General features: G+C 45.9%; 3 protein-coding genes and 1 pseudogene across 4 annotated transcripts; 2 read left to right on the forward strand and 2 right to left on the reverse strand.

Moving 5' to 3' along the window:
- The first annotated feature begins 16,759 nt into the window (after positions 1 to 16,759).
- On the forward strand, positions 16,760 to 28,394 carry CST7 (cystatin F). Its single transcript, XM_039221810.1, has 4 exons — positions 16,760 to 16,835; positions 25,059 to 25,231; positions 27,132 to 27,248; positions 27,826 to 28,394. Exons 1-4 carry the CDS (start codon positions 16,766 to 16,768, stop codon positions 27,901 to 27,903), a joined length of 438 nt encoding a protein of 145 aa, XP_039077741.1. The 5' UTR covers positions 16,760 to 16,765; the 3' UTR covers positions 27,904 to 28,394.
- A 3,292-nt stretch (positions 28,395 to 31,686) lies between these two features.
- Positions 31,687 to 69,036, reverse strand: LOC120223619 (adipocyte plasma membrane associated protein). The gene is made up of 9 exons (XM_039221813.1): positions 68,889 to 69,036; positions 57,114 to 57,230; positions 52,382 to 52,497; positions 45,718 to 45,810; positions 43,283 to 43,399; positions 41,675 to 41,849; positions 40,942 to 41,076; positions 40,320 to 40,512; positions 31,687 to 33,974 (listed from the first exon to the last, which is right to left on the reverse strand). The coding sequence occupies exons 1-9, from the start codon at positions 68,978 to 68,980 to the stop codon at positions 33,765 to 33,767; spliced, it is 1,248 nt and encodes a 415-aa protein (XP_039077744.1). The 5' UTR covers positions 68,981 to 69,036; the 3' UTR covers positions 31,687 to 33,764.
- On the forward strand, positions 46,229 to 46,324 carry LOC120223621 (annotated as a pseudogene).
- A 20,124-nt stretch (positions 69,037 to 89,160) lies between the features above and the next one.
- On the reverse strand, positions 89,161 to 144,163 carry ACSS1 (acyl-CoA synthetase short chain family member 1). 2 transcript variants are annotated; one of them, XM_039221811.1, is made up of 13 exons: positions 143,816 to 144,163; positions 133,817 to 133,913; positions 113,622 to 113,821; positions 105,286 to 105,461; positions 104,737 to 104,889; positions 100,629 to 100,776; positions 99,209 to 99,346; positions 94,381 to 94,473; positions 93,094 to 93,206; positions 92,577 to 92,774; positions 91,725 to 91,852; positions 91,549 to 91,612; positions 89,161 to 89,273 (listed from the first exon to the last, which is right to left on the reverse strand). In XM_039221811.1, the coding sequence occupies exons 1-13, from the start codon at positions 144,105 to 144,107 to the stop codon at positions 89,250 to 89,252; spliced, it is 1,824 nt and encodes a 607-aa protein (XP_039077742.1). In that variant the 5' UTR covers positions 144,108 to 144,163; the 3' UTR covers positions 89,161 to 89,249. The 2 variants fall into 2 exon arrangements, with proteins under 2 accessions (XP_039077742.1, XP_039077743.1); XM_039221812.1 differs by lacking the exons at positions 89,161 to 89,273; positions 91,549 to 91,612; positions 91,725 to 91,852 and having other exon boundaries at positions 92,593 to 92,703.
- Positions 144,164 to 144,179: the final 16 nt, after the last annotated feature.

The raw sequence follows: 144,179 nt of genomic DNA on the forward strand, positions 1-144,179 counted from the left end.
TTGCACCAGTTTATGTTCCCACCAACAATGCATAGGGGTTCCCTTTTCTCTACATCCCCAACACTTGTTACTTCTTGTCCTTTTTATAATAGCCATTCTGACAGATCTTTTCATGCCCCTGTTGGTGAATGTACTGCTAAATGAGTAGAATAGTTTCCAGGGTCTATAGTGTGCTCCCATTTAAGTAAAAAAAAAAAAAAATTCATACATAAGTATATGTTGGTAACAGCATGGAAACAGATGTGGAAAGATACTTAGGAAACTGCCAACATAAGTTACCTTGGGGTAAAGGGTGTGTGTGTGTGTGTGTGTGTGTGTGTGTGTGTGATGAAAATAATTTAAAATCCTAAAGTTACAATCCCAGCACCAAGAGTCTAATTACACCTCCATCAAAAAAGTAGAACACGCTCAACAAAATTAAAAGCTTCAGTTTATGAAAGTAACATTTAGATGATGAAAAGACAAACCACAGGTTCAGAGAAACTATGTACTATGTATACTTAGTAAATGATTTATATAAAGAAGTACAAATAAGTAATTAAAAAGACAATCCAATTTTATTTTTTAATTAATTAATTAATTAATTAATATCCAAGTTAGTTAGCATATAGTGCAACAGTGATTTCAGGAATAGATTCCTTAATGCCCCTTATCCATTTAACCCATCTCCCCTCCCAAAACTTCTCCAGCAAGCTTCCATTTGTTCTGTATATTTAAGAGTCTCTTAGTTTTGTCCCCCTCTCTGTTTTTATATTGTTTTTGTTTTTCTTCCCTTATGTTCATCTGTCTTGTATCTTTTGTATCATATAACTGAAGTCATATGATATTTGTCTTTCTCTAATTTCACTTAGCATAATACTCTGTAGTACAATCTGCATAGTTGCAAATGGCAAGATTTCATTCTTTTTGATTGCTAAGTGATACTCCCTTGTGTGTATGTATGTATGTGTGTGTGTATACACACACACACACACACACACACACATACATATATATATATATATATATATATATCTTCTTTATCCATTCATCTGTCAATGGATACTTGGGCTCTTTCCATACTTTAGCTATTGTCAATAGCACTGCTATAAACATTGGGGTGCATGTGCCCCTTCGAAACAGCACACCTCTATCTCTTGGATAAATACCTTAGTAGCAAAATTGCTGGGTCATAGGGTAGTTCTATTTTTAATTTTTTGAGGAACTTCCATGCTGTTTTCCAGAAGACAATCAAATCTTAAAAGGAGCAAATAACAAAGGACTTGGGTGGCTCAGTCAGTTAAGCATCTGACTCTTGATTTTAGCTCAGGTCACCATCTCATGGTTCATGAGATCAAGCCCTGCATTGGGTCCTGTGCTAGTAGCATGGAACATGCTTGATATCTCTCTTTCTCTCTCTCTCTCTCTCTGCCTCTCCCCCACAACCCCTCTCTTCCTCTCTCCCTCAAAATAAATAAATGCACAGTTTTTAAATATGAGCAAAAAACATAAACAAATGCTTCACAAAATAAGATACAGAGAATAAGTATATAAAAAGATGCTCAACACTGTTAGTTGTCAGAAAATTGCAAATTGTAACCACAATGAGATGATGTTCTGCACCCACCAAATGGCTAAAATTGAAAATATGACAGTAGTGAGTGCTGGTGAGGATGTGGAGTACCAGGAACTCAATGCACCTTTCTAGAGAGTGAAAAGTGTTACAGCCAATTTGGAGAAGTGTCTGGCAGTTATTTAATAAACCTAAACCCACCCAATGACTCAACAATGTTCCCAAGGGAAATGAAATCATATGTCTACATAATGAACAAATTATACAAGAACATTTATAGCTAACACCTGGAAAAAATGTCATGTACATCAACAAGCAAATGAACAAAAAAAATGTGGTCTGTTCACAGAATGGAATATCCCCCATTAAAAAGGAATGGACAAGCCATACAAGCAAGCACCTTCAACCTCAAGAACATTATGACACAAAAGTAGTAGGACAGGAGTGTCACCTCTGCAATTCCATTGGAGGTGGAGCTGATGGGTAAGGCTGGTCTGTGGTGAGGAACCAGAATGCCAGGTGCCAAGGGAGTGGGCAGACACCGCAGGGGCTTCCAGAGGGTGGAATGCTTGCTGTCTCCACTGGGTGCCAGGTACCCAAGTGTATGTATTTCTCAAGGTTCATGGAATCATTTACTTACAGCCTTACATTCAATTCACCATCAATTTACCTCAATCAAATCCAAATAACAAGCCTCAAAGATCAACATTTGGATTAACTTGGATTTGGGCATGCAGCCTCAGAGGGCTGAGGTACCCCAACCCTGCAGGTCCCTACCCGCTACACGAGCCTATGTCTGCAGGGCAGTGACTACTTGCCTCCTGGCCTATGGTCCTGGGTTTTGTCATCTGGGTTCTGAGTATTGTTCGTTACATGTCTGGATTGTCAATGAAGCTTTCAATATTTCTTTTCTCATTTTCTCCACAATCTCCCACCCCTGTCCCAACCTCCTAATCTCATGCTGTCCCACCCTTGCCCCACCTCTGACACTCCTGTCCTTCATGGATTTCTCCATGAAAGGATGTTGTTTCAGCAGATGTTGAAAGGACATGACAGCCAGTAGTTTTCAGGAGTGTGAGGTCAGGAGGAGAGGCCAGGAAAGAGGCAGATTGATGACCACCATGGACCCCAAGGCTCCATCTCTGGGGCTCTAAGACTAGGGAAGGTCCTCCTCAGAAGAGTGTTGTCCGCCAGCCCTTCCTGTCCTGCAGGCAGAGACACAAGAAGCTGTGGGTATACTGCAGAATGTGGCCTCTGGAGGGGGTATGACAGCCAGCTCCTTAGTGCTACCCCAGAGGCCACGCCTCCACAGACCCCAACCTGCCTGACCAATGGAGGTCAGCTGCTCTACATCCACTGTGGCTGCAAAGATGCCCCCTACACCTGGTCTTCTGAGGGGCAAGATTCCTGCCCACACTTCCAAATGGAAGGAAAGGGGACCTGAGGCATGGGTGAATACACCTCACCCCACAGCTTTTAAGTGATGGTGGGGACCTGAACTCAAGTCCCAGATCCCACATCTGTGATCTCGAAGGCCACTGCCAAGGTCATGACCAGCTCAGCCCCTCTATTTCTGATGCAACAAAACTGACTAAAACTTCAGGGTGCCCTCTTGTATGGAACACGCTGGATTGCTCATTGGTGGAAACATACTCTGAATGTCCCTGTTACTCACTATCTTGAGAACGTAGAGATCCTGTCCTCCCTCTATATTCCCATCAAGCAGAATGTGCCAAAGAACATGTTTTTCGGCATTCAAGGCCAGGGGCTACCTGGGACGAACAACCTGGAGTTTCTCCCTTGTGACAAAGAGTGCCCTAGCGGCAGAACTTGATCTCCCTAAAGTCCTGGTGGTGCAAGGAAGGAGGGGCTACACACAGTCATTAGGTTCAGTGGCTGTGCTATAAAAGCTTACTGTAAGGATCCCAGCAGCTTTATCCAGCCGGCTGCTCCTGGGCGCTTATATGTAAGTTCTCCAATAAACCTATGCCTTGACTGCTGCCTCCAGGAATTTTTTCTGGCCTGATGGGAGCATTACTCACCCTAGGCTTAGAGTCTGCAGGGGTGCACACCCTCACCTAGAGAAGAGCGACCTTCCATCATCACCTCTGGATGGAGAGGAACTGCTCTAGGCCTGGAGCCCATGAAGTGATTTAATCCACTCCAGCTTCTGCACAGAGCTCCTGCCTTCATTATCATGGCCCCAAACATCTAAGTAAATTAGTCACGGGGGAAAGCTGCGGGCTGCAGAGGTAATAAAACATATTGACACTGGCAAGAGTTAATTAAAGCTTTCACAAGAGTTCGCTCAAGAAGGGCCTTTGAGTTCAAGCCAAACCCCAAAAGCATGGGGGGAATTAATGAAATTCACACCTATCCCCAGCCAGGCCATCTAGGTGGGTAGGGTACTAATAAACCATCGACAATTAACACAAATTTACTCTTTCCTAAATGACTTAATTTGCAAAAGTGGAGTGTGAAAGACAGCATCCCTGGTCTATAGAGAGGGAAAGGCGGCCTTGGAGACATACTTATTTTTACAGAACATTTAGCTTTGGAAAGAGATAAAATAAATAAAGCAAAGAAAGGTTATTGGGTGCACCAGTTCATCCAGATCGAATGATGATGCCTATCCTTGGGCAGGTTCCCATCCCTGGATGGTCAGTGGAGCCAGTGGGCACACAAGTAGAGAAGAAAACCAGAGAAGCCACTGGGGGGACCCACGCCAGAGCCTACAGACATGCAACCTGCAAGGGAACCACACACAGGTCAGGAGCAAGTTGCCACAGTAAAAGCACCTGCCCCATCCCCCGGCCAGCAACCAAGTGTATTTGAGGCCACCAGAAGTGGGGTGGCATGGCTTCCCTGGGGGTAAAGACTGTGGCACTCTCAGGGCAGAAGCGTGTTTCCAGACCCATTCCAAGGGACACCCAAGACTCTGGATACCCTGTTATTTTAGGGATAATTGTACCTCCAGGTTGCTGTGTAAGCTTAGACCATCAGTGTTCAAAGTGAGGTCCTAGATGAGCCAAGTCAGCCACACTTGGGAGCTTGCTAACAACTCCAATGAATTCTGACTCTTTGTTCCCCTCAATGCTTTTATTTTGAATATTCACATCTGGGAAGGCTTGCCATTGGGCCCCTCGCACAGAAGAGAACTTGGTGACAGCCAGAGTAGATGTAATGGGGAACCATAACAGGTAGTGGTGAGTTTCCCATCTCCAGGGGAGTTTAAACAGCATCCAGACAGTCACTGGGAAGAGTGGAGTCCCCAGAACTCAACATCAACTGAAGCATGGCTTGCTTTGTAATGGACAAAAATAGTAAGACAAACTGATAGATGGATAGATGGGTTATAGAGCAAATGTATAAAAAGGTAATTGTGGATTAACTAGAGGGTGGGCATATGAGCATCTGCTGAACAATTTGTTCAACATTTCTGAAAAAAACTTCTAATAAAATGTTGTGGGAAGAAGTCAAGTGAAGAACTTCATTTAATAACCATCCTTTGACCCTGGACTTGTGGTTCTCTGACATGAAGTCTTAGCACACACAACAAGTGTAAATCCAGCCAGCCCTAGGGTGGGATCAATACCAGAGGCACTGGAAGGGTGCACACCTCAGCAGATTCCCCTGCAAGAGTAAATGATTACTAAAGATCAGACAAAAGTGAGGGAGGGAAGTGGTAGAACCAACCCTAGATTCTCCTACATGAAGGGGCTTAGGTCAAGATGGACCAAATTAGAGTCCTGGAATTGCAATCTGGAAATTTTATACAAGAGCAATAGAAACTAACGGTAGAAGTAAACCAGTGAGGGGCACCTGGGTGGCTCAGTCATGAGTCCAACTTTGGCTCAGGTCATGATCTCACGGTTCGTGGGTTCGAGCCCTGCATCAGGCTCTGTCCTGACAGCTAGCTCAGAGCCTGGAGTCTGTTTCACATTCTGTGTCTCCCTCTCTCTCTGACCCTCCCTTGCTCATGCTGTCTCTCTCTCTCTCTCAGAAATAAATAAAACATTAAAGAAACTTTAAAAAATAGAAGTAAACCAGTGAGATATGTTATTCATGGTTCCATGACAGCATAGAGCCAAATGAGTGACAGTTACAGATGTCATTACAGTTACAGATGAGTTAAGAGATTTTACAGATGTTAAAAGAGTTACAGATGCCCAAGGAATGATATACCCGGGGCACTTAATTAATGCAGTAATAAATGGGTCACCAGCCCAGAAGGGGGTTTGAAGCAGAGATGCTATCTCCATCCATTTAAGTCAGCAATCATTCTGTGAAAAACGAGGCGTGTAAACACGGAGGCAAATCAGGGCCATGGGGCAGGCAGTCTGCCCGAGAACCGTGGGGAGACACAGGTGAGCAGGAAGTTCTACTTGGATCCTTAGGAGCTTTTAACATGCTCATTTCCAGCTCCACACTCAGATCCACAGAATGGGAGTGCACTAAGGGGCAAACAGGGTGCATTTTTACCAAGTTTGCGGGGCTACTCTGATAAGCAGCCACCATGAAAACCAAGAATCACCCTGAAAGCTACCTGTACTGGAAGCAGATACTCTTGAGGCCCCACCCACATCCCAGTGTCTCAGTGCTGGCAAAGGACACAGCAAGCACCAACTCTGCCAGGTGGGACTCTCACCAGTCCCAGAAGAACCCTCAGCCTATGACCCTACAGCTTCCCCACCCTCCAGGGCACTAGCTCTGAGATCCCCAGATCCCCAGTGAGAACCTGCTCATTAGCCCACCCTGTATGCTCTGTCCCTGCCTCACTCTTCCACCCACATCTCCTGGTGTGGAAATAAACAAAGACCACCCAAATGAGAACAGGCAAATGCTACTTTTTCAGAACTTGTGATACCAAGGGAGGTGAGTCACCATCTCCTGCATGTAGCAGAGCCTGGAGTGCCGGCTGGAGAGTGGGAATGCTCTATAACAGGAAAAAGGGAAGGCTTCAAGTTGGCCTGAGGGCACTGCAGGCAGATGATCAGATGCAGGGCATTCCATGTGACTGGTTAGGGAAGCATATTTGCTTTTTTCTCTGGTTGATACTAAGTTGGATACAGGGACAAAAATTAGGGAAGCTGGCAGTTATTGACCAAGCCTGACCGTTGGTCCAATTGCTACAGAGGTTGTGGTCTCACTTCCTGGGGTGGTGCTGCAAGTTTTGGGTCAGATTCTATTGTCATTTATGGTCTGGCCGCTGTCTGTTATGTGTGTGTCTCTCCCTGGAATTCCTCCCTGATATGCTGGATACACTCCAACCTTTGTCTCAGGTCTTTTCCAGGGGACTTAGCACAAGACCTTTCCCAAGAGATAAGGATGAAATTCAAGTGGCCTGTGAGACAGCTGAGCCTGGGGACATGCCCCCAGAGGCCCACCAGGTCTTTGCCTGCCCCCTTGCAGGCCAAAAAAGGTGCCCATCCAGTGTGGGGGTCAGCCCTAAGCTTGGCAGTCATAAAAGGGGGTCTTCCTCTTTCTGACACACCCTTTGGTTAACACAATAGTGGTCCCAGAGATGCCCATGCCCTGACCCTGAGACCTGTTAATATGGCACTTTACAGGGCAAAAAGGGACTCTGCAGATGTGATTAAGGACATTGAGGTGGGGGAATTACCCTGGTTACCCAGGAGATCCCTCAGTGTAATCACATGAATCCTTAAAGAGCAAAAAACCTGGTTTTGGACAGAAAGATGTGAACAGGGGAGGTCGGTCAGAGTGTCTTCCTTCAGCCATCAGCAGTCCCCATGTCTCGGGTTGCACTAGAATCTGGACACCAAGTATTCCTGCCCTGTACTTTTACCTCTTCATCCTCTCTGGCCCCTGCCTCTCGCAGGGATTGCCTAGAGTCCCATCTCCAAACCCCCTGAGAAGAGGCTACCCTTTCATAACCTTAGATCTGAAAGCCCAATTCACGAGGCTGTAGCTCATGGGGGCATGTCAGCAGCGCAGGTGAGGGACAATTTAGGGTGAACACACAGTCAGTCTACACATGGCCCTTGGCTCTCACCATGCCATGTCACAGGTCACATTGCTGTCACTGTTCTGCAGGGAGAGGCTTACATAGCCTTGCTGATGACTATAAAACAAAGCTCACTCTTAACACCACTACTTATTCCCCTCAAGCACACCTTTCTAGGGTCAGGCAGCTCCAAGAATGACTCAAAGATCCAAGAACACATGACAAGGGCTGGACTGGCCTCCGCTGTCCCCAGCTGTAGCCACATGGAAGCAGAATGGCTGTCCTAACAAGGAGCCCCCCACCCCTGCATGCCATGCCCTTACTCGAGCTCTTCCTTCAGCTCTTGCCCCTCTCCTTTCCATCCAAGGACACTCCTACCTATTCATCACAACCCAAATTAAATATCCCTTCTCTGGAGACAGTGCATCCCACCTGTTATGGATGAGTTCCCCAGAGAGCAAATGAGATGGCTCTGGGTGAGCAGGAGCCTGGTGGGAAGTCAGGGCAGCTGAAACTCAAGCAGCAGTGGGCATGCAGACATAGCCTGCCATAAACCAAGGGGATTCAGGCTGCCCCTGGGAAAGGGTATGACCCTAGCACAGGTAGCTCTCTTCAGCCAAGGACAACCTTCCCAGCAGCTGGGGAAGTGAGCACTCTGGTCCTGCCTTAGGGCCCAGCACTTCCCTGTGCCCACCAAGCAGCTCAGGCAGAGTGAGCAGCTCCACTCTCTGCTCTTGCCAGGAAGCACTGGCTATCTGAATGACACCTATTCTCCCCTCCAGATGAGCTCCTTGGAACCAAGCCTGGGCCTCAGGCAGGCAAAGATGGTTCTGCTGACAGAGCTCTGTTCTCAGACATCACCTAGATCTGACTGAAGGGATGCAGCCTTCTTGAAAATGCTCACAACCAATGTCATGAGTCATTGTCATAGTGACACAACCAGATGGGGAGTCTAGTCCCCACACAGGTGAGTGTGTATTAGGGTTTCTGAGGATACTTACCTACAAAACATAAGGTTGAGAGGAGCAAAGTTAACACATGCTGCCATGTCAATACCAGGTTCTGTTCCTGCTCTGGTGACCAAAGCAGAACCCTGAGGCTGGCCAGTGTGGTCAGCTGATCAGGCTGACCCACCAAGGTGCTGAACTCTGAAGCCCTGAGCTGAGAGCTCCCCCATTCCACACAGGAGAATCATGTGTAGAGAGCTGGCAACTCTGTCCTACAAAGTTCACCAGGCTACAGAAAGTAGAGTTTGCCAGATTTGGCAAGTAAAATACAGATGCCCAGTTAAATTTGAATTTCAGATAGTGAATAATTTTTATTTCAAGTATGTCCCATGCAATATGTATGATATGCTTATACCAATAATTCATCTGTTGTTTCTATGAAATTCAGATTTAGCTCGGTGCTGTGTATTTTAACTGGCAACCTTGGGTAATAGGATATCAGACGCCATGCTAGGCCTCTAAGTCACCTGTATATAGATGCCACAGCACTGGCAACAAGAAAGACAGTTTGAAAAAACAAAAATCAAAAAACAAAAAAACCCAAGAAAGACAGTTTGTGTCCAGCCTCAAAGAACCAACTCCACTTCAGTCTGCTGAAAACTGGCCATGCTTGTGGCACCGGAATTCAGTTCCACCCTTAGAGCTGGACTTCTGTCACCACTAGAAACTGTCTCAGTTCTCCTGGTAAACAGCATTGCCACCTTTTGCCCACTCCCTGGTTTGCTGGCCACTGGCAAGCACATACCCTTGATACTGACCCAGCCACAAACCTGCTTCCCTGTATCAGCTGGGGCCTTTTTATTCTAAGAAAAAAAAAACACAACACTTGAAAATCCAACTTGAATGGTCTTACACAGTAAGGGATTTTATAGGAAGTCATGCCCGAAAAATTTAGCAGTATGTGAGCTTCAGAATGGGTTTGATTCAGGGGTTGGCATCCTGAATCTCTATAATTCTCTCCTCTTATGGCTTCCTCTTCAGCTTGCTCTGCCCTTACAAGACAGCAGCCCGTGGGGCTACGAACTGCTTTATTCATCTAAGGGAAGAAGAGAGAAGGAAAGAGAGGGAGCAGGATGGAAGAATGGGAGATAGCTTTTCCTCCTTCAACTATAGGAAATAGGTCCTTAAATGAACTCTAACTGAGCCAATTTCAGTCACCTGCCCACCTGAAAAACCTGAGTTGATGTGGGCCAATCAGAATCCATTCCATGAGGGAGGTGGTGTCAGCCTCTCCTGAACCTTTTGGCTGCAAGCATGCCTATTGCCCCACTGCCCTGCCCTGTCCATGCCCAGCATTATAGCAACAGGTGGCACCTTCACTGGGTAGGTTAAGTCAGGGAGACAGGGTCCCTTTTGGGGAGGTTTAGACCTGAGTTCTTCCTGGACCCACTTGAAGCAGATAACTTTCCAAAGATGCCCAGATCTATGTATCCCCTCCCACATGCTTTTCTTATGATGTGATAGTGACACTGTCTCACTGAGTGGTGGGATCTGCTTTGTTTCCTATCTGAATCTAAATGGGTCTGTGGTTATGGCAGAAGGAATGCTGCACTCATTTCTTGGATCACAGCGCCAGCATGTGGATAAAATTCTCCTCACACTCCCAATAGCCCTGTGTTGGACAAATGTGTACAAGGACAACAAAGGGCCTTGTAGCCTCACTACTCAGATGACCTCCACTGACCTTAAAAAAGAAAGTACAAGTAGAACATAAAGGTATCAGAAGCCCATCAGGTAATCCTCTTCAGGGGCAACTGGTTCTTGTTTCTTCCATACCTGGTTTAGGTACACAAAAATCTCTCTCACTCGCACAACACACGAGAGTCCTGAGGCCACTTCACTCCCTGCTCCACAAAGCTTTGTGATGTTTTGGCTAACAGTCTTCCTGGATGGTGTATCAGCACCACCTGTCCTTCTGTATCTGCCCCAGTACACTTGGGCCACCATTGCCAAACTGGTGTCTGCAGGCTGATCAGAGCTCGGACTCACACCCTGCCCGTGCCAGATGGGCCATTGCCAATGTGGCTGGCACAGACATCCTAGGGCCAGGCACTCGGCCAAGCAGGGAAAAGGTGGAGGACAGCAGCAAGGACCCAGAGCCAGAGCTACACTTCCATAGCCAAGACCCTGCTCTGTAGGACATCCTGCAACTTCTTATCCTCACTGTGCCTCAGTCTCCTGCCTCTACAGTGATGGTGCAGGGATTAAATGAGGAAGTAGTCATAACATGCTGAGAAAGTACCTACCAAGTAGTAAATGCTGTCAACAAGCTCCCTCTCACTATCATCATTTCTATCACTAACTAATGGAGCCCTGGGCCTGGCTGTGGGTGAGACAGGCAGTATGAGGCAGGGAAGCTCAGGATTTGGACAGAGCAGGATGGTTCAGATGTCTCTTTGGCTTCTCAGCTGTGTGGCTAGGTGGTTGGGGTCAGGACAGTGTTAGAACTGATTGGTTTAGTTCAACTGAGCCCCAGTAGGCACAAATGCAAGCTGAGTCCAGGACAGGTCCTCAGCCATAAAGCCAATGGGCTTCATTCAGCCTCTCAGAGCTCCACTCTGGAGTCACGTCTTCCTCCTAGGATCCTGGCCTGCACCATGGAGATCTCCCTGTCCCCCCGCTGCTCACCCCCAGGCCTCTGCATCCCCCTCACCTTCAACCTTTTCTCCTTGAGGCTGGGCCTCCCAACTCCCAGCCCCCTGGAGTGAGTGTCACGGACTGACAGAGGATATTGGGTACAAGAACAGAAGGTCACCTTTCCTGGGATTAAATGCACTTGCTCAGGTCACAGGGCACAAAGATCCAAGCCCAGAATCAACCCAAACTGGTCTACACTCATTCTCTCCTCTGTGGAAACAACAGATATGTGAAGTAACATCAAATGTCAGACCTTGAAAGTATCCCAAAGGGGTCTGCCAGCCTCTTCTCTTCTGGACAAGGCTGTGGCATTCAACCGTGTCTTCTAGGATACCAGGATTCCAGAATATTCCCAGAATTCAGTGTAATATCACCGTGTTGCTATGCAGGTGAATCTGCAAGCAGCCTCCTCTGCTGGAAAGACCACTATAGAAAGTTCTGTTAAGCTTAAAAACAAAACAGTCACTTATTTTAACAGCAAAAATGGGTTTATCTAGGAATAGGAGAGAATTGTAACTTGGGACAGCCACACTCCTGCAAAACCATAGGCAAGTCCAACAAAGCAGAGGAACATTAATGGAGAAGAAGGAGGAAGTTGGAAGTGGTTATTTGGAACCAATGCATATTGGAGAAAAGCAAGAATTCAGGGTGATGACGGTTTTTCTTGGGCAGAGTTGCAGTAGTAGATTTCTTTCAGGAGATGCAATGTATATCTTGTCCCTATGGGGGCCTGTAATTGATTATTTTTTCCTGTAGGGGACTCTTCTGTCAGGGTCGGTAATTTACAACTCTTCCTGTAATTGGTGTCAAGAGGTAGGGTTCCCCCCTTCTAGCCTCTCCACACCACTTTAGTGAGGTTTCCTTTATTGATCTTCACAGTCCAGACCTCAGGCGGAGTCTGAGAGAGAGTATCAAGCTCAGCCCTAGAATAAGCAAGCTGTGTGACCCTAGGAAGTGACTTCCCTCCCTGAACCTCAGTTTTCTCATCTTCAGAGTGGAGACACCGATATCTATTGTAAAGAGCTATGATAACTAACTGAGCCAATTTGCTATTGTGCATCTAGGAGGTGATCAACAAACGTCAGCTCTTCTGATTATTTCCATCCCCTCAACACACCAACCGCAGGGAGCCTCAGACTTGTTCTGCCTCCACCTGGCAGCCCTGCCCTCCAGAACTCCAGATCAGCTGACCTCCCAGAGAGTAGGGAGAAGGCCACTGGTCTGACAGCTATGGACAAACAAACCTTTAGCATATTTTTCAAGGGATGTGGCTTTTACAACATTGCCAAGTGTCCAACAGACATTGTCCCATATATTCTCCCATGGATTCTGTGAGGGGTATGCTTCATTGCCATTTGTCTTCAGGTAGGTCAACAGCCTCAGGGGCTACCTTCACACATGCTGAGACTGGGCCCTTACACACCACAAAAAGCCCAGCTTGTGCCTTTTGTGCACATGAGACTCTCAAGGCTCAGAGAACCTGAAGTCATTTTTTAGATATTCTCTTTCCCTTGCTGGCTTTAAGGAAGCAAGTGGCCGGGTTGGGAAGGCCCACATGGCTAGAAACTGAGGATGGCCAACAAGCACACAAGCTTGAAAGAGGATCCTTCTCCAGTTGAGCCCTTAAATGGGACTCAGTCCCAGTTAGCACTAGAATTGTAGCCTGGTGAAACCTTGAAGCAGAGAACCCAGCTAAGCTGTGCCCTATCCTGACCTGCAATTACTGTGAGACAGTAAACATGTGTTTCAATCTGCTAAGTTTGTAGTTGTTGTTATGCAGTAATAGGCAACAAATCCAATAGCTAGAGGCATACCATTGGATTTTTTCTTGCAAACTTGCAAAGGGAGCCGCAGTGGAGCAAAGCATTCTGAGAGCATGGCTTGCCCGGAAGTTCATGCCATCTGTGCCGAGACACACCCTTGCAATAAAATTCAATGTGTTTGAATTGCCTTGAGGCTGCCAGTTGTGTCCCTGCACTGCAGAAGCTGGGGTACAGGAAGGGGGAATGATGAAACCAGTTGGGGAAACTGGACCACCCACGGGTCATGCCACCTAAGGTCCACCTCCCTCATTTGTATCCCAACGGGAGGCAAGGAAGAGCTCTCAGGAGATCTCGGAAGAGAGGGACCCAAACCTAGGTCCCCACTAACATCCATAATCACCCAAATTAGACAGATAGTACTTCCTGCCCACCCAGAGATATGAGGCTCCCCAGCTGTGCAGACTGGGCCTCAGAAGTCCTGGCTCCAGAGGTTCTAGCAAATCTAGACTCCACAGCTTCACACCCAGCAGAGGGATGGATGTGGGAGCATGGCATGGCCACATCTGCTCAGGGAGGAAGAGCATACAGCCTGGGCTTCACTAAGCCAGGCTTCCCTGGCCTGCCCCATATCTGTCCCACATCCATTCACACAGGGAATTCTTAAAGGAGCCTTGCTCTGTGTTGGTGGGCAAAACTGTTCTTCACATTGTGGGATGATGCATGGCCAAGGCCAGCAGTGGGCGTCATGTGGAGGTCAGAGGATGTTATGTAGTCAATGAGACAAGAAGACAGGAGGGGTGACAAAGGGTTCAATCAGTGCTTCCCAGACCTTAGAGGCCAAAATTCCCCTGGGGAGTTTCCTGGGCTTCACCCACAGAGAGTCTGATTCAGAAGGTCTGGGGTGGGGCCTGGAAGAACTGCATTTCTCTCAGGTTCCCAAGGGATGCTGACCCGGGAACTCTAGGGACCACACTTCCAGTAGCAAGGGGCTGAAGGATGAATGAATGATGGATGGATGGGTGGATGGGCGAATGGGACTCAGTAGAGCCTATCACCTCTGTAGAAGTTCAGGCATGTCTTGGATGGGATAGAAATAGTACATGCAACACACATACACATGACCACACACATGCACATGTGCACAGAGACACATATACAAAGCCTTTCATCCAGACTCACAGAAATATATAGAGACACACAGACACATGGACACAAAGACATGCAAGCACAGAGGCACAGAAATATGAATGCTATACACTAACACACACAGAGACCTGTAGGTACAGACATATGCACAAATGTATTATACAGGGTTCCCCAGAGAAACAGAACAAATAGGGTGTGTGGTTTTTTCGGGGGGGGGGGGGTGTGTGTTTTTTGTGTCCATGTGTGTAAAGAGATTTATTAAAAGAAATTGGCTTACATGATAATGGAGGCTGAGAAATCCAGACCCAAGAAAGCTGATATTACAAGTTCCAGTCAAAATCTTAGTGCTTAAAGAAGGAGAAGAAGACTAATGCCCCAGGTTGAAGGCAGTCACACAAATAGAAAATTCTTCCTCAGCCTTTTATCTACTCAAGACTTCAACTGATTTGACAAGGCCCACCACATTGCAGAGGGCCATCTGCTGTACTCAGTCTACCGACTCAAATGCTTACTGCACCCTCACAGGAACACCCAGAAATGTTTAACCAAATACCTGGGCACCCTATGACCTGGTCAAGTTGACACATAAAATTAACCATCACAACATACATATACAAACACACACAGATTTACACATGTATGCACTATGCACATAGGCACATACACACTCTCCTTTTGTACACAATCAGAAAAACACACCTGTGTACATTCATATGCAAACATATACAAAGACTGAAACAGACTCGTAGACACACACACACATACACACAGAGTACAGACACAGACATACACATTTACACATGTAACACACGCACACATACACATGAACACTTTTCCCCAGAGAACCCTGAAATAATGCTGTTGTAAAACAGCTCCTCCCTGATGTGGCACTTAGTGACATCACAGGGTCTCTTTGTTCCTTGCCTTGAACCACCAGCCTGGGGGTGGTGATGGTGATCCACATTCACAGATGAAAGGGTTGAGCCCCAGAAAAGATGCAGTAAATGAGGCAAGTGTCAAAACTGCTCTGATCTTCTCCCAGTGCTTCTGAAAGGGAGAATAACCCACAACACTACCAATAAGTAGTAATGGTAACCTGTCACCTGAGTTGGGCACAGACACCAATTCCATAACACCCACCTCTCCTATAGCTCAGCCCCCTGCTGAGGATGAATACCAAACAGGGCACACATGATCAGGGCACAGAGCCTGGCAAGGAGACACCGCCTTGGAGCCCTTGTGTCATGGCCACCGACAGCCATAGGGTGAGCATCCAGGACCGACAGAGCAGACCCAGCAGAATGTGGGGGCCCTTGTTGAATGCCACCATCTACCATCTATACACTGTGCCAAATGAGCTTTGCTAATAACAGTCATTACAACAAATCTGGATAGCCAGGAACCCAGGAGGCCCCAAGAGTTGACGTGCCTTGTCTGATCTCCTCCTAAAAGTCTGTATGACCCAGCAAGAGCCATCCAGGAAGGCTCAGGCATCTCCTTCCTCCTCGTAGAGTAGTCCTGAAGTCTAGGGGGGTGTGCAAACCCTGAGGCTAAGACCATACAATGTGCTCTAGCCCTGAGGCTAAGACCATACAATGTGCTCTAGCCCAGCCTTGAGCATTTACACTGAGGAAGTCCCCAAACCCTCACCACAATCATCAGGGCACGGAAAGGCTGTTCCTCACCAAAGGTCTCCACGTGATAAGAGGCAGAGTTGAATTCAAACAAATTCAGGCCATGTGGCTGCAGAGCTCCCACTCTAACCACTGTGCGGGGAATGTAAAGGGAAACCTCTGGGTCAGATTCTGTTCTTCCTTCTTCTTTGCCAGTGTGGAGCCAAAGTTGGGAAGTGATCACACCCTTAACCAGCAAACACCTCCGTCTGCCAATTTCCAGATGCAGTAATTACCCAAAGGGAGCATGTTTCCTGGCGATGCTCATTCTCTGAAACTGTAGTCTGCGCCCCATCTGTGAGAAGCCCACTCACACCAACAGGGTAGTCTCTGCAAGGGGCCACTCAGAGCGCTGGAAGCATGGGCCTGAGAAGTGTCTTCTTTGGAGAAGGATACTCAGATGATTCTGCTTCTGAAAATCTGTTACTTTTTTTTAAAGTTTATTTATTTATTTTGTGGCGCGAGAAAGAGATCACAAGTCGAGGAGGGGCAGAGAGAGGGGGAGAGAGTGAGAGAGAGACAGAGACAGAGACAGAGACAGAGAATCCCAAACAGGCTCCGCACTGTAAGTGCAGAGCCCAGTGTGGGACTCCAACTCAGGAACGGTGAGATCACGACCTGAGCCAAAGTCCACCCCTTAAACAACGCAGCCACCCTCAGGCGCCCCTTCCCATTATTTTTTTTTAATGCGTTGTCCCTTCCATGTATGTTCTGAAGATAGAAAAATCACAAAGGTTCTGTTCAGCCTCTCATTTATCTTCCTCCTCCTCTTGCAAATAATCGCTGTTTGGAAACTTTTATAAAGGAAGCGGTTGACTCGGTAGCCCATAGATGTGGAGGTGAGGAGTTTCTGGGCAAAATGATTCAGCAAGAAACCACCACCGCCCCCCGCCGCCCCAGCCGGAGTCAGGCAGCCCCCACCCCAGCCAGGGGGCGGTTTGCAGGGCGGGGCACCGCCCTTGCTCTCCGACCCTGCAACCCGGCTCCCCCATTGTGCACCGCCCTCTGCTCAGGCAGCCATGCGGCGAGCTGGGGCGCTGCTCGCCCTCTGCGGCCTCATCTGGAGCACCACCGGACGCCCTTCGCGAGGTAAGGGCGGGTGTCCCCTGGGCTGCTTCGTGTCAGGACTCTGGGGCCCTGGTCGTTCCCCGTGGCGAGGTCTCGAAATTGCCCGACCGGGACGCGCTAGGACCTTCCAGCTCAGGTGCCCAAGGCACGTTGCTGGCTTCCCAGCCCCAGGGGCCTGCCTGAGTGGGGGCGGGGGCAGGGATGCGTCCTGTGTTTTCCGCCTCGGGAGACCCGGGACTGACACCGTTCGCCCAAGGGAAGTCCTCCTGTGGCCCCTCCACGGGGACCTAGCCCCAGGATGTCCCTGATTAGGCAGTTTCTACCTGATGTCTGCCCTTCCTGCTGCTGTCCTTCGACTTGGCTCCAGGAAGCCTAAAGCTCAGACACTTCCTGCCAAGGCCAGCTCTGGGGGAGAAGGGGTGGGAGGGAGTCGCTGCTGTACTTCTGTCAGCTGAGGCAGGAGATTGGGTGACTTGCCCAAGTTACACAGCCAGTGAGCACCTGTCCTCACGAGAGCACAGAGGAGCAGGCGATGCCCTCCCGTCACTGGAATCATAGGCCAGGGTTGCTGGTGGAGACGTAGAGGGCCCCCACCACACCGCCTTTAACTTCTCAGATGGTGGAGGCCTCACATGCCCTCATGGTGACACTGCCTCTGGCCTCTGGCCTGTCTCAGGTGGGTGCTGCACTTGGGGACATCAGGGACAGGACACTGCCTCCTCTTTCTCCCCAACCCTCCTTCTTAGCTCTCATGGTTGAGACCCCTTCTCCCCAGGGTACCACTGTCTTCCTCTGCCCCCTAATTAGTGCCCATCCCAGGGGTAAGTCAGGAGAGAGGCTGGATGTTCTGAACAGAGCAACACACTTCTCAAAACCTTACTGAAGGGTCTGCTGGAGAGATGTGGAGCCTGCTGCCTTAACTATCCTGGGATTTAATTATTCACATTCATTGTCCACTGTTTTTACCAAGTTCCTTCTGCTTGTTTCCTCATTGCGCAAAGCAGGGGTGGGAACAGGGTTGCATGGGGAATCCAGAGACAGGCAGCACTGGCTGACTAGTCGTGGCCTCTTGCTGGCAGGTGCTCCGTCTGCTGCTGCTTACTGCTGGACCAAACCCTCTCCAATCCATACCCACACCAGAGCCATCTGCCCCCTTGGGAGGTGGGGGGGATGGGCTCTCCCACAACAGTAGCCCTCCCCTGTGAGACCTGCTCTCTGCCACTAAACAGCAGCTGGAAAGTAGAGAGCCTACACTTACATGCAGAGAGACTTGGGGCACCACAGGCTCCCCAAACCTACTAGCTGTGGAACTTGCAGCCTCCCTAAGCCTCAGTGTCACCATCTATGAGATGGGTAAATAACTGCATCACCTTGGAGAGGCCTGACTGTGGTGGCCCATGGAAAGCGCTCTCACTGGCTCTGGGGTGCTTGGGAGCCACCCACCCACATCCCTGCTCTGAGTCTCTGCCATGTCTCTGCCGTGCTGGTGGCCTCCCCAACCCCTGTCTCTCTGATGTACTCCCTTCTGGTTCTTCCTTCATTTGCCAGATGAAGGCCCAGCAAGGACCTCAGAAAGGGGCTTGGAGGCCTGTCTAGTGGAAGGACAGAGACAGGAACTCAGCCCAACCCTGATTCTGCCCCCATGGCTCCGAAAAGACTTTTCCCTTCCCTTCTCCGAGAACAGATTCCAGAGCCTTCCCATGGGGGAGTGGGGTGAGACAGGGCCCCCAATGATGGTGCCATCTAGCATATGACCTCCCCACACCTAGGCACTAAACTGCACTGACCTAAATGCAGAGGCCCATTGCAGCTTCTCTCACTGAGCCCTTACGGACTTAGGAAATTGCTGCATCACTGTCCGTAGCCCACCTGTTATGTCTCCTGTGAAGCTCCACTGGGCTGCCATGTCATACTTTGTCTCCCTCCCCTGCCCCTAGCCAAGCTTGCAGTGGCCCATTACAGGGCTGCCTGAACAGAGGCCCCGGAGACCAACAGCCACCACTCTTTCCACCTGTAAGATGACATCAGTCCTCATTACCGGTAGCAAGGGCTAGGTTCACTTGCCACATCCAGATACCACCAGCAGCAGAGGGGGGGGGGGGGAGTCCACAATCCCCTGCATCTTGGGGAGGGGCCCTGGGAAGTGATATAGGCTGCATCTGGCCCCATGGGGGGGTCACCTATTTACCTTCAGAGACCCCTGCTGTTGCCATATTGCATATTTGATATTTGATAATCATTACAATATTGCATGTCATTTGTCCCTAGAGCTTCATGTGTACTGTCTCCTGTCTTCTCATCACTGCTCTGTGAGGCCAGTGCCATTAACATCCCTATTTTACAGAGAAGGATACAGAGGCTTAGAGAGGCAGAGCTGGGATTCAAACTCTGAGCATGCTTCAGTGGGTTAAATTCAGGACTAACCAGCATCCTATTTGTGCCAGGAGGACACATGTGGCCTCAAAATGATGGGTTCATCCTTACTGAGAGCCCTCAGAACACAGCTGGGTGGGTCCAACCCCATGGAATTCATGGCAGTGACCCAGACTTACTAAATTTTGGTGTCTTATGAGAAGAGCACAGGGATATGGGGCTCAGGGTGACATCTTCCGGTGGGCAGAGTGGACCCCAGCACCCATGAGCCTGACATTCACCACTTACCACCCCAGTTCTTAGGCACAGCCTTCAAGACTGAGCTTGGACGTCTGGGTGGCTCAGTCGGTTAAGTGTCTGACTTCAGTTCAGGTCATGATCTCACTGCTTGTGAGTTTGAGTCCTGCATCAGGCTCTGTGCTGACAGCTCAGAAGCTGCTGCTCTGCAGCTGCTCAGCCTGCCACAATGGATCTCCCGCTATCCTCTTCTATAAACCAGCCCTCGTCTTCATTCAACACCCAGAGGAGTCTAGAAATCTCTCCCTCTGATCAGAATGGGAGGCAGGCAGGGCTTCAAGGAAATGTTCTGTTCCTCGCTTAAAAATGTAACCTTCCATATAAATCCCAAATGATTCCTACTCCAACATCCTGTCCTGTTCTCTATCTGCCTCCACACCTTTTCCTTCAGAGGTGTGACCCTAACCCCTTGCCTAGTCTCTGAGTCATTTTCTTCAAGACCAACTACAGTTATTCCTCTCTCAAAAGCAGGAAGGGTCCCTTTTGGGGCATCCTGCTTCTGGGGCTGCTCTGGCAGAGCCTGCATGCCCTCCTTCTGTACTTGGCCACCCTGGCCAAGCCCCACGAAGGGACATCTGCCCTCCTCCATCCTCACTGTTCCCACAAGCTTCATACCCTTCTGGGCATGCCCCCACTTACTCCTCAGCTGGCATCAGAGCCACTCAGGCTGTGATGCAGGCTCCGGGACTGCGCTCCCTGGGGAAGGCCTGCCTGCTTGGGCAGGGGTAGCACTCTCTGCTGGGGGGTTCAATTGTCTGAAGCATGGATCAGCCTTTACTTGCTGCCCCCCAGCCTCCAGCTGCCCTGCAGTCCTGTCTCAGCACAGCCCTGTCCTCTTCACCACGGTCACCTCCACAGCTTTCTCAGTGGCCTCCCACCTGCGAGCCCCCTTCCCTAGCACTCTCTTCTTGCCCAGAGTCAGCTTCCTGGGAGCCTCCTGGCTTGCGCATCTCCCCTCCCAGCCTCTCCCGCAGGACTGTGGGCTCCCCAGGCTCTGAGTCATTTGGCATTGCCTGTAGCATAGCACCTACAAGAAATACTTCCTGAGTGAGAAAAAAAAAAGGTTGGTCTTTATAATTAGTTGAACCTGGTTTAAACCTACTCTGCACTGGGTGGAATGGGGACACAAGCTGCCCTCAGTTGTGACAAGAACAGAACACCTCTGGCTCTCCTGATCCCCAAACTTCAGCTGTGCAGCACACACCTAGATGCCCCATCCCTCATGACAGCCCAGGGCCCCCTTAGTGTGGGAGGGGCTGACCCCTGGCCCAGGCCACCCAGGCTACCCTGTCATCTCTTGCTCAGAAATCACATGGTGGTTTCTGTTCTTCCGTGAAGGACCACTGCCTCTTTGGGAAGTTGATTCTCCATGAAAAGCCTTTCTCTGTTGATTTCTCTTTAAGGATCCTAAATATAGATTTGACTTTCCAACTTCTGTTTTTTAATTAAAAACTGTTTAGACAACTGTGCTGATGAAGCTTTACTGACTCGAAGCCTACATTTTAGGAAAACATGTGGTTAAATAAAAATAACCCAACTTCAGTGTTTTCCCTAAACTTTTTGTAACATTACTGAAATCGCTTAGGAACTAACATCACATGTTTGAACAGGACACTTATCTGAGGTTGGACCGCACCTATTTTCACTTCATTTTTTAATCCTGTTCAATTCAAGGAAAATTAAATACATTTTATTTTAAAAACCATTGGCAGTTTTTAAAGGTTACCACAGAACTCACAGACCCACACCTTCTCTGCCCAGTGCCCGTGCTCTTTCCACTGTACTACACACAGGGGAGGGGAGACCAGCCAGCCAGCACCCACTCCCCATCCCACCCGTCCTGGTTCTCACACTCATGTACACAAGGAGGTGTACAGCGCACAAGGCGCCATTCTGCTCAGCAGTTCCTTGGCCCAGCCAGCCCACTGGCCCTATCTAACCCCTACCCCCAAACAAGGTAACAGGCATTTCCCTCAGCCCCCCTCTGTCAGTCCCCATGAGTTACTTCTAATTTGTTTCTTATATTCTGTATTTTTCAAATGTCCCACCAAAAATAGGTAAGCTTATAATCAGAAAAAGCGATAAATGTAATTTGTACAAAGCAAAAATAGAAGTCATTGATCCACAGCAAGGGGGGTGGGGTCCTCTAATCTCTGAGGGAAGGAATACACTAGAGCTTCAATCCTTCTGCCAAGGTGGCTTCTTTCTTTCTCGCCATCTAGACTACATTGATGAGCAGAAATCAAGCTATCAAAATGTTTTTTTGTTTAAACTAAAAATCATGCTGTACTTCCTGTGGTCAACAGGCACAGGTGCTGGAGGAGCAGCCCTGGGCCAGGCCCCTCCCTCCTCACATTAGCATGCATGTGTGCAGGGGCCAGGAGGCCCCCCCAGTACCACCACATGAGTCACAACCACGTGGGCAGCCTGGGGAAACACAGGTTCCAAGGTCTGACCCAGCCTGACCAGCCCAGCTGCTGGCGCCCAAGGATCACAAGTAGTTTTCCTAGTTTCCATCTTTGGAGACTTTAATCGAAGAGTGTCCTGTGAGGGCTGGATTCCTGCAAAGGAGAATCCCACCGCTTGTAGGGAAAAAAGCTACGAGGGAAACTGAGGCCAGCAGATGGCCATAACCCTGTGTTGGGAAGGACAGCAGCAGTATGCTGTTTTCACGGGGGACAGAGGGCCAGGTCCTTGGGGCTGCTAAAGCTTAGGGAGCCTTGCAAAGGAATCATGAGCTTACTTTTGATGTTTCGCCTTTGGGCCGAAGGAACCAGCTGGGGAAGACCCATTTGCCAGGCGGGGTCCTGCTTGATCAGGCAGTGCTGGCCCTCCCTTCCCAGACAGCGGGACGCCCAGGGCCACAGAACACACAGACCCACATCTTCTCTGCCCAGTGACTGTGCTCCTTCCACTGTACTACACACAGCGGAAGGGAGACCAGCCAGTCAGCACCCACTCCCCATCCCACCCGTTCTGGTTCTCACACTTGGTGGGGGTCTCATGTACACAAGGAGGTATACAGCGCACAAGGCGCCATTCTGCTCAGCAGTTCCTTGGCCCAGCCAGCCCACTGGCCCTATCTAACCCCTACCCCCAAACAAGGTAACAGGCATTTCCCTCAGTCCCCTTCTGTCAGTCCCCATGAGTCGGGGACTCATTGTCGCCAGTGGAACATCCCAGCTTCTATTAAAGCTCCCATTCTAGAATATAGCTCCCAGAGCTTCTATTAAAGTTCTGTTGAATTCACACTGCTGCTTACTCCCCTAACGTTGAGATTTCTTGACAACCCAGGGAACCAGCAAGTATATTGACTCCCTGAAAGCCTGAATGCCTTGTCATCATTATCCTCCTCGACCCAAATACCCTTGGATGTGTCTGACCTGAGGCAGACTTTGTCTCTCAGGAGGGGACGGGGTGGGCTGGGGACAGGTCAGGACTAATCTCTCCACCTTACATATGCTCAGCCCGGAAGCCTGGTTAGTGCTGCCGTTACCTACACATCCCGAGTCTCGACTTCCTGCTGTCTCGGCACCTCTGCCTAATGCTAAACTCAGCCTCCCAATTGGACACAGCTGCCTGCACCACAGTGCCCCCCCAAGGTCACAGCAGAGGGAAGTGAAATCTCAGGGCAGCACAGGACACCATGTCCCTCCCTATCTGTACCCACAGCCACAACCACGTGTAGCTACTGAGCACCTGACATGTGACCATGCTACTGAGGAGCTGAATGTCACACTCTGCTTAATTTAGTTAATGACATAAAACTGCTCAGCTCAGGATCATCTCTGGCATGCTAATATTCAGGGAAACCTGGGAGAAAGTCTTAGTAAAGCAATTTACAAATATAAAACCCTCTTTCCCATTCTCCCTCCCACCAGTTTAGATTTCCTACCCCAAAACTTTTGACTTTTTGTTATTTTAATACACCAGTTGTCTACTGTAGAAAACTGACTAATATTGTAGAAAAATTGACAATCACAGAGAAACCTAAATTCACCATAAAATGAGCCACCAACCAGAAAAGTCCACCATTGGCTTGTTGTGATACAGAGCCCGTGAGGCTTTTTTTTTTTTTTTTTTTTTAGTTTATTTATTTATTTAGACAGAGCATGAGCAGGGAAGGGGCAGAGATAGAGAGGGACAGAGGATCTAAAGCAGGCTCCAGACTGTCAGCACAGAGACAGATGCAGGACTCGAACTCACAAAACTGTGAAATCATGACCTGAACCAAAATCAAGAATTGGATGCTCAACCGGCTCAGCCACCCAGGCACCCAATATATCCCTGTTTCCTTTATAATAAAGTCCAAAGTTTGTAACCCGAATTAGCACACACCCACACCTCACTTCTCAGCCCTTCTCCACATACCCTCCTCGCTTCGACCACTCTGGGGTCCTGGGCCCTCAGACACCTCTGCCCTCCTGGCCCACAGCTTGCCCCCGGCCTCTCTGTGCAGATGGCACAGCCTGATCCTGCATCTCCTCTGGACAGACCCCTGCACAGCTTCTGCCTTGCTTCACCTGCTGCTCTGGTGTTTGTCTTGCCTGTTTACTTACAGAATATGAGCTCCAGTGAACACAGGTTCTGCAGCCCCTGAGCCTGGAGGATGAGGGTTCCAGAAGGGCAAAGATATAAAATCAGGTCCTTCATCAGGGTGTGGCCTGGCTCTGCTTCTGTGGGAGCTGGAAGCAGAGGATGTGGAGAGCAAGGAAGAGGTGTGGGGGTCCCTAGTTCTGCCTGGCTTTGTCAGGCACTGGGACCCGGCTGCTGGGGGAGAAGCCCCTCATGTTGTTTATCCCATCTTTTATCCAAAGATGGGCCTCCCCAGAATAGGAAGAGCATGGAAGGATGAAAGCAAGCCATTCATCCCTCCCTCCACCATGCACCAGCTCTGCAGTGGAGCGGTCGGGGAGAGTCGCCCAGGCCTGAGCCCGGTCCTCACACTTGTATCCAGAACAGCATGGAAGGAGGCAGCATTTGAAGGGCACTGGGTCCTATGCTGCTGCCAGGAGCTGGGCCTGGTAGGGGGTGCCTCTGGGAGCTGGGGCCCCTGGGAAGGCCAACCCAGAGCCTGGAAGCTGGGCAGATTCCGACAAGAGTCACTGAGGCAGAGGGCAGTAGCGGTGTCACAAGTGAGAAAGCAGGAAGGGCCTTTGAGCACTTCCCCGTGGTCCACTTGTCGGGGACAAGCTGAGGAGCGGGGGCCACCTGGGGCTGCATCCTGCCCAGAGGCTCTGCCACCTGGAGACATGTTTGGGTTTTCTTTAACATGTTAGAAATGAACCTGGGTTCTGAAAGAGGCTGTGTGGGCAGGCTCTACATGTGACGGGACTACATTTTATTCATCACCAGACCACTCACTGCACGTGGTCCTCAGTTCTGAGTAGGCAGCAACTGTGGGGATGCATGATAAATGCACAGTGCGGTGTGGGGTGGCTGGTTGAGGGGGCAGGTGGACGGCTGGAGGCCACACTGGGAGTGGACAGGAGAACCAAGATACGAGGTGCAACACTGGGCCCGAGGGCTCTGCTAACAGTAATGTTCTTGTCTGGTTCTGTGCTTCTCTTTCAGATTTTTGTTCTCAGACCCTTAACTCAGATGTGAAACCAGGATTTCCTAAAACAATAAGCCCCAATGACCCAGCAGTCCTCAAAGCGGCCAGACACAGTGTTGAAAGGTTCAACAACTGCACAAATGACATATTCTTATTCAAGGAGTCCCACATCAGCAGAGCCCTGGTCCAGGTGAGGTCTGGGTCTCGCCACCAGCCATCAAGGACACCCCTAAGAGGCCAGGTTGCCGTGACTCCGGTCTTACCAGGGGCTGGCCCACCTAATGCCTGTCCATCTAGAACACAGGCCCAGGCAGGCCAGGAGGCTGACAGTAGCAGCCACTAACAACCCACGAGCAGTCAAAGCCACAGTCACCCAGGGCACAGCCGGAAGGCCCTGTGCCACCTCTTATGAAAGCACGGTGGAGCCATCAGGCTGTGGCCCACAGCACATTTGGAGCTGAACCAAGGAGGGCAGGGGCGGAACCGGGCAACTGGTGCTGGGCGTGCTGAAGGCTGCCGGGTAGGAGGAGGGGGTGGGTAATGGGGAGAAGCAGAAAGCCGCCTTGGTGGAAACAAAGTGAGGAGGTCATTGCCCTTGCAGAGTGCACACACTTGCACTGCCCCTCAGAGCCCCTGCCCTGCCTCGCCCCCACTGCAGCCCCAAAGGACATCTTGCCATTCTCCATCTGGGTCATGTTCTTTCACTCAGAGCTTTGCCAGAACCACTGCCCCATCTCCACATACAACCCCCAGGGAAAGCTGAAGTAGTCCTACTCTAACAGTTTTTACACATACTAATAATGGTTACCCCTGTGTGATAAGATTATTGGAAATTCTTTTTTTTTTTTTCATTTTTATTTTTTAATGTTTTATTTATTTTTGAGAGAGAGAGAGAGAGAGAGAGATAGCACGAGCAGGGGAGGGTCAGAGAGAGAGGGAGACACAGAATCTGAGGACAGGCTCCAGGCTCTGAGCTAGCTGTCAGCACAGAGCCTGATGAGGGGCTCGAATCCACGAACCGTGAGATCATGATCTGAGACAAAGCCGGACGTTCAACTGACTGCGCCACCCAGGTGCCCCTGGAAATTCTTATCATCTTTATACTTTTTGAAAATTGCAAACTTTTTATTTTTAATGTTTATTTTTGAGAAAGAGTGTGAGCAGGGGAGGAGCACAGAGACAGAGAGACAGAGAATCCCAAGCAGGCTCCATGTGAACAGCAAAGAGCTTGATGTGGGGCTTGAACTCCCAAACCATGAGATCATGATCTGAACCAAAGTTGGACACTCAACTGACTGAGCCACCCAGGTGCTCCAAAATTGCAAACTTCTTAAAGAGCAGCATATTTTTATGATCAGAAAGTATATTGTAGAAAGGCAGTCTGGTGTGGGGTGGGCTTTAAAAGCTGTGCCATGGAAACAGCCAAAGTGTCATCTCTGCAGGGACTCCACCTGAGGGGCTGTGGGATCTTCCCAAGCCCGGCTCTCACCTCCACAAGCTTGTGCTGCTTCTGCTGGTGCTCAAGGACAATGGGAGCCGGTGGATGGGAGGTTATCCCTAGGTGATGTTCGGGACTTTATTTCACCTGGTTCTTGATGAAGCTGAGGCTTTGTTGAGAGACCACAAACAAGGAGAATGAACCAGGTTGTTGCCACATGCAAGTGGAGAAACTGGGAAAAAAAATTAACCACCATTGGCATGCAGGGCAGGGACTAACCGGTAGGTCAGCACAGGCCGCAGGTGGGTGTTGGGTATGGAGGGGCATCACTTTACCTTCACAGGTGCAGGGCCTGTCCCTGCTGATGGAGAGCTCTGGGCAGGAAGGAAATGTCCTAGGACACAGACAGTCCTGCCTGGGGACTGAGAACTGATGCCATGAGCAGGAACAACATGAATGGGTAAGAAGGGAGGGCTCTGGGGTCCAGGCGGCAGCTTCCCTCCCAGAGCTCTCTCTTCCCTCCCAGTCCCAGACAGGCCTACATACCCTCAGCCCCTTTCCAGGGGGCATGTCCAAGCACCTCTCCTCCTTGTCTCCATGCCTTCTGCTGGTGTGGACCAAGTAACACTGACTGGGCCCATTTTCCCCTCAGATTGTGAAGGGCCTGAAGTACATGCTGGACATGGAGATTGGCAGAACTTCTTGTAAGAAGACCCAGCACCCTAGTCTAGACAACTGTGACTTCCAGACCAACCATACCTTACAACGGGTAAAACAAAGGGGTCTCGCCTCCTCACACTCACTCACTGCTGTCCTAGCCTCCACCCGCTCCCCAGGACTTTGCAAAACACCCCCTTCATCACCTCTCTGCCTGCAAGGTTCCAAATCTCACTCACAGACCTGGGAGAACACAGAGGGGAGATTCGCAAGACAGCAACTCAACTCCCCCACCCGACACTTCCTCCTCCCTGAGGGGCACAGCTCCTGAAAATACCATGGGCTTGGGGACAGGGGTGGTTAGAGCAAAAAGAGCTTTCAAACAATTCAGAAATTATATACACACATATACATGCAGGGAGAGAACAAATGTGGCAAAACTTAATTTGCAAATGAAAGTAAAAAGTATATATTCTTGAATCACTCTTTCAACTTCTCTGTAGATGTGAAATTCCTCAAAACAACTTGGGGCAGGGAGAGAGCTTAATAAGGAAAATGCATGCACACACAGGCATATGTGCATGTTAACAGCCCACAGGCAGCAGCGCCAGAACGTAACCTTTGTGGAGCATGTCGGGAGGGCAGCCTCTGCCACAGAAGGATTCTCAGTGTGCCCTTCTTTGTTTCAGACCTTCAGTTGCTACTCTGAAGTTTGGGTCATCCCCTGGCTCCAGAGATTCGAGGTGTCCGTTCTCCACTGTCAGTGACTTCCACCTCTCAACAGGACTGCACTTGTGCTGTTTACTGTGCTCAGTCACAGCCCTGCCCTGGCTGTCACAGACCCTCAGACCTTCTGTAATATCTCAGCAGTGAGAGAAGTGCCCATGGGTTCACTGCAGAGTAGCTGGGGTGGAAGAAAAAAGACACTGCCCATGGCAAGATTAAGTATTTTGCATTTTCTTCTAAACCTCATTTTACTGATGCTGTGCCCCTAGATCTGGGGTCTGGACATACAGGACTCAGTCCTCTGCTGGGAATTTTTCAGGTCTTGGACCCTTGAGCAATGCCCTCCCTGCTCTTGCACACTCAATTACCCTGTGGTCCCATGCTCACCAGTGAAAGCCCAGAGATCCATCCCTCTGACTAAATAACCATTACAGCACTGGGCAGGGGGCCCAATTCTGCTATTGAGCATCTTGACCTTTTGTAGATGAATAAAGTCATGAATAAATAGGAATAAAGAACTTACCATCTCAAAGCAATGGATGCTGCTTTACCTGTTAAAGGGACAGTCAGAAAGGTGATGTGAGTATTATGAGGGGACCCCCTCACTGAGTGGTCTAATGAATCTAGGTGACTTCCATAAAGCCCCTTGGAGGCTTTTCCAGCCACTCACTGCTAGCTAAAATATACTGAAGACCAAAGCAGCAATAAACAAGCCAGCCTGTGTCCATATCAAGAACTGGCAGGACAGACAGCACCCCATTTTGGAGGGCACTCACTCCCCAGATAGGCTTTCTTCTGACCAGGAGCCATACACCCAATTCTCTCTGCTGCCTCTGAGGCTCAGGATTCACAGCACCACCTGGGCAGGTAGGGTGAGGCAGAGTGCTTGGACCACCACACACAGCCCGTCAGAAGGGAGTCCAGATTAGGGATGGAGGTGCTGTGTTGGGGAGCCGGGGGACGGAGGGGACCACTGTGAGCTGGGAGCCACTGGGGGTCCTCATAAAATGGCTTGAGCTGGCGTTGGAAAGTGCAAGGCTGGGGCACGGATACACCCAGGAACTTGCAGACAGAGGCTTCACTCAGAGAAGACAGCTCCCCAGCCACCTTTTGTAAGCCTGGGTTCAAATGCAGAGCCTCTCACTTTGGACTTCTTCTCCAGGTCTCTTCAAACTACAGATTAGTGCAAAATACACACTGTTGCCTTAAAAAAAAAATACAGATATGATAATTCACAGGAAACAGAAAATCTACATTACATATGTATGACAGTTTAGTACATAGTCATAAACTTGATCAGTGTGAACAACCATAATGAATTACTCTTTGGCTTCTGTCAGTTGAGAGAACTACTTTAATCCAAATCCTTATTCATTTTTGCTGGCTTGCTGCCTTCTAGTCATTTAATTCAGGGACAGTGATGACACCTATGCCACAAGACATTTAATTTATTCGATGATTCTGAAGGCCATCCTTTCATAAAGATAAAGGAGTGCACCCAGCCCTTTTGATCCCATACATACATTAAAGAGGTGGCAGGAACACCGGGAGTCAGAGCTTCAGAGTCAGATGGGCCTTGGACACAGCAGAAGGAGCAAGAAGACGCAGCAAATGAAGGGAGGACCTCCTGCTAGCTCCCAGTCAGTCCTCATTTACATTTAAATACGGATCAGACCACAGAAGGCCAGGGCCTCTCCTGAAAATTATTACTAAGCCTCCAGCCCCGCTGGCCAGTGTGGTCTCACCTGGCCTCAAGGGCAGACATGAGAATATGCACATGACTGGGGTACAGCAGCCTCATAGTACCACTGCTCCAAGCTGAGCTGCACTTGAACTCCCCCTCTGCCCAGCCAGGAGCCAGGGCTGAACTTACCTCTGGGGACAGAGAAGGAAAGCCTCACATCTTAAACTCTCAGGTTTCAATACTAACCTATCCCCACAGTTTTCAAAACATCATTTGGGGCCAGGTATTTAAAATCTCTTCCTATAGGGTGCCTGAGGGCTCAGTCGGTTAAGTGTCTGACTTTGGCTCAGGTCATCATCTCACAGTTGGTGGGTTTGAGCCCTGTGTCGGGCTCTGTACTGACAGCTCAGAGCCTGAAGCCTGCTTCAGATTCTGTTTCCTTCTCTCTCTCTCTGCCCCTCCCCTATCGCACTCTGTCTCTCAAAAATGAATAAAGGTTAAAAAATTTTTCTTAATAAATAAAATCTTTTCCTATAAAGTAAGCAAAGAGAAATCTTAGAACTAAACCAAACTAGCCACCATAGAAGCCAGTTGGCCACGTGGCCCCCAACCTCAGGTTTCTGCAAACCTTCTCTACTTAGGGAGCCTCAGGGCCCAAACTCCAGGTGGTAAGGGGCTCTTTATAATACAACTGCTGCTTTATCATTTCCAATCTGCATTATGTACTACACCTCATAGAAAACAATGCTTTAAATAACTCTTATACCAGCCATGATCACACCAGAAGGGAAGAGTCTGGATCAGTGAGCCAGTGTGAGGCTATTCTGATTATTGGAAGCCAAGAGCTGGCATACCTCTGTCCTCCATAGAGACATGTCTACCAATTATACTACCGCAGACGTTTTTGCTCCAGCTGCCCCTGAGCAGGCCCTTCGGGCACACTGCTTTTTCCATGAATTCACTTTGCCTCTTGTGAAAGACTTCTCTGCAGACCAGCCTGGGAAGGGACTACCAGAGAGCCATCTGGTAGGATTCAAACACCTACACAGAGATAGTATAACTTACCACAGGGAGCAGATGTCAGCCAGTGATGACCTGAAGTCTCATCTTGCCACCCCAATTTTACCTGCTTTTTTAAACTTAGAGCTTTACTCTGATTAGGAGGGAATGACTGACACAGAGGGAAGCTGTGACACCATCTAATGTTATTGTAACTGAGAAAATGTAAAGTTAAGTACCTGAGATTCTATGACATACCAGAATTAGGACTAAAGAGAAGAAATACTAATTGCTCAAGATCTCAAAACTGAGCAAAACCAGTCAAAATTCTAACAGTCTTGCCCTGAGTGTTCTAGAGCTTTCCCCAGCCATGCCTCCTCACTAGTTATATAGACTCTAAGGGATTCAGCTCTACTGGCCCTGCTCCAGGCGTGCAGACAGGTCCTGGCCATGATGGGTGCCCCCCAACTGCCCTGGGGGCCACCTGTGAAGCTTGAAACTATGATGATGCCAGGCCACTCCAGAAGACCAAGAACCCCAGAGGACTCTGATGTGCAACCAAAGTCCAACCCTTGGGGTGGGTGGTGACCACCAAAAGCCCAGGTCCTGGGAATGCCTTTCTGCGTCCTCATCTCCCAGCTTCCCCAGCAGATTCTACAATCAGAGCATGGGTCCTGACCCAGCAGTGTGCCAGCCCCACACTGACTTGGGGCAAATCACTCCCCACAGCCTCAGTTCCCCTATAAAATGAGGCCACATCTCTTTCCAACAGTAAAAGATTAGTGTATGTGAAAAGCCTTTTAAAAAAATTACCTATTTTGAGAGAGAACAATCATTCACTGGGGGGAGAGACAAAAACATGGAGAGACAGAATCCCAAGCAGGCACCATGCTGTCAGCACAGCACCCAACACAGGGCTAACCCCAACTCAGGAACCATGAGATCATGACCTGAGCCGAAATCAAGAGTTGTACACTTAACTGAGCCACCCAGGAGCCACTGTGAAAACACTTTCTAAACTACAGACCACTCTGCAAATGAATGTTGATGATAAAAATCTCAAAACAGGGCCTCTGTCCTATGAAAGCCAATAGCTGAATCCTGATGGAATTTTTGTAATAGATAATAAAGAAGCACACAATGAATGAATCACTTAATTTAATTTTAAAAGCATGTTAGTAATTCACATTAGAGCAAATCTACTTCATGTTTACAACAAAAGCATACCACAAATTTAAACCTAACAAGGCTATATTTTGTACCTCACCATGGCAAATTACCAGATAAAACACAGGAAATCACACTTTGAGACAGAAAATAAAAATCTGAGTCAAATTCAAGACTCCTTTGCTGAAAACCCTGAAAAGCAGCTTGCCAGATTCTTTGCATTGCTAAAAAGTAAGCACTGAAAGCAAAGCCCTCTGTTCTCAATCAAGAAGTCAACTTATATATGCTCCTCACATTTAAATTGCTTTTTATGGCAGAATGATCAGGCTTTACCTTATTCCTGTAGAGCTGATATATGGGGTACACCATTATCTATTATGAAATATTTAACAATCACTACTCAATTTTCTTTCCTATAAAGTAATATAAATAACATTAAGTCATTCAACTAATACATTCTGGGTTGCATTAACTGGACTGAAGCGAATCTCTGACCCTGTGCTACTACTGCGGCACATAAAGCCATCCCTGAACAGGCAACACAAGATGAGCCAACAACCAGATCCTGCCTCTTTCCCCTAAAATGAGGCCAGCCCAGCACATGGGAGGGGGGTGGCCACTGTCAGGAAAAGGAATGAAGGGGTTAGTGCCAGCCAGTGCAACACCACACAAATTGTTCAGGTTTTACCACAGCTATCAATCCTCTTTGGATTTTAATATCATTACCTATTGAAAACATTTCCTTTGTTAAATTATTGAAAACAATTCCAAAGACATGATCTCTTATGGATTCTCACAAACAGGACAGAAAGGAACAGATATTAGACCCATTTTGTAGGCTGGAAACAGGAACACAGTATCACATCAACTAGCCCAAGAATAAACCACAGCCAGGAGGCAATGGCTAGAGGTGGCTGCCCTGTTGGGAGGGTGGGGTGGGGACTTGAGCCAGCCAGATGGACTGTTTAACCCTAAACAAGGTCCTAGCCAAAATGACCCTCTTATTAGCTCTCAATGGAATCAAATTCCAGTCCCTATTAACATAATTTTATTAGAGGAAAAACTCCCAGGCAACACCATCAAAAAAGATTAATCAGCAGAAAAGTCAATTTAATTATCATTATTACATGGGTCCCCCTGACAAAATTAGGACCAGTGTATAGGCATACCTGTCAGGATATACAGCAACCTCAGGCTTGTGACACTCTAACAAATGAAACTAGCATGTGAACTATTCATCTGTGGGTCTAGAGGTAAGGAACAAAGGTGTGTAAACAGGACTTCCCTAAATTCTTTCCTGCAGTACCTAGCTGCTAGATCATTCCATCAACGTGATAGGTTGTTCACAGAGAAGAGCCCAGGGACTCCTGAGCTGCTGCTTCTATCCATTTACTTGGGTCCTTGCCTTTAAATGGTTATGGGGACTCAGGAGTCTTAAAAGCCTCTGGTTCAGAGTGGGGCTGAACCAGAGCAGGCTGGAGGGTGTGAGCTATGGAAAAGAACGCCCAGGATCAAGGTCCCAAGTCCCACACAACTCTACATCTAGAGTTAGAATATGGCTCTAAGGTTTTTGCTTACACAGCTCCACCCACTGGCCTCAACACATGTTTGCACTAAGCTCTCTTTGTTCCTCCCATGGCCCTCCCCCAAAGACAGGTATGACCCCATTTAATAGTAAAGACACTGCGGCTGGCAGGACAGCCATTAGCAAAAACAAGATCCCTAGACAGCTCATCTACTGCTCTATCCACTAAACCCTGAGGCCTGTTATAAATGCACAAAGTATCCTGAGAATCACTGAACTTAGAAAGGTTTTTTTAAGAGAAAATGATTTAACATGGACTTATCCTCCCTATAGTAAGTTATGCTTCCCTCTAAATGCAATGTCAAAGCCAGGAGAGGGGTATCCCACAGGGGCCCAGACATCCACAGGGTCTCACTGTCCACTTCCAAGGGCCAGCAAATGCAAATGGAAAGGGCTGTGTGCATGGTACCTCCTGGACCAGGAGTGGTGCCCAGTGTGAGGATTCCTGGCACAGTCAGTCAGGCTGGCTAAACAGACTGGAGGTTGAGTCTGCAGAGGAAGGGGGCCCTGAAGGACCCCAGGTATAGGTGCCCATCATGCTCGTGCACTTCACTGATGTAGGAGGCCACCTGCCCATCGGGATCGTGCAAGCTTCTCCGGAACGCCCCGCTGTCGCTGAGTTCTAGAACAAGGCTGTACCACGGCACAAACTTCATCACAGTCTCCTGACTAAACAGCTGGGAAGGAAACACAGTATGAGGAGAGGTTAACTTCTGACCAAGGGAGTGGTATAAGCAGATCCAATTTTCTAAACACAAGACCACAGGCCCCAAATGGAGTCACTTATGCTCAGAGTCACATCACCAAACCAGACCTAACTTACTTACAGATTGGGCTCTCCCAGAAATAGAATCTTACGTGAGTCAATAAGAAATCTCCTGATCAGCACTAGCAAGGTAATGTGCCTGACAGATCCCTGCCATCTCCTAAAGGAAAATAGTCCAGTGATAATCAACCTGGTTATTTTTGCCCAATGTAAACCCCCTTGTTCCCATCTCTTCCTGCCTACAAGTCTTTCATTTTGTACAGCTCCTCCAAACTCCTATCTGCTGGACTGGATGCTGCCTGACTCAGCAGTCACTGATCAAAGCCAATAAGCTCTTTGGCATTTACTCAGTTGAATTTTACTTTTAACAGATGCCACAGCCCCTTGCCATCTCATAAGGACCCATCTCTTCCAGTGACAGGGAAACCACATAGAATAAACCAGCTCCCTGCCCACAGCACAGGGCCTGCCACTCCACAGGCATCCCTACCTCTGCCCTCATGCAGGTTAGGCCAAGGGGCCTCCTGTCACATGCACTCAGAGGCAAGGCTAGCCCAGCACAAGGATTACCGCTTTCCAACAGCCCTCGGCATGGTGTCTGCTAGACCCAATGCAGGCGCTGCTCCAGATGACCCAGCTGGACCCAGAGAAGGGTTCAGGGCTCCCCACATCTTAGGAAGACACAACATTGAAGCCAATACCCAGACTGACACGGACTCCAGAATGCTGGGTTAAAACCTGCATAGTCTAATTAGAATAAACGCCAAGCTCTCCGACTAAGTTTAAAACATTTCAAACATGCAAGGTGCAAATGACTTAGAATATGGCTCTAAGGTCTTTACTTACACAGCTCTGCCCACATGAGAGCAGTTTGTGTTGATAAGAAAAGACCTGGGCAGGTTAAATGAGCATCTCCCTACCCCCTGAGCCCTGGCAGCTCTGCTTAAGGCCAGCGTACAGATGGAGGAAAACCCCTCCACCCTCTAAGGCACCCTCTAAGAGTCCACTGACTCAGCCAGGTAAAGGGCCACATGAGGCTACTGAAGGGTTTTAAGTAGAGAAACCAGAGGATGAGACATGCAGTTTCTGGCGGAGCAGGACACTAGGGAGGAAATCATGTCAGTATGTCACTGCATAAGGTCAATGAGTGCAAATTAATAGGCAGATGTCTACCTCTTTTTATTTTTTTTTAATTTATTCATCTTTGAGAGAGAGAAAGAGGAGTGGGGAAGAGGCAGAGAAAGGGAGAGAAAATCTCAAACAGACTCTGCACTGTCAGTGCAGAGCCCAACATAGGGCTCAAACTCACAAAACCATGAGATCATGACCTGAGCCAGAACCAAGAATTGGATGCTTAAGCAACTGAGCCATCCAGGTGCCCCTATCTACCTCTTAATATAAGGGGAAACAGCCAACACCTGCACGTGTCCAGTGCATAATGTCTCCTAGACAATGGAGCACTTGCAAAGGTCCAAACAGACATACAAGTTGACTATGTTCTAAAAAGTTCTTGGGGAGCCTGGGTGGCTCAGTCGGTTAAGTGGCCGACTTCAGCTCAGGTCATGATCTCACAGTTCGTGAGTTTGAACCCCGTGTCGGGCTCTGTGCTGACAGCTCACTGCCTGCAGCCTGCTTCGGATTCTGTGTCTCCTTCTCTCTCTGATTCTCCCCAGCTCACACTATGTGTCTCTCTCTCTAAAAACAAACAAACAATAAAAAACTTTTTTAAAACAATAAAGATAAATAAATAAATAATAAATAAAGAAATAAAAAGTTCTATGGCAACCAAAGTTGCTCTATGGGTTAAAATACTCCATAATACTTCCCACGGCCCGTGAAATGCCACCTCACTTCAGTGCTAGGTCCTCCCTTCTCTGCTCTTTCCATCTTATCTCTAAGACCTCTCACCTTCTCTCTGGTTTAAGTTGCTTTCCCACAAAGCTCTCAAATCTCCGCCGCAATTTCCAACACCCAGTGCTGACACTTCCCCACCCAGACTTTCTTTTCTTTTCTTTTCTTTTTTTTTTTTACAAATAGTTTATTGTCAAGTTGGTTTCCATATAACACCCAGTGCTCATCCCCACAAGTGCCCCCCTCCCGCCCCACATCCATCAGACCTCAGTTTTTGTCAGCATTCAAGAGTCTCTCATGGTTTGCCTCTCTCCCTTTCCCCCACCATTTCCCCCCTTCTTCTCCCCCATGGTCCTCCGTTAAGTTCCTCCTAATCCTCCTATACGTGCAAACATATGATATTTGTCCTTCTCTGCCTGACTTATTTCGCTCAGCATAACACCCTCAAGGTCCATCCATGTTGCTACACAAGGCCAGATTTCATTCTTTCTCATTGCCATGTAGTATTCCATGGTATAGAGAAACCACATCTTCTTGATCCATTCGTCCGTGGATGGACACTTAGGCTCTTTCCATGTTTTGGCTATTGTTGAGAGTGCTGCTATGAACGTTGCCCACGCAGACTTTCTAAAAGCTCTTCAAACTTGACAGACACCCCAGCAGAGGAAACCAGGTCCCTGGCACCAGCTACTAATGCCAAGAACCCTGCCCTCATACCTGGTCCCTTCTCTCTAGGCCATGCTAGCTAGGCTCTGTGGGGTCTTGTCACCTGCTGTGTACGTACCCCCCCACCCCAGGCTCTGCCCTACCCTTCCTGGCTGCTACATCCTCCTCCACGCTAGGCCCCTCACAGCCAGTGGAGCCCTGCCACAGGCTGCTCTTCACACCGCAGCTGCAGTTATCACCTTAAAACTTCCTTTGTGCTATATCACTCCCCGCTTGAACAAGTCAGTCAAGAAGCGCCTTGTGGAGCCCAACAGGGTAGGTGTGTACAGAGGCTGGAACCACAGTGGCCTAGATCAAGAGTCAGTTTTAGCAGGATGAGGGAGAGTCCACATGTGGGTAAGGAGAGGGCAGTGGCACGGAGCAGGTAAACAGAAATCAGGCAGAGTGAGACATGTTCCCACAGTGGGGTAATCAGGCACAGGCTGACAGAGCTTAGGCAGAGTGAGGAGGATGTTTACCTGGGGACAGCTTGGTGCAGGTACCAGAGCCCCTGAGAGGGAAAGGTAGGCCCCTCACATGGCTGGGAGGAGGAAGAAGGCCCAGTGTGGGATGCTAGAGCTCTAGCAGGAGCTGTGATGGGGGGCAATGGCCACAGATCAGTGATATCTGGGGAATCTGATCAAATAGATAGAAAGGATAATAGGGTCCAGGTTTCTCACTACTAGAGAAGGGAAGTACAAATATGGAAGTGGAAAATACTACAATAAATCCTATGGTATAAGACTGGAAGCAGGAATGCCAAGATTACTTACCGTTTTCAATGTAAATAAACAGTAAATAAACGTTCATGCGAACATGGGTATGTATACCATATATACAGTTGACCCTGAACAACATCAGTTTCAACTGCAGCAGGCCCACCTATATTTGTTTTGATAAATATAGTGCTGTAAATGTATTTTCTCTTCCTTACAATTTTGATATTTTTTTCTCTAGCTTAGTTTATTGTAAGAATACAGTACATAATACATTATATAAGTATATAATACATATAACATACAAATTATGGGTTAATCACTTATTTGTTATCAGTGAGGCTTCTGGTCAACAGTAGGCTGTTAGTAGTTAAGTCTTTGGGGAGTCAAAGGTTATAGGCAGATTTTCAGCTGCACAGGGGCCAGCGTCCCTAGCCCCCATATGGTTCAACAGTCAAATGTATTGATATATGTATGAATACACATGCATATATTCCCCAGTTTTGTCATTCAGGGGGCCTGGTGGCAGTGACACACCAAAAGCAATGAGCACATGCAACACCACATCCCCTCTAGAAAGAACCAGGGCTCCTTGGAGAAATAGTTGATTACAGAGCTGGAACATGGAAAATACAAGATGAGCCTAAACATTGTGTGGTTCCCGAAAGCAAGGAACCCCTCCAAAAATTTTAGGGACATGTGCAAAGTCCAGCGAGCCACACTGAAGTGGCTCTCATTGGCCACAGCCAGACAATTTGAGCCTCAAAATAAATAATGATAGTAACAGACTATAACTCACTGAATAAAATATGCAACCATGAAATCATACTGATGTTTACTTGCTTAGAAAGTACTTCTCCACAAAATATGTGTTAATTACAAGTGGAAAAAGAGTGACTTCACAATGGAGAAGCCTGGCATTCACCACAGAATCAGGTGGCCAACACTGCTACCATCAGCATGGGACAGGCTGGCCCATGGGACATGTGCCTCCTGAAAGAAGACACTGAGAACACAACTTCACCTCATAGTCTTCCTGCCAAAGATGCATAACCTAAATCTAATCATGAGAAATGCCTGATGACCCAAATGGAAGTATATTCTGCAACATAACTGACCTGTAATTCTCAAAAAGATCAAGGCTAAGGCACTGTTCCAGACTGAAGGAGAATAAAGAGACGTGACAAGTCAAGGCCACTCCTCGTCCTGAGCTGAACCCTCTGTTAGGATATCACCAGAGCAACTGCCAAAACCTGAATGGGGTCTGTGCATTGGAGGGTTACCACTATCCATGTGAGTTTCCTGTTTCAGTGGCTGGTCACTGGGGAGAGTGTCCTTATTACAAGAAAATCACAAAAGTATCTGAGGATGACAGGATATCAGGTCAGCAACATACTGCAAATAGTTCAAGGACAAAAGTCCTTTGCTGCTCTTCTAAGTCTGATATTATCTCAAAACTAAAAACACACAAAAAACCTCGATGACTTCAATCACATTTACAGTAAAATCTAGCCTCTTTTTCACACCTGCAAGGCCTGTGGTCCTCTCACACTGCACTCAATCTGCCATCCCTCTGGCCACACGAAGGTGCTGAGCTCTCCATACCAGTAACATATGTCACTACTCCGGCTCCTTCTCACACCTGTGGTTTCAGCTCTCTGAGCACACATTCCTTCCACAGTAATTCTGAGCGCTTACTGTGTGCCAGACACTACTCTAGGTGCTGTGAACACAGGCGCAAACTAAAGATGGAGCATGCATCATGGGGAGAGACAAACCATCACCACCACCACCACCACCACCATATCACATTCTTGCTTTGGAGAAACGGAAAGGTACAGAATTGGAGCACTCACTAAAGTCAGCCACAGGCATTATGTCCATATTCTCATTACATTTTGTCAGTACCTAATGAAATAGAACAAGGCTATCATTCTTTCCCCTAAAAGATGAAGGAATTGAGGCAGAGACATCATATCATCTGCCCAGGGCCCCAAAACTGATCTAGCCTTCTTCAAAACTCAGCTCAGGTAGAACAGATGCTGCCTCTGGAACCAAAGAAGTGAAGAGGAGGAATGTGTTATTTTTAAACAGATCAGGATTATACACAGTGACCCACTGAACTTGGAACAAAACTGAAGGCCATGGACCAGCCCAAAAGAGCAGGTGCCCACAGCTCCTCAGCAGAGTCCAGACACAAAGCCCAGCAGTACACAGACTCAGTAATTGCTGCCTAGTATCTTGCAGGACCTTAAATTACAATCATTTTAATATCTATTCAATATCCAGTATCAATTTCAAACATCTATTCAGCCTGTGAAATGGAGCTTGTTAGATATGCATGTTTCTGGATGATGGAAGCACCTATATCAGCAGGTTTCTCATCCAGTATAAAACATATTGAATTACACTGAGGGCATTTCATGGAGCTCACTGGGGAAAAAGGCTTTTGTAAAGATCTGTGGCTGGTCATTGGCAGGAGGTAGGGGATTTTTTTTTTTTTTTTAATGAAAAAGTTTGTGTGCTAAGGTCAAAGGGATCTAGTACAGTGTGCAGGGGATGGGGTGTGAAGACAGAAAGTTCCATGACAGAAAGTTCCAGAAGGTAGGAGGACGCAGGGTGGGATAGGGCTGAAGTAAGTGTGTGCCTGATGACCATCTGAGAAGCAGTGATGTGGTCTGCAGGGGCCCCATATGAAGGCCTACTTCCAGGGTCTGTGGAGAGAGGAGAAGGCCTAAAACACAGAGGGGGCAGGCATGACTGACAGGCCATGATGGTGAGGTGACAAAACCAGAAGGAAAACATCAAAGGGCTCAAATGTTTCAATTTACATTTCAGGCTAAAGAATAAAATGTGTTATAAAGAAGTCACTAACAGTACGAAATACAACCAGAGCGAGAATTTTTAGAGCTAAAAAGATCAAAAAAGATCATAATTAGATGCATTTTCATTTTGTTTTTTGGAATTATCATTTTCATAGTTACCTTAAAAATCATTCTTTTAATATAGGGTCTCTCGGATAAGAAATCCAACATAGAAAACCCAGGGTTGGAGCGAATGGTCCCCATGCCGACCCAGTACCCGCCAGAGCTGCTAGGTCGGATGTTGTCTGGAAATCCGGGCAGGTTCTCCACGAACAGATCAGCCCCTCCCTTCATCAGGCCAGACACATAGAATCTGAAAAATCCACCCAAGCAGGTAATGAGCAGCAGCCCCCCAATTTAAGGAAAAATTTTAGCCAAGCACAAAAATGGTCTTGGTCCCAATAAATTTATGGAAACAACTATAAACCTGTCCATCGTGAACAAAGGCACAGTAGCTGATAGGGGCCCGCACTTGCCCTGAGCCCAGCTCGATGCAGCTGCAGGGAGAAGGCCCATCTAATGGGTACAAGGGCCCAGGATGCATGCAGTCGGCATTAAATTGAGACTCTCCAATGCTGCAACTTTTCAAGTAGGGTAAGATGGGGGAGAAGGAAAACGTACCCCTGAATTTTACTGCTTTCACCAAAGGAGAAGGCGACCTGCAGCATCTCAGATCACATAGGTTGATATCTCCCAGCCCATCCCAGGCCAGGCCACAGTGAGCTCTGGCCACCACACATACCTTCTTATCCTTGCCATTGTCGACTCGGCCACCAGGACAAAGTCCTCTGCAGGAGAAAGCTGCACTCCATTGGGGAACCGCAACTGGTCCAGTAAAACCTTCACTTCCTGGGTCTTGGTGTCGTACTCTAGCAGGCTGCAGGGCGCCAACAGCTAAGGCTCATGTGGGAGAGTCCATGGCCCTGCCCCGCTGGAGCCTCGCTCCCCTCTGAGCCTGGAGCAGAGGCCTGCAGAAGGGGATCCTCCTCACGTTGCAGTGACAAGGCCCCTGGTGGTCCTCCGCCCAGGCCTGGCTCCAGGCTGCCCCTGGAGGCCTTCCCATCTGAAGCAGACCCAGGCATCCTCTTCCTGAGAACCCCCTAGTCAGTTCTCTCACTGAGCTGGGAGTTGGCTCAGAACCAGGGAGGGCCCCCATGGCTCCAGCCTCAAAGGAGTCCCCCCTTGGAGGGATGACCTGAAACCCAGGCCAGCCTACACGGTCCCGCCTAGAGTGCCAACTGACCACATGCTCAGATGGACTGGCCTGTTTTAATTTCATTTTTCAAGGAGAAAGTGAGAACATCTTGCTCTGTTGTGTTGCATCCATCACCTGTTTCCAGAAGCCATTAAGGTCCTATCTCAAAAGCTGCAATACTATGCTCAGAAACACTCCAATGACTCTCACAAATAAGCTCTGCGAAGTCACCCTGCCTGACTGAATCTCACTGAGCAGAAGATCGGAAATAAACACTCACCGCCCATCATCTGTTCCCTCCATAACCAGAAGCAGATAATCTCGTCTCTGCCATTTGCTGCTAGAATCTGTAAAATAAATCTTCCTGCCATCCTGAGTTACTGTAAGATCATTCACAAAGGACATTTTCCTCCCCTCTATCGGTGTCTCAGAGGAGACCAGGAGCTTCACTTCACCTGAGGTAGGAAGGAAGAAAAGGAAGGAGGGAAGGAGAGAAGACCTGTTTTAATTCCAAGAAACTATATCTCAATGATTTCAAAATATCAATCAGCCTACCTGATTTAAAAGGAAAAACTAAAATGAGCTTCTCTCATAGGCCAGTAGATTTATTCCCTCTTACAGTTAAAAACCACTGTTTTCCTTTCTTTCATCTGTTAGGTGATAAATTTTTTTTTAAGTTTTTTATTTATTTCTGAGAGAGAGAGAGAGACAGCGTGAGCAGGGGAGGGTCAGAGAGAGAGGGAGACACAGAATCCGAAACAGGCTCCAGTCTCTGAGCCAGATGTCAGCACAGAGCCCGATGCAGGGCTTGAACCCACGAACCGTGAGATCATGACCTGAGCTGAAGTCGGATGCTTAACCGACTGAGCCACACAGGCGCCCCGGTGATAATTTTTTTTTTTAATTAACTTCATTAAAGGGAGAATCCTCCCTCTAAGGTTGAGGACTTCTTCCTTTTATCAAGACAAACTGACTTTTAAAAATCTATTGGGGTGCCTGGGTGGCTCAAATGGTTGAGCAGTCGACTTCAGCTCAGGTCATAATCTCATGGTTTGTTAGTTCAAGCCCCGTGTCGAGCTCACCGCTATCAGCACAGGGCCTATTTTGGATCCTCTATCCTCCTCGCTCTCTGCCTTTCTCCCCATTTCTCTTCCTCTCTCTCTTTTTCCCCCCCCAAAAGAAAAGAAAAAATAATAATCTATTACGAGTCTTAGATAAAAGGCAACTTCTTTTCATTTGCTTGAGAGAAATATAAAATGTTCCATTCATCTGGTTTTAAGTACAGAAATAGTGATGGTGGTAAACTTTTGAAAACAGGAAAACAACCATTTATGGAATAAGCTCTCTCTTTGTATAATCTCATTTAAACCCTCACATGATCCCCCAAGGTAGGCACTACCATTAGCCCTGTTTCATGGATGGGTAAACTTCACAGAGAGGCTGAGGCACCTGCATAGTCACACATCCAGCAAACAGGCCCCAGGTACTACCCACAATAACAAATTTCTCCATCGTACAAACTCCCCTGCTGAAGCACATAGAGAAAGACAGGAGGAGGAGGTGGACAAACAAATGAAAAGACAGACACAGAAAACAGGCAGGAAGACAAGACAGAGAGAGACACAGAAAAATAAAGATAGAGGAGTTCTAACTTTTTGAGGGTAAGACCCTGCAGCTAAAACACAAATAGAAACTTAGGGTACATGACAAATACCATCATGTAGCTGATGCATTTTACAGGTAGGCATTACTTGCAGTACTATTCAATGAATAAGAAAATATTACAAAGTTTCCAGTAGTTTTACTGAACAAAAACCATTAAATCCACTTATGTACATATTGTTTAAAACATCTGAAATCATCACAGAAAGAAGACACTGTTACGTACGTGTCCACGGATTTACTTCAAATAGTCCCTTATACGCATCAGCCACAAAAAGGGTTCCATTGGGCCCTGCCCGGATGCCCAGGGGCCTCCCACAAGCAGGCTCATCATCTCGGGTTTCTAAGAAAGCAAATGCCGAAATCAGTGGCGCTCCCAAGTTCTACCTGTGTCTCCAAGCATCTCCTCCTAAATATATATCAAGCTGTTCAGCACAAAAAAGACCACAGCTTTAGAGACAGACCCATCCCATAGTGTTCCAATTCCCTCAGAAGTTATGACACCTGTCTGGTGTATCCAGAGACCAACTGAGAACATGGATGTGAACATATGAACAACTGCTGGTACCCAAGAATCACATTCATATCAGGATCCTGAGACTTGGTCAGTTAACTCAGGGACATCATCAGGAGCCAGACCCCAACCTTAGACTCCCCCCCGAATCTCAGGAACTGTGAGTTTAATCCCAATAGCCTGACAGGAACACTGTGCCCATCGATGGCACTACCAGTTGTCCCTCCAGCCGGCTCAAAGGGAGAGCTACTATTTTTTCCTCAGATTAATACCTATACCTTTTTTAAACCTGAGGCAATGTATATTTATTGCAGTGGTGTTCACTACAGGTTCCTTATGCAGGAGCACTTACTGCAAGGATTCTCACTGCAGGAGAGCTTATATAACATGCTTACTGCAAGGTGCTCTCTGCAGGGTGGCTTACTACAGGGTGCTTACTCTAGGGTGCTCTCTGCAGGGTTGTTTACTGCAGGGTACTTACTGCAGGGTTGCTTACTGTAGAGTGCTCACTGCAGGGTGCTCTCTGCAGGGCTGCTTACTGCAGGGTGCTCTCTGCAGGGCTGCTTACTGCAGGGTGCTCTCTGCAGGGCTACTTACTGTAGGGTGCTTAGTGTAGGGTTGCTTACTATAGGGTTCTTAGTTCAGGGTGCTTACTATACGGTGCTTACTGCAGGGTTGTTTACTGTGGGGTGTTTATTATGGGGTGCTTCCCGCAGGGTGTTTACTGCATACAGGGTTGCTCACTGCAGGGTGCTCTCTGCAGGATTGCTTACTGCAGGGTTGTTTACCAGAGGATGCTTACCACAGGGTGCTTTCTGCAGGGGTGCTTACTGCATGCAGGTCTGCTTATTGCAGGGTGCTTAATGCATGTAGGTTTGCTTACTGCAGGGTGCTTAGTGCAGGGTTGCTTACTGCAGGGTTGCTTAGTGCAGGGTGCTTTCTACAGGGTTGCTTATTGAAGGATGCTTTCTGTGGGGTCCTTACTCCAGGGTGCTTATTACCAGAATCCTTACTTCAGGACACTTACTGCAGGATCACTTGTTGACAAAATATGGAGTGGAAAAGGCAGGTTAAAAAACTGGATGTAGAGTTTGATTCCATCACAAAACCAGAGTATCCATGAACAGAGAGATATCTGAAAAGCTATGCACTTGAATGTTAACAGTCACACCTGTGAAGACTCTGAGGTGATTTTTAACTTCCTTCTTTGTACCTTTGTGTGGTTTGCATTTCACAATGAAAATGCATCATTTTTATAAAAACATTCTACCTATTAAAAAACAATACCTTGGGGCGCCTGGGTGGCTCAGTGGGTTAAGTGTCCAACTTCAGCTCAGGTCATGATCTCACGGTTTGTGGGTTCAAGCCCTGCATTGGGCTCTCTGCTGACAGCTAGCTTAGAGCCTGGAGCCTGCTTCGGATTCTGTGTCTCCCTTTCTCTCTGCCCTTCCCCCACTCACACTGCTCATTCTCTGGGCAGACACCAGACAGTGAAAAAAAAACGAGGATTTTCTACTCTCAAAAGAGCAAGGACTCTCGGGCTGATACTCAGCACTCAGGGGCATGTGTTCACGTCTGCCTCTAGTCGGTGTCTGCCACTGTCTCTCTCAAAAATAAATAAACATTTAAAAAAAATAACTAGTAAAAAATCTGTGGGCTACTAGTTTTTAATGGTGAGATTCTTCTACTCTCATTTCCCAAAACCTGAGTGACTTCAGGGTGTTTCCACTTTGAATGACACTGCTGAAATTCCTGGGAAGCTAATGTAGGAATGACATTTAAGTCTCCAAATAACAACAGAGCCAACTGCACTTCCAAAGCAGCACTGTGACAATGGCTATAATCTTCTCCAAAGATGCCTCAAGGGTGAACACAGGCCACTATGGAATGGTGGGGGGTAGGGCCCATGAGGTAACTGGAGGTACCAGGGCCACTGCCTATAAGATCAGGTACTGTGAAGTCCAGGGACCACACGGCAAAGGCAGATCTAGTGGTAATGCCCAGGTCAGGCTTGATCTGCCAGGTGGTCAGGGGCTCTTTTCTCCAAGAGTGAACCTGACTTCTAGGGAGAGTTAGCTCCACACAGCCATTCAGCACTTTTCTCAGTAACAAGAGACATATATCAGGGAGGACGATCACTGACTTACTGCATGGGCCTGAACCAAACCGAGCAATGGTCTCTACTTCACCATTTTCAAGTTTTACAATCCGGCCATCTGCTGTACCAGTAAACATCACATCTGTTTAAAAAATAAAAAGGAATAAGAAAGTTACTAGATTAGCCTAAGAACTGTTGTAGCCATCTACAACAGAGGTGGCTTGTTTGTATTTTTCATCTCTAGAGAGAAAATGGCAGTTATGAAGATGAAGAACTGTTGTCGGAGTCCTTCAAAAGTTCTTAAAGCAAGCAGTGATAAAACAATGTGGGCTTGAACCTGACACTGGAGCAAGGGTGAGGCCAGCATACACCAGTCAGTGAAAAGAAACATGAGGATTTTCTACCCTCAAAAGAATAAGGATTCTTGGGCTAATGCTCAGCACTCAGGGGTATGTGTTCATGTCTACCTCCAATGAGTGTCTGCCGCTGATGTGGATTATATCCAACTGAAGGGAAAAAACTGCAAGAAAGTCCCTCAGGATAAAACTAAAGCACACTGAGTGCTCACTTCATCAGCACATATACAATTAGAACAATGCAGAGATTAGCATGGCCTCTGTGCAAGGATGACATACAAATAAACATTCCATAGTTTTTAAATATAGACAGGTAAACTCTAGAGCAACCACTAAAACAATTCTTTAGAAAAGGTAAGATTGATATGCTAAGCAAGAAGATAAAATGGAATCATGTAAAATGGTCAATAAAACTATAAAAGTAGCTATACTTGTGGTGAATAAAGTATAATGTATAGTTATTAAATCACTAAGTTGTATACCTGAAACTAATATAACACTGTGTCACCTATACTAAGACAAACAAACAAAAAAACATTAAAGCCAGAAAGAGGGTAAAGACAAAAGTAGGAACAAAAAACAAAGGAACAAATAGAAAACAGTAATGATTATGGTAAATATTAATCCAACTATATCAATGATCACTTTAAACATAAATGGTCTAAATACACCAATTAAAAATACAGAGACTCTCAGAAGAAATCAAAACACAAGACCCAAATACATGTTGTCCACAGGAAACCCACTTTACTTATAAAGATACACCAAGAAGATACACCAAGTCAAATGTTGACAGAGCCAACATCAGAGAAAAGGATATTATTAGGGATAAAGAAGAACATTACATATAATAAAGCATCGATCTTCTAAGAAGATATAACAAGCTTTAATATGTACATGCCTAATAACAAATCATCAAAACCCATGCGGTAACACTGATAGAAATGCAAGGACAAAGAGATAAATACTCCATAAGAACTGAAGACTTCAGCATCCCTCTATCAGAAATGGACAAGTCCTGCAGACAGAAAATCAGGAAGGACATAGTTGAACACAAGAGCACCATTTATCAACTGGATACAATTGACATCTATCAATTACTCATTCAAATACAGCAGAATACATCTTTTTCTCAAGCTCACATGGAACATTCAGGAAGACAGACCAAAATATGGGTCATAAAAACATAATAAATTATAAAGAATATAAATCATACTCCCAGACTCTCAAATCTACTCTCAGACCACAATGAAATTAAAATCCAAATCAATACAGAAAGACAGCTGGAAAATCCTTAAAATACCTGAAGATTAAACACACTTTTAAATAACACAGAGGTCAAAGAAGAAATCTCAAGAGTACCTGAAAAACATTTTGAACTAAATGAAAATGAAAATACAATTTATCAAAATCTGTGGATGCAGCAGTACTTAGAAGAAATTTATACCATTGAATGCATATATTAGGAAAGAAGAACTAAAGTCAATTACTTACTTTTTTTTTAACAATTATTTATTTTTGAGATAGAGAGAGACACAGTATGAGCTGGGGAGGGGCAGAGAGAGGGAGACACAGAATCTGAAACAGGCTCCAGGCTCTGAGCTGTCAGCACAGAGCCTGATGCAGGGCTTGAACCCAAGGACCGCGAGATCATGACCTGAGCCGAAGTCAGACGCTTAACCGACTGAGCCACCCAGGCACCCCTAAAATCAATAACTTAAGCTTCCATCTTAGTAAACTAGAAAAGAAAGAGCAAAGTAAACCCAAGGTAAGCAGAGAAAGAAAGAATAAAAATTAGAAGAGACTGATATTAATATGAGACTAAAAACAGGAAATCAAAAGAGAAATCAACAAAACCAAAAGGTGGTTCTTTGAAAAGATCAATAAATGACAATCCTCTAGTCAGGCTAAGAAAAAAGAGAGAAGATACAGATTATCAATATCAGAAATGAAAAAGGAAACATGATGATAGACCACAGACATAAAAGGATAATAAAAGGAATATCATAACAACTCTACGCTCACAAATATGGTAACCTAGATGAAATAAACCAATTCCTTGAAAAAAACAATCAGTCAAAATTCACACAACAAATAGACTATTTGAATAGGCCTATATCTATTGAAGCAATGAATCAATAACTAATAACCTTCCAAAACAGAAAGCACAAGGCTCTCACCAATGAATTCTTCCAAACATTTCTAAGGAAGAAATAACACCAGTTCTCTACAATCTCTTCTAGAAAATAAAAGCAGAGGGAATACTTCCTAACTCATTCTATGAAGCCAGCATTATACTAATGACAAAACCAGACAGTCATTACCAAAAACTACAGACCAAGATCTCTCCTGAACACAAATGCAAAAACCCTCAACAAAACATTAACAAATCAAATCCAACAATATATGAAAAGAATCACACACCCTAATCAAGTGGGATTTATCCCAAATCTGCAAGGCTAGTTTAGCATTTGAAAATCAATTAAGTAATCAATAATATCAACAGGTTAAAGAAAAATCACATGATCATATTGACACATGCAGGAAAGCATTTGACAAAACCCAACACCCATTCATGATAAAAACTTTCAGCAAATTAGTAATAGAAGGGCACTTCAACTTGATAAAGAACATCTACAAAAAACTTACAGCTAACATCATAATTATTGGTGACAAACCTGTAAACTTTCTCACTAAGATTAAGGAACAAAGCAAGACTGTCCCCTCCCCCCACATCTCCTTCACAATATTGTATCAGAAGTCCTAGCTAATGCAAAAAGAGACAGAATGAAAAAGTATACTGAGAAGGAGGAAATAAATCCATCTCTGTTCACAGATGATATGACTGTCTATGTAGAGAAACCCAAAGAATTAACAACAACAAACTCATAGAACTAATAAGTGATTATAGCGAGGTTTCAGGATTCAAGGATAATATTCAAAAGTCAATTACTTTCCTATTTACCAGCAATGAATAAGTGGACTATAAAATTAAAATAGAATAGTATTTACATTAACACCCAAAAGAATAAAATGTTTAGGTCTCAATATAGCAAAATATGTACAAGATCTATAAGAAGAAAACTACAAAACTCTAAGGAAAGAAATAAAAAAACTAAATAAATCGAAACATATTCCATGTTCATGAATAGGAAGATTCAAAATTGTGAAAAATTCAGTTTTTCCCAACTTGATTTATAGATTCAAAGCAATCCCAATCAAAATCCCAGCAACTTATTTGTAGATATCCTAAAACTGACGCTATGGAGAAGCAAAAGATCCAGAATGGCCAACACAGTATTGAAGAACAACAACACTGGAGGACTGACACTTCCTGACTTCAAGACTTACTATAATGCTACAGTAACCAAGACATTGTGGTAATAGCAAAAAGAATTAGACAGATAGTTTGATGTAACAGAACAGAATTCAGAAATAGACCCACACACATATAGTCAACTGATCTTTCACAATACAATCTTATATAATATATTGTAATATAATGGAGCAAAGATCATATTTCCCACAAATAGTGCTAAAACATCTGAACATCCACATACAAAAAATGAATCTAGACAGACATTACACCCTTCACAACAGTAAAGTCAAAATGGATCACAGACCTGAATGTAAAATATAAAAGTATAAAACTCCTAGAGGATCACATAGGAGAAAATTTATGTGACTTTGGGTGTGGTGATTATTTTTTAGATACAACAGAAAAGACATAATGAAAAAAATAGCTAGTAAGTTGGACTTCATTAAAACTAAAAATTTCTGCTCTGTGAAAGACACTGTCAAGGGATTTAGAAAACAAGCCATGGACTGGAAGAAAATATTGTAAAATACACACTTGATAAAGGACTGTTACCCAAAATATACAAAGAACTCTTAAAATCAACAGTAAGAAAATGAATAACGCAATTTTCAAAGTGGCCAAAAGCTTTAGAAATCTTACCAGAGAAGGTATGCAAATGGAAAATGAATATATGAAAAGCTGCTCAACATCATATGTCCATTTGGGAACTGCAAATTAAAGCAATGAAATACCACTAAACACCTATTAGAATGGCCAAAAATCTAAAACACAAGCAACACCAAATACTGGTGAAGATATAGAGCAAAAGGGACTCTCATTCACTGCTGATCAGAATACAAAATGGTACAGCCATTTTGGAAGACAGTTTGATGGTTTCTTATAAAACTAAACATATTTTTATAATCCAGCAATAGTGTTACATGGTATCTACCCAAATGAGTTGACAACGTAAGTCCACATAAAAACCTGCACATGGATGTTTACACACCCTTATTCATAACTGACAAAATTTAGAAGTGACCAAGATGTCCTTCAGTAGATAAATAGACAAACTCTGCTGCATTCACAAATGGAGTATTACTCAGCAATAAAAAAGAATGAGCTATGAATCCATGAAAAGACATGGAGGAACCTTAAATGCCAATTTGAAAAGGCTGCGTGCTACATGATTCCAATTATATGACATTCCTGAAGGCAAATATGTAGAGAGTAAAAAGGTGCCTGAGGCTGCAGGGTGGGGAGGGATGAAAAGGTAGAGCACAGAGGAATTCTGAGGATTTGTAGGGGAGTGAAACTACTCTGTAAGATATTATAATGGTGGATATATGTCATTATACATTTGTCCAAACCTACAGAATGTCCAATACCAAGCAGTGAACCCTAAGGTAAACGATGGATTCCAGGTCATAATGACGTGTCAGTGTAGGTTCATGAACTGTAATACATGAGCCACTCTGGTGCAGGGTGTTGATAATTAAAGAGGCTATATATATGTGGTGGTGGGGTAGGGGAATATGGTAAATCTCTGTACCTTCCCCTCGATTTTGTTATGAATCTAAAATGCTGTAAAAAATGAAATCTATTTAGAAAAACGAAAGCATGTTAATTGGTGATTACTTTCCTCTGCCACTGTCCTGAGGCTAGTGCCTCCCTCCACTGCCAGCAATGTGGCAGCCAATCCCCAGGGACAACTTCCAGATGAAGCTGGAAGCAGGGGCTCCCTGGGGGCCTCTCTATGGTTACAGGTGTAGGCGGGTAACAGGCCCCCCCTGTGCCTAACCAGAAATGTCAGAGGGAGAATCACCAGGGCGTTAAGGAAAAAAGACGAGTCCTGGTGGCAAGGTGCAATGTCAGCCCGAGACAAAAGGGAGGGAATAAGAAAACCATTCACTTTGAAAGATAACAAAAAAGATCACTGTAACTCCCTGAAACTCCAGCTTTAAATCTTAATATTTGGTTTTTCACCAAAAAACACAAAATTTGTGAAATATATTAATAAACATCACTGTCTTTTAAAAAGAAACATGAGGTTCTATCATGAAATGCCTATCCCTCTTACGACAATTTCGACTGCCAGCCAAACAAACCAACACCAGATTTGGGTCCTGCGTTCAGCAGCACACAGGACGCACAAGTCCACCACCGCTTCACGGAAACACACCATCCTTCAGAATGAGGGGCATCCTGCCGTATTACGAGGCTCAGAAATCCTCATCTCATTTTAACTTCTTCAATTTCTCATTAACCGTGTCTTTTGATTCCTGAGCTTAATCTTCATTTTAAAAGCCAGAAAGTGCCTTGTGGCTAGAGACTCAAGAATCAGAACCAAAGCCACGTCTAGTTCTTAGCACTCAGCGAAGTTACGCTTAAACATACCCACCAAAGTCAGCTTCAAACAAAAACAAACATAACAGTGGAAATACAGAGAATCATTTGTACTCTTTTCAAAAATAAAATCTGGGAGCGCCTGGGTGGCTCAGTCGGTTGGGCATCTGACTTCGGCTCAGGTCATGATCTCATGGTTCGTGGGTTCGAGCCCCGCATCGGGCTCTGTGCTGACAGCTCGGAGCCTGGAGCCTGTGTTGGATTCTGTGTCTCCCTTTCTCTCTGACCCTCCCCTGCTCACGCAGTCTGTCTCTCTCAGAAATAAATAAAACATAAAAAAAATTTAAAAAATAAATAAATAAAAATAAAATCTGTGCAAAGACAAACTGAACGAAGAAACAATGTCCTATCAAGTAATACCTACCTAACTTTGACAAATGAGCTAAGCATCAAAGTTGCCATCTTTCCTTTTTCTCTTCAGTCTGATGGACCTGACACCTTGAGCAGAATAAAGTGCCCCACAGACATGAACTCAAAACCACACAGCACTGGAATGGCCTGTAACTCAGAGCTGAGGGGTATCTGCTCAACAAGCACAGCGCACCTGCAGCTGAGGAGGACGTCCGTACCCCCCACCCAGGAGCAGTGCATTGCAACTGCTCTGGCAGAACCCCCCTCAGAGAGCCTTGAAATCCCAGGGGTTTACTACTTACCCCCAATATTTGCTATGGACTCTGGCCCAATAAGTTGATTTTCAAATAGCCTTTCCGCCTGTCGTAACTTCGTATTTGGTTGCAGAACACCAAGCAAGAGAGGGGGTTCCTTGAAGCTGTAAAATAATGCAATTATAGGGATTTGTCTATAAGAAATACATGAAGAAAGTGTTTACTGAGGACCTTCATGCATAACTCCCCGGTTTTTGATAAAGAGGGCACACTGCAATAACAACCTTAGCTGCCAGAAACATGAAGGTCAAGGGGAAAAAAATTTTAGGATATCAAAACAGGTCATAGTACAAAAAAATTAAAATATGATTATAGCTAATGCAAGAACTTTGGTAATCACCTGAGAGTACCTGGGGCCTCCACCTACATGAGCTCCTGTCCCAGACCAACGCCCCAAGGCAGGTTAGACCTCCTCACACCCTCTGATTCACACACCGTGGCATTTATTTTTCCAGTGGCTGCTGCCCAGTCTGCCCAGTTATTAAAATCTTAACTAAGGCGGAGTGGAGTGGTGCTGATGTTTCACAGCTGATAGACTTGCTTCTTGCTTCAAGGAGAAGACATAAGAAATAAGAGGAGTTTGGCCTGGGGCTGGCACCACCAGCCCATAGTCCAGCACAGGTGTATTCTGCCTCCTACCTGTCCCTCTTAGGGCCGAGACTGGCTTCCACTGGGCCCTGGACCCTTCCCCAGACAACAAACTCAGCTCCAGGGATCTCCCCGCTCCACTAATCCTTCCCATCTACACACAAATACACATGTTTCTCCCAAGCCATCAAACCCTGCTGGTGACACCTTCAGAAGACAGACATGGTTTAAAGCCCTTCTCCCCAAGTCCTCTATTACCATCCTAGTCCAGGCCACCATGTTCTCACCCCCACTTCCTCCCTTGTTCCCTATAGTGTATCCTCAATCCAGCAGCCCCGTGCACCTTGTGAAATACAGTCAGATCACAGAATTTGGCTCTCACAGCCCCATCTCACCCAGAACCTATGGCCTTGCAGGGGCACCCTTCCCAGTCCCCCCAGAGCTACCTCTCTCAGCTCCTCCCCTCCTTGTTCCTGCTAGCCTGCCCTGCTAGTCCCCGACCATAACAGGCACCTCCCACCTTAAATCCTTGGCACCAGCTCCTCTGTGCTCTGCCCTCACTTCTCAGTGAGGCCTGCTCTTAGGACCCAATATAATACTCCATACCTCCCCCAAAAGCCCAGCCCCTACCTACCCCACTCTATTTTTTCCATAGTATTTATCGGCTTCTCACTTCTCTGTTACATTTATTGTCTGTCTTTCCCCACTAGAGCACGTGGCCCATGAGATCAGAGATTTATCTCTGTTTTTCACTGCTATATTTCAAGCACCTGGCATACAGGAGGCTCCTAATGCACACTATGGCAGGGAGGAGTGGGAGAAGGAAGGAAGGATGGAGCAGAGAGGAAGAATATCTCCCAATTTGTTCCCTATCTTGACCTCAAGCTGGGCAGTTTCCTAGCCAGCTCACCAGAGTGTGAGAACCAAGAAGGGGGGGTGGCTGAGGTTGTGGAATGAGGAGAAGGTTCCCTACCTTATCCAAACCCTGTCTTCCTGGCAGAGCACTTCACTTCCTACTAGCTCCTCTGAGTCAGGTGTGTACTCAGGACACTTCACAATTTCCTCTGAATTAAACTCCCTCCCACCCCACAACTTCACTCTACCCTGCCTCCCAATTATGGCTTTCTACCTGCTTTAAAAAAAAACACTCTTGGAAAAGAGCAGGGCTGCAACCTGCATACTTTGATGAGAAGAGTCTAGGCTACAGAGATGGACATGGCTGGGTTCAAGTTCTGACCTTGGGAAGGTCAGCCCTCCTGCAGTGCGCACGAAGTCTAAAAAAGCACATACAGCCAGGGATAGAGGACAGCATACCTGATACTCAGCAACCACCTACCACCTAGTCCTTGGACCTTGCCTAATTCCCTACACAAAGGTAGTCCTCAAGAAATATTTGTAGCATCAACCTAATCAGTATTGTGCACTGTCTTGACAACAAGAAGTCTGAGTATTACCTCAATAGGCAGACACAAAGAAAACTTAAATGAGAAAATGTAAAGGTTGGGCAAGAAAGGTCTCCCACTCCTGCAGCCTGAGCAGAAGCATCAAGGAAGAATGGCCCCAGGAAGCCCAAATCAGTGCTCTATGGTCAGGCAGGCCACATAGCACCTTGTTAAAGCCCATTAACTTGTAAACTCTCATTAACTTCCTATTAATTCCTACTAAGTCTTGCTAACTCATATTAAGTCCCATTAACTCCATGTATCAAATGTATCCTGAAAGACCTGACCAACGTCATCCAGAAATCAGGATGTCATACGCGCCATTTCTACAATGGTCCTCTAATCTGAGAAACAAGGAAGGAAAGGTTACCTTGCAGGGCAGGTTTTTGACAAAGCCCTGCAACCTTCCTGGTGACTGCTGCTTAGAACTGAAACCAACTGCATATAATCCAGTATGGAGGGGTCTGCATCCCTCTTCATTCTTCTCTTGTGATTTCTCAGAGATTGCGAAGTGTGGTGTAAGTTCTCACAGGAGCTCATGTAACCAGGGGTAGATTCTCTGAGGTACTTCCATCAGCAGCCCTCCCACTTGGCCAGTTGGCCTGGCCCCGCTCCCTGCCATGCCCCACACTCCTTGGCTCATGGAGGTAACAGAAGCCAAGCAGAAGCTGGTGGCTCTGCTTTTCCATCATCATCAATATTGCAACCACTTACTTATTCCAGACAGTGGGTTTCCCCCTTCCTTGTTCTTTTTGCTCTGAACAGAGTTTGAAAGAAGCCTTTTTTTTGCTGTTGTCACTAGCATTTTCCTCCAAACCTCAGCTCATTTCTGTTCTTACACCTTTGCCAGTCTTCTGCTCTTGTTCTCCATTTTGGGGCCACTCCAGTTTTTGAGCAAGTCATTCCTGAAGTCTGAGTATGGTAGAGATTCCTGTCAGCCACTCTGGTTTCACTGGGTTTCTCTTCCCTTCCCTCCTTGTTAGGCTCTTCTATTCCACAGACAGAACTTGCTTTGTACAACTTCAAATCCTTAGTGGGCCATGTTCCCTTTCAGTTTCTGGTCAGAAGCACACACCTATCTTTCCTTTGAATTTCTTTACTCTTTCCACACATAAATTCACTTCTACTGAGATCAAAGGCCTCTAGTCACCAAAGCTCCATCTTTCCCTGCTCTTTCCACTCTCCGGCTCTTCTCCAAGGCTAGCTCCTCAGCCCAGGTTTTGATCCCCTGCTGTGGACACAGTTCACACTCCCACCTTAGCCAACTGGATTACCTAGAAAACCCCAGATCAGTTTCTATTTGGGGTGGGATGAGCGACATCCTTCTGCAGGTTGAGATGGGTTAGCAAGACAGAGCCACCTTCCCCTACTATGTGTCCTGGGAGCCCCCTTAGAGAGGACACTCAGTATGCCCTTGGGCCCAGCTCAGCCAGGAAGACATGTGCGAGGATCCACTGGCACACCAGGAATTACAAGCCAGCACTCTCATGAGTCTAGAATGCCCTGGCCTTCACCCAATCTCAATCTTATATTTTATCATCACCCCGTACATTTACTAATTCTAAATCCAACAACAAAAAGTTGACTCTTGTATACAGACATCAATCTAAGGTCAGAACTGTGTCCGCTTTATATCCTTGAATCCAGCTGGGTACCTACCTAAAGCAGCATAGGTGCTGAATACATTCTCAGTAAATTGAGTCCAATATAATGTCTTAATTTTTATTTATAAAACACAAACACATTATTCCATTGTATATGTTATACTGACTCTATAATGGGCAATAGTTCTTATCTGAAGTTTTTAAAGCCTTACATGGACTAACTTACTTAAAATAAACTTCAGAAAGCATCACCTTTGGGCAGTTTCAAAAGGAAAGGGGAATTTACTTACTGAGCCAGACTACACAACCCTCAACATCAATGTCAGAAATCATCACACTAGTAAGAGCATGGCTCTGCACTATTATAATTACAAATGTGAATACATTTCATGGGGCACCTAGATGTATACTGTTTTTTTTCAAGTCATAATGGACTACAATACTCAGAGACGCCCACCAATGAAAGGTAACAGGAAAAATAGAACACTAATCACAAGTTAAAAAAAAATCAGTTACTTATATGGAGCACCTGGGTGGCTCAGTCGGTTAAGCATCCGACTTTGGCTCAGGTCATGATTCCACAGTTTGTGGGTTCAAGCCCCACATCGGGCTCTATGCTGACAGCTCAAAGCCTGAAGCCTGCTTCAGATTCTGTGTCTCCCTCTCTCTCTGTCCCTCCCCTGCTCATGCTCTGTTTCTCTCTCTCAAAAATAAATAATAAACATTTAAAAAATTAAAATAAAAATCAGTTACTTATAAATTTTAAACAAAGTAACTTAACCTTTGTGTGTGCTTTTGCCACTTCAAATGAATTCAAATTTTGATTATCTCTAACATATAAGCTTCTCATATTCGGGATTTTTCTGGTTTTTGTATGTGGTTTGTACAGGTTTGTTTTTGAGAGTATCGTGGACAATACCATGCATATGTTGTGGAATACCTGAATCCACACAAAGCACAGGCACTAAAGAAATCACAAATCTCTCTCCCCTAGTAACTTACCTTTCAAACCAAATTGGTTTAGATACTATCCCAGCCTACTCTATTTGCCATACAAGCCCTCCCAAGAATGGCCAGGCAGCTCACCTGAGAGGCTGTGGGTCTATGGGAGAATCCAGCAGCAGCATGGCTCCAAGAAGAGGAACTGTGAGGGAGACGGCCAGCATCAAGAAGGTCACTCGGAACACACGGCCACTGAAGGAGCTGCCAGAGATGGAATATACAAAGGTCATCAGCAGAGGCTCAGCCAGGACAAGCTCAGCTGGTCTTCAAGTCCATCAAGCAGGAGCAGGCCTCTGAGCCTTGTCTCACCACAAGGCTGCCAACATCTGTGGCTTGCAATGACACGTTAGGACTGTTTGCTAGGATTGGCAAACATGCCTTTGTACTTTTTTTTTTTTAATCTTCCAGCAGTGTGGGAAACTCTTACTTACCAGTTTGATAGGATGATAGGATGTACCTTCAATCCTCTAGCAGAGTCTCAAAGAGGGCAAATTAAAGAATTGATAAACAGAAAAATGGGAGAAAAGAGGTGCAAGGAGGCAATGGAGACACATGCACCTACAGAGAAGACACATTTCCCAAAAGCCACTATTTCCTGGTACATGGATTCAAAGCAACAACACTCGGTACTGTGGGTCCCTAAGATTCCCAGTTTTATGGATAAAAGAGAGACAAATTCATGAAGCAAAAGGAACACAGGACAACTTGCTGAGTGTCCAATTCCCCAATCATTTTGCCAATCACACTTTCAAGAACTCAAAAGCACATCCCAGCTCTCTACCTGGTCTGACAGTTGCTGATGGCCACTTAAAAAGAATCTATACAATTACAAGTCCAAGTCATCACTACTAAAGCCTTAGAAAGATCAAAAAGCTGCCTTGGGAATCTTATAACAGTTTTGGACAACTGACCAATGGTAACTAAAATAAGTCTCAAAACGATCTTCGCCTACATCACTACTCATCTGCTAAACAAGTGAGCATGGTTAACCTCTTGCTACTAAATAAACTTTATAGGATCATTATTTGCTTTAAGTGCAAATTTATTAAATACATCAAGATTAACTTAAAGCAAATAAAACCATGAGCTCCTAAGGTAGAGAATCTTTTTATATATATAAAAAAAAGTTGACTTAAAGAAAAAAATGAAGATTCACACTTAACAAACACTTCATTTAAGGACAATGTTTTGTTTGACTTTTGACAAGCTGGTCTTCCGCTGCATAAACCTGATCCAGGTAGAGCATAGAAATGTGAGGGCTTCAGGGAAAGTCCTAACTTTCCCAACAGTCAGTCACTCCACTTCAGGCAAGTTTCTTTTGGCAAGGTTCCCCACTATGAAACAGCATTTGGGGCAAGATAACCTCAAAGTCCTCCCCAATTGTGAACATGCATGATTTAAATATGGAAGAAAATAAAGCATCTGTTTCTATTGGGTAGAAATGAAAGGGAAAGGGAAAGAAGACAAAAAAGGAGAGAGGGAGGGGCATCCGACTTCGGCTCAGGTCACGATCTCACGATCTCACAGTTCGTGGGTTTGAGCCCCGCATGGGGCTCTCTGCTGACAGCTAGCTCAGAGCCTGTAATCTGCTTCAGATTCTGTATCTCCCTCTGTCTCTGATCCTCTCCTGCTCACGCTCTCTCTCTCTCTCAGAAATAAATTTTTAAAATTAAAAAAAAAAAAAAAAAAGGAGAGAGGGAGAAGCTTCCATAGTAGCACTTTGCAGACATATGGACAGCACAACTGAAGGGTGTTTTAATCTCCACCAACAATCTGAATGGGCAAGAGAACAGAGTCTTCCTAGAGCCTCCAGAAATGAACACAGTCCTGCTAACACTTTGATTTTATCAGTGAGACCTCTCCAGGACTGCTGACATCCAGAACCACAAGTTCCATTTTTAAGTTGTTTGTGTTGTTTAAGACATTAAGTGTCTGGTCATCTGCCATGGCAGGCATAGAAAACAAACACAGTTTTCTAATTAAACTACTTTTGTTGCTGGAAGTGGGGGGCTGCTGTAACAAATACCTAAACACATGGAAGTGGCTTTGGAACTGGGCTGTAGATAGAGGGAAACATTTTGAGAAGAGGACAGAAAGACTCCGTATTTCCTTGAACAGGCAGAGTAGAAAAATGGATGTTAAGGACTCTGCTAGCAAGGGCTCAGAAAGCAGTGAGGAGCATGGCAGAGAAAATGTACATCATCTCAGAAAATGACTAAATTGTTGGGAACAAACTGTTAGCAGAAACATGGACAGTGAAGGCACTGCTGGTAAGGGCTCAGAAGGATGTCAGGAACAAGTTACTAGAAAATGGAAGAGAGCAAATCTTTCTTATATTGTGTCCTGCAACAATGTGGAAAGTAGAACCTGTAAATGACGAGCCAGGACGCTGAGCTGAGGGCCTTTCCAAGCAGAGTGGAAGGTGTGGCCTGGTTTCTTCTCGTCCTTTCTCCTCCAGAGCAGGACAGCATAGAGGGCAAAACTAAGCATTTCTTTCGACCTATGACATTTCCTCCTTTGCTAATGAGAACTCCAGTCTGTGTTTATCTTTCTTCTATTAACCTTCCAAAATTAAATTTTATTCCTAAATTCCTTTTCTTCACTCATTCAGGGCTCAGAGCCCAAACCTCAGTTCAGGCCAGGTCATCAGCCTTTATCCTTTTGCTAGCTGCGAATGGAGGCGGTTCCCCCCCCCCACCCCCCGCCCCAGAACCCAGCTGGGAAAGGCCAAGGGTGCCCAGGCTCCTGGAATGGGACAGGTAGCCAGGAGGGGAAAAGTCAGGCCAATTGCTCTTTCTCAGCCCTGTCTCCAAACCCTAGGCCACAGAATCTTCTAATGTGACTGACACCCGTCAAGGGTGCAAGAGCACAGTACATGAAAATGCACATATGGCACAGATCAGCTATGAACCGGATAAGACAGCTGGCAAAGACAACCTGAGAGATTTGCAGCAAGGGAAGGAATAAGAGCCATGAAAAGAGCAATGATGAAAACAGTGACAATAATCATGTGCCATGCACTGGGCTTCACGTGGGGAGTTAGGTAGAACTATGTATCTCTCTGCTTTCCAAAGAGAAATGCAGGCAGAGAGAGACGAGTGGGTCCACAGCCCACTGCCAGAACTGGAAGAGCATGACAGAGGGCCAGATCTGGCTCGAAGGCTGCAGTCACCACTAACAATGCTGCCTGCCAAGGACAAGTGGACAGGGAGAGGATGCCCAACCTGGAGCTCTTGGGGCTGGGGTTTGAAAACTGTACAACTTAATGATGATTTTCCTATTCTAGATGCTTCAAATACACAGGATCATATAAAAATGTGACCTTTCACAAATGGCTTCTTTCACTCAGCATATGTTTTGAGGTTCATCCAGGTTGCAGTATGTTATTAATACTTCATTCCTTTTTATGGCTCTACAATATTCCATTGTAAGTATATAAAGGCATGCCTCTTTTACCGCACTTCATAGATACTGCATTTTTTACAAGTTGAAGGTTCAAGACTTCAGTAGGAAGTAACTGCAGATGTAGTGGAAACAGCAAGAGAACTGAAGTCAGAAGTAGACCCTGAAAGTGTGACTGAATGGGTGCATCTCATGATAAAACCTGAACGGAGGAGAAGCTGCTCTTATAGATGAGTGAAGAGTGGTTTCTTGAGATGGCATCTACTCCTGGAGATCTTGTGAAGATTGTTGGAATGACAACGAAGGATTTTATTACACAATAAAATATTAAAGGCTAATTACACAAACTTAGCTGATAAAGCAGCAGCAGGGTTTGAGGGGATTGATTCCAATTTGAAAGTTCTACCATGGATAAAATGCTATCAAACAGCATTACCTGCTACAGAGAAATTATTTGTGAAAGGAAGAGTCAATTGACGCATCAAAACTTCATTGCTTTATCTGAAGAAACTGCCACAGCCACCCTAGCCTTCAGCAGCCACCATCCTGAACGGCGGCAGATATCAACGTCGAGGCAAGACCTTCCACCAGCAAAACGATTCTGACTCACTGAAAGCTCAGATAGCAGTTAGCATTTTTAGGCAATATTTAAGGTATGTTCATTGTTTTTCTATACATAATGTTATTGCACATTTAATAGAGTATAAACATAATTAAAAAATTTTTTTTAATGTTTGTTTATTTTGAAGGAAACAGAGTGTGAACAGGGCAGGGGCAGAGAAAGAAGGAGAGCAGCTCCAAGCTGTCAGCACAGAGCCTGGTGTGAGGCTCGAAATCATAAACTGTGAGATCATGACCTGAACCAAAGTCGGTTGCTTAACTGACTGAGCCACCCACGTGCCCCTAAACATAATTTTTATTTGCACTGGGACACCAAACAATTCATCTGACTCACTTTATTGAGATAAAACTGGTCTGGAACAGAACACACACTATCTCATAGGTATGCCTGTAACACAATTTGTTTATCTACTCATGGACGTTTGAGTGACGGGTGACGGGGGAAATAAGGAGTGACTACTGAATGGGTACAAGATGTTTTTATCGGGTAATGAAAAAGTTTTCAAACTAGGAAGTGTTGCCCAACACTAAGTATCACTATATGCTCTAAAGTAGTTATTTTCATATTATATGAATTTCACCTCAATTTTTTAAAGTGTTAATAGTGATGAAAATGTTCTAAACTTAGACTGTGGTGACTGCTGCAAAACTCTGTGAATGTACTAAAAACCTCTAATCTGGACAACTTAAAATGGGTGAATTTTATGGTATGTGAATTATCTTGTTTTTAAAAAGTCAATGACCCAACTATGAAAAGTGCCACTCTGAGGCCAGGACACTGTAACTCAAAGTAATTTTCAAGTGGCCTAAAGTCTTTCAACACAAGGAAATAACAATGTTTCTGTAGAGTAAGTCAGGGCTATTTACCAGTCCAAGTAATAGGAATGACTTTGATTGTGTGATTCTTTTAAAAGCAGAATCCCAAAGAGAAACAAATGCAAAGGCATATGGTGAACACATGTGGCTGCTCTGCACAGAGCATTCCGGTAAGCCTGTCCTTAAAAGGAGGCTCATGTAATCACTCCTCACCGCCCCCGCTGAAGGTACAGTCAGTCCCACAGGGGAAGCTGCATTGTGCAATCTTTCACCACAGAGCTGTCGTTAACAAAAATGGTGACACTCTGGCCAAAGTACTACTTTATCTTTTCCCTAACATGATTCTACCTACATAAAATACATCCTTCCCATTTGTCTCAGACTCCAAACTCTCCTTTACCACACCATAGCTCACAGTTTTTTAAATCTTAATTTAGTAACCCAATTCAGAGATCCGAGCCCCTGCTTGAATATCTGGTTGCCCCTTCACATAATAGTAAAGAGCTCACTGATCCCCAGAACAAAAAGTCCATCCAGGACTGAAAGCAGTTGCTTACAGCTAAAAAGGCAGAGCCAGAAATTGGGAGTCCATCCTTGCCAGAATCCCAGCTACTGCCTTCTTACAATGACAGTCTAAAAAGCCTAAGAAAGACTCAGAGGCCACCCAGTCCTGGGCTCCCAAGGCTGGCCAGTCCGTGGGGGGCCTATATAAGATGACTAGGGCAACTTTAAATAAAGCCCAGACATTCTGATGGGGCAGGACTAACACAGGCCTGGGAACCCTTTTTCTGTTTTCACACTCCCCAGTTGTCCCTGATGTGCAACTGGAACCACCAACCTTGTCCAACTCCCTACCAGGTAAAAGAAGTCCATCAACATCCCCCTGGCTGATCATGAGACACATGGAAAGTTCTACTGGAACTTTCTGCATCTACTGGAAAGTTCTGTGGTCAAGTTTCAGAAAGAGCAGCCTAAACTTAAACTCCTTGAGCAGTGCCAGCTAACAGAACTCTCTATCATGCTAGAAATACAGCAGCCACTAGCCACATGTGGCAGCTAAGCACCTGAAATGGGGCCAGCATGTTATATAAATGAGCCAAAGACAGCCTCTGTGTATTGGCTCTGAGTTGTTTATTTACATACTCAATTATCTTTAAAATAGCCAAACAAGCAAAGTTTTAGCCATTTAGAGTCACCTGCTTTGCATACTCTATGACAGTTCATGGAGGGCACTTACCCACTAATAAGACAGGGCCCTGAAGTTTTAAGACACTGGGGTCTCTGGCCCAGAGACTCACTCAGACACAGGTGGCCCCTCTCCTTCCCTCCTCACTCCCCTCCCCCTCTGGACTGCTGCCATAAGTGAACCTGTCCAAATGTCACCCAAAAAAGTTCATGTGAGCCATTGCCACCTCAGTCATATCTTTTTCTTTGAACAATTTCCAAATCCCTCACACTCCCTCCACAGTGCAAAGAAGGAACTGAATTTTTAATATTAGTCCATTTAATTATCACAGCTACATATGGCAAGTGGCTAGCACATCAGACAGCTCATTTAACATTCCTTCACACACAAGCATTATAAAAAAATTTTCTTCTTAATGTTTATTCAGTTTTGAGAGACAGAGTCAGAGCATGAGAGGGTAAGGGGCAGAAGGAGAGGAAGACACAGAATCTGAAACAGCCTCCAGGCTCCAAGCAGTCAGCACAGAGCCCGACGCGGGGCTTGAACCAACGAACCATGAGATCATGACCTGAGCCGAAGTCAGAAGCTTAACCAACTGAGCCCCCCCGCCCCGGCACCCCCACACATGCATTTAATAACCAACTATTACATGTGCCAAGTACTAGTCAAGGCCCTGAGAGGATAGCAATACATAGTTTCCTGCCCTCTGTTTATTCTAGTAAATAAGCAGATGCCCAACAATGACAAACACAATGAAGGAAAATGCAGAAGGATGGGATAGAGGAAGGTTGGCCACACACAGGGGTCAAGCAGATGACCTCAGAACAGAGACTTCAGTGAAGCCAGGAAAAAAAAAAATCAAATACCTGAGGTAGAGCAACATAGGCAGAGGTAACACAGGAAAACTCAATGAGCACTTGGCATGAGTAAAGAATACATGCTTTAAGGGGCTGTTTAACTTTAAGGCTCCATTCCCAAACCTGGGGACCACAGAGACAGAAGACCAAGGCAGCCACTGAGGGGAAGCTGCTGGAACACAGTCAGGGGCAGATCCCACAGCGCCCTGAAGGCCAGGGAAGTGCTTGCCAGCATGGAGGATGGATGTCCCTAAAGGCTACAACACAGAGCATTTCCCTACTTTTTTTACTTGGGGGACACTGGCTGGTGGGGTCACCTCACACAATATGTTCTGAGAAACAAACTTCCCCTCTGCCTGCACTGCCTGGGCCAGCTGTGTGCCCTCGGGGGCAGCAAACCCTGTCCCAGATGCCCATGATCACACCACCCTCCTTGGGCAAAGCATCCCCAGTCCTGCAGAAGTTCCTCAGATGGTAGAGCTTGCAGAACGTTCCTGGTTGTTTCAGAGTTTGTCAAAATTCACCATTAAATGAGGGCGTAAAGCTGGCTTAAGATTCTCTCTCCCTTTCCCCCACACGCCCCACAGCCTCCGGCTCTCATGAGCATGTGCACTCTTGCTTGCACACTCACTCTTGCTCTCTCACTCTCTCTCAAAAAAAAAAAAAAGTGGTGCCAGAACTCAAAGCAAAGCTCTAGTTTAAACCATAACAATCATTCCACAAAATGGCTTTAACTGCTATAACTCAAAATAAGAAGATTTTACATAAAAATCTGGGTATTCAGCTTCTCTGGAAAAAAAGCAGAGATCTATGAAACCTAAGGCTACAGGGCAGGTGCACAGGGCTTTCCACTTTCAGACAGACACACACTCTTCTCTTCCCTCAACCCCACACCTGCTACAGACCCTGCCACAAACAAAGTGACCAATATATGTGCAGTGCTAAGACCAGGGCCTGTAACATCTAAAGCTCTGGGGTGTCTGGGTGGCTCAGTCAGCTAAGCATTTGACTCTTGATTTTGGCTCAGGTCCCAAGGGTCATGGGATTGAGCCCGGCATTGGGCTCTACACTCAGTATAGAACCTGCTTAAGATTTTCTCTCTCTCTCCTTCTGTCCCTCTCCCCCACTCTCTCTCTAAAATTAAAAATTAAAGAAACAGCACTCCCTAAATGGTAGGTTGCAGGAATGCTGCTCCCCTGGTGGCATCTGAGTCTGTGACTGTGGCAATGGGGCTTCTGTATCCATACTCTGGGCACCACATTTATTTTAGCCCAAGATTCATTCCTGCAAACTCACATTCACCTACAATTCTGCCTTTCCTCCATGTCTGTCCCTTGCTTCTGCACATTTGTCTTATGTTAGCTTAAATAAAGGACACTCCATTTATCCCTATCCATTTTCACTGACAAAGTGATACATGTTCCCACAACACTCTCTTTCCCAATCTGTATTGACACATCCAAGAAGGCTGGCAACTTCCGTTCCAGGTGCAGTTTGGGAAATCAATTTGTTTGCCCCAGTCTCTTGGAATAGCTCAGAGTAATGCTCACCTCCTTGAAGACATCTGCACCCTGAAACTTCCGACATTTCTAAGGGCAACAGAGCAATCATGGTGATACAACAGAATTTGGCAATTAGTTCAGCCATGATCTGCAAAATCCTCTATAATTTCACCAGGCAAACCTGAAGGGTGTTCTCCAACATCAGGGCAAAGCATCATTCATGGACTGAAGACTCCATGAGATCAAAAACAACCTCTGATTTTGTGGAAAACCTATTAGCCACAAATCCGTGGAGGACAGAGGCCCAGGTGTCAAGGTGACCCGTGGAATCTGAGAATGTCAAACAGCAGCCAGCCTAGTCTTTTAACTGACTGCACCTTGAATTTGTTGGTGTCACACATTACTTTAAACTGGGACTCCTGGGCCATAGATGTCTTCATTTTAGCATTGAAAATAAGAAACAAGTTAAAAGAACCATTTGAAACACACACTCAGGGTGAAGGCCTGAGAAGAAATCACAGATTCCTGACTCCTCATGTCCATGACTTTATAGTGGCCACATCTGTGTCTCCACCCTGCCTCCCTTATTCCTCAGTCTTAAAAAGGAAAATGAATGTAGTAGAGATTTTTAATTAGCTAAAATCCTTTAGAAATTTATTGAAAAAGCAGTTGTTAAAGTTTCAATGTATTTACTCTTCAGTCCTTAACAGTTACATAGAGATATTAAACAGCTATTCTCTCTTCCAGACTGAACTATGTTCCAAAAGAGAAGGAATCGTTTCAGTGTTACAATCATTCTGATAGAGTTTTTTAAAGCATATGGAGAAACTAGTGCCAACTAATTATAAGCTTGCATGAGTATTGTTAAAGTGCTTAGTTCATCTATATTCCACACTGAATAAAAGAATTTAATGACCACATTCCCCATTATAGCTTAAATACAGGAATTCAAGAGCTTTGGTATAAAACCTTATTTCCAAAATATAATTTTAAAAATATGCATCTCAATCATTGTCCAGCTGTCAATACTATCCTTATTCATTCATTTCTACTTCTCTTTTGACTCCATTACATAAATCACTTCACTCACATAGATCTCAATGACCTTAGCAGTCAGGGCCAATGTCACATTTCATGTCAAGAGTCAGAGACTAGCTAAGGTATCACTAGGCATCCCTTCCACTAAAATCTACTGTCCTACTTCTGTTAATTGAATAACATATTATTCAAGGTTTTCTTTTTCCTATTTAGCACATCTAAAGTTTATTCTATAGTTGTCAGATTTCTATTTCCTTCAGTTTCTTTTGCTTCACCCACTATACACAATGCTTCCCTGTCTTATGGTGAACCATAAATTTTTAAGGTAAATCAGGGAGACAATGTACTAGAAATGATCACACACAAAAAAAGAAAAATAGGGAATCACATGAGAAAAATAAGAAAAACCACTATAAATCTATAATATACAATACTAAATATAAGAAAGAAGGTGAGAACTCATTTTGAAAAAAGAGATCATTACAGATATATGGAAATGGGATCAAATACGTAAGAGAAAGAAGAAAACACAGGAAAATAAGAACAATGTTCATGGACAGGGAAGTCAAGAAAATGTTAAATAAAAACAGTTTTTGTAAAAGGCACAGTGGAAAAGGTCAGCAGCAGATGATGATTCTGGAACACCCAATTTATCCTGCCACTAAGTCAGAAATCCTACAGAGAAACTGGTAAACAATTGAACTCTGCCTCACTGCCCAGCGGTCAGCAGTGTCACAAGAGCCCAGCTAAGATGGGCCAACCCCACAAGTGCCTGCAGGTGCTATATGCGCTGGTTTTCAACACACTGCATGCAACTCAAAGCAAACTCAGGGCAAGCTGCTCTTTCATTTCTCATGTAGAAGTGTATGAAGCAAGTCTCATTTTCATGGTTTCTGGAGTAAAGCGCTGCCGGTCCTTGCAGGTCCACTCTAAAAAGCTCCTCCATCATCAGGAGACCACGACTTCACAATATCCAAAATCAGGGGCGCCTGGGTGGCTCAGTCAGTTAAGCGCACGACTTTTGCTCAGGTCATGATCTCACAGTTCATGGGTTCGAGCCCCGCGCTGGGCTCTATGCTAACAGCTAGCTCAGAGCCTGGAACCTGCTTCACATTCTGTGTCTCCCCCTCTCTCTGACCCTCCCCTGCTCACGCTGTCTCTCTCTCTCTCTCTGTCTCTCTCTCTCAGAAATAAATAAAAAACATTTTTAAAAAAAATCCACAATCAGGAGGGTGACCAACTTGTCCTGGTTTGCCCAGGGTTAGCATTGAAAGTTCTGCATCCTTGGAAACCTCTGAGTTTATTCAGCATACTCCTGACCTTTTTACAGGCACCAGGAGTCAAAAATTACCAAAATCTCTTCTCAGCAATTTGCCTTTTTAGAGTCAAAATACTCATCTCTGCTATAGTTCTCCTTCAAATGTGGTCCTCTTACCATCAGTGAATAAATTCAGTCTGTCCCCACAAAAACTGGCCTTCATTCAGTATGCACCACATCCCTTGGCATACTAGTATTTCCACTAAATATGTCTATCAACTTAGAAGTCAATCAGTTCCACAACTTTGAGGTTGGTCTACATGGAGCCTCTTTGTTTTCCCTAAAAATTCAAAGTTATGAGACTCAGGAGACAAAATTAAAAAAAGAAGTTTAACTAGTATATATGTAAATAGATGTTTAAGGGTCATGCTTCAGTTTTTCACTAGAAAAACATACTGTGCTTAAACTCTAGAAGGTTGGCAGAAGCGAAGGCCAAAAATCCAAGATTTCTTCATTAGGTGGGCATCAACTAGTTTCTACGCTTCTCCGTCCGTATCAGGAAAAATCTGCAAGCTGGAATTCTCACAAAATTTGCTTAACATTAAATGTCACTTCTGTTCTCTATTTTTCCCTGAAAACCACGGTAAAGATTGGTCAAGCAGCGAAAGGTGAACAGATGCAAAGGCCAGCTCCAGGCTGGAACACGAGACGTGACCTGCGCATTTCAGACCTTCCTTCCGGACACTGCAAGCCAGGAACCCGGAAGACCTTGGACCTGGCCAGGGGGCTCTTCCCCGGGGATGAGGTAAGCCAGCAAGAATAGGGCGGAGGAGGGGTGGGGGGAGGGAAAGGCGAGGAAGCAACTGCTCTAGAACTTGGGGCGGGAGTGAGAAGGAGAAAGGGGCAGATTCGAAGCAAGGCGGTCTTGGGACCCCGAGAGGCGGGAAACAATGCTGAGACTGGGGGGCAGAATGCACCAAAGTCTCAAGAACTCGGTAGGTGCATCCCCTTGGCTGGAGCCTGTTTCCTCCCCGGTAAAATGAACTTAGCCAGGGGAATTAACTGAATGGCACCTGCACCCCACTTGGCAACGCATTTACCCAACTGCTGTTATTGCTGTCCTGTTGGTAGGAGGGTCGACCCAGTCATTAGCGTCCCACGTCCAGGGTCCTGGCCTACCTGCCGTTCTTGGCCTCGGGGGCCTGGCCATCGTCCGTGACGACTTGCGGCCGCAGCGGCCGGCGCTGCCGCAGCCCGTCCGCCTCGCTCATGGTGCGAGTACCTCGGTCCGCACCCCAGCCACAACCCAGGAGAGTGCGCGCGCGAGCTCAGCGCTGCCCAATCCCGCCACGCCGCCCTCGGCCCCGCCCCTCGCCCTGCCGCGCGCGGAAATGACGTCCTACTACCGCCCCTTCCGAGAGCCGGCCCGCGGGACCTTCGGGGCGTAGCTCGGAGGCTCCTCTCCGCCGGGACTAGTGGGGAGAGGTCTAGGGCTGACTGCTAACTCGGGGAGCGGGCTCTGGGGCCACCTGCCTGGCTCGGGATGCGGGGCCCGGAAACGGGTACCGATCCAGTGCGGACGCCTTAGAGGCCTCGGAACGCGCGTAGCCTAACCTCGGGGCCGCCCAGCCCAGCGCCTGCGCTTCCTGTGTTTTAGTTTGCTGGCCGTGGGAAGGCAGTAAACGTTATGCTTCATAATCGTGCACATCGGCGGTGCTGGACTGAGGTGTTGGCCTCTTGTGTCAGTAGAGGTTGGCGCTGCTTGTGAAATGACAAAGACCCCGGTTCATATAGGCGGGTTAAAAAAAATAACGAGTTCGTGTTTTTGGAGGCACGCGAGTGCAAGTAACGCCCACCTGAAATTTTTATGACCTTTTACAAACATCCAGTTGAGGGGAAATTTTGGGACAAATATTCTGCCTTTAGATCGGGAACATTGAGTATTAAATCTTCTTGTCAACAGAACATTTGATAAAGTTTGCGAAAGAGTTACCCTTGGAAGTAAAAGTGGGATATAAAGCTATAATTAATTGCAACAAATGAGGTTTAAGAAAGCAGGAAGCAGTCATCAGTTCGTTCATTAGCAGTATTTTAGTGAGCTAGGTATATCTCTAGGTGCTGGGAGATGATGGTGAGCAAACCACAGACAAGTCCCCTCACTTACTGAAAGTAAACTAATGAGAGATGACTTTAATCAGGTCATCATCAAGATAAATGTAAAATGTGAAATGTAATAATTGAATTAGAGGGTAATAACATGATCTTGTGAGAGCATTTGACACATGAAGGAGTTGAGAAAGGACTAGGATTTGGGGGAAAACAGGATTTGCAAGCAGATGAAACCAAGTCTTGTTACTGTGCATCATCTTTAGAAAAGGCCTGTTCAGGATGAAGTATTAAGTATCAATTTCCGGAGTGCCTGGGTGGCTCAGTTAAGCCTCTGACTTGATTTCAGCTCAGGCTATGATCTCATGAGTTTGTGGGTTCAAGCCCCATGTCCAGCTCTGTGATGACAGCAGGGAGCCTGCTTGGGATGCTCTCCCTCTCTCTCTGCTCTTCCTCCCCTCATGCACTCTTGCACTCTCTCAAAATAAATAAACATGAGAAAAAAGAAAAGAATTTCCTTATTGCATTTAGAGGTTTCCCTGATCAAACATGCCATTGTCCTTTTTAGTGTTAGATGGCACTAGAACCCCACATGACTGTTTAATAAGAGACCAAAGAGCCAGCATGAGGGAAATGAAGAGCTTTTACATAAATCCAGTTCTGCAGGGATTCCAGGACTGGCAGGGATATAGTTAAGGCCTTGGCAATATTTTATTTCATTTCCTCTCTGATACAACCAGTATAGCTGTTGTATCAAGGATAATTTAAACAGCACTGCATGACCTGGCCCCTTCCTGCTTGTCTGGACTATCCCTCCTATTCTGAATCCTATGTTTCAGACACTCAGCATTGCTTGCTCTTTCTAATCCTATGCTGAACACCCTTCTCCTAATTTCTCAAGCAGAACATCTTTATATCTAAGACACTTTGAACATGTCCCTATTATAGGACTTAGCTCATTGCATTGGATTATTTGTATTTCATGCCCAGAGGTAAAGCCCACCTACCAAAAGCAGCCAGGAACATACCTATAAAAATAAAGTAAGAAAAAGAAGAAGAAGTAGTAGTAGTAGTTAGGTTTATTGAACTTGCTACAGCAAAGGAATTCACCAGAGGACCTGTGAGGCTCCTTAAAAAATGGGGGAGTTATGGAAGTGTCCTCGTGGGGGTTAGGGCTAGTGTTAGTAATAGATGGTCTTGGCAGGGATGGGTCAGAATTTATAAACTAGGAGAGTCATTGGAGGAGTCAGTGGTCTTATCTGGGACACATGAGTCCATGTGGAGTTTTTGGGAGATCAGCTTGTCTTACCTTGGAGCAAATAGTCTGAATGAGCTAAATCAGTTAAATGGTCTGAGCTTAGATCATTTGTGCTGGGTGGTACAGTTTTGTACCATATTTCTGTTTGCAAGTCATGGTGAGGTCCACGTTGCTGTTTGTGGTTTCAGTTCTCCCCCCAGGCCCCAGACTAGCTGCCACCCAGCTATCAGCAGGGAGATGGGACCACTATAATTGGTGAAACCAGGTTTCTCAACCTCAGCACCACTGACATTTTGGGCCAGATAATTCTTTGCTGGAGGTGGCAGGGAAAAGTTCTCCTGTGCATTGCAGAATGTTTAGCAGCATCCCTGACATCTCCCACCAGATGCCAATTGTATCCCACGTAGCCATGCTAATCAGTAATGTCTCCGGCCATTGCCAAGTGTCCCCTGCGAGACAAAATAGCCCCTAGTCGAGAACCCCTTCTGGTTAACGAACCAGAAGCCACCTTCCTTGTACCCTAAGACTGGGGATGAGGCCCACTTCCATTGAAACTTAAGCCCACATGGAGGGCAATTTATTTTAATTAAGTCAGAGTTTGGGGCACCTGGGTGGCTCAGTCAGTTCAGCATCCGACTTCATCTCAGGTCATGATCTCGCGGTTTTTGGGTTTGAGCCCCGCGTCAGGTTCTGTGCTGACAGCTCAGAGCCTTGAGCCTGTTTCAGATTCTGTATCTTCCTCTCTCTCTGCCCCTCACCCACTCGCACTCTGTCTCTATCTCAAAAATAAATAAACATTAAAAAAAATAATAGAGAAAGGCATTTCTTATAAATAAATAAATAAATAAATAAATAAATAAATCCGGGTTCTGCCAGCATGGACGGAGAGGCAATGATGCTGGGCAAGCAGCCAATAGCATGCCTCACAGCTTAAACCAGAAATACTCCAGTCCCATACTGTTTCTGTTTCTTTCACAGATATCTCCCTAAAGCCTGCCAGGTGCCCAGCTAAGTACTGTGACCAAACAAAGGTGAAATAAGGTGAGCCAACATGCAGACATGTCATAATCTCAGAGGGGAGATAAGCCTAGTGTAAAATAGTGTCATGGAAGAACCGCACAATACCTTGGGGGCCACAAGGAACAAGTGCCATCAGGTAGCGGTGCCCAGAGAAGGTTTCATGGAGGAGGTGACATGTGAACCAGGCCTTGGATCAGTGAAATTAGAATGGGCAAGTTGAGGGGATGAAAGAGGGCAAGAAATAGGCCAAAGGGAACTATGGAGTTGCCACGGATTGGTCAACAAGGGGATGACAATCAGGGCAGACTTCCAGGTTATGAGTAATCAAGGAAGATGAACCATCTCAGAGGGGTCAAGAAGAGCAGCAATAGACAGAGCCCTTCTTCCTGCCCCAATCCAGGGGAGGAGAAGGAGTGGCCTTCCCCAAACAGGGCTTCAAGCTACCTTGTGTTGTGATAGGAAGCTGTGGTGTCAGCTCGGAAAGTGGAAAGTTAGAGAATGTAGAATAACTTGTTGACTGTAGAAAAAGCATCTTAGAGATCATCCAGATGCCATAAAGACATCCACAAAAGCCCACTTAAGATGAGGGAGGGATTTATTAGAACGATATGAGGATATCTCTCAGAGCTCCATCACAGAAGGTAAAGCCAGGCCTTGCAGGGACTGGAGCAAGGACCTGGAAAAATAGGAAAATGTTCCTTTCATCCTCCCTGGGGCCTCACCACATTTGTCTCTCCATCCCTGCATGATTCTGTGGCAAGCCCTGTTATTCGGCTGCCCCCCTTCTTTTTTTGCTGCCCTCTACTAGAGCCGGATACATTGTCACTTTTCCAGCTCTTAAAGCTAAGGTGGTCCTATGCTAGATTCTGACCTTGAGATAAAAGCAGAAATCTAGGGTTTCTTTTGACTTCTAGGAAAAGTTTTTGCTTTTCCAATAAAAGGGAGAGATAGACCTTGCCCTTTTTTCTGCTCTGAACCCCAGAGTTATGCTTAGAGTGGCAGTAGTGTCTTGTGACCATGGGAAAACACCTTGAGGTCTAAAAGACAACACACTGAGAACAGAAAACCTAGGCTGCTCACCGCTGCCAGCAACCATCTATGCCTGGGCTTCCAGGTTACATGAGGAAAACAACCCCCCGTGCATCTGAGCAGTTTGTGCTTGCACCTGAATGCTTCTCATCTGATATGCCAACATTCTCTGTGTGGACATGTCCATGGCAGGAAACTATTACCTCAAGCACAGCTCTCCATACGTCCCATTTCAGGTATCCCATCAACTAACTACAGTCTCTTTGTCTCAAGTCCAGATTCCTGGATTGAGACTCTAATGTTTCCAACTTTGGTGGGATGCCCAAGCCTGGTACTCTGTTAGAGGACAGAATCCCATGTTCCACTGAACTTTCAGGAGGAAGGAGAGAGGGGACTAGGTGGCATACGCATAAGCAGGACAGGATGGCACATTGAATGATGTCTGCTCCAATGAGCAGCAGGTAGGCAGGTAAGGGGGAGAGGTAAGGATTATAAATAAGGTGACTGAAGAAAACTTCTTTAATTACCCTAATGAGGAGGATTCTTAAGGTCGACCTAGACTTGATAGGAAAAGGTGCTCAGTAGGAAAGACACTCACCAGTGTCTGCATGGACATGGACATTCATTATTATCTCTGTTGACAAGTGAACTCATCTGCCCCATTGTTCTTTGGGAATCTTAGCACTGACATTTCCTATCTGGCAGGAGTCACATGTTAATCAGATGTTTCATTACACCCAGAAACCATTTCTTGAAAGCAACTAATTATTTCTCTTTAGACAATTTCTACTCTGCCTTTTTGAGCAAACATATGCATACTTGTAAGTGTTAAATGTTTCTAGGGCTCCTGGGGGGTTCAGTCAGTTAAGTGTACACCTCTTGGTTTCAGCTCAAGTCATGATCCCAAGACCTGCCTCAGGCTCCACATGAGCCTGCTTAGGGACTCTCTGTTTGAGTCCCTCCCCCACTTATGCTCACTCTTTCTCTCAAAATAAACTTTAAAAATATTAAAATAAAAGAGTTAAATGTTTCCTTGACTCTCAAAAATAAAGAGATGTATGGTTGGCTGAGATAACATCCTTCTTTGTGAAAGAAATCAGTACAAAATATGTCTTGCATCCAGAACGCTTCTGGGCAGAAGTTTGGGTCTGCAAGGAGTATAGACAGAGTTACCCAGCTGGTGGCTCTTACTAAGAAAATCCCACCCTATTTGCAAGAGAAGTTGGCATTCCAACTACTCCATTCCAACAGGTTTTCTAAACTCCTTAGTACTTGGCCTTAGTTAATAATGTCCTAGGAGAGCCAACCACAGCTTTCTTCCCTTTTCTCTTTCTCAGTTTATTTAGAGTTGGATTTTTGCCCTCTGGCTTATCACTTCCTTGGCCATGGTTGGTACCCTATGGTGCAGGTGCCAGAGGCACTAACCAGCTCCTTCTGTGCTATTTGGAATAAAGGCTAGTACAGGCAGGAATTCAGCTTCACGTTCAGCAAAGGCCATTGTGATGGAACCCTCAAAGTGCTATGCTTGGAGAGTCACAGCTTGCCTCTGGCACAGCTGGCTGGGAACAAGTTTGGAGTGTCCCCCAGTCTCCCAACATCCTTAAGGTAAGGAGAAGAAGTATCCCAGGTACTGAGCAAAAGAGTGTAGAAATAGAGACTTATTTTATTTTCTTCCCACTACTTTCCCTCCAGAGAACAAGGTAAGTGAGAACAAAATGATTCCCATCTCCGATACTTGTAAACCAAGGCAGGAGGCAAGGTTTTCTTGGTCCCAAAGGCAGCCACAGGGTTTGGTCAAAACAGGGGCTATGTTCTTCACAGGCCTGTGCCATTCTTTCACAGCGGCTCCTTCCCCTAGTTCCACTGGGGAATTCCAGAGTATCTTTCCTCACTGTGCAAGCCAAAGAGCCATTCTTGATACATACCAGCTACCAGCTAGGCAAGTGTGACGTCCATTGATTCAACAGATGCTGAGCACTTGCCATGTCATGTGTTAGGCACTACTCTAGGCACTGGTAATTTGGAGGTGGATCTTGGCCTCAGGGAGCTTACCTTCAAGAAAGAAGGCAAGCTGTAGATGCACATATACTGCACAGTGGGTTGAGAGGGCAGGGAGTGGGTGGTTGCTGTTTGTGTGGGGTGGTAGATGAAAGCAGTTGACACTAAGCTATGAATAAAGTCCACCAGCTGATTGTGAGTGGGAAGATCAGTCTCGGTGTTTGGGTGTTATTTGCATTGTTTATCAGAGTGTGGCTGCAGACACAGGCTGTGAACACATTTGCTTTCATTCCTGTAGTGTCACTGAGCCTCCTCAAGTTCTTGCAGGAAAGTGAGTCCTGAACACAAGGCATTTATAAATTCACTGAGAAAAAGGTCTCCTGAATTCATATGCTGATTTTAAGTAGTTACATTTTCTCAAGGACATTTTCTTGTTCTACTCTTTGTCCAGGCTACACACCAGAGATAACACTAAGCAGTTGAGCTCTTTTTCCTTCCCTTCCCGCCCCACAGTGCTGCCCTCCCAGCTTGCTTCCTCTTAAATCACCTGTGCCAGGAGGCATATCCTAGTGGTCAGACACCATAATGTGTGTGGCCTTCACAGTGTCAACAGCTGGACTCAAAAGCATCACATGAAGGTAAAAATAAAGCTGATTCTAGGCAGCAGTGGCAACTGTCTCAGCAGGTCCCTGGTGAATTATGTTGCCCCAGAGTGCTGAATTTCAAGACAGTGGTTCTTCAACTTTGGCTGTACATTAGAACCATCTGGGAAGCTTTAAAATATGCAGATGCCCGCATTGGTTGAGTGCCCAACTCTTGATTTCAGCTCAAGTCATGATCCCAGGGTCTTGAGATCCAGGCCCACATGGACTCCATGCCAATGCTTATGTCCCACCCCAGAAGTTATAATTAAATTGGTCTGTGGTGTGGGCTGTGCATTGGAAACTTTGAAAGCTCCCCAGGTACTTTTAAAAGCCAAGTTGAGCATCACTGCTTAGAGAGGAAATAAGAGAAATATATACAGTATTCCAGTTTAGTGGGTAGAGGGGACAGGGTTCTGAATCCAGTGTCCCTAAGATTAGGAGACAAAAAGAATCACCCCTTTTACCAATTTGCCTTGGGATCCTGGAGGACTGCCAGCCTGCAAGAACATCTAAGAGGAAGCCCTGGGCTGAGAGGGGCTTCAGGGATTTGGCAAGACCCTGACCAAGCACCCCTCCTCTGGGCTGGGACCCTGAGGGGCTGTGATTTGTTGGTGGGAACACAGACTGTGGTCACGAATGGGAGGGTGGGTGGTTCTGACGTGCTGGCAATGTTTCCTATCATGACCTCAGTGGGAGTTACCTGGGTTTTCTTTTATGTCAGTTTGTTAAGCTGTACATTCACGTTTTGTATACATATATATATATATATATATATATATATATATATGTTTTTTATGTTTCATCCAAAACTAAAAAAAGCTATTGCCTAGGGGTGCCTGGGTGGCTCAGTCAGTTAAGCATATGACTCTTGATATCAGCTCAGGTCATGATCTCACAGTTCATGAGGTCAAGCCCCACACTGGGCTGCATGCTGACTATGCAGAGCCTGCTTGGGATTCTCTCTCTCTGCACTCCCTCCCACTCTCTCCCTCTCTCTCAATAAACAAACAAACATCCAAACAGACATTTAAAAAAAGCTATTGCCTAGTTTGAAAGCTCTCTTTATCCAGGTCACTTTCTTAAATGGAAACACATACATTTAATGTTGGGATTATTCAGTGGTCTCTGAAAGCTGGTCACTAGGGCCTGGTTGAATATGCATAATTGTGAAAAGTCCAGATTCCCCAACCCCAGCCTCCTGAGATTCAGGCTTAACAATTCTGAGATAGGGATCTGTGTTGTCGTCAAGCATCCAGGTGAGCCTGGCACTAGTCCCTGGAAACTTTGCCTGGGAACCACCACAAGCTCTGCAGCCAGCAGCACATCATGAACACAGACTCAAGTGGGGACCTGGACTTTGAAAGCCCTCTGGACCCAAAAATCCACAACTGGAATAGCAGTCAGCATGCAGATGGCTTAGATCCACTTTTGAGAGAAAAGTGAATTTATTTTTATCAGTGTCTTTATTACTTGAACTCAAAAAACCAAAACTGTGCACCCAACCCAACAGTTTAGAAATAAAATATTAACACAAGAAGTTGCTTCCAAAACATGTAATGGAAAAGAATTTCATAAAATATCTTTCTTGTCCCTTAAGTATGAAATTTATACAAAATATTTTCACATGACCAAATCATAAAGGCTATTTCTGAATCAAAGTTCCATACAGAGATAAATCTTAAAGGTTATATTAAGTAGTAACTACAACCCTCTAGGGAAAATGTTCCAGAAAAAAGGGAATGACTAGAAAATTCATGGTTTGAAAATTATCATATTGCATTTTATCACTGCCTAATACCTATCTCTACAGCTATGGACTGATTGATAATATGCCGTATGAGTAATTCCCAGCTCTTTAAGCTTCGAAGTAAAGACAACCTTGTGTCAGGTTTAATTTATATTACAATGGTCCTCCTATATGTACCACATTTCTCACCTACACCAGATTCACATGACACATAAGATTATCTGTACAGTCTATATTCATGAACCATATCCACAAAAAACCCCAAATTTATAGGCTGGCAGTTATCTGAGTTTGAGTTTTGCTATAACAAAACACCTTAAACTGAGGTGTTATAAACAACAGAAATGTCTTTCTCACAGCTCTGGAGGCTGGAGGTGCAAGATCAAGGTGCCAACAGATTCAGTGTCTGGCGAGAACCTGCTTCCTGCTTCAGAGGTGGCCATCTTGTCATCACTATGTCTCCACATTATGGAAGGAACAAAAGAGCTCTCTGGCCTTTTAGAAAAGCATTAATCTCATTCATAAAGACTCTGCTCTTATAACCACCTCTTATAACCTCTTATACCCACCTACCAAAAGCCTCACTTCCTGTGATACCATCACTTGAAGATGAGGATTTCAACATATGAATTTGAGGGGGCACAAACATTCACATTGTTGCAGTAGCTAAGTGTATCTTTTGATTCATGGTGCAAAGATGTACAGGATTCCATTTCAGTCTTGTTTCTAAGGTAGACAACTTGTAATCACCTTACGTATCCATTCATAATGGTTAAATAAGTGCTCAAATTCAGTGGTTTGTTATGTGCAGCCATTACAAAGAACATGGGTCCCTGTCTACCGATGGGGAGACAGTCATGTGACCCTAGAGGGGAGAAAAGAAGTCAGAGTAATATGGAAAAGCCCACACTAACTTATGTGAAACATTTGGGTGAAATGTATGTTGGAAATCAGAATCTGTCACATTTTAGGAACATTATGCAAGACTTCCTCCTCATGTGATAACAAATTCAGTAAAAGACTCACACTTTCCATGGGGATAATGATGAGCGAAACATTTACAACACTTGCATACCAACACCAGAGAGCCTGAGCATGGTAAGGAATTACTGCGCCAGGGAAGACAGAGACTCAGGGAGGGGAGCCCACTGCTGGGAACCACTTTTCCCCAACAGCATCTGCAAGTTCTGGAGGAGAAAGTTGGGAGGCCATGCCATGTTTCAGACAGCTTGTTCTCAGTTGGTTCAGAGACATACCAGTAAGAGTCCTACTGAGCCATGTGCAGCAGAGCAGTGGTTCACAGCACTGGCTGGCCCAACATGAGCCTGCTTACACTGGTTTCCCTCCTTCCCTGCTTCACAACCTCATTCCTCACACTTGTCCCTAGAATCACACTCCTAAGCAAATCGCCTGCACGAAAGCCATAATTTCAGGCTGTGCCTCAGGACCATGGAGACTAAGGCAATAAGAGATCTAGAAAATAGAATGTGAGAAGTTCCAACATAAGAGAAGTTAAGGATCTTCAAAAAAAAAGAGACCAAATAGGCAAAAACTACATTTGAACAGATAATGATTGAAATATTTCCAGAACTGATTAAGACGGACCAAGAAGCCCTACAGAGCCCAAGCAGGACAAATAAAAACAAGTCAACCAGAAAGTAATACTTCAAAAACCAAGGACCATTGGTATTCACAGGCGGAGAAAGTATGTATTTACTTGGTTTAATCCTGTTAGGCAGCAAAATTCACAAACAGTGATGAAGGGAAAACTTACATAACTCCAATTAGAGGTCACTAAAACTCAAGTTGGCATCACCACCCCTCCAAAAGCACTGTCTCCAGGAAAGCTTCCTCTCAACCTGGATTTGGGCTTCTTCCCCCATCGAAGATAGATCTACTCAGCGGTCAACAGTAAGGTGCCTTAAAGGAGTAATAAAATAAAACAATAAAACTAAAATGCCGTTGATATTCTTCACAGCTCTCACAAGAAGAGGCTACAGCTTTGGTTTGAACTTGGGGTCAAGGGTGCAGTCAAACCAGCCCCATCCACACCCCAGCTCTGCCCCTTTCCCCACCTCTTCTGCAAAGTGAAATGAGAGAAGGAGATGGAGTGACCTGCCCAGGGCCTCCTTGCACACAGCGCCCAGCAGTGTAAGCATTGCTACCGTGTTGCTGACATTGGGTATTGTGAGGGCAGTTGGTGCAGTGGGTGAAAGTCAGCTCTGCAAGGACTGATGGCTCAGGTTCATTCCATGGCCGAATCTCCTTTCTCCAGTAAGGCCCAGGACACTGGGTGAGAATTCACACTCCCTTTTCTTTTTATGAACTCACTGCTGTGAACCTGGGATAAGCATGAATCTGAATCAGCTCATGACTTATCTTTAGATAACTGCTGTGATGAACATTAGCCATGATTTTTCTATTTCTAGACTTAATAGGGACATTTTCCCTTTGGGAATTAATTATATTGAAAAGCTGAATTTTCCCTTGAAGCGTAACTTTTGTTTTGTTTTAGCTTCTCTAAATGAGAATTATTCTTCAAAAATACCACAAACTGCTTTTTTCTGAACCTGAATGGAATTTCCCTTTGGTGTTTATAGTTATTACCAATTTCATGCTGGCCTGGAGATGTACTTAATGCCAAGATTAGCTGTCTCTGGATTCCAGTCCAACTCTGTCTGTTTCCACACTTTCAGATGTCTCCTCTCTGCTTTCACTGTAGCCGCCTTCTCTTCTTTCTGCGTCTCAGTGGCCCTAACTCAGTCTTTACTAGGACATCTCAGTTATTACAGAAAATCCAAAGTGAAAAGTGACATCTGGGGTCAGGAGAGATATGGTACCACTTGAACAGTCTCTGCACATCTCCCCACCAGGCTCCATTTTTTTCTGTGCTGTTCTGTTCTGAGATAGGTCCTGGCTCAGGGAAGCCAAAATCCTACTGTAGCTCATCTCTGCATCCTGTCTGTAGCCATAGATCATTCCTGTAAAAGAGTGATCCTGCCCTGACTTCCCACCACATCCTGGGGTGCAAAAATGTGTCTTTCCCCAATGCATTCAGTGCCTGGCTGAGGCCCCTGGGAATCCCCCCAGCCTCCCTGCCCCCTACCTCCAGAGCACAAGAACAAGCACTGTCCTTGGGAACAGCCGTTCTCAGTTCTTGCTTTGGTCCAGTCTTTGTAGGAAACAATTGGATTGGGGCCTTTCACATCCCATTGCCCATGGCCCCAGTTCATAGAAACCTCATCCACCCACATCTAGAGAAAGGACAAACCTGGATCCTGGGACGTCTCTCTCAGGCAAACCTGTGTTTTTCACAGAGGCAGTCTGTGACACTGAGATCATTTTTGCTTCCCTGCCCTCTGTGCTCCAGATCAGTGCCCACCACCAGAACCTTGTATGATGGTGGAAATGTTCTTGTCCATGCTGTCCAATCCAGTACCTATTGGCCACATGGCTATTGAGCATTTAAACTGTGGCTACTGCCACTGAGGAACTGAATATTTTATTTTATTCCACTTTATTCTGTATATATGTTTTACTTATGCCTAAATAGCACAGCAATCTAGACACAGGTAGGTTTACCAAATAAGAGTCTAAAATAGGTGAGCTCTTAGTGTATATTTCTTCCCTGTAATGGATTTCCTCCCTAATGGAATTTTTTTCAGTATTCTCTTTTGAATGAATAGGTCCTTTCAGTTTTGTCCTCGAGATTATGTTCAGCAACAATATCATTATTTGATCATAAACATCAAAACAGAAGGAAGAGAATGAACAAAATAAACTTTATTTGAACTACCCTGGTCACCGTCCAAGTTTATATCCAAGCCATTTCATAAATAGCACCATAACTACAGTCCTCTAAGTCCACCACACATGCAACAGGTCTAAGTGCATGGTTCTCTGTTGCTAAGCACTGCTTGTTACTTAGCAACAGAGAACAGACCATCACTCAGCATATCTGTAGACTATAGCCAGTGGCCACCTGTTGGTGTCACAGGCATACTTGACTCGTCAGAAAGAAGCCAGCATAGTTGTGACCCATAGGAGGTGTTCAGTACCCCAGACATCCCTTGAACACCTACATAGCTGCAAGGCACATATAATGTGGGGTTAAGATAAGGACAACCTTTCCCTGTTCCCAAGGACCTGGCTCAGCAGGCTGCCTTCACGTGTGTTCCACGCCATTGGCCCTCTTGTTTAGCTAATAAACACTTTTACAAACCAAAAGGTTTATGTCATCTTGCTAATGTTCAGATGACTTAAGGCATACTTACAAAAAAAAAAAAGAGAGAGAGAGAGAGAGAGAGATCTGATTCAGAGTTCCAAGTCTCATCTTTGAACTTCTGTGGTTCTTCCCACGCCAACCACAGAATGAAGGACAGACAGTTTTTAAGGATCCAGTTCTGGCCAAATTAGTGCTCTAACAAGCCACCTGAGTTTTCATGGGCTTCCCTGGACATCCCCACATATGCTGACCTTCTACCAAGAGACATTTGAGGTGGAAAGGGGAATCTTTCCACATCACAGCTTGAAGAAACAGAATACATGAGTGGTTCTAGAACTAAAATTGGAGCACATTCATACCATCACTTTTAAGAGTTAGGTTTCACTATACATAAGCCAGGGTGAATAGAACTATATACCAAAAAATGATGCTACAAGCTTGAAAGTTCTCAAGATAGCTATATTTAGATAGAGGTACAAACATTTTGAATTCAGATTCCCCAGTATGCCAACACTAAAAAGGCACCCTCTGACCCTCTCCACATTTCCCCATGGGCAAAGGCACAAAAGGATAACTCTAAATGTTATAAAGAGCATGTATAAGTAAATCTGCACACTACATTGTGTATTTGCATATTATTCTTCCAAAATATAAAAGTATAAAAATAAAATTTCTGCCTTTTGTATCTAGAAACAACTGGGGGAAAAATATGATTGCTTCTAGTTCTCAGTCATCTGAGCAGGCACGCCTCACCTTCCTGTGCTGTCTGGAGGTAACACAGAAATGGAGATGACAATAACTTTTCATCCCAGGAAATGAAATTCAGGACAAGAGAAACATATGCTAAGCATAACAGATAGTATCTCTTCATAGGTCCTCAGCAGAGAGAAGGAGGCAGAGCTTAGCACAGACTTCACATTTGGGCAGCGTGGGTTACACTCTGGGAGAGGAATGCTTCTGGGACAGTGGGAAATGAGCCAATCTGAGAGCTATATTCTGGAAGGATGGTTAGGGGTGTGGGCACTGGGTCTTGGCCAAAGCCCATCACTGAGCAGCAGTTTGTTTGTCTTTGTACTTCTGGTAGGCTTTCAGTATTTCTGTGATGACATGGGGGTCCTCCAGGGTGGTGGTATCTCCCAGATCCTGAGCTCTTCCCGTAATTATCTTCCTCAGGAGCCTCCGCATGACTTTTCCAGACCGAGTTTTTGGAAGACGCTTCACAACCTGTCAAGGAAGGGGTGTGGAATTCAAGTTCAGGTGGTGCCCAGACTCCCAGCAGTGTCCAGCTGCATTGGGATAACAGCAAGGGATGACACCCTTGCTGGGGACTCAGGAATGAATGATTGAGATGCTAGGCCTGCCCTAAAGACATGGAGACCTGTGGTCTCTGGTTTTATCTTTCCACCATCTGGACCTAAAGCTGAAATCAACCCGAAGGGCAGAAGCAACCATGCATCAGGGGTTTGTTGAAGATTTTCTCCAGGTCAGGTATGCCCATACCTGGGTCTGCCTCAATGCTACAGATACCTCCATCTCCCATCCACTACATTAATGAGGGATCCCAGGTAGCAACAGAACCAAGTATATGCCATGGCACTTCGTTTCCACCAGCTGGCCTGGCCCGAAGTGGATTTTTGCTGGCATAAGTGGTAAGAGCTACTTTATAGAAAAATGTTGTCTTGCTTAGTATTTGAAAATTTAACATTTAACATTTTCAAACAGCCATGGTCCCTTTAATGTCAAAAGCAACATCCTAAGGGCTTAGTTTGGGGCTTATTTAACAATGACCTATTTTTTGAAAATAGAGTTCAGGTCTCCCTGAATCTCTGGTCACCAGACCAATAGCTTGATTTCCTATGACACCAGGGGAGGCTAGGGCCATTCTCACCTTAGATGACCTCCTTTGACCCAAGGAAGGCTGTGGGGGGAAATGTTAACAAAGGAAGGAGTGGAAACCTAACAGGGTTGGAGAGTTGGCCCCATTCTTCCCCAGACCTGACTCTAACACAGACCCCCCTCAGACAAGGTCTGGCAGTGTCCCCTGCATTGACACCAGGAGATATGTTCAGAATCCAACTTGGGCTGGGGAACACTGGTACTTTCCACATGTTTCTCAATTTAAAATCTCTAATTTTCAGAAGAAGGCAGAGATTTAAACAAAATGCAACAATGGAGGAATTTATCCCAAATGCAAGAATAAGGTAAGTCCATGTCCAGAGATCTAAGTGGATCAGATATAAGTAACATGACTGATGGAGAATTTAAATCAACAATCATAAGGATACTCACTGGGTTTGAGAAGAGAATAGAAGACATTAGTGACCCTTAACACAGAGATAACAGAGTTAAAAGAGAATCAACCAGAGATGAAGAACTCAATACATGAGATTAGAAACAGGCTTGATGCAATGAACAGCAGACTGGAAGAAGCAGAGAAATGAATCAGTGACTTAGAAAACAAAATAATGGAAAATAACGAAGCTGAACAAAAGAGAGAAAGAATTATGAAACACAGCAATAGACTTAGGAGACTAAATATGACTGCATCAAATGTAATAATATTAACATTTATATTATAGGAGTCCCAGAAGAAGAGGAAAGAGAAAAGAGGACAGAAAATTTTTTCAAAAAAATAATAGCTGAAAACTTTCCTAATCTAGGGAAGGAAACAGACATCAAGATCCAGGAGGTACAGAGAACTCCCACCAAAATCAACAAAAGCAGGCCAACACCAAGACATATTATAATTAAATTTGCAAAATACAGTGAGAAAGAAAAATCCTAAAAACAGCAATTAAAAAAAGTCCTCAACTTACAAAGGAAGACCCATAAAGCTAGCTACAGATCTGTTCTCAGAAACTTGGCAGGCCATGCTATATTCAACACACTTAATGAGACAAATCTGTAGCCAACAACACTCTATCCAGCAAGGCTATCAGTCAGAGCAGAAGGAGAGATAAAGAGTTTCCCAGACAGACAAAAACTAAAGAAGTTTTTGACTACTAAACCAGCCCTGCAAGAAATATTAAAAGGGGACTCTGAGCGGAAAAGAAGGACCCAAAGTGACAAAGACAAAAAGAATCAAAGAAAATCTCTAGATTAAATGACAAAACAAGTAATAAAATGGTGATAAGTACATATCTATCAAAAATTACTTTGAATTTAAATGGACTAAACAATCAAAAGACATAGAGTAACAAAATGGATAAAAAAACAACAATACAAGACCCATCTATGTGCTGCTTACAAGAGACCCATTTTAGAGGTAAAGATACCTGCAGATTGAAAGTGAGGGGATGGAGAAACATTTACCATGCAAATGGATGTCAAAAGAAATCCAGAATAGTAATACTTATTTTAGACAAAATAGATTTTAAAACAAAGACTGTAACAAGAGACAAGGATACTTTATAATCATATAGGGGATAATCCAACAGGAAGATATAATAATTGTAAATATGTATTCTCCCAATATTAGGAGTACCCAAATATATAAGATAATAACAAAAATAAAGGAATTAATAATAATACAATAATAATAGGGGACTTTAACACCCCACTTACAACAATGGACAGATCATCTAAACAGAAAATCAACAAGGAAACAATGGCTTTGAATGACACACTGGACCAGATAGACTTAACGTATATATTTAGAACATTTCATCTTAAAGCAGCAGAATACACATTCTTTTTGAGTGCATATGGGACATTCTCGAGAATACATCACATATTAAGTCCCAAAACATGCCTCAGCAAGTACAAAAACACTGAGACCATACAATGCATGTTTTCTGATCACAGCACTATGAAACCAGAAGTCAACCACAAGAAAAAATTTGGAAAGACCACAAATACATGGAGATTAAACAACACGCTACTAAAAAATGAATGAGTGAACCAGGAAATCAAAGAAGTATTAAAAAATATATATATATGGAAACAAATGAAGATGAAAACACATTGGTCGAAGACCTTTGTGATGCAGCAAAAGTGGTTCTAAGAGGGAAGTATATACCAATACAGGTCTACCTCAAGAAGCAAGAAAAATCTCAAATAAACAACCTAACCTTACACTCAAAGGACCTAGAAAAAAAACAATAAACGAAGCCTAAAGCCAGCATAAGAAGGGAAATAAGATTAGAGAAAAAATAAATAGTATAGAAATGAAAACAAAATAAAACAAAATAAACAATAGATCAGGTCAATGAAACCAGGAGCTCAGGTCAATGAAATCAGGAACTGACTCTTTGAAAGAATTAATAAAATTGATAAACCCCTAGCCAGACTAATCAAAAAGAAAAGAGAAAGGATCCAAATAAATAAAATCACAAATGAGAGGAAAAATAACAACCAACAACACAGAAATACAAACAGTATTACAAAAGAATACTATGAAAAATTATATGTCAACAATTTGGACAACCTGGAAAAAATGCATACATTTCTAGAAACATAAAAACTACCAAAACTGAAACAATAAGAAATAGAAGGCTTGAACAGACCAATAATCATCAAAGAAAATGAATCAGTAATCAAAAAACTCCCAACAAAGAAAAAGTCCAAGTCCAGAGGACTTCACAGGTGAATTCTACTAAATATTAAAGAAGACTTAATACCTATTCTTCTCAAACCATTCCAAAAAATAGAAAAGGAAAGAAAACTTCCAATTCTATGAGGCCAGCATTACTCCCTTACCAAAACCAGATAAAGACTCCACTAAAAAAGAGAACTACGGGCCAATATCCCTGATGAACATGGATACAAAAATTCTCAAAAAAATCCTAGTAAATCAAATCCAACAATACATTAAAAGAATTACTCACCACGATCAAGTGGGATCTATTCCTGGGTTGCAAGGGTGGTTCAATACTTGCAAATCAATCAATGTGATACACCATATTAACAAAAGAAAAGATAAAAACCATATAATCATTTCAATAGATCCAGAAAAAGCATCTGACAAAATATAGCATCTATTCATGATAAAAACCATCAACAAAGTAGGTTTAGAGGGAACATACATCAACATAATAAAGGCATATATGAAAAGCTAACATCATCCTCAATGAGGAAAAACTGAGAGCTTTTCCTCTATGGTCAAGAACAAGACAGGGATATACACTCTCACTGCTGTTACTTAACATGGTACTGGAAATCCTAGAAACAGCAATCAGACAACAAAAAGAAAGAAAAGGCATCTAGATCGGCAAAGAAAAAAGTTAAATGTTCACTATTTACAGATGACATGATACTCTATATAGAAAACCTGAAATACTCCACCAAAAAATTGCTAGAACTGATACACAAATTCAGTAAAGTCACAGAATACAAAATCAGCATACAGAAATCTAAGTTTTTATTTATTTATTTTGAGTGAAAGAGAGAGAAAGAAAGAGCACCAGGGAGTGGCAGAAGGGAGGGAGAGAGAGAATACCAAGCAGTCTCTGCACTGTCAGCGTGGAGCCCATATGGAGCTGAAACCTACGAACTGTGAGATCATGATCTGAGCTGAAATCAAGAGTTGGATGCTTAAACAACTGAGCCACCCAGGCACTCCCGCTAAATTTCTATAAACCAATAATGAAGCAGCAGAAAGGGAAATTAAGGAGTCAATCTCATTTACAATTGCACCAAAAACCATTAGATACAGAGGAATAAACTTGACCAAAGAGGTGAAAGACCTGTACTCTGAAAACTGTAAATCACTGATGAAAGGAACTGAAGATGACACCAAGAAATAGAAAGACATTCCATGCTCATGAGTCAGAAGAACAAATACTGTTAAAATGTCTATACTACCCAAAATAATCCACACATTTAATGCAATCCCCATCAAAATACCAACAGCACTTTATCACAAGAACTAGAACAATCCTAAAATTTGTATGGAACCTCAAAACGCCCAAATAGCCAAAGCAACCTTGAAAAAGCAAAGCTAGAGGCATCACAGTTCCAGACTCAAGGTACATTACAAAGCTGTAGTAATCAAAACAGTATGGTACTAGCACAGAAATAGACACACAGATCAATGGGACAGAATAGAAAACCCAGAATGAACTCCTAGAGGAGAACACAGACAGTAACCTCTTTGACATGAGCCATTGACTTCTTTCTAGATATGTCTCCTGAAGCAAGGGAAACAAAAGCAAGAATAAACTATTGGGACTTTATCAAAATAAAAAGCTTCTGCACATCAAGGAAACAATCAACAAAACTAAAAGGCAATCAATGGAATGGAAGAAGGTATTTGCAGATGACATATCTGATAAAGGGTTAATATCAAATATTTATAAAGAACTTATACAACTCAACAACCCCCCAAAAAACAAATAACTTTTTTTTCTCAAAAAAGACATCCAGATGGCCAATAGACCCATGAAAATTTGCTCAACATCACTCATCATCAGGAAAGTACAAATCAAAACTTCAATGAGACATCACCTCATACCTCTCAGAATGGCTAAAATCAACAACACAGGAAACAACATGTCATGGTGATGATGTGGAGAAAGGGGAACCTTCTTTAACTGTTGCTGGGAATGTAAATTGGTGCAGATATTGCAGAAAACAGTATGGAGGTTCCCCAAAAGTTAAAAATAGAACTACTCTATGATCCAGCAATTGCACTACTAGGTATTTACCCAAGGAATCCAAAAATACTAATTCAAAGGGATACATGTACCCTGATATTTATAGCATTATCCACAATAGACAAATTATGGAAACAGCCCAAGAATTCATCAACTGATGAGTGGATAAAGAAGATGTGGGCTGTGTATGTGTGTGGGTATATATATATATATATAGTCACAAGACAGACAAATACCATATGATTTCATTCATATGTGGAATTTAAGAAAAAAACAAAGAGCTAAGGGGAAAAAAAGAGAGAGAGATGGGCAAACCAAGAAACAGATTCTTAACAGAGGGGAGGGGGGTAGGGGAATGGGTGAAATAGGTGGTGGGGATTAAGGAGTGCACTTATTGTGATGAACACAGTAATACGGAATTGTTGAATCACTATGTTGTACATCTAAAACTAGTATCACACTGTATGTTAATTAACTGCATTGAAATAAAAACTTTTAAAAAATAAATAAAATCTCTTAATTTTCTTCACCACTCAGACCTGCTTCTATAACTAGCTTCCACAGGCCAAAGTAAGAGAGTGCCTAATCCTGCCCAGCATGGTCCCCTGAACAGGTGAGTTGTGTAAATGTTTGCTGCCAGGTCTTCTGACCTCCCCCTCTCTCTGAGGATATAGCAACTCACCATCCCCACCTACTTCCCTGGAAGCCAAACAGCTAACTTTCTGCTGATGAAAGTGATCACTTGTTGTATGTTAATTGTGGGAAGCAGAAAAGGAGGCTTACGACAAGCAGCACCATCACACCTGAGGGTCAGGTGCCACTCACCAGAATCTGATCGGGCACGGCATACTTGGCAATCTTGTTGGCCACTGCTGACCTGAGCTCCTTCACCACCAAATCTGGGTCACCTGCGTTGTCCTTCAACACAATGAAGGCAAATGCAGCTGGAAGGAAGCAAAGGTTTGGGGTGTATTAGACCACAAACCATCTCCTGAGGCAGACCACTGTATATAGTCACCATAAATCCTAAAGATGTTTAAATCATATGTTGGTGACCTTGTAGCAGCTGCTTTCTTTCATTGTAGCCCTAAAGACGCACTTCCATTTCATCCAAAGCGGAAGCAATTCTAACAGCTCCTTTGAACATCCTAGCAAAGCCAACATCTAGTTGAGAGCTCTCTGGGGCTCTTGTGTTGACTGGCTGGGGGGTGTGACCTTGGGGGCATAACTTAACCCCCTTCCACTGTCCCTGCATCTGTGAAGTAGACCATAATGTCAGGAAAATGCTATCTACTCCTGTGAGATGGTGCATGGGAACACAGTACATGGCACTAATCTTGTGCATACATGTATAGCATGGTGGGAACTAGCCAAAGTAGCTATTAAAATGTAAATGAAATTAAGGTTAAAATGTAGTTCCTTGGTCTCATGAGCCACCTATAGCTATGGCTACTGTCCTGGACAGCACAGATTAGGAGCAAACTCCATCTTGGCAGGAAGTTCTGTTGGGCAGTGCTGACTAATCAATATTTTAGCATAAATACTAAGTTTTGTCAGTATCTTTCCAGGTTCCAGAAAGGATTAACAGTGGTTCCCACAGGTCTTTACATTTCTTTTCAATCCACCTGGGATAATCTTGTATATGTGGGACCCAGGGATCCAATTCTATTGTTTCTCCACATAAGCAATCTCAGAACCACTTTGGACAGTCTCTTTCCCATGGATTTGCAATGCCCTGTCATAAACAAAGCTCCTATATATGGGCAGCCTGTGTATACCGGCATTAATTCCATCTCATCTTAATTAATTCTCCCCATGCCACATGCCACCTAACCTACTATACAGCTTCTTCATTGATTGTGTTTACTGTGTGTTGTCCATCTTTCCCCTCTACTCCCTCACCTTCCAGCATGAAAGCTCTATGAAGCAGGGACTTTTGTCCCTTGCCAGGTCTGGGTCTTAATCAGACAAGACCCAGAGCCTCCCCTCAGTCATATCAAGTGCAAACACAGGGAGTGGGGACAAATAGGTACCCAACATCTTTTGCTTTTGTGTATTACAAATGGATAGCTGTTCAAATTTGTTAGAAATCAGAAAAATGTATATCACCATACCCATGGACACACATGTCCTCCCCATCACTAAGTGGCCTGGTGACCCCAGAGTTACTTAGGTGCAGCTTCTACTGATGGGATTATGAGGTGGCCCAAGGCCTCTGAGTGTCACACACAAGGACCTGTTCCCGTCTCTGTTCCCTTCCTATCCCTGCCCCCATTCTGGCACTTCCCAGTTTCTTACTAAGGAAAGGGTGGCAGCCTCATGAACACATGCTTCTCATAGCAACTGAAAATGCTTTGTTTTTAAAGAACTTCAATAAATGTTAAATTTTACAATGAGTCAATTTAGATAAGGCGTTTGCACAAATAATAGACCAGAGGCATACAAATGTGGCAGGAAGGCAGGTAACGATGGGACGTGCTGTGACAGAGGCTGTCCCTGACAGCAAGAGGGAGAGTGCCCAATCCCAGGCTGCTTGGCTGAGCAGTGGAGGATGGTCTGCCCAGCTGTGCAGTGTAGGGTCAGCAGTGTCTAGCTCATGCCAGGCCAAGCAAGTATAGACACTGTGCACTGAACACTGTAATACTTAGGTGATCCTGCCTCTTCCCACACCTACCTGCTTAGAATCTGGCAGACTTTGGAATAATGTGTGTCTTTAATAAAGACCACCCTGATCTTCATTTAGCGTTCCCCTGGCATGTCATTCTGCAGTGGGAACCACAGGTCAAATTCCTCCAGAGCAGCAAAAGTCCACTCCAGAGCACACTCCTGTCTGCCAGTTCCTGTGGCAGCTGCAAGCCAGCACCACATGCTGTGACCAAGCATGGGCAAGGAGACGCTCTGAGCATGACAGGGCATTTCATGTGAACCCTCTGTAACTAGGCCACCACATGCACACAGATAGATGAAACTCCCAAGCTCAGTAGAGGCCAAATAGGTTCTGGCTGCTTGTAGATGTGTATCCTCATGTCCTTAAAGGATGGCACAGCTAGGACATTTCAGAAATCTGACCCTTACATAACATGTGTGCAATCAAGTCTCCTGACCCAATATCTCCATGTGAGACAGAAGGGAGCAACAGCTTGACCCATAAAAATCCCTTACCACCCACCCCCCACAATGGGTGTAAGACAATGAGGAGCTCCTTTGGTGGGTGCTCACCTTCTCCTTTGATGTCATGGGGGTAGCCAATGACAGCAGTCTCTGGCACAGCAGGGTGGGTAGCCTGTGCAGAACACAAAGCAAAACATGCAGGAGGTGAATCCCCTGAGTCAGTACACAAGTAAATCTGAGGCCTCGAAGAGGTGCCCTAGCCAAGGAGGCCAGGCCATGCTCACCATTGCATCCTCAATCTCAGCGGTCCCCAGCCTATGACCGCTAATGTTGATGACATCATCCATCCGCCCAGTGATCTGGTAGTAGCCGCCCTCAGTCCGGTAAGCCCCATCTCCGGTGAAGTAGTAGCCTGCACCACAATGGGAGAATTCAGCACCAACACCACTGAACCAGGACCTGGCGGGGCTCCCTTCCCTCCAGGAGGGACACAGTAGTACCCATACCCTGACTCTCTCTATAAGAGAAAGCCCCGAAGCCCCAGCTCAGCTGACTTCCTGCCTGTTCACCCTCCTTGCAACCCCTTGTGGACATACTTCTCTAGATAGTGCCATCTGGCTGTGTGCTAGAGATAGGGCAGTGGCTCTGAGTCAGAATTCTGACCACGTCATGACTGCAAACGTTGGGGAACAGAAGATACACAAGGAGCCCACCCAAGTGTGCCCAAAAGTGAGTCTCTTTCACACAAGCTTGAGACTGAAGATGATGGGTTCCAACAGGCACATTGTGTATATAATCTTCCAACTCAGCAGCACAAAGCAAAGCAGGAAAAAAAAAAAAGTAAACTGGAAGAAAACTCAGAGCCATCATGGCAGTTTTCCAGAGTGGTTTCTTCACCCTTCTCTCTTAGTAGCCTAAGGCATGCACACCACAGTCAGGCACCTTGGGCTCTGCGTGCAGCCCCACTTAACCCCCAGATGTTCTTACCATTCCAGAGACCAAGGGGCCTAGGGAGGTGAAGGGGGCAGGATTCCAACTCCAAAGTGTCACTGCTCTATACTCAGTCATCATTTTCTGAGCCTATGATTCCCAGTGTGTGTAAAAATGCATGACATGATCCACTTTAGCCAGCTCACCTGGATAAGGCTTGAAGTAGGCCTCCATGAATCTCTGGTGGTCTCCATAGATGGTCCTGGCCATGCCTGGCCAGGCCTGGGACAGGCACAGAGCCCCAGAGACATTACCGCCCTATACAACATTTCCCTACAGACCCGGAGACACACATGTGAGAGAAGTGGCAGGTTGTGCTTCAGAAGGCAAAAACTAACATTCTTCTGAAAAATGATAGAGGGAAGTGTCAGAGATATGCATGAAAACAGAAATATGAAAAATGACAAGGAGGCCCCAAAAGGAACTGCCTTTCTCCTCTGTAAGGAACCAGCCTGGAATGGGCTTCCCAGAGAACCTAGGGCTCACGCCATGGGCAATTTCAACCATGTCTTTGAATGCTTGCCCTCCTCCACCTACAAGAGCCTGGCACACATGATGTGGGACAGTGGGCAGAGGAGGCCATGAAGGCAGACAGGAGTGTCAGGAAGTCGGTAGGGAGGAAGCTCGGCATGGAGGACGGAGACACCTCTGCAAGGCCCTTACCTTCTCGTCCATCAGAACGGGGATGATGCCATAAAAGGGCCTCATCGCCATGGCAGGGAGGATTTCTGCTCCTTCTTCTGAGGGGCGTGGGGCGATGCAGATACCACCTGTTTCTGCAGGGAGAATGGGGAAGAAATGCAAGATGGGCCTAGCATGTACTGGGATGTTTATCTAGGCCCTGCCATTGAAGTGTCCATGACAGACACACAAGTGCTCTCCCAGGGTGGGAGCACTCTCCCAGTGCTTGCCCCTGTCTGCAATAAGGAAATAACAAAGTGATCCCAGTGACACACAGACCTCTTTCTGAGGCAAGCCCAGACTTGGGTTCTAGTCCTCTTATCTGCAGAAATGAGATGGAGACCCAAGGTGGAGGGGTAAGTCCCAGGAGCTATGGCTTCCTCCCCTCATCCTTGGTCTGTGGGAAAGGGCAGAACCCACCCACTTGCACAGGAAGATGGAGAAAAAGAACTGTTTCTGGGCCAGTGCCTCCCCCCCCACACCCACACCCACACCAAACAATGAAAAGCGATGCTCACAATTCTGTTCTCACATCTCTGGTACTTCCCTCTATCCATCTGCATGGATATGTCTCATGAGACTCAATTCTAGGGAGTGTCTATCCTGAGCCTTCCCAAATGGAGGAGAACAGAGCTATTTGCAATACCTCACTCTCTGGCTTCTTGGAGAATGAGACCCCAGTTGGCTACATTTATTGCAGCAGTGGTGGTGATCTCTTACTCTGAACACCCTAATAAGTCAGATACACCAGAGCAGAGAGGGCAAAGAAAAACAAAATGACACAGAAAAAAAAATGTGTTTCCCACTAAAATATAAATTTAGACTCTGATCCCTTACAGCAGGGCCCATCTGCATCAGATGTATTTGTTTTGGGCACATGGACCCTACAGGGAAAATGAACATTTAGCTAAGTACCTACTACCTGTCAGCAGTAGGCAACATGCAGCAGTACTATCATCTCTTTCCATCTTTACCAGGGCCTGTAGTGGAGCGCCCCCATTTCACCAATGGGGAACCCAAGGCCCAGAGAAGTCATTACACATCTTATAGCTCCAAAAGGGCAGCCACCTCTGCCTCTCACTCCAGACACTGGATTTTTCAACCACCACATATGCTGAGGGGCTGAGGTGTTAGTGGTGTTGGATGGTATCCACAGAGCCTCACACTTGACCCTCCAAGACTCAGGCTTAGCCACATGTTCTCATGTGCTGTCACATACAGTGAGTGAGCCCTGCCATCAGGTCCCCTTCTCCTCAGGAGCATTGTCACCTGTTTGCCACCAGGTGTCCACCAGAGTGCATCTGCGGTCCCCCACCACCTTGTGGAGCCACTCCCAGGCCTCACGGTTGATTGGTTCTCCCACTGAAAACACACACAAAAGGAAAAACGATATAATAGACTTCAATAAACCTGAAACCAAAAAGGATAGGTTTTTACAGGTAAAATAGCTCTATAATTTTTCTGAAGGACATAAAAGAAAACTTGAAAAGCAGTGAGATTCATCACATTTATGGTGATCAAAAAATACAAATTACAACAAGATATTTTCACCATCATGTCAAAAATTTTAAAGTTGGAAAGAATGTGGGGGTAACAATATCATACAGTGTTGTAGGAGTATAATTTGGTATGGAATTGGGGAACAACTTGGATGGTTCTCTTAATATTTATGCAGGGGCACCTGGGTGGCTCAGTCAGTTAAGTGACTTTGGCTCACTTCATGGTCTTGTATAGTTCATGAGTTCCAGTCCCGTATCAGGCTCCCTGCTGTCAGCCTGGAGCCTGCTTAGGATCCTCTGTTCCTCTCTGTCTCTGCCCCTCCCCCACTAGAGTGTATGCATGCTCTCTCACTCTCAAAAATAAATAATAAACATTTTAAAATTAAAAAATAAAAGTTCATACACCTGGTACAACTACTTAGGAGACTGCGGTGGAATCCACTACATCTAAACATAAATTTATCCTATTCAAAAATGTCACTCCCACTGTACACCCTACAGAAAAGAATGCATATGTCCACCAAAAGGGCTCACATACAAGAATGATCACAGCTTAGAAACAAAACTGCCATCAAGAGTAAAATGAGAAAATAAATTATGGTATATTCACGTGATAAACAGCATGAGAACAAGCAAACCACAGCCATACACTCAGGGCTGACCTGAGACTCATGGCACTGCAGGCACAAGAGTGGCATACGTCCCATGAGCCCAGGTGGATGAAGTTCAAGAAATCAACCCATGCTGAGAGTGGTCCAACAGTGGTGTGGCTGGGGATTACTGACTGGGAGGGACCATAAAGAAAACCTTCTGAGGTCTTGAAATTTCTATGGCTTGATCTGGGTGGTGGTTTTATATACATAGGCACAATCGATCATTGAACAATGCAGGGATTAGGGGCACCAGCCCCCCATGCCACCAAAAATTGGTACAACTTTAACCCCCCTAAAACTTAACTATTAATAGCTTACTTTTGAGCAGAAGCCTCATCAAAAATAGTCAATTACCACATATTTTGCGTATTATATGTATTCTATACTGTATTCTTAGAATAAAGTAAGCAAGAAATAAGAAAATATTAAGAAAATCATAAAGAAAATACATTTACAGTACTGTATTGCATCTATTGAAAAAAAATCCATGTATAAATAGACCCACCCAGTTCAAACCTGTGTTGCTCAAAGTTCAACTATACGTGTATATAGCAACTGTGTATGTATACATATATATATATACACTCACACACACACACACACACATATACACACAAATATGCTTATGTGTAACAACTGTATACACACACACACACACACACACACACACAAGCTTGCATACTATGCCTGATTTCTACATCAGGGTCTATTTGACATGACCTCAATGTCTGTGTACCCCCAAGATTTCATATGTCAAAATCTTAACTCCCAAAGATGATAGTCTTAGGAGGTAAGGCCTTTGGGAGGTAATAAAGCCCTCAGGAATGGGTTTAGTGCCCTTATAAAACAGACCACCCAGACCCCTCTCCTCACATTGGACAATGTGAGGACACAGGGAGAAGGTACCATCTATGAATCAGGAAGAGGGCCCTCACCAGAAGGCAATCGTGCTGGCACCTTGATCTTGGACTTCCCAGCCTCCACAACTGTGAGAAATAAATCCCTGTTGTTTATAGCCAGTGGTGTTTTGTTATAACAGGCCAAAGGGCTAAGCTACCACCCTTATGAAATGCCCATACAAGACTGGCATTCAGCCAGAACTCATCGGCTTAGACATACCGCTGCTAAAACAGTGAAATTCTCTTAGGCTGGCTGTCTCTTGCTCAGGACAAACCAAGTGCAGCAAGTAACCAAGGCCTGACCTGGCCAGGGCCCCCCATGTTGGCCACACGGGTGTTGTGTGTTGTGTGCATTGCCCCCGCACTCACCCACACCTGCAGGGAGGCCAGAAGATACCATGCAGCACTGGCCCATATACTGAGAAACTGCCAACAGCCCAGATACATAACCACAAGGGCGTGACTACAGGACCATACCCATGGCAGCCCCACACAAGGGTAAAATCAAATTCTCAAAGCACAGCAGAGCCATATGGAAAACTGCATGCTGCTGAGTTATAATAAACATAGGATAATAGCACAGTTTGATCTTGTTCATGTGAAAGAAAACATCTTGGAACCGAGCTGTGTCTTTCACAGTAATGTAACTGTGAAGAAGGCATCAGAAGGCGCACAGGCAACAGGGCTGCCTGGAGCAGCACTCACAGAAGACATAAGCTTTCATTACCATGTTCCAATTTTTTTTCCCCAGCAAGAATGTCACTTGTGAAACTGAAAGTTAAAAAAAAAAATCATACAAATTGTGGTGTTAAAGTCTTGAGTAAAGTCAGATTCTGCTGACTGGTCAGATTAAATGAAGTCAATGCATCCAAAGCCTGGGGTGCCGTGGGGGCTAATTCAGCCACATGGAGGCAGCCTGAGCTATGGAACTACAGTAGAGACCAGCACCACACTGGCTCTGGCCAAGGCATGAAGCCTCCTAGTCCATGGCGCTACTTCTCTTTTGCTGGTACAAGGAGATGCCAGGTACTGTTTAACCTGCCTGCCAGCCCTGCTTATTATTGATAAGCAGGTCCCAAAGAAACCCCTGAAGGGCTCCGCTGGTGGTGTTCATTACATGGCAGGAATGTGCCCATGGGACCAGAAGAATACACAGAGCCTGGCCAAGCCTCTGTGTGTGCTCCCTGGTACAGAGGTTCTGGGCCTGATCCAAGAGAGGAAGTGAAGAGAGGGCCACATCTGGCCTAGGGGATGCCTGGCTGAGGCAGCTTTTGGATGGGACGTGCACCCCCACTCTAATACAGCTGATGAGCACCTCCTTCTGAAGTGCTCAGAGCACATGCCTTATCATTGGGGGCCCTAGTCAGTCTTCTATAGCAATTGAATCCCATGAGTGCATCTAGAAAATCAAACCTCCCTTCACCACTAGCCTAACTCCTGGGCACTCAGGAGGCCTGCAAATGGTACCTGGAGGATCTGAGTGAGTTTCTGTGGCCCTCTGCTTGCCCTTAGTCCCCAAGCACTGCCCAGCCCAGTGTGCAGGGGCACAACACAGCCCCTGTGCTATGGAGGGCAGGCCTTCTCCATCCACACAGCCCCCAGTAAACACACAAAGTCACCCTCCATAACCTAAACATGCCACAAGAGGCATCTCAAACTCACCACCATCTAGAAAAGAGCCCAAAACTCTTTCTGCTGACCCCATCTGGAAAATTCACAGCACTTGGTCATACAGACACCAACTGACCCCAATCATGAGGGAGGCCCTGAGTAGGATAGAGCTAGGCACATGAAAACAGGTATCCCAGGCAGAGACTCAGGCCATCTGTAGTGGGAAGCAGCATTGCTAGGTAGCAACTGCCCTGGAGATGCCAGCATGTGGGTGTTGAGCTCTCAGCACGAATCTGAGCCTTCTGTTCCTGGTCCTGCAACTCAGCTTCCCAATGAGTAGTCAACCCTCACTGACCTGCTGTGTTTCCCTGTGTGTGGGCACGCGGATGCTGAGGATACCAATGGGTGTGACTTTTGGGAGCTCACTGCCCAGTGAAACAATTAGCATGAGAACAGATATCCAAGTATAGAATACGGAGTTGTCTGAAGAAAGAGAGCCCAAGGTCCAGAGGAGCTCAGGAACTCCACAGGGAGAAGGTGCACAGAGATGGTCTTGAGAGAAGGTTGGAATCCACAGAGATGGGGAGGGGCACATTTCAGGCAAGGGGAGACGAGTGAACCAGAGCCCTGAGACCTGTAACAGCACTATATACCTACGCCACTGATGAGTGACATGCACATGCTGTCCTGAGCTCCCTTTCCGTGGACATATTTGACAGCAAGACACGTCCCTTGTGGTACCTGCCCTACATGCTTCCTCTGTGAAAACCACCAAGCAGATCCAAGTATTCACCAAGGAGCACAGAAGGCCTAGCTGCCCTTGTTTTGCCTACTGACAACATGTGTAAGGGCAGAAATGAAATGAATCAGGAAGAGAGAGAGAGAACAGGCATGGGTACCTTCCACCCCACTGGTACCATATGAACTGACACCACATCACCTTTCCCAAATGCTTCCATGTGACTTGGTGACATCTATCAAAATTATAAATGGATATAACCATTGATCTCATAACTCCTTGCCTTGTAAAGATCTAAAGCAGGAACAGCACACAAGCACAAATTGATGTTGATTACAGTCCTTGGGACTATGTGGCACCAAGCAACAGAGGAACACCTTAGCAATCCAGTCAGTTCCTACACTGGGTAGTCCCATGTGGCCACTGAAGTAGGGCTTGGACCATCATACCAGGTTGGGGAGTTTTCATAATAAAGAAGAAGCACAGAACTCAGGTACAGAAACATCTGGAATGTTGTGCTCCAGATTGTTATCACCTGGGGGTTCCAGGAAGCGCTCTATTCAGCCAGGCACACTGCTTGAAGTCACCACAGCCACAGCCACAGCCACGCAGCTTTCATAATTAAAACTGCTTGAAGCCTACACTGGCTCTACCACATGGCACACAACCTCTCCAGCAGCACAGCAGGCCACTCACCTGACCCCAGGGTCCGCAGGGAGGAGCGGTCATACTTCTTCACCCAGGAGTTGCCATATTTCAACAACAGCCGGACAGCCGTTGGGGCTCCATAGAACTGGTTGATCTTTAACCTCTGTACTGTCTCCCAATATCGACCTACAAAAAGGCCCAAGTTCACTGTCAGTCTGAGCCCACTAGATAGTATCTATTTTAGCTTATTTAGAAATCAGACAACAGTTACTGTGTGTTGGATCCATGCAAACTCCTGTATTTACAGAAACGGAATCCAACACCCATCACTGGGATCAGAAGGGAGACCTCTGAGAAAGGGTTCCCTGTGGCAATCATCTCCCAGCACACCCCACATCCAAGGCTGGTGCATTTGGTAACAGCCTTCCCCTGGCTTTGGCTGGCTGCATCTACATGGTATATCCCACAAGATATAGCAAGGATTGATTCAAAGGGATATCACTGTGAATTTTAAAAATAACCCATGTAGCACTAACATAGAACTTGTATTCACACTTAAATGTCTCTAAGGTGGTGACAGGTGCTTCCCCTGGAATAGCAGTGGCCACCACTGAGTGAGCCCTGGGGAGCAGGGCAATTGTCCAGCACACACACATACCTGGTTTCCCACAATCCCCCTCAACTCACCACCATGGCTCTACACATGGAATGGGCTGAGCTTCGAGGGGCTGAAGTGACGTGCCTGAGATCACACCCAAGGTGTGGCCCTTAATCCCTCGCTATGCCCCCTACACATTCTTCCTAGCATGTACCTAGTCCATCAGGAGGCTGGAGAGGAGCAGGGGAGGTGACAAAGAAGTTCTACACACATCATTATAAGCACTGTGGAACAGGGCCACCACAATTCAACTGAATTACAACAAATACTTGGGGCTCTGTATTGCCTGAAAAAAGAGATGCCAAGGTGAGCAAGGTGTAGGTCCTCAAAGCAATCTCAATTCATGGAGGTGGACAATGCTCTCTGACAGATGTCCCTGAAGACACAGGCAGCAAAGTTGGAGAAAGTCCTCCCCCCACCCCTGTCTGGGATAACAGGAGGCTGGAAGCTGGCATGGGTGTCGAGGAAGGGCAGGATCTGGTCAGGCGGCCAGAGAGGGGAGAGGGACAGTGCTAAGGGGATGACCCAAGGCACCCAGTTTGCTAGAGGGACAGGAACTCTGGAGGGGGTTGTCCTGAGACGGCTTCCAGTGAAAAATTCGACTCCCATCTATTGCTTATCTGATCTTACTGCAGACATGGCCCCTGGCCCCAAGCCCACCTGGCAGAGCCAAAGGCCTGGCAGCTATGCCACATGACCACAAGGACCACAGCTGGGCCAGAGTGAGGGAATCTACTCCACCCTCCTGTGAACTTCTCCTCCTTTCTCAAGCTTCCTCCTGGGGACCCTGTTTGGGTCCCCAGTCCTCACCAGCATCAGGGTAAACCGGGGTGCTCTCAAAAAGAACAGTGGTCGCTCCATTGCACAGAGGTCCATATACCACGTAGCTGTGTCCTGTGATCCAGCCAATGTCAGCCACACAGCCAAAAACGTCACCTGGCCGGTAGTCAAACACAAGCTGCAGAAACAGGAAGAGAGGTTGTCAGGAGCCTGTCACCCCATGTTCTAAGAGAACCCCATATCACTAAGAGAGTTCTATAAATGCAAGACACAGCTGTTCCCAAAGCCACCAGAGCAGGAAGAATAAGTGTACCACCAGGGCTCTGTGAAGCTACAGCAGTGACAAGACAGAGTACTGCCACACACAACACGTGGACTCTCACAGATGATAATGAAAGAAGCCAGACCTTAGGTGTATACTGTATGAGCCCCAAACCAGCAAAGCTGATCTGTATCCTGGAGGTCATGTTAATACTGGCCCTGCTGGGGGGCTGCCTACCAGCGGCGTGTCAGCACCTCTGGGAGCTAGAGACACCCCAAGTCCTGATGCAGGTGGTGACCACGTGTGTACCCACAGGTAGAGGCTTGTCTAGTCATATGTCCAAAATAAGGGCACCTTTTTGTATTAAGTTATACCACAATTTTTTAAATCTCAAAAATTGCAACAACAACAAAAACATGAAAGCCAAAAGGACCAAGAAATGCCTCAAGCATCATCAGTTTCTGAGAGCCTGAGCAGGGAGACATATGTGTCTCCTGCATTCTTGCCACAGGGTCCAACTTGAGCCTGATCCACCTCTGGATCCAAATGCCCCTTTGCAGGAAACACAGAGATCAGAGGGACAAATCTCTGGGTGTTAACAACAAAGTTTAAGGAAACGGAATGGATGGAAGAGAACAGGTTTAAAAAAGGCTTAAAAGACATACCAAAAAAAAGTCAGTGGGCAAAGAGTAAGCTACAGTATCAGGGGATGCATGTTAGGTGAAAAGCTAGAAGAGGGGAAACAAAGGGCAGTGACACATATGAAAGTCAGGGTATGGGGGAGGGGCTGTGGTCAGACAGGCAGGGAAGAGCTTCTGTGAGGTGGCGGGGACATTCCTCCACTCCATGTTTTTGTTTTTTAATTAATTTATTTAAATTCAAGTTAGTTTACATACAGTGTAGTATTGGTTTCAGGAGTAGAACCCAGTGATTCATCACTTGGACTTCTTAAAAAATTTTTTTTAATGTTTTATTTATTTCTAGGAGAGAGAGAGAGACAGCGTGAGCAGGGGAGGGTCAGAGACAGAGGGAGTCACAGACTGAAACAGGCTCCAGGCTCTGAGCCAGCAGTCAGCACAGAGCCCGACGTGGGGCCCGAACCCACAAACCGCGAGACCATGACCTAAGCGAAAGTCGGACGCTCAACCGACTAAGCCACCCAGGCGCCCCTCATCACTTGGACTCCTTGACTGAAGTGGGGTTGCCTTATAATAATAATTCAGTAAGCTACAGATAGGATTTGTGTGTTTTCTAGATTCTATTCTGTATTCTATTTTGATTTCTTTTCAAACTTTGGGCAAGTGGACCAGTTTCTTGCTGTCACATATGAATGCAGAGAATCCTCAGGTGTCTCCACAAAGTATAGTGGTCTGGAGATGGCCAGTGCCCTATGCAACTGTGTCCCAAGGCGGAGGTTGGGGGATTTTTTCAAGGAGGACTTTGCTTTCACAGCACTGAAGCATCAGGATGCCCACACCCAAAGCCCCATAGCATGTGGGACCGAAAAGATTTTTAATACAACTTGGACCCAAATTGCCAAGTCTTTCATGGACTGGAGATTTCTCTCCCTGCAGTTCTGGGAAGGGGAGCAAATGCCTGGGGCCAGCCATGCTCCAAAGGGCTTGACCTTACTGCATACCTCCAAAATCTCTTTCACACCCTTCAGAGCCAACTGTCCTTATCCCCTGGAGAACCACAGCTGTGCATACTTTCATCTACAGAAGGCTCAAAGTTTCCATTCGTAATTCTTAAAAAAAAAATTCTTATTGAAGAGAAATTCAAAAGATGGTCCCATCCCTATACTCCCAACTGCTTCTGCTCATATAGACTGGGTCCTCCAACAATTTTGGTAATTATTATTACCAAAAAATAATCTCTCTCCACATTTACAGCTTCCCTAATGTTAACTTCATCATAAACTGGTGGAAACAATTTGACCTACTCTGTGACTTTCTTGGTATTTAGTCTCAATAGCTATATTTTCAAAAGTATTTTTATTTACATGATGTGTCAATCCTTCCAAACTTCTTCCCAACACCAAGAGCTGAGGAGGGGTGGGGCTTTCTAGTTGAGAACACTGAGGTCAAGAAATGTTCTGTAGCAAGCTCAAGGTCACCAACAGTCAGAATACAACTGTTCTAATATGGATTTGAATTCAGGTATTACCTTGTCTGCTCAGCCTGGTTTGGTACCACATCTGTCTGTCTGGCTCACTTTCAACATTGTTAGTCCTAGGTGTGAGTAGCCATCAGTGGGACTAGTGCAGCACCACTCAGAGACTGTGTCATGCACAGAGTGCATGCTTGCTACATGCCTCCCAGCACCTGCTCCTTGCCATTCATTTCATGAGGTTCACCTCCCACGTGATCAAGCCTAACCAATGAGCACATTCCACCCCCACCCTTGGCCACAGTGACTGAGTCAGAATGGGGCCCTGGATGGCAACCAGGCTAGTGATTTTGCTGAGACTATTAGGCTTTCTCCAGTCCCCGGGGAGGAATGTGGTCAACACAGAGGAAGGGGGCCAAGGCAGGAGAGATGCCACCACCCAGGACCAAAGTCCGAGCCCTTCTTGGATGGGCTCGGGCTTGCTAGTCACCTGGCTAGTCAGTTCTCAGTTTCACCTTCTGCAACAGAGAGGTCTATAAACACTGTCTTGAAACCAAATCCTACCTGGGAAGTGCTAACTACTATCCAAGTGACCGGGGATGCCACATTAAACCACAATCCCCACAACCCGCTGACATTCAAATCAGTACCAATTTTTATTTTTTATTTTCTTAAATTTTTAATTATTATATTTTGAGAGAGACAGTGAATGCAAACAGGGGAGGGGTAGAGAGAGAGGGAGAGAGAAAATCCCAAGCAGACTCCACACTGAATGTGGCTCAATTCCACAAGCCATGAGATCATGACCTGAGCTGAAATCAAGAGTTGATGCTTAACTGACTGAGCCACCCAGGTGGCCCCAGAACAGAACTGATTTTTTAAATACATTTATTGCAATAAAAAAAAAAAAAACATGCCATATCATCTGCTTTATAGGCCCTAGAAAATGGTCCACTCTAATATAATTGCCATATACTGAATTTAAGTTTCCTTACAAAACTAAGTCTTTTTCTAATTTTACTTTTAAAATGTGGCCCCAGGGGCACCTGGGTAGCTCAGTCAGTTAGGTGTCCACCTCCTGATTTTAGCTCAGGTCATGGTCTCATGGTTTGTGAGATAGAGCCCCTTAGGCTCTGTATTGTCAGCATGGATTCTCTCTGCCCCTTCTCTCTCTACCCCTCCTCCCTCCAATCTCAAAATAAATAAATTTTTTAAAATTAAAAAAAATGTTTTACTTTCTTTTAACATCAGAAGGGGAGAAAAACTTTTAAATAGAAGAAAACATTTTAATATGTAATAGTAACACATTCTCTATACCAGCTCAGTTATAAAACATGAGTTTTGACATTTTTTTAGGGAGGGAGGGGCCCAGGAAGGCCTCAGCACCTGGGCCCCTGAGCATCAGATCGCAGCTGTGCCATGTGTCAGACAAGGGGAGGGCTCAGCTCCTGCAGAGCAAGCAGACAGCACGGACACAGGTGCAAAGGAGCTAAAGACCTACAGTGAGCCTCAAATTTGAGACCCAGAGTCTCCCAACACGTACAGAACTCAGCCCCCGTGCCCACCCACTCACTATGCCAGTGCCACAACTCACAGCTGCCCTGCTCCTGAACACACGAGAAGAAATATTAGCACCTCATGCATTTGGGCATTATGTTAGAGCAGGAGTTCTAGCCCTAAATCCAGCCTCTCCTGGCCCCCTGCCCAGAGCCCTGCCCAGGAGGTATGATGCACAGCACCCTTGAACTTCCCCACCAGAGCCTGTACCCTGTGCGTCAGAGCGGCGTACAGCAGGTAGCCCGCCTGTGTGTGGACGAGTCCCTTGGGTACTCCAGTGCTCCCTGAGGTATAGAGCAGGAAGAGCATGTCCTCACTGTCCATGCTTTCTGGGACACACACAGGGTCCTCCTTGGCCATTTCCTGGAAAGAGGAAGACACAAACAGCCCCATTCATGGCAGTTACCCTCTGCCCCCCATTCACCCATCCCGAGAACACCTCTCACCCAGCTGCTACAGGAATCAGCACCCGGATTCAGTTCACCTGCTCTACTCTGCTCTAGTTCAACTCCAGGTGCAGAGAGAACACAAAATAAAAGGAAGAATCCAATCATTTCTGTTACATTAAGTGTTTCAGTGTGTTTGTGGTATTTGAGTTCCATCTTCCCAACCAGGATACAAATCCATCAGATATGATCAGGGAACCCTGAACATCTCTGGGGAACCCAGGGTGAGAACCATGATCTGACGTGACTCAAACCCAGTTAAACCCAATAATTACTTCTCCCCCTCAAACTGTACAAAATGAGACAAACCTACCTGCTCGAGGGGGATGTCCAGATGCCCCATGTGGACCTTGTTGTCTGTCCTGTGAGCCACCAGAACATGCTGGATGGTCGGGCACTGCTTCACAGCTTCATCCACTATCTTCTTCAGCTCTACCACACGCCCTCCCCGGAGTCCTTGGTTGAAGGTGATGACCACCTTGCACTTAGCTAATGGAGACAAACAGGCATTTCTGGTCAGTTTCCTTCCCACTATGACCCTCACATCCCAGACTGACAGCCATACAGTCCAGGCCTAAGAGTGTGATACACAAACTCCATTCTTGAGTAAGAGTCAGCAAAATGTGGGGGGAGGGCGTCTTCCTGCTTTGCAATCTTTGTGCTCAATGCAGAAGTGCCAGGCCTTTTCCCAGCTCTGAAGGAGAGACTTCCACCATTGCCTCCCACCTGCCTTGGGAGCTTCTCTGGGTGAGAGGCCACAGCCACCATGGTGGCAAAGCAACATTAAGATGCAGAGATCAAGAAAGCTGGGCAGCCGGAGACCAAGCCCCAACATGTCCTGTGTGGCCCCTGCCCTATCCAGGGTCAAGAGGCTTCACTACCCAGAAAATAGAGGCCACACTCCAATGGGTGCCAGAAGCTACCAGCCCCTACCCTTGCCTTTAACAGAAGGCACTCCGGGATTCACACCTGTTCTTCAACAACCTGGTTAGGCTTGACCAGGCCCAAGGCATTGCAGTGAAGACCCAAGCTTCCACAGCTGACCTAGGGTGAGGCCCAGAGCAAAGTATCAGGTAGAGATACAAACTAGGCATCAGAACCACAGGCAAAGCAATGACCCCCAACCACCAACATTGTGCCTCAACCTGGGATGACCCAGAGGGATCAAGGCTGCAGTGGGCTATTCTATTACTGGTCCCTAAGGAAGAGCCCAGAACAGCTCCCTCATCCCTCAGGTGCCCATCCTGACACATGTGGTTCCATCACCTCCCGGGGCTCCCTGAGGGACTGAGCTCCAGGCACCCACTGTGGATGCTGGTCTGGTGGATTCCTCTTCCCAGCCCCACTCCCCACCACCCTACAGTGCTTCCCAGGACCACCTCCCAAATGAATTGGCTACCCTGAACTCTCATCTCAGGATCTGCTTCTATGGGAGCCCTGAGTCACCAATCTCCTTCAGCTTTTCAGTGTGAAAGTGCCTTCTAGCAACATACTCATTCTTTCTTCCTCACAAGGGTACTAGAGATGACATGACATTGAGGACCACCTAAGCATTCTCTCAGCCCTTCTCTGGATCACCCAGGGGTCAGAGAGATACAGAGTGTTTGCAATGCCCAGGGCAATGTCATCCAGCTCTGCACACCAGGGGTCCCCAGCTGCATACTCTTTGCTCCTCAGGCCTTGGCCATCGATCACCCTAGGGAAACAAAATCAGCTGGGCAGAATTCCCAGGAGCTAGAATTGGTCCAGGTAAATTCTCTGTGGGGCAGGAAGAGAGATGATCCAGCAGGTAGAAAGAGACCATACTCAAGGAGGTGACAAAGAAAGCTCAGGATCCCCCAGGAGAAAGTAGTGGCCCCAGCCCATCCCAGGTATTAGAATCACATTATGTGGGTTATGGCCCCTCTGCAGGCTCCCATGGCACATGCCTTGCTCCTGGCACTCATTTGTCCAAGGCTTGCTGCCCAAATAGTTCTCCAGAGCAGGAGCCTTCATGCATATACCCAGTCCCTAAGAGGTGCTTGGGGAGCACAGCTCACTGTGTGGTTCCCCACCAAGGCTGGGTGATGGGTACAGGGTACATGTACAGCATTAGGGCACAGGTCAGATCAGCATGACACATTATCTGGGAAGCCTCAATTTTACTTCCCTGGTTTTTGAGTAGGTATTGGCATCTGTCTTCGTTTTTTATTGCTTGCATAGCCAATTACCACAAACTTGGTAGTCTGGAAAACCCATAATTTAGCTCATAGTTCTCTAGTCTAGATGAGCTTGATAGGGTTCTTTTCTTGGAATCTCATGCCCAAAATCAAGATGTCAGCAGGCAGAGCTCTTATCCGGAGGCTTTGGAGGAAAGTCTGCTTCCAGGCTATTCCAGGTGTTGGCAGAACTCAGCTCCATGTAACTGTAGGACTGAGGTCCCCATGTCCCCATTTTCCTTGCTGTCAGCGAGGGGTTGTTCTCAGGTTTTAGAGCAACCTACATCCCCTGGCTTATGACCCTCTTTATCTTCAAAGCCAGCAAAGGCAGGTCAAGTCCTTCTTATGCTCTGACCTTCCCTTCTGCCACATGTCCTCTGCCTCCAACCAGAGAAAGTTCTCCACCTTCCAGGGAGGAGAACTCCCTGGTTAGATTGGGCCCACCTGGATAATCTCCACATTTTAGGACCCATCCCATCTGCCAAGGCCTTTTGCTATGTAAGGTAACATATTCCCAGGTTTTGAGGGTGTGGACGTCTGTGGTGGCCATTATTTGCCCCCACCCACAGCTTCTCAGAACCATCCTCCTGTCCTCTACCCTCTGCACCATACTGTCCTCTCTCTCTATTTCTCACACAGCCTAAATCAAGAGAGAACATAATGATAAGAGGAGTGGTCAGAGCCTGGACGCCAGGCCAGGAAGACAGAAACTTTAGACTAGAACACACTGACTGAGGTTGCCACGCCTAGCTAATGATGAGACTCTGGTGGCCATGCTCACACTCTCACCCTGTCCCTCCCAGTGATGGATTAAAGATAGTTACAAAAAGGAGAAATAGAGTCTTGGTCTCCTTCCCTTGAATTTAGAATGGCCAGACTGGTTGGACCAATGGAATACAGCAAAATGGTGCCATATGTATTCTGGACTTGCCTTTAGGGCAGGTTCCACTTCCTTCCTCTTGGAACCATGAGCCATCATGTAATAAGTCTGACTGCCTGAGGTTGTCTAAGTTAGTCATGCAAACAAGCCACATTAAAGAGATGCTTGGCAGGTTCCAATCATGTAAGCCAACCCAGTTTATATCCCAGATTATGTGGAGCAGAAAAAAGACATCTCACTAAGCCCATTTCATTCCTGCTCCCACAGTATCATGAAATATAATAATAAAATTTATTGTTTTAAGCACTAAGATTTAGAGTAGTTTGTTACACAGCAATAAATGATGAAAAAAAAAAAACCCACACAAACCCTCATTGACCCAAGAGAACATAAACACCTGTCCCGGTAGAGTCTTGCCCTGGAAACGGACACCTGAACAGATGTGCAAGGAGGTGTTGGGTAAGAGCCTCTTAATGTTAAGTTCTAGAAAAAACTTATAGGAGTTTCCCCTGCTGAGGGCTTCAGATATGACCTGGCCCCTGCCCTTCCATGGCCTGTTGTTTAGGATTCCTGAAGTTCTTGGACCTGTTCCAGCACCCAGCTACTAAAGCTCCAGGGCCCACTGCTTTTGCTTGTTTTAAAGAATCTTAGCGTACCTGGATGACTCAGTCAGTTAAGTATCTGACTTCAGCTCAGGTCATGATCTCACGGTTTGTGAGTTGGAGTCCTGCATTGGGTAAGGTCGAACCCTGCTTCAAGTGAGCACAAGCCCCACTTTGGGTGAGCCCTGCTTCTCTCTTTCTCCCTCTCTCTCTCTCTCTCTCTTTCTCTCTCTGCCCCTCATTCACTTGTGCTCTCTCTGTGTCTTTCAAAAAAATAAAAAAAAATAGGGGTGTCTGGGTGGCTTAGTTGGTTAAGCGTTCAACTCTTGGTTTTAGCTCAGGTCATGATCTCATGGTTCATGAGTTTGAGCCCCACATTGGGCTCCACACTGATGATGTGGAGCCTGCTTGGGATTCTCTCTCCCTCTTTCTCTGCCCCTCCCCTACTCACATTCTCTCTCAAAATAAAAATTTAAAAAAATAAACAAATAAATAAAAAATAAAACATCTAAAAAAATAAAATAAAGAATCTTAACAGAAACACTTGGCAACCATGACCATATCATCAAGAGAGAAAAGAAGCAGTCTAGTGTAATGCTAAAAGCACAAACTCTGGTGGCCCAATGCCTGGATTCAAATCCTGGCTCTGTCACTAACTAGCAATGTAACCTTGGGCAAGTCAATTAACGTCTCTGTGCCTCAGTCTCCTTATCTTCAAAAACAGTAGCCTCCCAACAAAGAATATCCCAGGACCAGATGGTATTATTGGTGAATTCTACCAAATATTTAAAGAATTCTACCGAATATTTAAATATTAAGTATTTAATAAATATTAAAGACAAATTAACATCAATCTTCCTCAAACTCTTCCCAAAAACTGCAGAGGAGGAAACACTTTCTAACTAATTCTATGTGGCCAGAATTACCCTGATACCAAGGTCAGACAAACACTTCACAAGGAAAAAAAACCAAAACTATAGATGAATACCCCTTATGAACACTGATGTAAAACGCCTCAACAAAATGCCAGTAAACTATATCTAATAGCATACTAACAGGATTACACATCATGACCAAGGGGGATTTATTCCTGGAATGCAAGGGTGGTTTGACATATGAAAATCAAAGACAGATATACAGATTATTGGAATAGAAGAAAGAACTCAGAAATAAGCCCTCACATATGAGATAAATTAGTTTTGACAATGTGCCAAAGTCATCCAATGAGGTGAAAAAAAAATCTTTTCAACAAATGGTACTGGTACCACTGGATACTCAGAGGCAAAAGAATGAAGTTGGATCTCACATCATACACAACAAATGAGCTCAAATTGGATAAAAGACCTAAATATAAAAGCTAAGGCCATAAAACTTTTAGAAGAAACATAGAGACAAATCTTTGTGACATTGGAGTCAGTAATGTATTCTTAAATGATACACTAAAACCACACAAAACAGAAGAAAAAACAGATGATCTAGACTTCATCATGATTAAAAACTTTTGTGCATCAAAGGACACTATGGATAGAATGAAAAAGCAGCCCACAAAATGGGAGAAAAATCATTGCACATTATAAATCTGATAAAGATCTAGCATCCAGAATATATAGAGAGAACTCTTACAACTCAACAACAAAAAGACAAATAGCCAATTTAAAGAATGACAAGGGCCTTAAGTAGACATTTCACCAAAGAAGACATACTAACAGACAAGCACATGAAAAGATGCTCCGTGAGGAGTGCCTGGGTCCTCAGTCAGTGAGCACCAACTTCAGCTCAGGTCATGATCTCATGATTTGTGAGTTCAAGCCCCACATTGGGCTCTGTGCTGACAGCTCAGAGCCGAAAGCCTGCTTCAGATTCTGTGTCTCCCCCTCTCTCTGCCCTTCCCATGCTCACGTTCTGTCTCTCTCTGTCTCTCAATAATAAATAAACATTAAAAAATTTAAAAAAAAGAAAAAATGCTCAGTGATATTAGTTTGGAATGCAAACCAAAGCCATAATGAAATACCACTTCAAAACCACTAGGATGGCTATAAATTTTTATGTTTTTTTTTTAACTTCTGAGAGAGAGAGAGAGAGAGAGAGAGAGGGAGGGAGACAGCATGAGTAGGGGAGGGTCAGAAAGAGAGGGAGACACAGAATATGAAACAGGTTCCAGGCTCTGAGTTGGCTGTCAGTACAGAGCCCAACATGGGGCTTGAACCCACAAACTGAGAGATCATGACCTGAGCCAAAGTCGGATGCTTAACCGACTGAGCCACCAGGTGCCGCTAAATTTTTTAAGTAGGCTTCACATCCAGGACAGATTCCAATGTGGGGCTTGAACTCATGATCCTGAGATCAAGACCTGAGCTATGATCAAGAGTCAGATGCTTAACCAACTGAGCCATCCAGGTGTCCCAATAATTTTTTTTTAAAAGTAAAATAACAAATGTTGATGAGGAAGAACCTTCATACATTGTTAGTGGGAATGTATTGAGAGAACAGCAACTTTGGAAAATAGTTTTGTCGTTCCTAAATAAGTTAAATATAGATTTACCATATGTGCCAGCAATTCTACTCCTAGGTATATACATAAAAAATTGAAAGCAGATGTTCTCATGAATGCTCACAGCAGCTCTATTCACAATAGCCAAGAAGTGTTAACAAGTCAAATGTCCATCAGTAGATGAATAGATCAACAAAACATGATATATTCATACAGTGAAATTTTACTTATGGAAAAAATTAATGAAGCAATAATACATGCTACAATATGGATGAATCTTGAAAACATTATGAGTAGTGAAAGAAGTCATAAACAAGCTTCTGCACAGCCAAGGAAACAACCCAGAAAATTAATAGGCAACCAACGGAATGGGAAAAGATAGTTGCAAATGACATATCAGATAAAGGGTTAATATCCAGAATCTATAAGGAACTCACCAAACTACACGCCCGAAAAACAAACAACCCAGTGAAGAAATGGGCAGAAGACATGAACAGACACTTCTCCAAAGAGGACATCCAGATGGCCAACAGACACATGAAACGATGCTCAGCATCCCTCCTCATCAGGGAAATACAAATCAAAACCACACTGAGATACCACCTCACGCCAGTCAGAGTGGCTAAAATGAGCAAATCAGAGAACTCTAGATGCTGGCGAGGATGTGGAGAAACGGGCACCCTCCTACACTGTTGGTGGGAATGTAAACTGGTACAGCCCCTCTGGAAAACAGTGTGGAGGTTCCTCAGGAAACTAACAATAGAACTCCCTTATGACCCAGCAATAGCACTGCTAGGAATTTACCCAAGGGATACAGAAATGCTGATGCATAGGAGCACATGTACCCCAATGTTCATAGCAGCACTCTCCACAATAGCTAAAACATGGAAAGAGCCTAAGTGTCCATCAACAGATGAATGGATCAAGAAGATGTGGTTTATCTATACCATGGAATACTACATGGCAATGAGAAACAATGAAATCTGGCCATGTGTAGCAACATGGATGGACCTTGAGGGTGTTATGCTGAGCGAAATAAGTCAGGCAGAGAAGGACAAATATCCTATGTTTGCACGTATAGGAGGATTAGGAGGAACTTGACGGAGGAACAAGGGGGAGAAGAAGGGCGGAAATGGTGGGGGAAAGGGAGAGAGGCAAACCATGAGAGACTCTTGAATGCTGACAAAAACTGAGGACTGATGGATGTGGGGGGGAGGGGGGGATGGGCATGGAGGAGGGCACTTTGGGGATGAGCACTGAGTGTTATGTAGAAACTAATTTGACAATAAACTATTTGTAAAAAAAAAAAAAGAAAGAAATCTCATAAACAAAAGTCCACATATTATATGAGTTCATTTATATGAAATATCCAGAACAGGCAAGTCATTGACACAGAAAGATTAGTGGTTTCCAGAGTTGGGTGGAGGGGGAAATAGGGAACTCCTGATTAATGAGTATAAGATGTCAATTTAGGGTGAGGAAAAGGTTCGGAATAGATTGTGATGATGTTTGCACAACATTGTGAATGTGCTCAATGCCAATGAACTGTATACTCTAGGATGGCAATAACAGTAATAAAAAATGTGAAAAAGGAGAAATAGAGTATTATCTCATACCATATTTTTAAAGACAAAGTTAGTCAAATTTAAGGAGATGACCTTGGCAAAGTGTTTAGAACAGTGCCTGGCACACAGTCAGTGCTACAAAGTTTAAAGAGAGAATGAAAAATGAATGACAGAACCAACCCTTGAAAGTGGAAGGAGAGACATAGAAAGAGAGTAGAAAGCCTTCCCAGCCCTTCCTAAAGGTAGTCAGCAGGGGTCTGAGAATTCTGCCCTAGAGGTTCACTACCCAAAGGCAAGTCTTCAGTAAGACACAAAGAACAGCCAGCTCAGAGGACTCTCTCTAGGATCTCACTGGAGTAGGTGTCAGACTTTGCAGACATGGAGTCACCATCCATACATTCAGCTCTCCCATACCAGAAAAAGAAGGGCGACAATATTGCTCTGCACACTGTTCAGAAGACTCTGACCTACCTGTAGACAGAAAGCCTTAAAGATGTACCACAAGCCCCAACCTGATTCCAGCCCTCCAGAAGTAGCCCGTCCCACCCTCCCTCATGATAAAAGTCTTCTAGTTGTTGACCTGTGAGACCTTCCCCATACATCTCCAGCCTTATCTCACCCTACATGTTTTTTCAGTTCTCCACCACAGCCACGCGAGCCTCCTCCAAGCCCTCACAAGCTGTGCTCCTCTCACCAGTCATATGGTACCTAGCTGTTCCCTCCACTTGGAATCTTCCTTCCCTTCTTCACTTCGTTGCCCTCATATCTCAGCTCACAGAACAAATGCTCATTCAGCCATGTCCCTGTCCCTGGTGGTATCTGTCATTTGTCTGTGTGACTTTTATTAACGTCTAAGCCCCTGATGGCCAGGCCCAAGGAACAAAGACAAGGGGCTTCCTTCCCATATGCTCACCATCATTGATCCTCCCAGCCAGGGACTCCGCACTGAAGCCAGCAAAGATAACCGTGTGGACAGCTCCAATCCTGGCACAGGCTAGCATTGCAGCCACAGCCAGTGGGGAAACAGGCATGTAGATCGCCACACGGTCCCCTCGAGAGATTCCATGTCTCTTCAGTGTGTTGGCCAAGCGGCATGTGGTCTCCAGTAGTTCCCTGCAGCACAAGGGACAGAAGGCCATGAGAGATGGTTCAGGGTCAAAACAGTAATTTGGGGTAGGTTCGGCATGACAGAGATAGGCAGAGAGTATCCACTTGGCACCTCTCCTATCCGTCACCCCTCCCTCCACTCCCAGGCTAATCTCCAGGTTTTGCCTGCCAATCAGAGTGCAGCATCTCCCCAGAGAAGCAGATTGGTTTAGGGACTGGCATGTGACCCAATCCAGCCCAATCAGAGTCAATGACAGTCAACTCTGAAAACCGGAAGTACACACGGGCACCGCCCCCACTTGACTGTGGAGAAGGAAATGGAGAAAAGCAACCCAGAGAGCTAGGCACTCTCTTCTATCTAGTTCCAGCAGCTGGTCCAGCTGACCCTGGACTTAGCAAATAGCCAGTCATTTTGCTGTTTTTGCTGTACATGATTTGATTTTCATTTGTTATTTAATCACAGAACTAACACGGAAAGACATGATGAGGGGCAGCAACCTGAACCACACACCGGCCTCTGCATCTCTTCAGCAAGCCCAGTGAGGCAGTACTGACTTCTACAGGCTCTGGGAGCCATAGGCCAGTCCCTCCAAGCTCCGCAAGCCTCCTTACAAGCATGTGTGCCTAGTTCCCCTCTGTTCATCAAGAAAAGGATTCTGGATAAAGACCAAGCCCAACAAGAGGCCGCCTGGAAACACCAATGGAATGAAAATGAAAATCTCTCCCCATTTCAGGCAGAGATTTCAAGGGGGCCTTTGTTTCTTCCCAAAGCCATCCTGCAAGTAGACCTAATGAGAACCAGATCACAAGTCCAGCCTGCACTTCACTAGCTGCCATTCCCCAAGCCCCCGCCCTGCGTCTCCTGCCCAGGCTGACACCAGCATGCCTCTTCTGCAGGATTTCATCTTTATTCCTTAAAGGTTTCAGGAGGACAAAGGCTCCATTCACTGGTGCCTCACCCACCCCTTGCCTAAGTTTATGATGAAGGAAAGAGCACTTCCTGACAGTCCCCAACACCAAACTCCCCAGAATCTAGAGCCCAGAAGCACTTCTACTACTCCAGGGAAGGAGGATGGGACAGCCTGTGACAGCACTGAAGAGGTAGCTAAAGTCAGTGACGAAGGAGAATAACTCAAGTCAAGTGCAGGCACCATTTTCATAGCTAAGGATTTAAGCCTCTGAGCAGTGCTCAGGGAGATGGAGGCTTGAATGTGTGTACACATTGATGGTGATGCAATTCAGTCCTTATTCTGCAGATCAAAGGCAGCAGTCAGAAGTCAAGGAACAAATATGAACTGTATAGACAGAGTGGCCTGGGTTAGCTTTCTATAGTAGCTGTATTAAATATGGCAGCTTACCTTTCTCAGCTGCCATGTGATCATCTGAGAAACAACAGGTGACGTGTACTTTGTGTAAGTATCAAAAATGTTAATGACAACCATCACCCATCCAGGACCCTGCCAAACATTCAGAAAGTATTATCTTTCCATTCAGATGTTTTTGTTTGAAATCATTTTCTAAAACGACTAAAATCAACAAACTACTTTGGTAAATTTCTAGGATGTTAAAAATTCCATTCCAGACACCGCAGGGATGAGAGGGAAAGTATTCTCCAGGGCCACAGCTCTAACTGGAGAAATGCAGACACATCCATGACAGAGTGAAGGGCATTTATCATCTCAACTTTGTGCTACAGTTGCTGACAGCAGCAAGGAGAACTTTCTGGGAAAGTTGTCTGTGGTGAGCAAGGCAGCAAAGGGGAAAAGAATGGTGGATTTTTTCTACAGGGGCAGGAGTCCCCCGGCTGTTGTAGGGCAGTTGAGTTACAGCCCTGGAGGATGGTCTGGAAACCAAGCTGAGGCAACCCACATGTTCCCTGGAGAATCAAGAGGTATCAACGTTGCTGGACCCGGAGCTGGGTCCAATGGGTCCCATACTCTTGCTTCTGCATCAGGAGGAGCAGTTTCTTTTTTTTTTTTTTTTTAATGTTTTTTTAAATTTATTTCTAGGAGAGAGAGAGAGAGGGACAGTGTGAGCAGGGGAGGGTCAGAGAGAGAGGGAGTCACAGACTGAAACAGGCTCCAGGCTCTGAGCTGGCAGTCAGCACAGAGCCCGACGCGGGGCTCGAACCCACGAACCACGAGATCATGACCTAAGCGAAAGTCGGATGCTTAACCGACTAAGCCACCCAGGCGCCCCTGGAGGAGCAGTTTCTAATAAAGAATTTTATCTGGGTAAATCTGCAAGCACACTCCCCTTCCATTCCATTCTGTCAAGCCCATAAACCTCAAAATCGAAGAGCTCCTTGAAGGTCAAACAGTGCAGCCTCCCTGGGGTCCGGATATCTTGTTGCCATACTTGTGCCCATAGCAGCCCAGCCTCTGTTTCAGCATCATATTGCTGGAAGTCACTATCTCACCAGGCTGCCTCTTGCTTTGTCATTTTAGTAGAGAAACAGTCTTCCTAAAATTGGACTAAGTTTTGTAGCCATCCAAATTCCAACTGTGGGTCTTGGCTCAGCCTTGTATTTTATTTTATTTTTTAATATAGTTTATTGTCAAGTTGGTTTCCATATAATACCTGGTGCTCATCCCAACAGTGCCCTTCTCCATGCCCATCACCCATTTCCCCCTCTCTCACCTCCCATCAACCTTCAGTTTTTTCTCAGTATTTAAGAGTCTCTTATGGTTTGCCTCCCTCCCTCTCTTTAACTATTTTTTCCCCTTCTCCTCCCCTATGGTCCTCTGTTAAGTTTCTCCTGATCCACATATGAGTGAAAACATATGTTATCTGTCTTTCTCTGCCTGACTTATTTCACCTAGCATAATACCCTCCAGTTCCATCCATGTTGCTACAAATTTTGGCTCAGCCCTTTAAAGCTACCCAGAATAAATCTAATTTGTCATTCAATGACACCCCTTCAAATTCTTCAATTCCCCCACTCCACCCCAGGAAGGCTTTCTTCTCCCAGTTCTCTCATTCAGCCATCCATGACCTCACTCACTCTCTGTAGATACACCTCCAAGTTATCCAGCCCAAATGGACCCCTACCCATGGTGTCTGTTCAGAGCAGAATATGAGCACCCAGACCTTTGATCTTAATTCTACATTTAATAATATAAGTTAAGACCACATTAATTTAGTCCACACTTGTACCATTGGAAAATATGGTCAGCAAACCTAGGTCTTCAAGTCATTGAAAAATAAATGTTATTCAAGTGATCCTGTCATTCATTCCACATACTCAAAAACTGTTCAAAAGCATGTTCTTGGATATCTGTGACTTCTCAAAGACTCCCACAAACTGAAATGCTACTATTTCTGTACCAAAAAGATAAAGCAGCCACTCAGAGGCTGGTGCTTTGGGATATCACTGCAGGAAACACTGGTTTCCTTGTGCCTACAGGGTCTTTCTAAGAAAGACTGCAGCTTTCTGAGAAATATCTCACTGAAGTGAGTTAGAGTTATATTTTCAAGCACAAAGAGAAAAGTAACATTTGTTATTCAGGCACTGAGCAAGATATCTAAGTTTATCTGCAATGTAGACTCCTCAAGGTCACACCTTCACTGTGGACATATGGAAATAATGTGCACAAATACATAAATTTGGCATGGTGTTCATGATGCTTAACACCAGCAAAATGCTGACTGGCCTTGGGGGAAGGGAAGAGACCTTCTATAACCATATGTTAAGCATCAGCAGAGAATAATATTTATACAATGCTAAAGACATAATCTGGCCTCAAGTATTTGTAAACAACATGACACTTTTCAATGTCTCTGCAGGTATAAAGGCCCCTTGACCCAAATCAGTCCAAAAACAAGACACAGCTGGAAACAGAGTTCAGAAGACAGAGAGGAAGAAATACACTGGCATTTATTTATTTATCTATATTCTAAGTAAAGCTGTTTTTTCATGGCTACTATTTGAAAGTATCTTTCCCTAATAGCCATTTCCCAATCCAGGGAAGTAAGAAAAGCTCTGTGTGTGTGTGTGTGTGTGTGTGTGTCTGTGTGTGTGTGTGTCTTGTATATAAGAAATAAATTACGAACGCATGATTTGCTCACTTGCTACAATTACTCTGGCTCTTAGTGTTCATTAAATAGATATACTTACCACCTTCGTTGTTCATCGACCCCACTAAGTACAAGCTCTACTTGGGCAAGGATTTGGGGCTTATTGCCTTCTTCCCAGTGCCTAGAGCTGAGCCTAGTTCATAGAAAGTGCTTGATAAATATTTGTTGAATGAGGGGCGCCTGGGTGGCTCAGTCAGTTAACCATCTGACTTCGGCTCAGGTCATGATCTCACGGTTCATGGGTTCGAGCCCTACATCGGGTTCTGTGCTCACAGCTAGCTCAGAGCCTGGAGCCTGTTTTTGATTCTGTGTCTCCCACTCTCTCTGACCCTCCCCTGCTCACACTGTCTCTCTCTCTCTCTCTCTCTCTCAGAAATAAATAAAACATTAAAAAAAATATTTGTTGAACGAGTGGAAACAGCAAATAAGTGAGAAATTATGAGAACTCTAGCACATGTAGGAAAACTTGGGCCTGTGCTCTTACCATGAGCACCTGTCCACTCTGCAGATGCCTTCCATCTCTCTGTGCTGAGAAAAGGTGAGGCTGGCCATCATATCAGTGTCGCACTGGCAAGAAAATGTCCTATCCCTTTGATAGCAAATTGGAAAGACCGCTCCCACTGATAAACCACCCACAGCTACTTTTCTCTTCATTTTCTTCTGACAATAAGGGAAATAAACCCAGGTGATCATGTCAATATTGTGAATGTAAGGCCTGTGACAGACACAAAGTATTTCATAGTCCCTGCTCCCCTCCAAGCCTGGGTGCTGACAGAAGAGGGACCCAGGGTCTAGATACAGAACTTGAAACCCTTTTCACACAGGGTTTGCATGGAGGGCCAGATGGGGCATGTAGATGGCCCATGAATCTCAGAACCAGGCCTAGGAACAAACTCCTTCCCTCTGTGCAGACCCCTACTAAATCTAATTTACTGGTGATAAAATTTGTTCACTATGCCACCCACCACCACTGGAACAATAGAGGCCCAGTAAATGGACTTAATGGGTTCATAAACCAAGTATGAAATTTCTTATGCATCATTTTTTATTTCATGACCATGACCTTTAGCAAGGAGAAGCTGCAGTGGAATACAAAGCAGTAGCTACACTTAAAGATGAAAAATTCTCAAAGCAGCTATTTAAAAGGAAGGCCCCTGACACAGGTTTTTCAAGAACAGTAGCTGAATTGCCACTGGTAACACTAGGTCAACCAGTCAACCTGGGGTCACTACAGCTGCATGTTTTCTTACAGAAGCTAAGTGTATTTTTCTCGAGGCTATGCTATAGTTTATGGAAAGTACTGGATTTGGAGAGCTAATCTCTCAGGACAGTGTCTCATCAAGGGCCAAACTACATCTGTTCTCACTCCAACTCCCCACACACTTGGGGCCTTGACTGTCCCATCTATACAACAGCCTAATAACAGGGCTCATTACCAAGGTATCTGTGAGGACTGCTGTGGTCTGATGTGTGTCTGATGTGTCCCCAGACTCATACATGGAAATCCTAACCCCAAAGACGATGGTTTAAGAGCTGGAGCATTGGATGGTGATTGGGTCATGAGGGGGGACCCTCAGGAGTGGGGTCAGTGCTCTCACAGAAGAGATCCCACAGAGCTCCCTCACCCTTTCCCACAGGATAGAGAGGACAATGGCTATCACTCAGGAAGAGGGCCCTCAGCAGAATGCAACCATGCTGGTGCCTTGATCTTGGACTTCCAGACTCCATATTGTGAGAAATAAGTTTCTGTTGTTTATAAGACACCCAGGATGTGGTGTTTTCTTACAGCAGTCCCAAAAGATTAAGACAAGGGCCAAATATGAAGTCCCATGCATATTTAAAGGCATTCTATAAATAATAGCTGTAATTATAGCAGAAAAAGAAAATCAGTGTAAATCAGTGGTTCCTTGATAGAAGTGTGTACACCACATGCTTCTTCTCAGAAGAAAGAATGGAAATCTCAGTTTGATTTTGTGTAAGACATGGTGTCATTGGCTTAGGATGAATGAGACTCAAGGATATATAAATGCCTTGTGTTGAAGCCCTCACCCACAGAGCCTACCTGTTCCATACCCTCACAGAAGGTGGCAACAGGAAGGCCTCACCTTGAGGGGGTCAGTGGATCTGAGAAGCACGTGTCATGCACAGTTGGAGATGCCACTGTCTTGCAGGTTGCAGGCACTCAGCCCATGACCCTTGGTTCTGAGAGGCTGGAGGTGTCATGCTCTGAGCACCCCACCTGTCTGTCACCTACTGTGTCTCCACCATCTCCACTAGCTGCCCCAGCCTCTCCAGTCACACTGTCGCCTACTATGTATACAAGGAACCTCCTCTCTCTCCCCAACCCCCACATGTTGGCATCCAGAATACCTCCCTCCTGCCTATTTATCCCTCCATTCACATTTCCTTCCCATGAAACAACTGTAACAGCTATTCAGTGAATGTCCAGTGCCCAGGACTGCTCTGACTACACACACCAATTTACCCCTCATAATAGCTCATGGGTATGACCTGCCATCACCAACACCCATCCCTCCGTTTCTTGGATAAGGAAGCTGAAGGAAACAGAACTTAACTGACTTCCTGAAAGGGTCAGAGCTGGATTCAAATCCAGCATGGCTCCAAGGGTCCTGCTCTTAAGCAGTTTCCCCTATAGCCCTCAGCATCAGGATGGCTTGTTTTCCATGGCAAAGCTTCCCAAACTTCATAATTTCTGCTATCTGCCAACTCTGTTGTTACGTATGTAACATTTGGGGGAGGATAGTTTATTTTTTTAACAAATTGTTTTTAAGAATAAACTAAAAGCTCTGAACTTGAGGCTGACCTTATTCAAAAGGGAAATTAGTAACAGCAGTGTTCAAAGCCAGATCACTATAGTTACATGGAGCCTTTCTTGTAATTAGGACAGAAGACAACAAGAGAGAGGATGGGGGTAGGGACGGGGGGTGGCCTTTTCTTTCATGATTCTGTGTTTGGCTCTACATTCAGGACCACTTGCCCCAGGTATTCCTTGCTAGATGTGTCTAGGTTGAAGCGTTCACCCTAAGTCTTTCTCTCCTGCTCTGACACAACTCTACATGCAGTCGGCCTCTGGACAAACCCCTATGGAATGGAGGTAATGGTCACACTTGAAAAAATCTCTGTTCTAATTAATGCTTGATTTCTCCTCAGATCTCAGCGCTTGGCCTCCAACCCAAGTCTTGTCTCTGGGAAAGAAGTTCTTCCTTTTCCAGACCCAAAGCCCAGCTTACAATGCTGAGGGAGCCAGATTCCAGGCTGGTAGCCCTGGTCACGAGTGCACTGGGGGACTCCAGTCCTGGCCACCAGCCCAGAAAACAGCTGGCAGCCTGGCAGGACATTCCCCCACTGGCCAGCCAGGCTTGTTCACTTTCAGGGAAAGCCACAGAAGCGATGTCCTTTCCCTGGTGGAATCTGGAACAGGATGAAGTTTTAACTTTCTAAAAACATTCCCTTTTCCCTGGTTTAAAAAGAACAAAAGCCACAGTATGTTTTTCAGGTCCTGCTCCAGCTTCACCTGCCCCACATGTGGTGTGGCAGCTCTTTCCACATTGCTGCCTGGGCGGCAAGGGCACCAAGAGGACACAAGGCAGCTGAGCTCATGTGGACACGTCCAGATCAGACAGGACCCAGGGGTTCCTCTATTTCCAGGCATTCTTGTGAGTCCACAGAACATTCCAAATGAGCATGCAGAGGAAAGTGCACAAGGAAACACAGCCACATTGGTGGGAATCCAGAGGCTACAAGAATTTGGTATGACTGCCTCAGGCCCAGGGTATCTTCCTGGCCTCTTGGTAGCAACTTGAAGAAACTGCTAAAAAGAACGGGATCCAGGGCACCAACTTCAGCTCAGGTCATGATCTTACAGTTCATGAGTTCGAGTCCCATGTCAGGCTCTGTGCTGACAGTTCAGAGCCTGGAACCTGCTTCAGATTCTATGTCTTTGTCTCTCTCTGCCCCTCCCCAACTTGTGCTCTGTCTCTCTGTCTCTCTCTCAAAAGATAAACATTAAACAAAAAAAGAAAAGGGGATCCATGAAACACACTATTGTGCTGCCAAATGTTCAATAACGAATTATCTCGGGGGTGGGAGAAAACCCTGATTTATAGCCTTTGCCAATTATTGTGGTGTGAATATTTCCCCCATGAAGGATTTCCAGCTACCAACAAGATTTACTGACCAACTTGGGAATGTAAACTGGTACAGCCCCTCTGGAAAACAGTGTGGAGGTTCCTCAGGAAACTAACTATAGAACTTCCCTATGACCCAGCAATAGCACTGCTAGGAATTTACCCAAGGGATACAGAAATGCTGAAGCATAGGAGCACATGTACCCCAGTGTTCATAGCAGCACTCTCCACAATAGCCAAAACAGGGAAAGAGCCTAAGTGTCCATCAACTGATGAATGGATCAAGAAGATGTGGTTTATCTATACCATGGAATACTACATGGCAATGAGAAACAATGAAATCTGGCCATGTGTAGAAACATGGATGGACCTTTAGGGTGTTATGCTGAGCGAAATAAGTCAGGCAGAGAAGGACAAATATCATATGTTTGCACGTATAGGAGGATTAGGAGGAACTTAACTGAGGAACAAGGGGGAGAAGAAGGGCGGAAATGGTGGGGGAAAGGGAGAGAGGCAAACCGTGAGAGACTCTTGAATGCTGAGAAAAACTGAGGACTGATGGATGTGGGGGGGAGGAGGGATGGGCATGGAGGAGGGCACTTGTGGGGATCAGCACTAGGTGTTATGTGGAAACTAATTTGACAATAAACTATTTGTAAAAAAAAAAAAAAGATTTACTGACCAACTGAGCAAGGGGCCAGGAGGGGGAACTCGTGTGACACCAGAACTCACTTCATGAGCACTCAGCACCCCAAAAGCTGCCTGTGACCCCCATGGAGGCTGTCTGTAAGGGTTATTTCAACTGTTTCTTTAATAAAAGCAGTAATTGCTGTTAGCTTATTTAACTTATTTTATTTAATAATTAACAAATAATTGCTAATAGAAATTTAAATCATTCATTTGGAAGGAAAGGGAAGAGCAAAATGCACACCCCTTTTATTCCACTCAAGCTATCTCCTTTTCCAGGCCAGTCTCCCTGACCCTGGGTTTAAGGCCCTGCATTCTGTGTAAGTGCAGAAATTGGGCTTCCTGAGGCTTTCCCCCTACTGTGCACATATACTCCATGGCATCCCTGTCACCAGGCCCCCTGCAGATGGCTGCTCAGCTCAGCCCTGCTCGAAGGCACCCACCCCAGGATGCCATTTGCATACCTTTCTGAGGGGCACCCTTTTGCAGGTCCACAAAAGTACCCCCATTTGCACCAGCTGGTAACATGCCAAGGATCTCCTCAAGTAGAACATTAGACTGGAAAACTGTCCCACAGTTTAGTCCTAAAGTCCAGAAAACTAACATGTTTATAAAGTGAGGATAGAAGACTGCCCTTTCAGAAAATGGCCTGTCCTCCAATGAATCCACATCTAGCTGGGCCTACCTTGGTGGAAGGACTAAGTGAGTGACAGGGTAAAGATCAGAGCCTATTAGTTAGAGCAGATCTTGAAAAGCTGTGTGCACACAGGAGTGAGTCAGAGGGTTTGGTCACCTGCACCAGGAGGAAGTACCACCAGGCCCCACCTGAGTGGCCTGGGATCTGGGCAGTTACAGGCCCAGTCCTAATACTGTTACATTCAACCACACAGGAATCAAGCAGAATCAGGGTCCAAATACTCATGCTGGACTAGACCTGCGTGCGATCACCATGACTTTCTCTCATTCGGCATCTGTTCCAGCCTCCTCAGAATGCACTCGCCACCGCAGACACCTCTCATCTGGCTTCTGTGTAGGACTCAGGTTGCACCAGGTAGCTGCACATGGGGAGGGATTGCAATGCGGGCTGCTGCTTTGCTGCAGTTCAGGAGATGCTGGGGTTTTCCAGGAGAGATTCCACTAGCTGCAAAGATGTCAAGAGAACTGAGCAGCTGAGCCAACAAAATGGTGGTTTCCTGGCCCCAGACTAGAGCCACAGTGGTGTGTTTTGAGCACTCAGCAGTGCCTGTGGGGTCTCCTGAGTCCATTCTGATTGTCCCAGGGGGTGGGGGCTAGAGTCTGCCCAAAGGCTTTGTAAGCACTCTGTGTAAGCTCCCTTTCTGCTTAAAAGAGTAGCACTGACATCCCTTCTCTACAGCTTGACAGATAAGTTCCCTACAATGGGTGCAAGCAGCTGTATTACCAGAGATGTATTTTCAAATAATGTTCCCAGTCACCCCCGGAGATACTGACTCAGCAGGGCCCAAGCAAGGCTGGGTCTTTATTGTTGGAAACTTCTTCAGGAGAGTCAGACATTCCCTGAGCTAGAAATCACTGGTTTAGATGATCCCAGAGTGACACATCACTGAGGTGTGGAGACCACATGGAATTTCTGAAATGTCTGCATCTGATAGGACCTCGCATGCCCTCTTCCAAATTCCATGTCCTTGTTGCCACATTAACTCAGTCAAAGCTTGTTTTCCCAAGACTTCATCCAAGCAGAACCAGCAGGGAGAATGGGGATATGCTGGTCCAAATGAGTCCCCTTATCTGCTAATGGCTCAGAAACCTCACTCTGGGCCTCTCAGAGGAAGTGTATGTGGATTTGTTGGTGGGAAGTTGTCAAGCCTCTCATTCAAAGCTGACTACCTGCTGTTACCACATTCAGATGAAGTGCAAGACAGTCTTGGGCAGGGCCAAGAGGAAGAATAGGTCCGAGAATAGGGCCAGGACAAAGAGTGAAGGATAAGAGAGTGCCAGGCCAGCCAGCCCGTTCTGATGGCACCCTTCTGTCACTCTGTCACCCCTCCCCCGGCACTCATGGCATCCCCCACCCTTGCCTCTAAGGTGCTCCAAGGCCCAGAGCACCCCTCACGCACTCTGCTCCCTGCCCCTCACGTCCCACAGTCGCGGCAGAGCTCCACAGCCCTTAGCCTCGCCTTCTTCTGTAGCTGAATCCTGTCCCTCTTCAAGGCCACTGAGAGTCCACTGGCACTGATGAACCTCCTCCTCCCTAGCTGATGTCAGCACTTAATGTGCATGTGCTTCAGCGGGTGGTAGGGGCAGATGCTGGGAACACAGGGTCCTGGTCAGTAAAAGGCTATCGTCAGCAGAGCTCACCCTCTCTCTGCACATACCACCAGGAACCACCAGGAGTCCGGCCTGTCACCAAATTAGTACTGCAGAGCAGCCAGGGCTCCCTTTACACTGTCACTTCATCTTTCAGGATGGAGAAAGTAGACTCATATTCCTCAGTATATCAGCTAGAGCCAGACAAAGCTGAACTCAAACCCCATTTCTGACCTTTCTAGGTGGGTAAGTTTGATTATCCCAGAAGCTCGCTGGACATCAGGTCCTGGGCTTTAAAACCAAGGATGACCATGAATATGAGCTAAGATCATCAATGTGAGCTCCTGCCCAGTCAGCCAGGGGCTCTCCCCAGACAGCAGGGTCAGGTGTGACTTCTGGAGGATGGAGGCCTGGCACACCCCATTCCCAGTCACCAGGAACCTTCCCAAGAGTTGCTCCTGGTACCCTTCATTCCAGGCAGGCAGTAGACAGAAGGATCCAGCCTGGCAAGCATTGGAGCCTGGACACAGGGCTAGGCACAGGAAAGGGCACCGCAGGGCAAACCCACATGCTACCTACCCACTTGGCCCTCTTCTCAGCCCTGCCCCAGACTGGATGCCCAGATGCCAGCACTGCAGGGGACACCATGCTGCGACTGGGCTGAGTACAGTGCCATACGTGCTTCCCAGCCAGGAGGGCCATGCATCTCACCCTCCCCAGGGGCCCAGCCAGCCAGGGGCCCACTCCCTTCTAACTGCATGTAACTTTATAACTCTACATTGGACAGCATGTCTAACCTCATGGTGATCCCTTCCTTCTGTATCCACCTAACATGAGAAGAAGTGGGCACTAGGAGGGAGAGGGGACAGAAATGAAGATGCAGCCCTCCTTGTGTGCACTTCTGGACAGGTGAGGAGGTTCAACCACTGTTCTCTGTGCCCACAGTGCTGTCCTGACATGGGGCAAGGCCACATGACACCACAGTGCTACCCACGGTGAAACTATAAGTCAGGCTCATCCCACTGTCTTGAGCCTCCAGAGCAGAAAAGAAAAAAAACCCAGAAATAATAATGCCTAGTCTTAGAAGACTCCTCCCCAAGCTGTGGCAGGAGAGCTGTCCCCATTCCTCAGGAGCATGCATCAAGCCCCTTCAGGTATGTGTTCTCCTCCCATATTCCCACACCAGGGCCTGCACCGTGCCCTCACCAGGCTGTGCCCCTCCACCTCCCACAACCCAGCCATCCCCCATAGCCCCTGCATGGCAGAAGAGGGCTCCAAGGGAGGCAACTGCTTAAGTGTGTTCCCAGAAGTAAACCTCTGCTCCTGTTTGCCCCCAGAAAATTCTCAGAAGGATCCCCATCAAGGAGGTTTCCCTAGCCATAAAGGTAGACACTCCCGGGGTACATTATTCCTGCTGTAGTCCCAAGATTTGGCCATTCTAAAATATGAAAATACAAGATACCTAGCTGGTCCAAAAGAAGAACAAGAACAATAAGTGATCATGTATAGAAAGATTCAAAACCCTTCCCAGCTTCAACACCTGGAACCAAAGTCTTAAGGAAGGATAAGTGCACAATCCAAGTGACCCAGGGTTTCTACTAGATCCTGGCAGTCAGCATGCAGATTCCCGACCAAGTTTTGCAATCAGAGTTACTCAGAGGTCATCAGGGGAAAGAGTATGCCAGGGCACCTCCCTCTTCTTAGTCAAGGAAGCCAGAACACAGCACATGAGCCCAGGGCCTCTGACCTCTCCTCCCCATACCCAGGGGAGCTCACTGAGAAAACTGACTTTGCCCTACATGACAGATGGCCCATGCCATGGGAAACTTCACCAATCACAGGGCTGTTTTACCCCAAAGCACCTCACCCATCAACCTCATTATGTCCATTAAGGATCCATCCCTTCAATTGCCCTAATATTTTAATAAAGGAGTTTCCTCATTTAAGTAATTAATTTGGGGGCAAGGAGAAGAGCAAGGAGCAAGGGTCAGGCCCACAAGGAGGAGGAGGAGCTGCCTTTTAGCTGACTAGAGATTGTTCTCCCAAGGGGAAGTCCTCACTCTGAAAACACCACTCCACAGGGCCACTCCATGCCTTTTATCATCAAATGCAAACTCCTCATCATCCCAAACCCTGTTCTGGGCTTTTATCCCCCATGCTCCACACTCAGCCACCCATCAGAAGAGAAAGATGTTTCCATTTTGCAGATGAGGATACAGAGAGTCAGAAAGGTAGAATGACTTGCTCGAAGTCATACACAGCCAGAGGACAGAGCAGGCATGGAGCACAGGTGTCTGTCTACCACCACCCTCCCAGTCCACCTCACTCTAGAGCACACTCACCAGCCATTGTTTCTCTACCTTCATCATCACACTGCTCCCTCCTGTGCTCTCAAAATCCAGCACTCCTCAGAACTTCCCCAAAGCCTGCTTCAACCGGGTGTCCATGCTGGAGTCTTGCTTCCTACTGCTGGCACCCACAGGGACCCTCCTTTCTGTCACAATCAGGGCCAAGGAAACAAAGAAGCCTGTGCAGGAGGTGCCTCCAGGCTGCAGGCCTGCCCCAACTCTATGTGTGTTGGTCTAGCTGCCTCAGAGAGAGGGGTGCCAGACCACATCTTGTATTCTCTGTGGGCCCTCCACATTAGGCACAAGGCTGTGTAGAGTCTCAATAACACCCAGTGTCTCCCCACCAAGTCCAGGAAGAAAGCTGTCCATCCCCTCGATGCCCACCCAGGGGTTCTGAGGTAGGCAGGGTAGAAGGAGGCCTGACACCCCTTTCACTCCTCTGTATCAGTAAGAAGATATAACAGCCACAGAAATCACCCCCTCCAGGGCCTTGACCCACAGTGAAAACTAAACTCAGTTCACATTGTGGGCACACCCAATACAATACCTGCTCTTTTTGGTGCAGCCTGTGGACGTCTAGCTCTATTAACTGTGATCGTGACTACCACACTGAGCCACGCCTGCTAGTGCTGGAATAGCATAGGTCTCATCTGGTCCCTCATTTTACATCTGGGGACACTGAGGCCCAGAGTGACAGACCTCAAGGTCACAGAGCTGGCCAGGGCTAAAATTCTTAAGCTCTGGGCTAGAGTTCAAGTTCAGACCTCTTTTTGCAGAACTCAGACAAAAGATGAACTGAGCCTTGGAAATACTCTAAGACACCCACAACCTGCTGTCACCTATGTTTCAGGGCACCCACATACACCCCACCCATGGGGTGACACCAGCACAGGACCTCAGCTTGCTCCACTCTATGCCCTCGCCCATCCCCAGCTTTAGAAATCCCTAACCCAGACCTCCAAGATCCAGGCAGACAGTGATCTTGAAGCCTCATATCTCACCACCAACTTCCTGAGGACAGGGATCTGTGTTCCACATCCCCATCCCCAAGGGCCTCTAGAATCTGTCCACTTGCACTAGAGGTGAAGGGCAATCTTCTAAAAAGGAACTATGCTAGAAAAGGACACACGGACAATCAAAAGGTGCAGTGCCTAGGGTGCCATCTGGCTGCACAGCCTCAAAGAGCCACCTGACTTATCCATGCCCCAGCTGGCCTCTGCAGTCTCTGCAGAGACCTCAAGCCCCCCATGCCTGGCCTCAGGTGATGCAGGAGGGGCCCAGGGTCTGAAGTCTGCTGGTTCATTAGGATAGAACAGCTTCCTCCAGCTGGCTCTGAACACTCTTCTCTGGGTAAAGGTAGGCTGGAAGGTGGGCTAGGGCAGCCCTCTGGCCTCGGCTCCAGCCTAAGGTCACAGTCTGCCCTCTTTCCTGGAAGATGCATGCAGGCTGTCCCAGGCTGATCCCTGCCAAGCAAAGTATTCCTGCCCCTTCACTTCCCAGTGGGAAAAAGTGCCATATCTCTGAAGGAGGGAGCTCAACAGAACCATGCTGATTATCTCTCCTCCCACAGCCCCATTGCCAGCCCAGGGCCCACCTGCACTGCTGACTACATTCCTGCAGCTTCCTGATCCATCTGACAGGGTACTCCTTGGAGCCAGTGCCAGCTGGTGTCACAGAGGGAAGGAACTGATGGGGCAGGTGAGGACACAGGGCCTCCCCAGGATTCCTGAAGCCCATCCTGTCAGGCCTTCCTTACCCAAGGGAGGTGAGATTACAAATATGTGCCAGTGTTAGGAATAGCAGAGTCCATGTACGGGCAACACAGGGCACAGCTCCCAGAACAGGTGGCAGGACCCTATGTGCAACCCAAGAGAACATTCCAGGACAGATCCCAAACACAAAGAGAAAGTAAGTTGTAGAAAAGTACCTGGAGAATAAGCACACTCAAAATGCATATGTGTGAGTGCACCACGTGTGTATCTGCCCAGACGTGTGATGAATAGTGGAGATTCTGGTGAGCAGAATAGAGGTGTCACTTGTGCCCGCTACAAGTTCTACAATGATTCTCCAGGAACACGCCTCCTCAAAAAAAGTTAGCAGTCACAGGAGGGAGAGACTCTGGACTCCTGAGGAATGAGACATGTCAGTGACCATTCCCTATGAGCTAAACCCCAGGCAGAGGCCCTGCATAGGCCTGTTTGACAGATTCCATCATTGGGCCCCAATGGGGCTGCTGATAATGGCTGCAGCAGGTGATAGTGCCAGCTGGGGACATGACCCCACCACTCTCTGCCCCTGGACAGATCAATTCTTCTCTCTGAGTCCCCTCCTTATCTGGAAGATAAAGCTTTGACAACCTATTTGGGAAAAAGATCAGAACAGTGGTTGCTTCAGGAGGGTAGGGATGGTGACTGAGAAGGGGCACGGGAACCCTCTGGGACAGTGGTCGTTGTTATGTATCTCATAGGGGTTTGGGTTACACAGGTATACACACTGAATAAAACTCAGCAAACGCACATGTGTGCATCTTGTTGTATGTAAATTTCACGTCAAAAGAGAGAAGATAAACACACAAATAACTGTAGTTGATGTTACGTCGTCAAATTACTCAGGGAATATGTGTTAATGTCTTTAACTTACTATGAAATGTATCCAAAAATAAGATGCACTGACCCATGGAGGGATGGATATACAAATCACATGTGATAAAAACAAGCATCGTAAAATGTTAAGGGTAGAATTTACATGGTAGCTAGACAGTAGGTGCGCTACTTGAAAATTGTCAAATTATGAAATTTTCCATAACAAAATGTTGGAAATAACAATAAGAACAATAATAATTCCTATGTAATCAGGCTGTGGTATTTAAATAAAATAACTTAGGTACAATGCTTAAAACATTTCTGGAGCTCAGAAAGTACTTGATGAACAGTAGCAGCTACCATAATCATCAACATGTTTATTTAATAAGTACTACTTTCGGGGCACCTGGATGGCTCAGTTGGTTAAGCGTCCAACTTTGTCTCAGGTCATGATCTTGCAGTTCGTGGGTTTGAGCCCTGTGTGGGCTCTATGCCAACAGCTCAGAGCCTGGAGCCTGCTTTGGATTCTGTGTCTCCCTCTCTCTCTACCCCTCCCTGTTTGCACTCATATCTCTCTCTCAAAAATAAATAAATGTTAAAAAAATAAAAATAAAAAATAAGTACTACTTTCACCTCCAACACATTCTATTATGTCCCCGTGCTTACAGGTGGAATCACTTTGGTTATCACAAGTACCCCATCCTACAGATGGGAAATTACAGGGCTTCACAAGTTCACCCAGCCAGCAGGAAATGGCTTTAGAATGGCAGATTGCAAATTCCTCTATGTCCAGAGCAAAGCCCACGGTGCTTGTCCCAGGGGTGAGTCCTGGACTCACCGACTTGCTACCTTCTGTGTCTGAGGTCACGGTAGGGGAAGAGTTTGCAGCAGCCACCCCCAACTTCCAAACAAGGTGGGTGTGGTCCCCAGCACACCAGCCTCTGAGAACCCCAGCCTCACAGAGTTTCTTGAAACAGCTCAGGCTCCAACTCTGGAAATTGGTCTTCAGACTGACAAAACCACTTTGGCTGCCACCACATGAGACACTGGGCAGGAAAGTACTTTATTTTAGTGGCAGTTTATATGTTGGCAGGACATCCAGCACCAATGTCTAGATGGCTTTCCTCTGAGCAGGGAGAAAGAAAATCTCATGTCAAAAACCTAAAATGACCAGGAGAATAATTAACCCATGTCTCTCAAAAACTAGCTGCGATTATAAACAACCTGTACACACACTTCTCTTCTTACTCAAACAGCGTCTAGAAGCAGTTATCTGGTACTAAGCCCAGCTAAGGTTTATAAAACCATTTCAGTATAAGTCTTATTTTTAGAAAGAGAATAATAAATACTCTTGTGCTCGTAAGTGTATCCCTTGCCTGGGGCTGCTTTGGTGCAATGGAACTGAAACAAACTGGCTGCAGTCCTGAAAATTCCCCCATGGCTTACATTTAACCACACATCTCAGCAGACCAGACTAAGCCCAGCTTTTGGATCACTTAACACTGCTGACCATTAACTAGGTGTGGTATCCCTGTGGTCCAGGCCAAGGAGGTATCCCTGGGGTCCAGGCACACCTGAGGCAGGTATAAAAGGAAAATGGTTCATCACTGGGCCAGCTTATCTCCAGCAACCAGTTGGTAAACCCATCTACCCCTAAAGTCTTAATCTTTTACTAAAAAATCACGCTTAAATCAAGTTGGGCCAATAATAGTAATGAACAGTGAAGACAGTTTGTTTGTTAGAACAGTATTCCCCAAACTCAAGTGTGTATAGGGGCCTGGGGTTCTGCCTCAGTTGTCAGCATGGGGCCCAAGGCTCCAAGGGGTCAATGCTGCTGACCGGTGGGCTGCACGGAGGCAAGAGGTTTATCTGTACAGGCTGATGGGGAGACAGGTCAACAAACGATGCAGGCACTGGTAAAGGCTGAGACAGCCGAGGGTTGTTGAGGTCAGGGGATAGTAGGGTGGTGCCTACCAGGAGCTGCAGCAGATTAACAAACATTACCTTGTTGCATCCAAAACTTAAGTAAACTTTTACCAGGTTTGGTGAATTTGGTCTGTGATAAAACCTGAGTCTGAGAAGCAAACAGAAACCTGGGGGTTCCCAGTGGCCCCCAAGTCACCCAAGTGGCAGGGGAGTTACTGTTGCTCTCAGGCCCCCTGATTCCCTGAACATTCCTCCTACCATGCCCCCTCTCACTCCTACCTTGCCAGCTGCAGGTATTTCCTGGACACCTGGGCTTATTCGAGGTCTTGGGTGGGCCTGGGAATTCTTCCTCCAATCTTGGTTACTCCTTCTTGGCAACAAGACCTCAGCTCAAGAGTCACTTCCTCAGACTATTCAGTCTAAAGTGACCACCCAGCCACATGCTACCATGGATTTGAGGATTGTTTGTTACTACAACATAATCCAGCCTGTCCTGACAGATACAGTGGCACTCGGTGAAATTTGTTGGGTGATTGGACGAGAAAAGCCACAAGCTGCCCACCAGGAGAGTGATCATCACTTGATGGTGATGGGTGGATGGTGATAAAGGACATATGACTTAGATTCACAGTGGGTCTGAGATAACATTGTAAACATAAATTTAGGCTTAAGCAGAGGGGGCGGGATTCCCCCCTGGGAAGGGGAAACCAATGCCCCGCAATGACTGACCACAAAGATCCCTGAGCAAGGCAGTTCCAGCAGGAGTCAGTGCTTTAGGAAGACAGGTTACTGTTCCTGGACAGGGGGTTTCTTCAAACCCTCAACACGCACACAACATCCAAAAAGGTGCTTGACACATGGAATGTGTGGAGCACTTATCTAAAGACTTGAATACAAATGTCAGGAAGACCCCTATTGAAATGGCTTGATCTTATTTATGGGGCTGCTCTCAGAGCACTGGGAGAAAGATGCTAAATAGATTTATTTATTTCAGCATATATTTTATTTAGCTTGCATTCATGTTTACTTTCCTGGGACCAGAGAACATTTCCAAAGCTGAAACATGCCCCTTGATATTCAGATGACCTCCTGCTCAGAACCAGACAGAAGCACACAGCACTGTGCAAAAAGCCTCCCCATGCCTTGAACATTTGTCATATTTGTGTCCAAAGACCCAGTTCTTTCTCTTTTTTTTCAGTGCATTTTTTAAATTAATTTTTTAGTGTACATCCAAATTATTTAGCATACAGAACAACAATGATTTCAGGAGTAGATTCCTTAATGCCCCTTACCCATTTAGCCCATCCCCTCTCCCACAACCCCTTCAGTAACCCTCTGTTTGCTCTCCATATTTAAGAGTTCCTAATGATTTGTCCCCCTCCCTATTTTTATATTATTTTTGCTTCCCTTCCTTTATGTTCATCTGTTTTGTATCTTAAAGCCTTCATATGACTGAAGTCATATGTTATTTGTCTTTCTCTGACTAATTTCGCTTAGCATAATACTCTCTAGTTCCATCCACATATTGCAAATGGCAAGATTCCTTTTTTTTTTTTTTTTATTTCTGAGTAATACTCCATTGTGTATATATATACACCACATCTTCTTTATCCATTCATCCATCAGTGGACATTTCAGCTCTTTCCATGCTTTGGCTATTGTTGATAGTGCTGCTATGAACATTGGGGTGCAGGTGTCCCTTCAAAACAGCATACCTGTATCCCTTGGATAAGTACCTAGTGGTACAATTGCTGAAGACCTAGTTCTTTCTGTGGGAACCTAATGGCACCAAGTATTGCCAAGGTGAACAAGGGCAGCCTTCCCCCAAGCTGGGCAATCTTGCTCCTATAAGCAGCCCAGCAGACATATTTGGTTCTGGTGTGTACCACAGACAGAGAGAGAAGTAAAAGCCCAGAAGATCCTGCTGGGCACTGGGACACACAGTACCTGTAGGTGATCCTCACTTCAGTTCCAGGTTCGTCCCGCTCCCAGATCAAAGCGATGCTCTCTGGGGACTTCTGAACATGCTGATCCAAGCAATTAACTGCACAAAAAAACAGGTTTTATGGATGTTACACTTGGTGCCTTTAAGGTCTGGTTTGCTGTGGTTTGGGCTACTCTCCACTGAGGTGGACCCTACCATCCTCAAAAGTAAGTGTTCTTTCTATCTCCTTGCAAGAAAGGTGATTTGTCAGAGCCTGCAAAATGAAACTAACAATACACAAATAGGATTTCACAAGTGCAGGTGATACCTTGTTAATACTCTGAAGCAGGCTCTTCATACCTGTGGGCCCAACTCTGGCCACACAAGGGTGTCACCCAGGCCACCCCCAGGGACCCTGACCCAATTGGTTCCATGGTTTTCAAGGCTCCCTGGGTAGTTCTAACATGCATCTGGGGCTGAGCACTATAACCTGAGATGCTGGAAAGAATGCTTAACACAACAGGCCACTGGGTTCAGTGCACAGTTCATGCAGCAGGCTCTGGAGTCCATATCCTTTCTCGGATGTCCAGCCAGCGCCCTACAAACCAGCCTCTGCTCCAAGTGATGAAATGATGGGGAAATGCCATGCTCATTTTCTGGAAGGCTCTGCTTCCCGCCCACTCTGTTACCCAAGCTCAGATCACATGACTGCCCGCAAAAACAGAAGGTCAGTTCTGACGATTTACTGTAAGCCCAAAGATTAGTAGGATCAGGTTTGTTTGCTAACATCCTATTCACTACTCTTGATTTCAAGGTGAGCTTAGATCTGGTTCATGCAGGAACCCTTTCCTATCAGCTCTCACAGCCAGATTTTCATTACTCACTCCCCCTTCAGCAGGAGAAACAAAAACCACAAACAGCTTCTGGGGCCAGGAGTCCCTCTGCCCACTGGGTCTTCAGGATCACCCCAGCGTCCAGGTATATAAATTTTTTCTTTTTTTTTCTTTTGAGTGCAGTTACTTATCTTCTCCAAATCAAAATCCTAGCATATAAATGGGAGATACATTATCTACCACGGGTAACTCACAAAACTATGATTGGAATCAAATACAAAGACTGAATGTTGTAGTGCCATTATATGAATGCAAGGTACTGTTATCAACTGATAATACTATGCAGTGAGCTACAGCGACTTTAATAAACATCTCTTGATATTTATTAACTGTTCTGACGAAAGTTATGAGAGCACATGCCCATAAAGGATTATGTGATTCTTGGGGCGCCTGGGTGGCTCAGTTGGTTAAGCCCCGCGTCCGGCTCTGTGTTGACAGCTCAGAGCCTGGAGCCTGTTTCAGATTCTGTGTCTCCCTCTCTCTCTGCCCCTCCCTTGCTTGTGCTCTGTCTCTCTCTCTCTCTCAAAAATAAATAAACATTAAAAAAAAAAAAGATTATGTGATTCTTGTAACTCTTGACAGAGTGAACCCATGTGAAAATATTTGCATACTTTAGCTGCATGTGTGTGTGAATTACATTTTCCCCCTCTTGGGTTATTTTATCAATCATTTACTCTTATAATAAAAGAATTTCAGGGCCACCTGGGTGGCTCAGTCAGTTAACTCTATTTCAGTTCAGGGCATGATCTCAACAGTTCACAGGTTCAAACCCCACATCAATTCCCTTGCTTGGAATTCTCTGTCTCCCTCTCTATTTGCCCCTTCCTTGGACCCACATTTGTGCATGCTATCTCTCTCTCTCTCTCTCTCTCTCTCTCTCCTCTCTCTTAAAAATAAATAAATAAATAAAATTGAACTTTCTGGCTCCTAACAGGTGTACAAGTTATACTTCAGAAAATTTAATAAAGATAGAAGTCATCTGGAAAAATTACTGATAGTACTGTTACAGGAAAGTTTTTTTAAGTTACTGGAAAAACAAAAGAGAAGAAATGCCATAAAAACAGCAGATAGAGGCGCACCTGGGTGGCTCAGTCAGTTGTGTCCAACTTCAGCTCAGTTCATAATCTCACAGTTCATGAGTTCGAACCCCATGTCAGGCTCTGTGCTGGGAGCACAGAGCCTAGCCTGTTTCAGATTCTGTGTCTCCCTCTCTCTCTGCCCCTCCCCCATTCACACACACTCTCTCTCTCTCTCTCTCTCTCTCAAAAATAAATAAACATTTTAAAAAAAGAAAAAAATAGCAGAAAGAAAACACAAAAAGAAGTCAAATTGAGAAAGAGGTTGGTGGCAAAACCTGGGTTTACACAAGAAACCTGACATCAGTGTGTGTGTGTGTGTATGTGTGTGTGTCTCAATCAGTCCAAAATTTAGAAATCAAGAGTTTTCACACTAAAACCACAGATTTCTGGCTTCTCTTGAACAATCATCAGATGAGGTCACACCCTAGTCTAGGAACTAAAGCAGTGACTGCCCCACAGGAGGGCCTTGCCCTTCCTCCCTCCTACATCCCCACATCTCCATCCCCCAACACAAGCCCAATGCTCCCCCCACCCCTGTTTTCAGGCCCTGAAGGACCTAAGTGATGAACCAAGATAAAGTGACCCTGGGCAGGTCACAACAAGCCTGAAAGTGCCCAGCTGAGAATCCGCAGATGGTTATAGCTGTGCACTGTGTGGGGATGGGTGGTCCAGTGGGAGGAGGGGGCTGCTCCCATGTGCGCATGAATGCTCGTTGGCCCCTGGCTATTCCAGGCATCACAGGGGAGCTAGTTACAAGAGCAAACTCTTAGCCTCACCCCAAACCTACCCCATAAACGATCCCCTGAAATGTGTGCATGCCAAACAAAGATGCCTGCTCTAAAATACCTTCTCCCACTCTGAGTCTGACCCTTTGAGTCACCCTGAAAAGTGGGCAGCTAAGATGCCTAGAAAACCAGGTGTTCTGGGTGGTCCAGTGACCTGCCCAAAGCCACGGCCAGAAAGCAGTGAAAGGGCCACAAACCACACATGATGTCTCACCCAGGATTCATCTCCTGGCATTGTTTGTTCCCACAGCAGCCAGGGCACCAGATATTCTTATCTCATTAGGGATGGTCCAGCTTCGAGCCAAGACCCTCATAGCCTCAGACCCCAGCAGGACATCCTGTACCTGGTTTACACCAAGCAAAAAAGCAGAGCTGCAGAAAGTAGAGAAGGAACACCTGCCACAAGATGGACTTTAGGAATCCAGCATGTGGATGGATGGCCAGTGAGACCAGCCATGTCTCCCCATCTTCCTGGGGCTGATGGATGGCAGGAATCCAGGCAAGTAAGTATTGAGCCCCGGGTGCAGTGTCCCCTACATGCCTTCCCTGCACACAGGGAGTGTTCAACTAGCAGCCGCCAAGGATGTACATGATCTACCTCTCCCCACTGGCCATGTAGAGTCTGGTGAGCTCCTTCTTGCTTCAGGGCCTTTGCTATGTTTTTCCTTGCCTGGGGGACACTGTCGCACTGTCCCTACTGCTGCCTTTCACCTGGTGCCCACACTCCTGCAGATCTGGCCTGTATGTTCCCACTCTCACAAAGCACTTCACACCCTGTGGACCTCATGCCTCCCTCTAACTTTTCCTGAGACGTTTATACTTGCTGCCTCTCTGTAGGCTGGGACCCAATGTCCTGTAAATATTTGTACCTCTGCAGCTTAACCCATAGCACAGAGTAAAGAAGGACCACAGCTCTGAATGATGGACAGACTATTCAAGTCCTCAGGCTGGAGGGCAACATTGGAGTCTAAAGGGCTCCATGACTACAGAAAGAATAGACCTCTTGTCTCTGTGGCTTTATCCCTCAAGGTCTCTGTCTAATCTAAATGAGCACTTCTGAATCCTCCAGAATCCCCAGAGGGCTTGTTAGCACAGAGATGGTGAGGCTTCACCCTGAGTCTCTGAATGAGCAGGTCCGGTGGGCATGAGCATCTTTGCCTCTAGTAAGATCCCACTTGCTGCCGCTGCCAGTTCAGGACCCTGCCCCAGCAGATGGCTGTGTATGCATACACCTACACACTTCTATTCCAGATTGGGGTGGACAGGGGCACCTTTCTTTTTCCTTTGAGGACAGGAGTAATTAAAGATCCGGGACACCCGGGTGGTTCAGTCAGTTAAGTGTCCAACTTCAGCTCAGGTCATGATCTCACAGTTCATGAGTTCGAGCTCCACATCAGACTCTATGCTGACAGCACAGAGCCTGGAGCCTGGTTTGGATTCTATGTCTCCCTCTCTCTGCCCCTCCCCTCCCATCTCTCTCCAAAATAAATAAACATTAAAAAATTATTTTAAAAAATAAAATTCTCTGTAAGATATCTGGCCAAACCCTTGCTGGATGGCGGCTTGGAGTCATGGGGAAAACCCATGCTCTGGAATCTGGACCCTGTCCAACCATTCACTAACCACAGACAGTGCTCTGCTTATCTAATTTAAATCTCACTTTCCTAATCCATCGTGGGAGTAATGCCTCCTGATTCGGAGAGAGGATAGGAATTAGATGCCATTTGAGGGTTTCCAGCATGGGGTCAGATGGTGCTGCTGTGTTCCCAAGAGAAGCACCCTCCACAGCTGCCCACTCAGATGACACAAACATGTACACAAAGAACAGCTCAGGGTCTGAATGACAGTAGTCCTAAAATGCCATGTATGTGTTGGCTTTTAACACATATATATGGTTCCCACTATAGTCTTCATTGCAGGGAGGAAAAGAAAGAAGGGGGGTGGGGGTGAAAGGAAGGAAATTCTTCCTTCACATTAATTTTTTTATTGATGGGGGAGGGGCGCAGAGAGAGAGGAACAGAGAAACTGAAAGAGAATGTTAAGCAGACTCCACACTCAGTGTGGAGCCCAACAAGGGGCTTGATCCCACACCTCTGCGATCATGATGTGAGTAAATATCAAGAATCAAACACCAAATAAGCCACCCAGGCACCCCACTTCTGCACATTTAAAAACAAGCTTCTACCAAAAGAACTGGGCAGTGGGACAAGAAAATTCCATTTCCAAAAACAAGTGGGCAAGGACCTAGGTCAATTTAAGGCTCAGCCAAACACCACCTTTTCCAATTCCCCAGCACACAGTGACCTCTCACTCCCTGTCACTCTGTGGCTTACACCATTTAATGCTTACTTACCTGCCCAGTGGTTCCCCACTCAGGAACATAATGCTAACTCTGCTAAATCCTTCCCCATCTGGGTCACAAGTCCCTGAGGACAGGGACCATGTGCCTAAGATTCCTTTATCATGGGGTAGTAGGGAGGGGTGCTATCATAATTCTCCCCTTAGCAGCTAGAAAAATCTTAAGCAAGTTATCCCAGTGCGGATTTGGTCGCTTACTTATTTTTGGTTCATCTCCAGGCAGAATGCATGCCCTGTGGCATTGGGGCATTTTCCATACTGTTCATCACTATACATAAGTTGGAGCCTTCATTTCCACATCTGTACAATGGGAAGACCAATCACTTCACACTGGTGTCATGAGGACAAGATGATATGAGGCTCCACTGTTTTCCTAAGTAGTGATCTACTTAGGGGCCTAACACAATTCTGCAAACAGATAAGCAAATGCCTGCTGGTGGTTCATGGGTTTTGAGTTGTTTTTTTAAAAAAAGATTACAATAGGATTATCATTTCCATTGTAAAGATAGCACACACTTATATAGGAATTTTCAAGAACTCTTGTCAGATGTTTAAGTACATCCCTCCCCCTCCAAAACTCTAAGTGAACCCACATACAGAAATTCAATTTTAATCAAAAGAAATGAGGTAGTTAATATTCACAAAGGGATTCACAATGGGTTTTCTTTAAATAGAAAATCTCCCTGGCACATTTTAAGAGATTACATCAGTCATAAATTTATTTGCCAACTTTCCAGAAGCATCTGCTATTTAAAGTAAGTCATGCATCTGACAACTGGGAAGAATTCAGTCTCTTTAGGAGGGCACTCCTCCTAAGACCTGGGGTTACACTTTCATTTAGACTTCCTGGAAAGACTTTAGAAAAGTTACTTTAACCATTGAGAGAAAAGTGGACCATAGAAGTGCAGCATCTTCCATTCTCAGTGCATCTGCCTTCTGAATTAGGGGAGGTGGAATTGTAAAGAGGAGAAAAGTATAGCAAGTGGCTTCCACAGCTGCAATTCATGCTCCAAAAAGCATCCAGAAATCTCTGGTTAAAAATAGTTTTTCTACACCCTTGCTTAAAAGTAAGAAAACTCATATTTTTTTAAAGAAATCTGATTCAGAATTTGGTGTTTAGAAAACAGAATTTAGTTGTGTGTTTTGAAAGCAACACACATCATTACCCTCCAGTTCTGCATTTGCAACTTCCTGACATCCTGAGTTTATATGCCACAGAGCAAAAACTTTTATCTGCTGAGCCCTGCAAAAGACAGGGCCAAATTTCAAAGACTGGTAAAAATCCTTTTTAGATACTAACCCTTTATCAGCTATGTCATTTGTAAATATCAGAGGGGCGGTGTGGAGAGGGGTGAAATAGGCAATGGGGATTAAAGAGTACACTTACCACAATGAGCACTGAGTAATGTATAGAATTGTTGAATCACTATAGTGTACACTTGAAACTAATATAACACTGTATATTAACTATTTAGGAATTAAACTAAAAATATTTTAAAAAGAATCCTTTTTAGAATTCTTCTTAGATCTCAGCTTTCCATAGAAACTTTAGAAGCACTTTTATGTAAATGTAATAGAAGCAAGTCACTGAAGGCTGGGAACTCTATCTGCCCTTCTCAGGGGTCCTCTAACACCATGACCCCACCTAACAATCTAGCTATCCCAGAGCCCCAGGATGGACTTTGAGAGCCATGTCGACCACCTGCAAGCCTTCCCAAGCCTGCTTCCTGCTTATCCAAGACTGATCAGATACAAACTCCTGTGGTCTTGTTCAGAGAAAACAGCATTCCCAGTAACACTGCTGAAGGCCAAGTTCAAGGTCACAGGTTTCCTCATGATCCATTAATAAATAACAAAAGCCAGTGACTGGGTACAGTTCTCTCACTTATCACTTGCTGCTAACCACAGCCCCAGGTATCCCCAGGTTGTTCACTCCTGGCCAGAAGAAGCCTAGCAGCCTCTGCTTTGGTCTCTGAAATTGCTGGTCACCAGCATTCCCTAGGCCCAGCAACAGGCTGTAACAAGCCCTACGTAGGTGCTTTAGGCCACAGTTCCAACTGAGCCCAGCCGGTAGTCATCCCAGCCCAGGCCCCAGACTCGGAACTGAGAAGCAAGGCAGATGCAACAGCCCAGAGAGCCTTCAGGAGCAGAAACAAGTCATCCCCACCAGGCCTTGTCCAAAGTCCTGAGCCACAGAATCTGCGAGAGTAATAAAATGGTTGCCACCTTATGCCAGTAAACGGGGTGGTGGATATGCAACAACAGTAATTAGAACAGAGTTCAATTACACACTATACTTATTTTACAGAGGAGGAGATGCACACAAAGAACAGTAAGGGGAAAGTAAGGATCAAACCTAGGTGTGATTCTAGACACACCTAGGACCACTAAACTGTACTGCATCACTCATATACCATTTTTTTTTTAAATATTTTTATTTATTTCTAGGAGAGAGAGAGAGAGAGACAGCGTGAGCAGGGGAGGGTCAGAGAGAGAGGGTGTCACAGACTGAAACAGGCTCCAGGTTCTGAGCTGGCAGTCAGCACAGAGCCCGACGCGGGGCTCGAACCCACAAACCGCGAGATCATGACCCAAGCGAAAGCCGGACGCTTAACCGACTAAGCCACCCAGGCGCCCCACTCATATACCATTTTTGTTTGTTCAGCAGAGTCATCTCCAGGACACTAATCCCAATCCTGCCCATTTCAGAAGTGCCTTCATCTGCCCTGGTTTGGGTTTGATAGGTCAGTGGTTCTCCACCTTGAATGTGCATCAGGAGCACCTGGAGGGCTTAATAATAAGCAGGGCAGGGCCCCACTCCCAGGGTTTCTGATTCTGACAGTCTAGGATGGGGTCTGAGAACTTCTGTTTCTAAACAATTCCCAGGTGATGCTGATGCTGCTGGTCTGGGGACCACACTTTGAGAACTGCTAGTACAGATCCCCCTGGAGGGGCAATGGCAGTTTTAAGAGCAATGGTTCTTTGGAACAAGCCATCATTGTGTTGACTATCACACAGATCAGGCCACAACTTTCTAGGTGGTACTCAGGGCAGCTGTGGCCTGACCTTGTTCTCTTCCATACTGTCACCTCTGTAGTCTACAGACACTGTCAAAGGGCAAAGAGATCCCTGACAAATGAATGGGTAGCCATATACACTGGAGGAAGGAACCTGCAAAAGGCTGTGTCCTGCACAACAGTTTCCTGAAGGTCAGCTGCTGGCTTCGCAGCCATAAAGGAGAAATAAGTGAAGGAAAAACAGGCAGCAGAACTGCTTGCTGACCACACCCAGCCCTGACTGACTGAGGTTCACCAGGCCCTAAGTACCTGCCCTGTGAGGTCCATCCCCACTGTCTTATCAAAGAGTGAGAGGCTGCAAGTGCACACAAGCTAATCATGAATGTTCACAGCAGACTCAAGCCTTTCATGTCCAAAAGCAGCCTTAAGGAGCTGCACTTTCAGTGCCTTCCTTCTGTAAATCACTTTCCTCCCCTTAAAAGTCACATTCCACCAACTTTGTGAACCTAAGGGTTTGGTTTTTTTCCGACTTAGTTCAAGGACACTTACTGCTGACTCAATTTTAGAGAAAACACTTATCTAGTAAGTGACTCCTTTTGATTAAACCAGCAAAGTAATGTACAATATGAGAAAATATATATATGGCTCAAAGTTCCCTTAAGTTTCTTTGCTGGAAAAATAACTGCCAGGCACTACCTATAATTTTATGGCCACTTCAGAATATAAGTTAAAATCACTACTACTATTGATCACCAATAAATGCTGGACTGGTCCATACCTTCTGGCACTCTGTCCTGACAACCAGAGTAGCAGGTGGGCATTAGCACCCCCAGTTTACACAGGAGGAGACTGAGGCTCTGAGGAGTAGAAAAATTGAGCAGTACCTGGTGGAGCTGGGTCAGACACCAGATCCAACCCTCCAAGTTTAGGCCCAGGCACAGCCTTGCCATGAAGACTTGCAGGCTCTTTTTTTAAACACCTCCCAGACCCCATCTAACGCCATATTTCCAGACAGCAGGCAGACCCTCTAACCACCACACCTGCCTCCAAGTCCCAGCCTGCCCCAGCAGACCAACCCCAGGCCTACTCTGCCTGGCTGCTACTGCCTCCACTTCCTTATCCCAAATCTTAACAAAACTATAGTGGATTCAGTCTCCACAGATAGGAAGCTGGTTCCTGGCGTCTCAATCACCACCTGGTCTAAAGCAAGTTGTGGGTCTTCTGGGTGCAGCTGAAACTGTCAAGAGACACCCATTCCATCTTTCCCACCCACAGACCCAGGATCAAGGAAATAACTGATTCCTACTGTTGGCTACTGTTGTTCCTACCCAGATGCCTTCCACTCCTACCTTTGTTTACATGGGCAGTTTCTCCCCAGTCAAGTCAGTCGCTGGGCACCGCAACTGGCGGTGACAAGTCAGACGCTTATCTTTCGTTTCTTGGCTCCCCCAGGGATAGGAGCGGAGAAGTCCTGACCGACACCTCTGCGCCCCACGCCCTACACCCCAGCCTGGCCCAGGGGTCGCCCGCAGCTCCGCAGGCGCACGCTCCGCAGTGCAGTGGAACCTGGTAGTTAAACTTCGAAAACAGCCGCGCTGGGGCAAGGCCAGGCGTTGGGCGACTCGAGCTCACGGCCGGCCGTGTCCCCGCAGGCACGTGCGGAAGCTGGGAAGGTGGTGTCCGGGCGCGGAGTGGCAGTGGCCGCTGGAGCCTCCCTGGCCAGGTGGGATGGGGCGGGGGTGGCGACGCGCCACAGTCGAGAGTGTGACTAGCAGAAGACGGGAAGAGGGGCCTCCCGTGGGGCCTGACCCGCCGGGCCCGCCAGGTTCCGTTAAGTCCCCTCGGCACGCGTGAGCTGAGGGCGCCCTGGGTCCCCCGCAGCCCACTCACCAGACACGTTTAACTGGCCTCCCAGGAACCAGCCGATCTTGCCGCTGCTGAAGTCACAATCCCAGACGGTGTGATAGGGGGTGTCCCACACGAGCGTGTCCCGCGCCAGCGGCCCCCAGAAAGCTGCCGGTTCCCGGGCCGCCTGTACGCTCTGCGCCTGGTACGAGCCGAGCTGCGCGGTGGCTGCGGCGGGGGCGCTCACCCCGCGCAGCGGCCTCACCGGCTTCCCCGAGCGCCAGCTGGGGCTGCACAGGAATCTTCCCAGGCTGCGGCCCAGGCCGCGAGCAGCCATCTTGCCCGACGCCCAAAAGCACTCTGAGCCGAGATCCGATGCTGGGAGCCTGGGGCGCGCCTTCTTGTCTCC

This window comes from Hyaena hyaena, unplaced genomic scaffold (genome assembly GCF_003009895.1).
Source record: "Hyaena hyaena isolate Hyena2069 unplaced genomic scaffold, ASM300989v1 scaffold_1023, whole genome shotgun sequence".
Classification (NCBI taxonomy): domain Eukaryota; kingdom Metazoa; phylum Chordata; class Mammalia; order Carnivora; family Hyaenidae; genus Hyaena; species Hyaena hyaena.

What these genes read in the sequence shown, in the direction of transcription:
- CST7 (XM_039221810.1), top strand. Translation starts at nt 16,766, where the DNA reads ATGCGGCGAGCTGGGGCGCTGCTCGCCCTCTGCGGCCTCATCTGGAGC. An exon ending in TCAGCAGAGCCCTGGTCCAG is followed by an intron (nt 25,232 to 27,131) that starts GTGAGGTCTGGG and finishes TTTTCCCCTCAG; the next exon opens with ATTGTGAAGGGCCTGAAGTA. An exon ending in CCAACCATACCTTACAACGG is followed by an intron (nt 27,249 to 27,825) that starts GTAAAACAAAGG and finishes TCTTTGTTTCAG; the next exon opens with ACCTTCAGTTGCTACTCTGA.
- LOC120223619 (XM_039221813.1), bottom strand. Translation starts at nt 68,980, where the DNA reads ATGAGCGAGGCGGACGGGCTGCGGCAGCGCCGGCCGCTGCGGCCGCAA. An exon ending in CCCGAGGCCAAGAACGGCAG is followed by an intron (nt 57,231 to 68,888) that starts GTAGGCCAGGAC and finishes CATCTCTGGCAG; the next exon opens with CTCCTTCAGTGGCCGTGTGT. An exon ending in ACAATGGCAAGGATAAGAAG is followed by an intron (nt 40,513 to 40,941) that starts GTATGTGTGGTG and finishes TGGATTTTTCAG; the next exon opens with ATTCTATGTGTCTGGCCTGA.
- ACSS1 (XM_039221811.1), bottom strand. Translation starts at nt 144,107, where the DNA reads ATGGCTGCTCGCGGCCTGGGCCGCAGCCTGGGAAGATTCCTGTGCAGC. An exon ending in CCCGGTTTACCCTGATGCTG is followed by an intron (nt 99,347 to 100,628) that starts GTGAGGACTGGG and finishes GCCTTTTTGTAG; the next exon opens with GTCGATATTGGGAGACAGTA. An exon ending in CCATGACATCAAAGGAGAAG is followed by an intron (nt 89,274 to 91,548) that starts GTGAGCACCCAC and finishes GCTTCCTTCCAG; the next exon opens with CTGCATTTGCCTTCATTGTG.